The sequence below is a fragment of the Symphalangus syndactylus genome, chromosome 3 (assembly GCF_028878055.3).
Source record: "Symphalangus syndactylus isolate Jambi chromosome 3, NHGRI_mSymSyn1-v2.1_pri, whole genome shotgun sequence".
NCBI classification, from domain to species: Eukaryota; Metazoa; Chordata; class Mammalia; order Primates; family Hylobatidae; genus Symphalangus; species Symphalangus syndactylus.
In genome coordinates this window covers 59,915,737-60,059,915 of record NC_072425.2, presented here as the reverse complement: position 1 = coordinate 60,059,915, position 144,179 = coordinate 59,915,737, and the positions used below count along the sequence as shown (strand labels likewise).

The following is a 144,179-nucleotide window of genomic DNA, read 5'->3' as shown; positions in this document are numbered from 1 at the left end:
CATAGGCATGGGCAAAGATTTCATGACTAAAACACCAAAAGCAATGGCAACAAAAGCCAAAATTGACAAATGGGATCTAATTAAACTAAAGAGCTTCTGCACAGCAAAAGAAACTATCATCAGAGTGAACAGGCAACCTACAGAATGGGAGAAAAATTTTGCAATCTACTTATCTGACAAAGGGCTAATATCCAGAATCTACAAAGAGCTTAAACAAATTTACAAGAAAAAAACAAACAACCCTATCAAAAAGTGGGCAAAGAATATGAACAGACACTTAAAAGAAGACATTTATGCAGCCAACCGATGCATGAAAAGATGCTCTTCATCACTGGTCATCAGAGAAATGCAAATCAAAACCACAGTGAGATACCATCTCATACAATGAGAATGATGATCATTAAAAAGTCAGGAAACAACAGATGCTGGAGAGGATGTGGAGAAAAAGGAACGATTTTACACTGTTGGTGGGAGTGTAAGTTAGTTCAACCATTGTAGAAGACAGTGTGGTGATTCCTCAAGGATCTAGAGCTAGAAATACCATTTGACCCAGTGATCCCATTACTGGGTATATACCCAAAGGATTATAAATCATGCTGCTATAAAGACACATGCACATGTATGTTTATTGCAGCACTATTCACAATAGCAAAGACTTGGAACCAACCCAAATGTCCATCAATGATAGACTGGATTAAGAAAATGTGGCACATATGCACCACGGAATACTATGCAGCTATAAAAAAGGATGAGTCAATGTCCTTTGCAGGGACATGGATGAAGCTGGAAACCATCATTCTCAGCAAACTATCACAAGGACAGAAAACCAAACACCGCATGTTCTCACTCATAGGTGGGAATTGAACAAGGAGAATACATGGACACAGGGCAGGGAACATCCCCCTGTCGGGGGATGGGGAGCTGGGGGAGGGATAGCATTAGGAGAAATACCCCATGTAAATGACGAGTTGATGGGTGCAGCAAACCAACATGGCACATGTATACCTATGTAACAAGCCTGCACATTGTGCACATGTACCCTAGAACTTAAAGTATTAAATATATATATATTTATTACTGGATGATGGAGTGTAAACTGATCGGGTTAAATGCAGTCTTCTTGGTATGAATGGGATTGGAGAGTTTGTCCAAGAGAAGAAAACCAGCTTCAGGCTTGTTTGTCACTGAACTGAGACTTTTCAACCAATCCTGCCATGTGGAGAACTGTGAATAGCGGTTATCTACCAGGGTATGTGTGGAAAATGATAAGAGACTTTAAAATATTCTACATTATAGATTATTGTAATATTTTATTTTTATAATTAGTGTGTTATTTTTGTAATTATAAAATGACAACAAATTGTCATTAAAAACTTAGAAGCAGGCCAGGCATGGTGGCTCATGCCTGTAATCCCAGCACTTTGGGAGGCTGAGGTGGGTGGATCATTTGAGGTCAGGAGTTTGAGACCAGCCTGGCCAACGTGGCAAAACCCCACCTCTACTAAAAATACAAAAAAATTAGCTGGGAATGATGGTGCGTGCCTGTAACCCCAGCTACTCAGGAGGCTGAGGCAGGAGAATTGCTTGAACCTAGGTGATGGAGGTTTCGGTGAGCCGAGATTGCACCCTGCACCCCAGCCTGGGCCACAGAGTGAGACTCCATCTCAGAAAAAAAAAAGAAGTGAATTAGCTGGCATCCAATCAGTTTGCTCATGGCCTGCGGATGTGGGCATACCTTTCAGCAAGCTGATGGAGCCCTTACATACAAGGAGGCCTGGGGAAGGCCAGGGGTGGGGAGTGGAGATCAATGCAAACCCATCACCACCCCTAGAAAATCGATTCAAAGCTCCCCTTGATGGATGATTGAGCAGCTCCATTTTCAAATATAACATAGGAGTAGAGTGATCATTTAATGGATTATCCAAACTGGACATTTTGAGAGTAAGCAGGGACACTAGTGATAATTCTGTGGCAAATAGGCATAGGAGACTCGCACAGCCCTGAGTATATGCCATGTGGCTGTGTTCTGGGACTGGAGGTCACCTTAGGCTGGTGCCCTTGTCCTCCAGAGAGGGTCTGGGCACCCTCAAATGGTCCATGTAGTGAATTTCAGTGATCAGAAAGACTCTAGGCTAGCACTGCCCAGTAGAAATGTAATGTAAGACACATGTCATTTTGAAAATTTCTAGGAGAACCTTTAAAAAAGAAAAACTGGTGAACATAATCTTAATAACATGGCATTTAACCCAATATATCCATGTGGTATGCAGAATAATGACCCCCAAAGATGTCCACGTTCTAGTCCCTGCCAGCTGTGAATATGTTATCTTACATGGCAAAAGGGACTTTGCAGATGCGGCTGAGTTAAAGACATTGAGATGGGAGATAATTCCGAATTATCTGGGCCTGATATGATCACATGAGTCCTTAAAAGCAGATGACCTTTCCTGGCTGTGGTTAGAGGGAGGTTTGATTTCAGAAGAATGGGTCAGACAGATGGGATGTTGCTGGCTTTGAAGACAGAGGAAGCGGGACCATGAGCCCAGGAATTCAGGTGGCCTCTAGAAGCTGCAAAAAGCAAGAAAGCAGATTCTCCCCAGAGCCTCCAGAAGGAATGCAGCCCTGTTGATGTTTTGATTTTAATTTAGTGAGATCCATTTCAGACTTTTGGCCTCCAGGACTGTACGCTAATACATTTGTTTAAATGTATTTTACATGTTTTAAATGTTGTTTAAAGCCACTAATTTACACTAGCAATAGGAAACATACAATCTAACATATTGTCATTTCAACATTTGATCATATAAAAATTATTAACAAGATATTTTACATTATTTCATACTAAGGCTTAAAGCAGATCTCAGATCTCAACTCAGGCGAGCCAACATGTCAGGTACTCAGTGGCCATATGTGACTAGTGGCTACCATACTGAACAGCACAGTTCTAGAGCCTTTTCCCTGGATTCTGAAATCTGAGGTCCCAGCTCGAAGCATCCCTCCAGAGCATCACTCTAGAGTAGCCCTGATTCCATCCAGTGGCAGTTTGTCTCTGTGTGAGTCTGTGTGTGTATATATGCCCACATATGTATGTGTGTATGTGTGGTGTTATTTCCATGAGCACTTATGCTATGCCTGTGGGAAGAAGCCTTGGCTGAAATCTCAGATACCTCAGGAGACAAGGGACAGTTTTTGCAGGTGCTAGTTGTTCCCCCAGCAAGAACCAGGTTACAAATTGGTCTCCTGCTAAAGATCCCTTATCACTGTGCCTGGATCTCTTAGCTTAAGCCAACAGCTATTCCTTGACCAGTGGCTGCCTCTAGGTCTCCAAGGAGTTGGTTTGTATGGAGTCGACATTACCTTTTGATCTGCAATCACTTGTACCTGCATTGGAGTCACCCCAGGATGGCAGCACCACTCTGGGGACAGTGGTTGAATGAGACTGAAAGAGGAATGACGACACCATTGTGTTCCACTGAGGCAGAGCAAGAAACACCTTTGCTGTATCTTCCTTGGGTCAGATTTTCAGGGGTGTTGCATGTCCTCTGGCTGTACATTAGGTTGTGGGGAGGCTGCACAGAGCAGCTGCAACTCTGGCAGACAGAGCTTGTTGTGAGGAGGCCTGAGGCAAGGATATGTCTGTGATGAGACTCACATTTCATCCAAGGTGACAAGCATTCAGATCACTCCTCCTGTCCTCTCCTAAAGCAAGATCCACAATGATCAGGTCACACAAGGAATGGGCCAGCATGGCTGCAGGGTAGGCAGCTAAGACATCTGTTTCATTTGTTGGCATATCCTCTCTGTACAGAGGAAACCCAGAGGAGAGTAGTGGGCACTGGATTCCTAACTCCTCATATAATGGCTGCTTAGAATATTAGACGTTCAAAAAGGTCACAGGAGACATATTGCACTTGCTAGAGGTTTTGCTGCTGTCACAAAGAAAGCAGAAAAAACCTTCCTGCCCTCCCCCTTCCCTGAAAAAGTATATGCTATTTGCCTCTGATTAGATTTCCTGGATAAATGACCCTTCACCTGGGGAAGTAATCCCACTGTCCCCCTGCTTTTCTTGGGTCCCTGCTTCTGATTGTAATTCATTTATCTCTGGCACATGTTGTTTTGTATTTCTGATGACTCGGGTGAAAAATAAGGTGGCAGCTGAATTTATTGATGCAGTTTGCTCATGTAATCTATGCTGTTGGTGATTCTCAAATGCACGCAAAGGCATTAGCCTCCTAATTATGGATTTTCATATGATTCTTTGAAATGCAGATGGTCAATCAGCTCCTGAGATGGGGACCTCGATCTAGGGGTGGTGGTGGCAAAGTGCTGGAGATAGAACTATTATGACTGCAGAAAGAATGATATGTTTAGTATTTATGGTCTGTTTTTTTCCTGGGTAGATATCTGGGAAGTTGTAAAACCCTTAAAGTTTACAAAGAGTCATACATAGTGCTGTAATACACTCTGTATCCATGGGGTATTGGTTCCAGGACCTCTGAGGATACAAAAATCCTTAGTTCAAGTCTCTGATATAAAATGGCATAGTATTTGCATATAATCTATGCTCATATTTTCATAAGCTTCAGATCATCTCTGGATTACTTATAATACCTAATACGATGTAAATCCTATATAAATAGTTTAGACTGTATTGTTTATTACTTGCAATAATTTTTGTTATTGTGTTGCTGTTTTTATTTTTATTGTTTCTTGGATATTTTTGATCCACGGCTGGTTGAATCTACAGATGAAGAACCTGGGCTACGTTGGGCCGACTGTAAATAAAACTTACTCATTAAACAGGGTATGGAGAATTTGACCACAGAAGGTCTAGTCTTAATACCACTGTGCCCTTATTTTCAGCCAGCCAGCTCCCCTAAGTTTTGGTTGTGTGTGTGTATGTGTGTATTGGAGCATGTGTGGAGAAGTAGCAGTGTTCTTGAGAGGAGAAAAGTGTGAGAGCATGGAGCACTCTCACCCCGCATTTTGTTCTCATCCTTCCTTCTCAAGGAGCACTTATGGGCTTTGTGATGGTTAAACCCACAGGTTAAAGTGCTAGCCCTTTTCTAACATTAACGGGTTACTACAAGGCAAGGTGTGAGCTTACATTGGACATCATATTTTGAGAAATAATGAATGATGCTCTGGCTGGACTGTAGTGTTGAGGAATTCTTGCAGAGAAGAGCTCAGTAGATTTTCTTCCCTCCTTCTAGGAAGAATGCCCACAGCTGCCACGTTGCTACCTGCTTAGTGCAGCTTGTGGCTACTTGCAACTCAGCTCACAGTCACCCGTTTTCCGGGTTTACCTAAAGCTCTTACTCGTGACCCTACTCGGTGACTTGGCATTCAGAGCCCTCCAGGATTTGGCTACAACTGTCTTTTATAAGCTCCTTTGCTTCTCTGTCCCTGCCTGCACCCTGTGCTCCAAGCAAGTTAAATGCCTCCCTCTTCCCTACACAGCCTCATCCTCCTCTATGTTGTAGCTTTGCTCGCGCCTGTTATGTTTGACAGTGACTCCGCTTTTCTACCTCCATGTGCCCAAATACTTTGTACTTTCAGGTTTAATGCATATCTCATCTCTCCATAAAACCATGCCTTATCCCTTCTATCTCAATGTTACCTTTTTCTCCTCTGAACTCTTACAATATTTTATCTGTCTCTCTCAGGACCACCTCTTACTCCTTTGGTTAGTTATCGATGTTCACATCTCATTTCTCCCATTAGATTGTAAGTATCTTGAGGGCAGGGCCCGTATGAATTTATCTGTCCCTCAAGGGACATCCTGCACATAGTGGGTACCTAGCCACCATTTGTTGAATAAATGAATGAAAACAGCATTCATCAAAAGCTTTGGAGATTGACATTCTTGGAGCAATGTTGGTCAAAGTGCATTCCAAGGACCATTTACTTGGGGTGGGGACAGAAGCTTGTTGAAAATGCAGACTCATGGATCCTACTAAGATTTACCAGATCAGAGTCTGTGGAAGGTGAGGCCTGGAAATTTGTGTTTTAAATAAGATTCCCGAGAAGTCCGGTGTTTAAAAGCCCGCAGATTTGCAAAAAATGTTCAGTCCAGTTGGAGTCAGGCCCTTTAAGCTAAGCACATAGAAAGTAAGAACTGGGGGCTAGGGAAATGTTAGTCCACGGATACCAGAGAGGGCATTTGTAGCAGCTTTAAAGCTGGAAAAGGGAAGTTGACATGAATGTTAGTTATGATTTGTAGGAAGTCTGTCATCTAATGCAGAGAAGCCTTTGAAACATGCATTTCAGGGTAAACAGTTTATTACGTGTGTTGTCCATCCAACACCCTGTGTTGCCAAGGCTTGGTTCCAGATTCGGAAGAGACTCCTGTTGGAAAATTCAAAGGCCATTTGTTTATTGAACAGAACTGGGAGCTCACTTATTTATTTATTTATTTTTTAGAGACAGGATCTTTCTCTGTCACTCAGGCTGGAGTGCAGTGGTGTGATCGTAGCTTACTGCAGCCTTGAATTTCTGGTCTCAAGCGATTCTCTTGCCTTAGCCTCCTGAGTAGTTAGGACTACAGGCACATACTACTACCACACCTGGCTAGTTTTTAAATTTTTTTTTTTTTTAGAAATGGGATCTCACTATGTTGCCCAAGCTGGTCTCGAATTCCTGGTGTCAAGCAATCTTCTTGCCTCAGCCTCTCAAAGCCCTGGGATTACAGTTGTGAGCCCTGTTCCCTGCCAGGAGTTCACTTATTAATTTAAAAAAATTTTGAATGAGTAAATAAATTAAGAAATAATTAAGTAAATAAATTTAAAAATAAATAAGTAAATAAATAAGTAAATAAATTAAGAAATAAATAATAAATTAAGTAAATAAATTAAGAAAAATCAACCATAGACGTCAGCGTGAAAAAAGTTCAGTTTGGATGCAAAAGAAAAAACACCATACAGCATCCAAGTGAATATTTTTAATGCTTATAAAATTTTAATAGGAAGTGGGAGATGGATTTTTGTGGGCTTTAGTTACTACAACCAGTGGGTAACTAAGGAAGTACTCTATTCTTCCCTACTGATTTTTCCAGGTGATTTAAACCAAGGAAAAAGCCCTCAAGAATTTGTTTTTAAAGTAATATCTCTAGCTGTCTAGGGAGAAAGGAAATAAAATGAAAATCACTCCTCTCTTTACATAAAAAAACTTTTCCCTGAAGAAGGTAGTGTGGTGGTCAGTGGTGTTAAGAAAAGGTAAAAATGGGCAAGTATTTTTAAAATGACGGTATAACTAGGGTACTGCTAATATTTAGAAAGGCAGACAATTATAAGAGTTGAGCTGCAGAGAAAATGGCTCAAGGTTCTATTTTCAGCTTTTCAACAGGTCAGAGTCATCTAATGAGGGCCGTGGCAGGATGGCAGGCACACTTCCAGCTGAACTGGTTGTACAAGGTTCTTGTACTAAAAGCAGTCTAGAAGAACTTTCCCGGAGTCGAAGCAGCAGGGAGAAGAGCCTGTAGGACCCATTTTTCTAAACACTGTGCTCTTCTTTTTCCTTTTAATTTTCAACTTGATGTCCATTAGGAGAAGATTTACCTGGCTGCATCATTCAGACAGTAGTTATTGAGTTTCCGCTTGGCCAAGGGCTGTGTTATGTTATTTTCTCTGCCTCTCATGTCCTGAGACAATTTGCCTTATCCAGGCACATCTCTGTTATTATTCTGGAAATTGGGCCATCCTGACAGTTTCAGACAGAGCCACCTCAGCTCTGATTTATTCTGCGAATGTCTTGCTTAAAGGCACAGAGGCAAACCTCTTCAGAGGTATCTTTCTCCTGAGTATAAATGCAGTTGTATTTATAGGATTGACAAATTCAGGTATTTTCCTGCTGTCTGAAATACGGTGCCCCTCTTACCTCAAAAAAGCAAACAGCACAACCTATACTGTGCATGGCTAACAAGACCACCAGATCACAGTGACAGTGGGTGCCTGATGGGATGTGTACCTGAGAGAGCCCCACGTGGGGTCCCCTATCTAGCACTGAACTCAGCAACCATAGCTCTATAAACAACTTCACCTGCATGACGTCCTTATCACAGAATCATTGTCCCCCAGGACCGAGACAGAGATTAAAGTAGGTAGGTGGGGAGATGGGATCAAGGTCCCTGCTGGTGCTTCGTTGCTGTGACAATATCCAACCCTATAGGATTGTAGCTCAAGTAGGTACTTAGATCAGGCTCCTCTGAGGAAGATTACAGGCAGTTCTTATTTCTGGAGAACTTACATGTGTGAGCCTGGCATTATCACCTTGACTAACGAGTGTTAAAAGAGAAATCAGAATCCCTGAGGACCTCCCGTGAAGACCTTTTCAGGAAAAAAAAATGACACAACACCCGGTGCTGACTTTCCCAGTTGCTCAGTCTCCCTCGAGCCCTCGGGGCTTCTGATTTACACCAAGCTTCCGTAATGTCTGTCAATTACTTTGGAAAGTAGAGGGCACCATGAAAGCTGTAACAGTGAGTCTTCCTTCCAGCTGTGAACACTAAGCAAATTCATACCTTCGCTCTTCCCCACTTACTCCTCCCTGGCGTTGATTTCAAAATGGTCCTGTCTGTTCTTTACTAGTTACTTACGGTATGGTTTTTGGATCAGGATACTGGCTACAAAGGTTTAAAGTCTGGAAAATAATTTGCCAAAGTAACACCCCAAAGGATACTTCCTGGTTAGATAGATTAGGCTATCATCTCCCTACCCAGTGGGCAATGGGAGCGTTACTAATGGTGAGCAACTGAGTGTGAAGTGTCTGCTGATGTGGGACAGTGTAAAGCATTCCACATCTTTCTGGATGGATTCTAGCCTAGAAATGTTAGAATCCAATCCCTTGGATCTGATTTCCAGTTCACAGGGAATATAGAGATGGAAGAACAAGCTTAATAACTGAGGACCTGGGTGTGGTAGCTCCAGCCTGTGGTCCCAGATACTTAGGAGGCTGAGGTGGGAAGATCATTTGAGTTTGGGAGGTGGAGGTTGCAGTGAGCCGAGATTGCACCACTGCACTCCAGCCTGGGTGACAGAGCAAGAAACAAGACAAAACAAACAGAAAACCTGTCTCAAAACAAAACAAAACAAACAACACCCCCCACCCCCAAAAAACTGAACATCTAAGGAAGCAACAAGGCAAAGAAACCCAGAGGCTGGGTGTTTAACTAGACAACTGGCCTGCACTCTTCAATCAGTGATGAGCAGTAAGAGACGAGTATTCTAGATTTAAAGAGATTTAAAAAAACATTACAACCAGATACAGAGTGTGGTCCTGGATTGGATGTGGTTTAGCTAAACTCCTAAAATAACAGATGTTTTGGGGACAATGGAGAAAATTGGAAAGGTATTAAATAAGAAGAAAATTGATTGACATGGAAAGATGACTGATTTTATATATGTATACATATGTATGCATATGAGTGTATACCTGTATATGTATATATAAAATACATATGTATGTACAGAGAGAAAGCGTGGGAGGATTTGCTCATTGGGGTTAACTGTGGTAATCTTGGGGGAATAAGAATATGATGGCTTGATTTTTCTTTTTTTCTTATCACGCTTTCTAATTTTTTGTTTTTTGAGACAGTCTCGCTCTGTCGCCTAGGCTGGAGTGCAGTGGTGCAATCATGTCTTACTGTAGCCTCAACTTCCTGGGCTCAAGCAATCCTCCTGAGTAGCTGGGACTACAGATGTGTGCCACCATGTCCGGCTAATTTTTAAATTTTTTGTAGAGACAGGATCTCACTACATTGCCCAGGCTGATCTCAAACTCCTGGGCTTAAGTGATCCTCCCCCATTCACCTCCCAAAGTGCTGGGATTGTAAGCATGAGCCACTGGGCCCTGTTAACATTTTCTAATTTTCTGATATTGAAAAGAGATTGCTTTCGTGATCACAAAAGATTGATTAAAAAAATATTTTTTAAAAGATTGGTTTTAAAAAAACCCCAAAAAACAAGAAATACCTTTGTAGGCAGCAATAATGAAAAGGAGCCTTGAGGTGAGGTCAGCCCAGCTGTTAAAAAAAGACGTGCGAACACCTCCTGCCAGGCCTAGGACTTACTAGGAAGACCCCAGCAGAGACCATAATTCCATAGCCTTGTAGCCCCACTTTTTTTCATTTTTAGGCACAGGTGAACAATTTAAGATTTGTCACAATGTAATTGAATGTGCAGAGTGACTTCCCACTGATGGTGATTGCTGAAAAAGAGTGGGGGAGGGGATTGGGAGGGAGGCGCAGGTTTTCTGCTCAGGCCGATGCTGAGTCCTGGGTGGGAAGCACGGAGCAGGCCTCTTCTACGTGGAGTCTTGATAGCTCTGCTGATCACCGGGTAAACCCCATGGGGCCAGATTTTATCAGTGATGTATTTTCTTCATTGAGAAGAGTATCGTGTAAGAGGCAAATAAATGGCACACAGTTTTTGCAGACCCACCCAAACATAAAATGACATATTTATGCTGAAATAATAACCAGAAATTTCTATGCTCTAACCAATGAGTCCTTTCTCCCAGGCAGATTAGAAACACTGGAGGATGAATTTGAATATTCAAATGAATGTCCACCCTGGTGTGTAGGAAGGGGGGAAGGGGCAGAACTGGCCAGGGGCTTCTCTGATCACGTTTTGATGATAAATGCAGGATAATGAAGAAATGAAAAGCTAAGAGAAGAACCAGAGGGGGAAAGAAGGCTCACTGCACAGTAACTTCAACTGTGATCGGCCGGGTCACATCTGCCCTGCAGGAGGGAGGTGAAAAGGTGGAGGGTACACTCTGTTCCTTAGTGAAATCGCTTAGGCACAAATCAGATCAGCTGGCCTGTCTGGCTGAGACCCAGGACCTAGAGAGACCAAATTGGCAAACCTGCTTTCCAATATGTAGGTAATCACATTATCATCGTTGCTTGGGGTAAGACGGATGGTTTTTACAGAATAGCCCTGATTGTGAAAGGCTGTTTGTGGGTGTGTTTGGCAGAGTATTTTATACCCTCAAGATGTGCAGTTTAAATTAGATGGTGAGAAAAACCTAAATGCATAAAAAATAGGACTATTAAGAGAGAAAACTGATGTTTGGCTCTTGTGAGGCTGTTTAGCATCACATGCTCTAGGATCTCAATATTGATGTTCAGTATTGTCCATCTCAGCAGGGTGATGTTAGCTAACACGTTTGAACTGCTTTTTACCACTCTACTAAGATTTTTTTTTTTTTTTTGAGATAGTTTCATTCTTGTTGCCCAGGTTGGAGTGCAATGTCGCGATCTTGGCTCACTGCAACCTCCGCCTTCCAGATTCAAGCGATTGTCCTGCCTCAACCTCCTGAGTAGTTGGGATTACAGGCGCCTGCCACCATGCCTGGCTAATTTTTTGTATTTTTAGTAGAGACAGGGTTTCACCATGGTGGCCAGGCTGGTCTCGAACTCCTGACCTCGTGATCTGTCTGCCTTGGCCTCCCAAAGTGCTGGGATTACAGGCATGAGCCACCGCACCTGGCCTCTATTAAGATATTAAGCTGTTAAATGGATTACCTTGAACGACGTGATTTTTGTACATTAAATATGGTCAAATAGCAGTAATTTCATATGATTTGATCTAATAATTGACCTTTCCTTTAGAAGAGCTTAGATGTGAGTTGAGAGACAGAAGAGTAACTTATCAACAGACACAAAATGATTAAGAACTAGAATTAAGACGCCTTGCTTTGAAGTCAATAACACAAAGATTCGGTCATGCTCCTTAAGGTTTTTCCTTGACTGACTCCATGTGGGTGAATCTTTTTCTCTAGATGAAGCACACCGTCCAATGTTTAAGCCACAAGGGAAAATGAACCCAGTTACTATTTAATACATGCAACTCCGATTTATCCCAAAATATGATGATCTACCTTGACCAGCCACCTTTTGCCAAGAGTTGACACTGTAGGTTTTCTAGAAAAAACTCCACTCTCGCATGACCAAGACTTGTGTGCGTGATCAACATTTAGAAGAACGTGCTAAAGAAGACACTGAAGACAATTCCCAAACAAGAGTTAATATCTGAGCTGCTGCAGCATCCTTGCCACAAAAATGCAGCTCCCCAGGTGACTGCTCCGGAAGACACAGGGCTTACTTAGATGTGTAAGCTCTGGTTGTGTTTCTTTTAAAATCAGTTGCATTACTTTATAGTCACACCTTGTGAGAGAGGGCTCAGGGTCTCCAGCATCCCTGGAGAGGCATCTTCTTCCTTCTTCTTGAATTTTCCTCAATCTTCTATCCCATTTGAATGGCTGTGACCTGTTAGGGATTTTATTTGATTTTTAGGGCTTTACTATTGTATTCATCATGATGCTCCTCAGATAGTGTTTGTCCTAATCATCGTTTCTAGTACAGAGCCAAGTTGAACTGCTGGAATTATGGAGCAAAATACTGAACCAGTATTTTCTTTCTTGTTACTGGCTTGCTGTTCTACAGGCTAAAGGAAAGTAATGACTTTCCAGGCACAGTTAAATAAATGGTCATAGTTAGTCCAAACTGTCTTGAGAGATAACCAAAGTTTGGGTCTCAGTTCTGACCTAACTTGCTGTGTCACATTTGGCAAATTTATTAACCTCTGGCAACACCAGTTTCTTTCTTAAGAAAATGAAAGCATTAAAATAGATAATCTCCCAGTTATTGTCTGATTCTAAAATAATACAAGTCTATATAAAACCTTGTATAAAGTTAGGCTGTTATTTAAATTATTGTATCATCCTTAAACATTCACTTTTGTGGAGAGGAAAAGAGAGAAGGTAGTTCAGAAATAGGTTGGTAGGAAAATTCAGGTTTTAAAAATGGTTGGTGGAGGCCGGGCGCAGTGGCTCACTCCAGTAATCCCAGCACTTTGGGAGGCTGAGGTGGGCGGATCACGAGGTCAGGAGATCGAGACCATCCTGGCTAACACAGTGAAACCCCGTCTCTACTAAAAATACAAAAAAAATTAGCCGGGCGAGGTGGCGGGCGCCTATAGTCCCAGCTCCTCGGGAGGCTGAGTCAGGAGAATGGCGTGAACCCGGGAGGTGGAGCTTGCAGTGAGCCAAGATGGCGCCACTGCACTCCAGCCTGCGCGACAGAGCGAGACTCCGTCTCAAAAGAAAAAAAAAAAAAAAAAAATGGTTGGTGGCATTTGAGTTGTATAGAAATAATTTAGATTTGACTATTTTTTGAATATATAGTCTTTTTTTTTTTTTTTAAGACAGGGTCTTACTGTGTCACCCAGGCTGGAGAGCAGTGGTGAGATCATGGCTCACTGCAGCCTCAACCTCCTAGGCACAAGTGATCCTCCTGCACCAGCTTCCTGAGTCACTAGGACTATAGGCACATGCCACCATGCCCAGCTATTTTTTTTATTTTTTTGTAGAGACGAGGTCTCACTATGTTGCCCAGGCTGGTCTCAAACTCCTGGGCTCAGGTGATCCTCCTGTCTTGGCCTCCCAAAATGTTGAGATTATAGGCATGAACCACTGTGCCTGGCCGGATATATTCATCTTTATAAGAAAACATTATAATAGGAGAGCTCCAGGAATTCTGGAGGGTTGCTTCTGACACCTAAAGCTTCTCACTTTTTAGTACATTTGAAAATTGGAATTCATGCAAAAAGAGTTAGTCATTTATATTGGAATAAGTTCATGGTCACCTTGAAGTTTCTTTTTGTACATGGAGGATGACGTGCCTGTTTTACTGTCTTGTTTAAGAGCTGAGCAATTAGGCAGAAGAGTGGCATTTACGGAATTTTTGGCATTAGATTTTGGGCTGATATTGATTGGAATATTTCAGGTTGTCATCTTGAGCTTCAGGTGTCAATCAGTGCCCCAGCCTGGGCGGGAACAAGGAGATTGCTCCAGGAACTTTGTTCTTGAGCATGCTCGCTGGTGACATCCTGCCACCTCGTGGCCAGCTCTGGACTTCAGCATTAGGCCTCGTCCCCTAAGTGGCCAGGCGGCTTTCCGCTGTGCCCAAGCAGCAAAAGCAATCTGTGACAATCATTTCCAGGCTTCTGGATTGACAGCACGATTCTATTAGTTCTATTCATTATTTATAGATTCTTCTATTGATCATAAAATATTTTTGTTGCACCCCTGTCCCAAAGGAGTGTCCATATTCCTTTTATTCTTTAAGAGTGCTAGTGTAGCTGATGGGACAGCAGAAATGGAAAAAGGTTAAGTGTTGGAAATGTCAATCTTGGTTCTGCTCTGAAATCGATTCTTGCTTCAGGCAAGCCCCAGATCTGGATCCCAGGCTCTTCCTGGTTCTGCAGATTAAACTACTCATGCCTGGGAAGAGCACTGAACCCATCCTCCACTAATGGAGCATTTTGCTAGCGTGACCACATTTCACAGCATCTGTCTGTGGTAGATATCTCTGTCTTCATTTTGTAAGTTTACTGAGGTTCAGAGACACTGAGTAACTTGTCCAAGGCCACGCAGGTGATAAACAGTAGAACTGAGACCCAAACCTAAGTAACCTGACACACTCTTAACCCTTTGCCCTGTGTCTGTGAAATGAAGTAAAAACACCTTACTACACACACAAGGCAGGTGTAAGATCAAAGGAGATAAAAATGCAAATGAAAGCATTTCGTAATGAAAAATATCTATCCACATGTTGGTTGACTTTTAAAATGCCCATTATTACTATTGTTATGCGTGCTGTTGAGATTGTTGTTGATGGCAGGCCAAAATTTTCTATTTCATAAATGGAAGAGTGACTCCTCAGAGGGACATATTCAAAATTGATTAAAAGGCTATTTGCAGTTGCTATTAATGATGTTCTGTAATCCTCTCATTTTCCCATTTGCTGCCCAGTTTCGAATGAAGCTGATCCTAATTAAAGATTCCATTTGTAGGAAAAATAACTTGTGTGTGCATTCAGTATGTAAATTAAAAGGTGGCTTCTAGTAGTTAGGGAGATAACTAAACCAGTGTGATAAACTTCTGAGATTTTAGCCTGTGGCTGCCCAGGTGAATTGAGCAGTTAATTTAGATTAAAGGTGAGAAAAGATGCTCTGACATTCTTACTGGGGGATAAAGAGGACTTCATTTTGTGTTCTGTTCGGGTGGGACGAGAATTATTCAGAATGACTGGCTATCCTGAAGATATCCACGCACCCCTCTACTTCACCAATGTAAGTACAGTATTTGCATCATGAAAATAGGTAATGCTTAAGGTAAAAAAAAAAAACAACAAAAATTAGCATAGACTTCTTTTCTCAATGCCAGTGTTGGGTTATAGGAAATAATATATTAGCAAAACCTAGTCATAAGTTATAAAGGAACCATGTTGGATGCAAAGTGTGTAATTGTCTGCCATAGGTGGTGCAAATTGACCAGTCATTCCCCACACAGTGTGTTCATAAATCATCCCTTTAACAGGTTAAGGCAAGAAAGAGACCCGGGTTTGACCAGCGAATCTTTGTGGCAGGATCCTGCTTGAAACGCCCTAGAATCGATGGAGCAAATATAAGGATCTATATCAGCAAGCACCTCACTTAAGTGCTTAAATTTGCTGAAAATGTATCCCGTGGCTTCAGGGATGCCTGTCACTGCCTCTGGGTTGGAATCCATTCTGGCTTCCTTTATGAGACATAAATTGCTGATGTTTGCCACTTTGTATTCACAGTTGAGGTGCATGAAACCTAAGTTAAATATTTATATTTTTTGTTTCCTATGCCTTACGTATCTGAGTTTTGTTCATATCTACCTGTATTTTATATTTAGAAATATGCAGAGAGTAGAAGTAAAATATCACACATTGAGTTTCTCCTCCTCCTACATGTATGCACATGCAAAGACACATGCTTTTATTTTTATTTATTTATTTTTTTGAGACAGAGTCTCACTCTCTTGCCCAGGCTGGAGTGCAGTGGCGGGATCTCAGCTCACTCCAACCTCCACCTTCTGGGTTCAAGCGATTCTCCTGCCTCAGCCTCCTGAGTAACTGGGATTACAGGTACCCGCCACCAAGCCTAGCTTATTATTGTATTTTTAGTAGAGAAGAGGTTTCGCCATGTTGGCCAGGCTGGTCTTGAACTCCCAACCTCAGGTGATTTGTCCATCTCGGCCTCCCAAAGTGCTGGGATTACAGGCATAAGCCACCATGCCTAGCCTACATGGCTTTTAATATGTTTAAAATAACCTAGAAAATTTAAATGTAAGTAACATTGAATGTATTAAAGGAGAAAATAAACCAAAAATGGAAAGGTTGAATGGGGTACCCTTTGTGGAAGGGAGTACATGGCTATTCTATCCTTTTCTCGTTGGTGATGCTGGTGCTGGAGCTAGTGGTAGACAACACTGATGTGGGTTGATTCTATAACAATTTGGCTTCTTAAGCCACTTTCTTATCCTCCCACCAGCCTCTGTAAGTCACTGCCTAGCTAGTGTTTGCAAGGGATGAAGAAAGAAAGCATTCAATTTAGTGTAGCACATGAACAGCTACACGGGGCAATTTCAAATCATCTACACTTTGATTCTCCTGACCTATACTGAAGAACATCATGAAACACGTTGTTTCTACTATAAGGAAGTAGTTTCAGTTGTTGTTAATTACATTAAGTGATAGATGCCCTCTTTATAAAAATTCAGAATAAATTTGTTTGTTTTTAACATCAGGAACAGTAGTATTTCTTTTGAGAAATTTAAAAAGTAAGCATATGATCCCAAGAGCTGTGTTCTTAAAAGTTTTACAGCCACGTCAACCACTAGAAGGCTTGAATCTAAATTTGCAACTCATTAATAGCAAATATATATGGTTTTTATGGTATATATTTTTGTGTTATTTCTTACTCTATTATATGTTGCCATTTTCTTTTTTTGTCTCACTTGCATTAGTAGTGAGGATTAAGCTTGGCTGTGGGGAATGGAAAACACAAAATACCAGTAGCTTAAATAAGAGAGAAGCTTCTTTTTCTCTCGGGTAAAATTCTGAGTAGGTGGTCCAAGTTTAGAATGGCAGCTCCAGGATTATTAGGAACCCAGACCTCTTATGTGTTGCACTGCCATCCTCAACACCCAGCTTTCAACTCATGGTACAAGATGGGTTGCTGTGGCTCCAGCTATCATGTCCAACATCCAGCCAGTAGGAAGGAGAATGGGAGAGAAGAGGGACACAATTAATCTTCCTTTTAAGGGATGCTCTCTAGAAGTTGCACATGCAACTGACATTTACATCCCATTGACCAGACCTTAGTCACCTGAGTATACCTAGCTATGAGAACAGCTGGGAAAGGTGGGCAACCATATATTTTGGCTGAAAATGAGCAGTCTCAATACTGCAGAGGAAATGGAGATGGGCTATTAGGAGACAAGTAGCAGGCTGTGCTACATCAATTTGTAATTCAGATTATTTTATGGATCTTTGCAAATCACTTTAAATTCTGTCCACACTGGGGGAAGGGTGGTTATAAGTAAATGAATGAATAAATAAGTTTAAATTCCTTAGGAGGAGGATGGATCCTGTTACTGCTTCTGTTTAACATGAGTCTGCAGAATCTCAGAACAGGCTCTCTGATGCAATGGAGTTATTTAACAGTTTCTGTAGATCACAATTTGAGATGCCCAGATCACTTGCTCTCCAAAAAGACAGTAGCGGTGAGCTTGAGCTACTTTCTTTATCTTGGAAGGTGCCAGTGAGCCTGAGCTACTTTCTTTAGCTCTGAAACTCTAATGAGCAATATACATCCACCTGAGTTGAATCTGCAGAGGAAGATAAACTTTCCTTGGTTTGAAGTAAACTTTTGTCAATATAATATTTTAACATTGCCTCTCTCATCCAGTCAGGCTGGCAGTTATGTAAGTCTTTGATTTAAAAAGGGGGAAAATGATTTCTTTTTTCTTTCTTTTTGTTTTTGAGATGGAGTTTCGCTCTTGTTGCCCAGGCTGGAGTGCAATGGCGCGATCTCGGCTCACTGCAACCTTTGCCTCCTGGGTTCAAGCGATTCTCCTGCCTCAGCCTCCCAAGTAGCTGGGATTACAGGCATGCACCACCACACCTGGCTAATTTTGTATTTTTAGTAGAGATGGAGTTTCTCCACGTTGGTCAGGTTGGTCTCGAACTCCCGACCTCAGGAGATCTGCCTGCCTCAGCCTCTCAAAGTACTGGGATTACAGGCGTGAGCCACCATGCCCGGCTGATTTCTTCAATACACACATTTTGTTTGGCAGACAAACACCTCTCAAAGAATGGGATTCTTAAGGTGTTTTGGGGATGGAGAGACATGACAAAAAGGATATGGGGCAGTGAAAAGTTTGGGTGCTACTGGCTAGAGTTGTTTTGCTCTGAGATTTTAAAGTTAGATAGCTAGACTAGAGCAGTACTTGTCAAACATCAGTTTGCCTAGGGATGTAGTTAAAACTGCAGATGCCTGGGCTCCACACCCCAGATATTCTGATTCAACAGATGGCTTGGGAACAGCGTTTTGACAAATATTGAACTAGCGGAAGCTGATTGCCCAAAGTTGAACAACATTTCAAAATTGAGTAAATTAAACCTTCCTTTGAAAAAGAATATGAACAAGTCATTAAAAAATACAAGGTTTGGTTTAGATACTTTATTTGTCTAGGATGCTGAAATGTCTGGCATTTCTCTTCTCCTACAGTCTCTTATGAAGCTGGGCCCGCAGACCCATTGCACACAATTGAATGTGAACTTACAGGTTAATGATATGATGAGGGGCTCTTAGCACTCTCTGGTAGCTCTGGTCACCTGATATGCCAGGCACCAATGGGCATGGAGAAAACATCCTTAGTTTCCTCCTCACCATGGCAACCAGTGCATCCTGATCCCTGTCTGTCAGTTTCCAGGCTAGCGACTCTACGGTCACCTGTGTCATAGCAACAAGAGAAAACTGCAGTTGACTTTCGCTTTCCAAATGTCTTGGAAACAGGGCTTTCAATTAAACCCCAACTTCCACTCTATGGTTTCCTGGGTATGAAGCTGTTTGGACTCTAGGAGTTGGTGGCTTGAGAGAAACAGCAAGGGAGGGGAGATTCTGGGACATTAGTATATTGATGGCAGGTGTGTGTAAATTGGAGCTGTCAGTTGAACCAGGAGGAAATAAGAAGTATGAATCTTAGGGGAAGGGAGTGAATCACATTCACAAAGACAGCTTAAAAAATTGGCCAGGAGGCAAATGACAAGTTCTCCACTCTATATGAAATATCAAGATTAAAGGAAAATCAATTATCCTTTACCTTTGAGCATTTTGGGGGTTATGATGAAATTAGGACTAGAGGGAGTAAGCAATGGTAGCCTTTAATTTTTCCTAATCTTTTACTATAACGAATTTCAAACATACAGCAAATTCGAAGTTTTATAGTATAAATTTAGATTCTATCAGTAACATTTTACCTGATTTATCACTTATTGTTTATTGTTGTTGTATATTCCTCTATCCTTCTATCAATACACCTTAGTTTTGGAAGTAGTTTTGATTTTAATATTCTGATTATTCTTTCTTTCTTTCCTGTTTTAGTGTTTATTACCCTCCTTTTGTCTTCATCCACCCAAAGCCATCATCTTTAATGATTACAACAAAGAACAAGATAATGATAACAAAAATTTGTTAAAGCTACATTTGCTGAACATATACTATATGACAAGCACAATACCAGCTACTTTTCTTATATTATTATCTCAATATTTTTCGGAATAGGAAGAGATGTAATTATCCCTCTTTTGATATTAAGGAAACAGAATCTCAGAGATGAGTGGCTAAACCAGGATTCAAAGCCAGTCTTGTTTGGTAATTTGCTTCGGCAAACAAGTTTCGGGGGATTAATGGCCCTAGGAATTTCATTTCAAAGTAGGTTAGTGAAAAACTCACTAGAACTACCTCAAACCTATTATGGAGATCATTGATAAAATCATTTTCTGCCTTTAGTTTATGTAAAGGAGCCTTTAGTTCAGAGTGGAATGAAAAAGCTAATCTTTGAACCATGATTATCTGTGAACACTCTGGGTATCTGCATTTCTTTGTATGAGAGTGAAGTAGGTAAAATTTTCCTTCTCTTTGTTTTCATTACAGAAACTTATTGAACTCTTCTATGGGCCAGACATTACACATTCATTTAATTCTTTTTTTTTTTTTCTGGAGACGGAGTTTCGCTTTTATTGCCCAGGCTGGAGTGCAATGGTGCGATCTCGGCTCACCACAACCTCCGCCTCCTGGGTTTAAGCAATTTTCCTGCCTCAGCCTCCTGAGTAGCTGGGATTACAGGCATGCGCCACCACGGCCGGCTAATTTTTGTATTTTTAGTAGAGATGGGGTTTCTCCATGTTGGTCAGGCTGGTCTCGAACTCCCGATCTCAGGTGATCTGTCCGCCTCAGCCTCCCAAAGTACTGGGATTACAGGCGTGAGCCACCATGCCTGGCCTAATTTAATTCTTAAGGCCAGTTCTCTCAGGCAGATATTATAATCTTCATTTTAAAGATCAAACAGTTAATGTTCACTGGAGCAAACAGACCGATCAATAGAACAGCGCAGAAAGTCCACATAATCCCAATACAGGGGACTTCATGATAAAAGGGATGACGGTCATCCCTTGGTATTCCTGGGGGATTGGTTCCAGGATCCCCTCAGATACCAAAACCCCAGGATGCAATAAAATGGCATAGTATTTGCATGTAATGTAGGCACATCCTCCGGTAAATCATCTCTAGATTACTGACAATATCTAATACAATGTAAATGCTATGTAAATAGTTGTTGTACTGTATCATTTAGGGAACAATGACAAGAAAAAAAGTCTGTACATGTTCAGTACAGACATAACTATTGCAGGCCTAGCTACATTTTCTATACAAGGTTGGATCCAAGGATGCAGAACCTATGGATACTGAGGCCAGCTGTACCATTATTCAATAACTGATATTGGGACAACCATCTAGAAAAAACGTAAAAAAAAGTCTGAAGCCATATCTCACACCATTTAGGAGGACAAATCCCAAATGGATCAAAGACAAATATGAAAAGTGAAACCACAAAAGTTCTACTAGAAAAGATGAGAAAATTTCTTTATGACTTTAGAGTGGAGATGCCTTTCCTATGACACAAAATCTAGAAGCCATAATAAAAGAGATTGATATATTTAAGTACGGAAATTTTTTTTGTTTGTTTGAGACAGAGTCTTGCTGTGTCTCGCAGGCTAGGGTGCAGTGGCGGGGTCATGGCTCACTGCAACCTCCACTTCCGGGGCTCAAGCCATCCTCCCACCTCAGCCTCCTGAGTAGCTGGCACTACAGGGGCTTGCCACCACGTCTGGATTTTTTTTTTTTTTTTTTTTTTTTTTAGTAGAGATGGGGTTTCACCATGCTGGTCTCAAACTTCTGGGCTCAAGCAATCCTCCTGCCACTGCCTCCCAAAGTGCTAGGATTATAGGTGTGAGCCACTGCTCCTGGTCTAAACATATAAATTTACTTTACATGCGGAAACTTCTACATGGCAAAAAAGAGCCACAAAAAAGTAAAAGTACAGATGGCAATATGGAGGAAATATTTGCAATTCATGGCACAGATGAAGTGTTATGCTTCCTAACAGATAAATAGCACCTATTAATGTCTGAGGAAAAGACAACCTTACCAATACAGAAATGAATAAGGGTAGGAATAGACTGTTCAAAGAAGAGGACATGCAAATGACTCTTAAACATGCAAAAAGATGTCCAACCTCATTAAACAAGAGAAATGTAAATTAAAACAACACTGAGGTACCATTTCTTTTGCATTTTATAAACTAAAAGTTTAGTTAAATACTGCACTGCGTATGGTTGGTGGAAATATCAATTAGTCAAATCTTCACGGAGGACAAGCTGTCAATCTATTTCAAAATTACAAACGTACATGCACTAAGTTTCAGCAGTTCCGTTTCTAGCAATTTCTCCCTTATAGGAGAAAATTCTGCCTACTTCAGTCTTGTGCAATATTCTCGTATAGTCACACCTCTGGGAAGCGACATAGGTAGAGGCTATTCACTGCAGCATTTTATTTTTTTTTTTTTGAGATGGAGTCTCGCTCTGTCGCCCAGGCTGGAGTGCAGTGGCACGATCTCAGCTCACTGCAAGCTCCGCCTCCCGGGTTCACGTCTCAGCCTCCCCTGTAGCTGGGACTACAGGCGCCCGCCATCACGCCCGGCTAATTTTTTGTATTTTTTAGTAGAGACGGGGTTTCACCGTGTTAGCCAGGATGGTCTCCATCTCCTGACCTCATGATCCACCCGCCTCGGCCTCCCAAAGTGCTGGGATTACAGGCATGAGCCACCACGCCTGGCCACTGCAGCACTTTTTTTGTTTTTTGTAAAATATGGGACACTAAATATTTGTAAAATATAGGACACTAAATAAATGGAAGACTATGAAATAAATTATAGTAGAGGCATGTGATATATACAAAAGAATGAAGAAACTTTTTATGTAGTAATTTGGGAAAAGCCCTAGGATATGTTAAGCAAAAAAAAAAAAAAAAGCAAGGAACAGAACCATGTATAGAGTATGCTGCTGTCTGTGAACCGTGAGTAGAGGGAGTTCACCCTCCTCCCCACAAAGGAGAATCTATGATTGCCCCTGTGGGTAAGCTGATGGTGTAGGACACACAGTTCTGGATTCAGCTTTTGCTGGTGAAATTGCTGGCTATCCCGATTGGGTAAACAAACCTAATTCCTCAGAGATCTGCACAGTGCTCACCCCTCCCCAGCTCTCAGCCTTGTATCCAACTGTACTGGTGTGTCCGGAATTGGTGGGTTCTTGGTCTCATTGACTTCAAGAATGAAGCCGCGGACCTCGCGGTGAGTGTTACAGCTCTTAAGGTGGCACGTCTGGAGTTTCTTTCTTTTGGTGGGCTTGTGGTCTCGCTGGCTTCAGGAGTGAAGCTGCAGACCTTTGCAGTGAGTGTTACAGCTCTTAAGGCGGCGCATCTGGAGTTGTTCGTTCCTCCCGGTGGGCTCGTGGTCTCGCTGGCTTCAGGAGTGAAGCTGCAGACCTTCGTGGTGAGTGTTACAGCTCATAAAGGCAGTGTGGACTCAAAGAGTGAGCAGTAGCAACATTTATTGCAAAGAGCAAAAGAACAAAGCTTCCACAGTATGGAAGCGGACCCCAGCGGGTTGCCATTGCTGGCTGGGGCAGCCTGCTTTTATTCCCTTATCTGGCCCCACCCACATCCTGCTGATTGGTAGAGCCAAGTGGTCTGTTTTGACAGGGCGCTGATTGGTGCGTTTACAATCCCTGAGCTAGACACAAAGGTTCTCCACGTCCCCACCAGATTAACTAGACACAGGGTGTCACACAAAGGTTCTCCAAGGCCCCACCAGAGTAGCTAGATACAGAGTGTCCATTGGTGCATCCACAAACCCTGAGCTAGACACAGGGTGCTGATTGGTGTGTTTACAAACCTTGAGCTAGATACAGAGCGCCGATTGGCGTATTTACAATCCCTGAGCTAGACATAAAGGTTCTCCACATCCCCACCAAACTCAGGAGCCCAGCTGGCTTCACCCAGTGGATCCCGCACCGGGGCTGCAGATGGAGCTGCCTGCCAGTCTCGTGCCGTGCGCACACACTCCTCAGCCCTTGGGTGGTCGATGGGACTGGGCGCCGTGGAGCAGGGGGTGGCGCTGGTGGAGGAGGCTCGGGCCGCACAGGAGCCCACGGAGGGGGTGGGAGGCTCAGGCATGGTGGGCTGCAGGTCCCGAGCCCTGCCCCACTGGAAGGCAGCTAAGGCCTGGCGAGAAATTGAGCACAGCGCCGGTGGGCTGGCACTGCTGGGGGACCCAGTACACCCTCCGCAGCCGCTGGCCCAGGTGCTAAGCCCCTCATTGCCCAGGGCCAGCAGGGCTGGCCGGCTGCTCTGAGTGCAGGACCCGCCAAGCCCACGCCCACCCGGAACTCCACCTGGCCTGCAAGCACCGCGGCGCAGCCCCGGTTCCCGCTCACGCCTCTCCCTCCACACCTCCCTGCAAGCTGAGGGAGCAGGCTCTGGCCTTGGCCAGCCCAGAAAGGGGCTCCCACAGTGCAGCGGCGGGCTGAAGGGCTCCTCAAGTGCCGCCAAACTGGGAGCCCAGGCAGAGGAGGCGCCGAGAGCGAGCCAGGGCTGTGAGGACTGCCAGCACGCTGTCACCTCTCACTGGTACCATAATTTTTGATTCGCTGAGGGCTAGGACTCCTCTTTTCTTCCTGGACTTAGGGCAAGGATGGTCGGGCAACTTGCTTTTGTCTTATTCATACCCAAAGCATCTGTGTTGTCAGTGTAAAAGGACACTGAAGACATAAACTGTTTATAGTTCCAACACTGCAACTAGAAAATTCATCTTTAATCCGATGAGGATAACCTGGTATGTCATTTGCCAAAGGTTGTTATTAATACAAAGTGGATGTCAGTGGTTAGTGTATGAAATCACACATAAGCCCAGGCTTGCTGACTTGTTTCAACTACCTTCTTTTTATTTCAGTGGACAGATATAACTGGATGTCTTTGTTGTGTACAACGTCAATGACTTTCTTCCTTGCTAGCAGAATCTGAGCTTTTGATTACTGGAAGTAGTCTGACTTTGTATTGGAAATATGTTATCTATTCCATGATTGATCATTTGGTTTTGTCCAGAGGCCTGGCATAAGATAGGAGACATGCTGTTGGCAGACAAATCTCTATGTGTCTCTGCCCTTTTTATATGACTTGCAAGAAAAAAAATCATCGCTAGTCATGAATTTGTGCAAATATTTGACTACAACATTTATTGCTCATTTGTTAATAGTCATAAAATATAGGAAATATCCATGATGGCCAACCATAGGGGATAAGTTAAATTATGGTTCCTCATATAATGGAATGCCCTTCGGTGATTTTAAAATGATGATGTAAAAGAATATTTAATGTGGGAAAATGTTCTTGACATATTAAAGGGGAGAGGGGAAAAGCTTCCTCAAAATAAATCACAATAGTGTGATCTTATTTAAAAAGTGTTACACATACACACACACACACACAGACATTGAATGACGATACATCATGGATTATTAGCACTCGATATATTTTTGTAATATGGGTAAAGTTCTTATTTTCTTAAGATTATGAATTTTTCTACAACAAATATGATTACGTTTGCAACGAAGCATTTTGCAAAAGCTATTATAAAAAGAGGAAGAGATAAAATGCCTTCCTGAGTGCCTCTCCTAATCTAGTTAGCGAGACAACACAGGATATTCTGGAGCCACCTGCAGATTCCAAATCTCTGCCTTTGTCCTCTCAGGCCCATACAGATCCCCAGCCAGTTGCTGGGGAGACTATCAGGATCTGTACGTTTCCTTGCTATTCATTTCTGGTCGCTGTCTGTGCTATACACCTCAGCAGAGGCACAGGTAAAAACCTTTAACCTGATTAAAATTCCCCTCAAGCATATTCCTGGTATTACTGGTAAGAGGAAGGAGAACGCATTTCAGAAATTGATTTCATCCTCATGTCATCTGAAAGGCCAGAAAAGAACAACCCCCCCCCCCATTTTAAATGCAATTTTGATTGGATTCTTTCTGAATACTTCAGTAGCTTTTGAGAAACAAAACAAAACAGCGTTCCTCAGCGTCCAGCTGCAGCCTCCTGCGAGCACATCATGTTCCGCACGTCTCGCTGGTTCGAGGACGCCTCGTCTGTTGCTATGGAAACAGAGTAGTCAAATCAGACTGCGACAGAGGACTCTACTGAGTCCCCGAGAACAAATTGTTTCCTTCTGTTTGGTTCCATTTGGTTTAAGTAGCGGCGGAGACCCTCGCTTTCTGGATAAACTATTTTCCCGGGCCGGACACTGATAAATGGACTTGTTAAAGACAGCAAATAATCCTCAACTCGAGATGTCCTTGTCAGAATGGGCTGCGGCATTGAGTTTTGATGGGTGAATTCTAATAAGAATTAGGGTCTTTGTTTTGCACAAGTGCTTTCAAGAACCGGCCAGCCTTTCCCATAAATGGGATTACATTTATTGTAGCCACTGAATAACAAAATTTTCAGCCGAATTTTCAGCCAACAGACGCTTCTGTAACTTGCAAGCTGCTTGAGGCAAAATCGGTTTCAGAGCGAGCAGAGCTCAACGCTCACGTACGTCAGGCTTTCTTGCACTACTTTCAAACTTCCAAGTGTTTTTCACATTTCTTGTTTCTTACGTTTTCATTCATGTTCCTGTACTATAAACATATGAAGTCAAATGCGAATGTAACTCTTACTTTTATTGGAGACTAAGAAAAGCCAAGTGATTTTTCTCAAAATGCAGCAACGGGCTGTTATGTGGCACAGGGCCTGGCTAATCAAATCCTATTCAACCACCAGTGACCTCATGGTGCTCTGGTTGCCCTGTTATTCCCTTTTGCGACTCACTCATCACCGGTCTCCCATTTTGTGGCCTGAAGCCAACAATTTTCTAAATCCCTGTGAAGAACAACAGATAAGTAAGGAGGCTCTGAAGATGAGGAGGGAAAGAAAGGGCCATAGGAAACAAACTACCGTGTGGGTAAATCACACCTGCACATCCCAATTCATATTTCCAGAGCGTAGCATTTTCTGAAACACCTAAAGAATGTGTGGAAAATGAAAGTTCTTCAAAAACAAATATTCTGTAAAAACTAAAAGCAACCTAAATGTCCATCAAGAGTAGAATGGATATAGAAATTGTGGTATATAGTGAACTACTACTCAGCAATAAAGACAGAACGACCTACTGGATAAAACATATACATTATGTTGGGTGAGAAAAACAAGGAACAAAAGAGCATGCATTGTATAATTCCATCTATATGAAATTCTCTCTAATCTATAGGGGAAAGAAAAGTAATCAGGCTTGCCTGGAGGGATAGGGGTGAGATTGGGATACTAGGGAACTTTCGAAGAAAGTCAGTGAGCTACATTTGACTGGGGGGATTGTCATGTGAGTATACACATTTGTCAAGATGCATCAGACTGTTTACATAGAATCTGTGCATTTACATACATAAATTACGTCTCAATGAAGAAAAAGAATATTTTATAGCCTTTCTCTGTGGGGTATTCTTTTAAGTGCTTTACATGCAAACGTACTTAATCCTCACAAAAAGATGAGGGAGAAGTATGTTTATTTGCATTTGACAGATGGGGAAACTGAGACAGAGTGGTTACACAAATTTCCAAGGTAATGGATCTAGTGACTGGTGGGGCCAAGATCTGAGCCCTGGCAGTCCAGCTCCAGAGCTGGGCTCTTGGCTGCTGGATCACATTTCCATACCTGCTAGAAGTAGCAACCAGCTTGTTCTCTGTTTCCTAGAAGAGCTTTTCCAAATATGATAGCAGAACAATTGCTCATATAGTGAGAATCCAGCTACACTTATTTATGCATTTATTTATGTTGGCTTTTGGGATACATCTAATAATTCCATTTAGCGTCGACATAGTCAACACTACTAAACTGTAGGCTTGGATTGCACATGATCAAGAAGGCCAATCTCCTGAACTTTGTTTGCTAATCATTGTACAACACAGTTGATATTGTAAGACAAGCAAAATTATTTACCCGATTTTGCTAAGAGGAAGGGGGAAATGTGAAAGTGATTCAGGCATTGGGCTAGAAAGAAGACTCATCCACTCTGATATTATAACTTACTGTATTGTTTATCATATAGAGAGAAAAATTCACAGGGACATCAAAATATTAACTGCGACCGACTATAGGAAATTAGATTAAGATGAGAGGAAGATTTTCAATTTCTCAATTTGCAACGTTTAAGACAGGTATGCATTTTTAATGAGATTCTGTAAGTTAGCCAGTCAACTGTTCTTGCTTGTGTGAAGGTTAGCTATTTTGTGGTCCTCATTCATTCACTCATTCATTGGTTAAACAAATATTTACTGAATGTCTACTGAATGCCAGGTACTAGGTACTGAAGATACATAAGAACTAGTATTCTAGAGGTTAGACATATGGACAAATAATCATGGAATGAGATAGGCACCCTGCAGTTGAAAGGATTTCGTTTAGACCGGGGAATACTGCCCCAGCTTTGCTCTTGGCCATAGTGATCTGTGGGTTTGCCAGTTCTGCATGACCAGAAGGTGGAAGGAGAGATGAAGCATTTCTGAATGACCTAAGGTTTTCCTATTCTCTTATTTTATGAATATTATTGGAAGCATGGCCAGTACTTGGAAGAGGTAGGCTCTAATTCTTCGTGTTCATATGGCTTGTAAGACTTCAGTTTTTTCCTAATCCTGGTTTCTCATGGCAAAGTGGTTGGTTGTCAGTGGCCAGAGGACTAAATTTCAAGGTTGTCACTTGAGTACTTTTCTCTGTTTTGTGGCTATAGGCTATATCCCTAATACCAGCCACTGTCCTTCCATTTTGCAAAATGCATAATGGTTAAGAAGGGCTGACTTGATGTAGGTTCACTGTTTGTTTAATCTCCAGTTTCCTGGAATGAAAACGCAAAGTAGCCCACTAATAACCAGGTTGAAAATACTCATTCTATAACCAAGGAGCAGTCACATTGCCTTTGTGATATAAAGGAAAATATCATTGTTATCACAAGGTTGTGTAGTTTTTAGAGCCAGAAAAAGAAAAATCAATGCTTTTCTTCCTGCTTGAGCTTAAAACAAAATTAAGTAACAGGCTGTAAAGGGCAGCCTTTCTTAGGACCATATGGTTCATTAGCATCACGTGGTGTACCTGTACCAGAGACAGTTATTGAGTCCTGCGCTCCTGCCTGTTTAAAATGTGAGTGATTGCCTCCCCTTGCCCCACTCCAGTACAGTCAGGGTAGCTTAATCCTTCTTGGCACACTGTGTCCTCGTTGGCTTATAATACCTTCTTTATAAGCATACTTGATTTTTGGAATTGTTCTGTAACTGGAAATCAGTCTTATTGGACAAGTGCACGTCTTAAGCTCTTCACAGTGCCCTACCAGCCTAATTAAACTACAGAAATATGAAAGCAATCAAGTGGGAGTATTTGCAAAATGAATGCCTGTTAGTAATCTGCATAGTTACAGAGACTGTCACTTAGACCTAACTGCTGGGATATGTTGACTTTACCAATGGGGGAAAAAAAAATCAGACAATGCTCCATATCCCATGACTCAAATCTATTTTTGGCTGAGACCCTAAGGCCTCTCCAGGGTCAGAGAATTTGTTTATAACCAGTTTCTGGATTGCGAAGAGAAATATCATTTCTGCCCCTCTCCCCTTTTTTTTTGCAAACCAATAGAAAACAACACGGAGAATAAGCAGCAGTAAACACCCATCTTCATTGAAATGAGGAAACACTCATATCTGGAACCATAATACTGTATAAAAAAAAAGGGGCTTTCAGATTAGGGAAAACTACCAGTGGGAAGACACAGAGGTGGCTAGGGGCTTTGGATTTCATGGGTGGACTGGACAGAGTATGGAGTTCTCCCAAGGAGATGTCGCAGCCTTGGCTTGAAGCAAGGTCGGGGAGCACAGACCAAGAACAACAATCTGTCAGCAGTGAGCGGGCTCAAACAGCTGAAAAACATAGGCGTGCCATCTTTGCCCACTATATGTAGGTGGGTGAAGGAGAAACTGGGGAAAACAAGCAGCCTCCAGCTTCTACGTCTGCTAAAGAGGAATAAAAACATCACCACGCACCAAAACTTCCATTAGGTTGTTTCACTGGGAGAAGGGCCACTTACAACGTTCACAGGGTATTGGTGAGGTTTCTGGAGATAACAAGCTCAAGAGGCTTAACCAGGTCATTTTCCTGGTCCTTGGCCTTTACTATCCTCTTATAATATAGCTCAGGAATAATACCCCTTTTCTCAGTTCAAGGATGCACAGCATTAATAAGGAATCAGTGTAGGACCTATGCAAACATGTTGCATTTATAAAGGAATGTCACACATATACACAGAAAGGTCATATCAAAGCAGGTAAAAATTAAGACAACATATTTCTCCAAAAACCACTCTGACATCTTATAATACCAGAAATATACACACACTTCAAACCTAGGAAAGCAGCCTACGAAACTGCTCTGACCAATATGGTAGCCACTAATACCTGAAATATGGAGTAACCAAGTAATAAATTTTTAAATTTAAAACTGATACTCATTTCAGTTATTGGAAAACTTTTAAGCACATTTAGACCAACATGGGTGTGTAAATTTACTTTGCAAATTTAGATTTTATGAAATCTAAACATGGATTAAGTATTATCAGTAAAACTTTAGTGTCTCAACTGAGATATGCAAACCAGACTTAGTTTGATAAGAATGAAAAATATCTTACTGCAATAATATCTCCAATATATTGAGTTAAATATATTAAAATTAATTTTACCTGTTTTTTAGTGTGGCTACTAGATCTTAAATTACATGTGACTTGCATATGCCTATCAGACACCATTGCTATAGAAAAAAAAGCACCAGCATGCAAAGTAAATGTACATGCACTATCCAAAGTACGAAAAAGAGAACTCCCAAACCAAAACCTGTAAACAAAGTAAATGCATGTCCACAGAGGAATGGTATAATACATATACATAACATTCTGTGGGGCATGATGAACCAGGACACCAAACATTGAGAATGGGGGGAAAACATGCAAATATATTTTCCTAAAATAAAGCCTGAAGACTGCAAGGGCACATTGAGCTCCAAGGAAAATTGATACAAATAATGAGAAATATTTTAGTATATCGTACTTCAGGGATAAACAGTCCTCTGGACATTTGGCCTCCTCCTTCACCACCACAAAAAACACACAAAAAACCCCAACTATTTACACATAGAATTTTCTTTTAAATTACTCTTGTACACAAACAGAAGGAAAAATAGAAACAAAATAAGTTACTTAAGGTATTTCAAAACCTTTTTCACATTCAGTGTCTATTTCTTGACTTGGTAATTAATATTTGTGTTTTCTCACAGCATGTGGTCTTCATGCTATTAAGAGCAGTGGCAATGGGCATTTCATTAAAGAGCACACCACCATTGTCTCTGGAATTTTTTCTTAGACACTGACACCCATTCTTCAAGTTAGATACTGATGCCATCCTGGTCAATGAAATTATCAACGCAAGGTTTTCAGAGCTCAACCAGGCCTTTTTTTCCTCAACTGCTTCTTACACGGCTTTTGATTGAAGAGTAGCTGCTTTGTCACCAGGAATACATTACCAAATGTGCACATGGCCTACCGTTATGGCCTACAACAGGATGGCTCCTTGAAGGGAGACATGGATATCATATACCCTTATGGTGTATCATATTACTTCTGCAAAATATTCACTATCCCTCCCTATGACAGGATAATTTAACTGTGGTGACTGACATCGTGCCTGTCACAGGACTTGTTTTGGCTAATGGAATGTCATGGAAGTAAAGGGTATCATTTCCAAGAGGAAGATGAAAGAGCCATCATGTGGTTCCCACCTTTCTTTTTCCTCTTAAGACCAACATGCCCCACTTAGAGGCTGCTCCTTTAGACTGGGTCCTGAAGCAATATGGATTACAACCAACATGGATCGTTACAAACATGTGAGTGAAAAATAAATCTGTAAGCCACTGAGGTTTTTGGGTTGTTTCTGCTGCGTAATTTATGCTTAAACTGACTGATAGAACTCTTAAGCAGAATGGATTTAAACCCTGGTTTTGGTATGGTCCACGTGTTCTCCCCAAGGACTCTTGATTTCTGCAGGACTTCCTGAGGGTAGTCAATGAGTTGGTGATTGATGACTAGTTTTCCCTTATGTGAGATTCAAGTTTAGGCTATTTCAGGTAAGCCAAGGTATATGCAGAGTGTACCTCACCTGAGATGTGCTTAAACTGAGTCACCCTGGACTACTTAGTGGACACTAAGTGGGTGTGGGTGAGTCAGAGCCCAGTTGTTGGGAGCTGCCATTTATAGCTGTATTCTGGTGAAATGCCTTGCAAACATTAAAGTCAGAAAATCCCATTGAGACTGGAAACAACACCACCTCACTTTGGGACATCATAGCGGTTCTCAGTGGGGAAGGGGCTGGTGGGGAGGGAAGGGGAGGAGGAAGATGTTGTAGCTCTGAAGGTCCACTCTTGTTTTCCTTCATTCCTTGCAATTAAAGCTGATTCCATGATGGAAGTATCAATCTGTGGACAATAGCTTTTTTTTTTTTTTTCTCTCCAAAGTAGAAAATTTAGCATCTGTACTTAGAGTTCCACTGGAGAAGTGGCTGACCTCAAAATGTATTAGGGATCCCACTGCAGTTAAAAGTTGATGGATTCAACAATGTGCAGCAGCCCTTCAAAGAATACAGACCGTGGTTTCCTCCTGGGATGACTTCACCAGGACCCTTGGCAACAGTGCTGGTGGAAAGTGGAAAGAAACAGTTACATGAGATGGCAGAAACAGTAGGTGAGCAGACAATGACATTAAAAATAGTTCAGGGCAGGAAGTGGATTTTCTCGCTCACGTTCTGGTTAGGGTGGATTAAAGGACAGAGACACTGGGGAATTTGCTTTGGCTCCTAAATTCTGGGTGTCCTCAAGAACTTTCCCTATTTCCTCCATAACAAGCAAAGATAGGATAGAATCAATCCTTATAAAACACTTGCACATTAAGGATGGCACCTTGGGTGGGAACATTGATTTTGCAAATAGAAACTGTGCAGGGTGGGGGTGGCTGGCATGGGTCACTGGTAGTTTCTCATTCACCACAGACGATCATTGTGTTGTCTGGACAGCCTGGATCCCCTTGAAGGGGAGCCAGCAGAGGGTAGCAGTTAAGGGCATAGGCTTAGCAGGCAGATCAACCTGAATTTTGTATCTCACTTGTGCTTGTGCTAGTTTTGCTGGAGTAGACATAGCTTCCCTAAGCCTTAATTTTACGGAATGAAAAAAAAAAAGTGCCCAACTTATACAGTGGTTGCAAGGTTTAAGTGAGCTAATTCATACAAAGTACCTAACACACAGCTGGGTGCATATTAAATGCTTGAGTAGCACTAGCTAGTGTTATAGTTGCTAGTCTTATCTGAGAAAAGTCAGAGTGAAAGGTGGTTAGAATCACTGCATAAGTTCTTACTTTTAAATAGTCATAAAGTTATAAAATTAAGTGGATGGGTGAGTGGAGATTGCGCCACTGCACTCCAGCCTGGGTGACAGAGCGAGACTCCGTCTCCAAAAAAAAAAAAATTTAAGTGGATGGGCTATTTAGGTCTGATTTGATTATTAATGGAGTATAAAGAAATTATAATCAAGAATACAATACCTGCTCAACAGACTTTGGCAACAAGATATCACCTTGGTTGTGTTTCCAGGGAAACTGGAGTTGAAGGCATTCTCTAAAATGTGGTGGCAGTTGATGTCCACAGGAGTGCTAGAGAGTATGCCTAGAAGCGGAACAGAGTCCCTTTTATTTTATTATTTATTTTTTAGTTTTATTTATGTATTTATATATTCATTTATTTATTTTGAGACAGAGTCTTGCTCTTTTGCCCAGGCTAGAGTGCAGTGGCATGATCTCGGCTCACTGCAACCTCCGCCTCCCGGATTTAAGCGATCAAGTGCATCAGCCTCCCAAGTAGCTGGGATTACAGGTGCGTGCCCAGCTAATTTTTGTATTTTTCGTGGAGATGCAGTTTCGCCATGTTGGTCAGGCTGGTCTCAAACTCCTGACATCAGGTGACCCGCCCGCCTTGGCCTCCCAATGTGCTGGGATTACAGGCGTGAGCCACTGCACCTGGCCCCATTTATTTCATTAATTAAGGAAGTCACTGAACCCTCATTCTGTTCTTAGCTTCTCCACCACACTGCACACATTTAACTTTACAATGTGCTTAAGAGCAGCTCTGACTCTCTTCTGTGGACTTATTTCTGTGGCAGTGTGTGCTGCACATGCAAGCTGGAGGCACTGCCTGTCCTGAAAGCTGCCATTCATCCTGTGGGCACCGGGACACAAAGGACAGGGTGCAGTACCTGCGATGCAGGCTGTCATGAAGCAGGCCACTGTCCCCGCAATCAGAGCTCTCACTGCTCCCGAGGCGATATCACGCTTTCTGGAAGGAGCCATGGATGCTGGGAAACATGGAAGGAGGAATGTGAGATCAATGCTGAAGTATTGAGTAAAACTCTTAGCCTCTGAAAATTGTTCTGGGGCTGGCCTCAGGTCAGCTGACTTTTTTTTTTTTTTTCTTTAACTTAGCTGGGAAATTCAAGATTCAAGAACTTAGTAATAAACTCCACATACAGAGAAATTCTCTGCTGTGGGAAGAAGGGAAGAGGCTTGTTTGCCAAAAGCCTCACTCTCCACAGAAGAAACACCTCCTAAGTTTCATCCAAAGGGCTGTTTATTGAGGTCATGGCAAGGCAAAAGAGTGGCAGAGGCATAGACTAAGGAGATGATGTGCAACTCAACTGTCACCATCTACTTCTATGCCCGTGGCAGACACCACTGAGAAATCACAGCATTCTCCCACTGGACTTCCAATGGCTCTCAGAATCCTTCTCCAGGTGCCCATCATAGACCTATTGGCATTGGCATGCAAGGTGAAGCCTACAGGTCACCCCTGGGCTGGGAGAAGCACCTGTATGTTTGAGAAAATTTCTCCTAAGGTCAGTTTGGGTGTGCAAGGGAAAACTATATTGCAGACTAGAGATAAAAAAAAATAGACCCCAGAGGACTCATGACTGTTGCAAAGGCCTTTGTTTTTTCTGACATAACATTACAGAGCAAAATGGAGATCCAAGTATGTCTATGGCACATCTGTGTTGTTGAAGTATGTTATTTTCACTTACTGAGTCCGCCGATCACGATTCCTAGGGACCCGATATTGGCAAAACCACAGAGAGCATAAGTGGCGATTATCTCAGAACGAATCTGTAAGCAAGCATAAAAATGTATGTATACACAATTTGATCTGGCTTAATAAATCTGACATCCAACTGGGCTTCATTTTGACCATAAATTCAATATTGACAAATAAATGCACAGTCCATGGTATCAAATACCCATTACTTCCTAGACCCCTTTTACCATCTCCACTTGAATTTTGTGGGAAAATGGAAGGGGGCTGTGTGGACTCAGTGACTCTCTACAAAGGACTTACAGTTGGTAGCCTTGGCTTCTACAAATGCTGCTTCCTGGTCAATAATACCTTCTGATATTCCATATGACCTGGCCATCTGCTACAGTGTGCCAGGGACAGGACTAGTTGCTGGAGATACAAAATTGGTCCCAGAAAATATTCACATTACATTTACTTGAAAAAGGACTTATTCAGACTATATAAAGAACTGTTATAACTCAATAAGATGACCAACAGTCAAGGAAAAATGGATAGAGATTTAGATACTTCACAAAAGCTACGCAAATAACCAAAAAGTACATGAAAAGATGTTCAACATTATTGATCACCAGGGAAATGCAAAATAAAGCCACAATGAGATATTACTCTACCTTCACTAAAATTAAAAAACGGACAATACAAAGTGTTGACAAGGATGTGAAGTGAGTAGAACTTTTATACATTGCTGGTGGGAATGTAAAATGACACAGTCTGTTTGTGAAACAGTATGGAAGTTTCTTCTTAAGTTTACATGCTCTGCCTGAGTGACCCAGCAATTTTTCTAGGAGAAACAAAAACACATGCCACAAATAGATTGTACATAAATATTTATGGTGGCTTTATTAAATAGCCTCATGGTGGAAACAACTTGAATGTCATTCAGTAGGCAAATGGATAAACAATTGTGGATACCCATAAAATGAAATGCTGCTTTGCAATAAAAAGGAAATACATGCAACGACATGAATGCAAGTGAGCACATGTATATGAAATTCTAGGGCTGGGTGCGGTGGCTCACGCCTGTAATCCCAACACTTTGGGAGGCAGAGGAGGGTAGATTACTTCAGGTCAGGAGTTCAAGACCATCCTGGCCAACATGGTGAAACCTTGCCTCTACTAAAAAATACAAAAAAAAAAAAAAATTAGCCAGCCATGATGGTGTGTGCCTATAATCCCAGCTCCTCGGGAGGCTGAGGCAGGAGAATCACTTGAACCCAGGAGGCAGAGGTTGCAGTGAGCTGAGATCGCACCATTGCACTACAGCCTGGGCGACAGAGTGAGACTCCATTTCAAAAATAAAAATAAAAGAAATTCTAGAATATGCAAAAATAATTTACAGTGAAAGAATGGATATTGGTTGCCTGGGACTAGGTCTTTGGGTGGGGATGGGAGTGGGGTTGTTGACTACAAATGGCCATGAGGAAAACTTTTTTTTTTTTTTAAAGGTGTGATAGAGATATTCTATATGTTGATTATAGTTTTGGTTACACAGGTGACATCAAAACTGCGCTCTTAATTTGGTATGTAAATTATAATTCAGTGAAAAGGATATAATTTAAAAATAATTATGTTAGTAAAAAGGCAATTCTCAGCTACCACAGGGGCTTTGTTATAGTCTGGCCATGGTGTGTGCACCACAACTCTGACCGCTCCTTGGGAATATTAGGATGCCCAGTTGGAAGTAGGAGAAGGAACATCCCTTTCATGGGGCAGTCAGAGAGGATGGAAGATGAATTCGTGAAAGCATGGGTGTGGCCCTGTGACTCAAGAGATGCTGCTTAGGCCAGACAATTTTTCCTCAGTTTGAGGACTGACTATAGGAGGCTCAGAAGATTCTGTGTACTCTATTGTTCACCAGAGGCACACCCAGTCTGACAAAGGTACCCACGTGACTGAAGCAATACTTTTGCAATATTCTCAAAACTCTGTGATTTTGTTCAAAGAACAAACCGAGCAATGCTACACTCATTCAAGACTCAAGTGGCCATGGTAAGATTTTTGTTGATTCCAAGGCCCCTCTTCTCTCTCACGGTTTCTGAGAACTCTCCTTTGTTGATATTTTCCATCAGCGCGCATATAGCCGGCAGGAAAAAAATATTTCAAGTAGGTATGCAGTCTACCCTTCCTGGAAAAGCTGTCCTTGTTCCCCACTTTTATTCTAGTGCTTTTCATTTGGTTCAGGTGGCTTCAAAACCAGGCATGCTTATTAAGAGATTGTGGGGAGAAAGATGACATAAAGAGCTGGAAACTCCTCTTTCCCCTTTCCAGGGATAAGTGGGAAGGGGATACACAGATGTGGCCATGATGGGTTTTAGAAGAGAAAAAGGAGGCTGGAATAATTCCACATTGACTTTGCCCACAAATGTGCAAGATGATGTGATGAAAAGAGTTGCACCGTACTAGGAAGATATTAATAACACACCTCAAAGCTCTCCTTGTGTCTGCACAGGCAAAGATGCCATACGTATAGGATGGTCATTTTAACACTATCTCTGATAGTGAAAAAACAGATAACTGCTTATCAGCATGGGACTAGTTAAGATGAATTATGGTGTGCTATACAATAGAATACTATGTCACAGGCACTGATATGGAAAGGTACCTGAGACACATTATTAAGTGCAAAGGACAAGGTTAAAAACAGTGAGTATATACATTCTAGGGAGAAGAGCTCCAGAGAAATAAGAAGGATGCCTTACTTTTTCCTTTATCTTTTTTTGGAACTTTTGAATTCTATACTATGGTATGTGTTCCATGTAAACAAATGAATAAAAACAGGCAAAGTATTATCTTTAGGAAAGAGAAAGTGATGGAATAAACGGCTCGTCCTAGGGGCATGGGGGCTGCATAGTATTCTCCCTCTTATCTCAGATGGAGGTCGGCATGGGCATAATTCAGTGGATATCACTGGGGTTTTGCCTCACAGACCCACATGGTACGTTCTGTTCTGTGGCACCTTTTCCAGGAGACTGTTGGGATGCCCTTCTCCACTTCTAGGTTGTGAGCAAAAATTGCTGGGACACATCTGCATTTTGTTGATTGCAAATCAGAAATTTGGAGAAACAAAATGCCTTTCCCATCATGACTCAACAATAGCAGAGGCCACTGAGCTCCTGTTTCCAAATGTTCTGTCTCTGCCTGCCTTTGGTTGGGCTCACCCCTAAACTCAATCAGCTCTACTGTTCTGTCTCTACCCTCGTAATAACCTTTCCACAAAATTGCTTCGTGCTGCCAGAACACAGAGCCCGGTTTGCTCATTAACAAAGCGATTCTCTCCTGGCAACTGGCAATTGGGGATAGAAAACATTTCACTTAATTTAGCCTATTGTTTACTTTTGGCAGGGAAACAAACTGGTTTTGGTGGCATCTAAACAATGAGGATAATTGGCCAAGCTTTACTGAGAGGTTAGTTGAAGAATGAACATGCGAGAACAGGGAAATCTACAGAGCCCCCTGCTCATGTCAGATGTGTGGGTCAAAATGCCCCAGCTGTAAAATATAAATCAGTGCTCCCCAGGAGTGGGCTGTTACACTGGTGTGCTATGTGGGAGTAAATCTGCAGGCTTGTTCTTTGGGAAGCTGGGAAGGATGGTAGTGTTGTTTGTGGGTGAGCAGACTCAGAACCTTAGGCAGGCTGCTTTTCCTCCCCTTTCATTTTTAAACCAAATACATGCCTGAGACATTAATTCCAAATGGATTGTTTCAATGAGTACTAGGGGTGCTCAGGAATGTTCACCATTTCCTTGAGTTTCCAGTGTGACAATTCTGTTCTCCAGGGGAGAAAGTTGCAAACTCGACTACAAACATGACCTCACCTGAGTTCCTCATCCCACCAAAGGCCAGGTAGATGTGAATGCCTCCTTGCAGGCTATTGACCAGAAGTCCTGACGTAATTATGGGTGCTTGTCTCAAGGCTTTCAGATCACACACTCTGAGCCTTTTCTCTCCCTCATCCATGTGGAGAGCAGTGATGATCTACACTATCTCTCGAGGATGTCCAGGCATTATGTTACTTTTAGACAGTTTCTCAGAGCTCACAGAATCCATTAAGTTCGAAGGGAGAGTGCTTTATGATCACTAGACTGTCAGCTGCTAGACTATGAGGGCAGGGGCCCCATGACTTGCTCAGTGCTATGGCCTCAGTACTCAGCAAATTGCACATAAAAGGCATTCAACAAATTTTGGTTGATTGATTGCAGTCCCAGCTCATGCGACTCTGGGTCTGTGTCCACAGTCCTTAAAAGTAAATGATTACAATGGCAATGATTAGCTGTGTCTACACACTCACACACACACAGTCTAATCCAACATAACTGAAAGTTCGGAAGTGCTGTGTACATTATGAGCTCCATGAGCAATGGATTTTAGGTTGTTTTGCTCTCTAATCTATCCCAGGTGCCTGGCATAGTGCTTGACACACAGAGGCATAAGTAATAGACGAATGCAGATATGTGATGAAGAGAGGTGCTGAGAGATTAAAATATTTACTCACTGATATATATTGCTGCACACCGTCTACAAATTTGGGTCCACCTTCTTTCCTCAAGTGGATCCATTTCGAGAGGTGCTCATAAGCCACAAATTCATTGAAGAAGGTCTTATAACCTATGAGGCTGGCAACCATAAAGCTGTCCTGCCATTCCACTCCCATCATGAAGGAAAAGGGCATGAAGATGTAGGAGCAGATTAGCTACAGAAACCAAAAGTAGACACTTGATTAGAATAGTGATTTGCTTTCAGTTTTGCCTTCTCAGTGACAACACTGTTCCTGACCCCTCTGTCTCCTTTAGGCATAGAAATTCCTTCTTCCCTTGCCCATCTTTACCCATCAGGAATTAGGGCTAGAAATCGGTCATTTGAAGGAAGCTGGATTCTTGGGGAAGAGGCCAGGAGAGACTGACTGTCGTTGTGGGGAAGGAGGGGGATAGGAGACAGAGAAAAGGTGGGTGGGAAGTTGGGGGATGCATGAGAAGCTTCTACAGTGTGGAAGAGTCCACTGAGGTTGTTAGGGTGGGCTGTTTACAAATCTATTTTATTTTTAAACAAAGATAGGCAGAAACAAAACAGAGGGCAGGGGCGTGATGTGATATACCTCAAAACTCAGCTGTGGGTAGTCAAACATGTTTCCAAACCAGGACAGAGCTGAATTCATAAAAGACAGCAGGGACAGGAAGGCAATCAGATTCACAGCGATGTTGGCCACCAGGGAGATGGAGGAGGATGCTCCCTGTGTTGCAGCTTCTAGAAGATTCCCTGAATCACTTTATCAAGAAATAGCAATTCCAGAATTACCAAGGAGTTGTCAGGGGATGGACACCATTGGTGCAGAAGTAGCATAATCAGAGCTTAGATGACAGACAAACTCTAAGGCCCCTGCCTTGCTCAAAATACTCACCTGAATCCCATGACATCATGAAGTGGGCATATAAGTATTTAACCATGTTTGTTCTTGTTTGTAAAGAGATAGGGTCTTGCTCTGTGTCTCAGGCTGGAGTAAAGTGGTGCGATCATAGCTCATTGGAGCCTCCAACTCCTGGGCTCAAGTGATCCTCCTTCCTCAGCCTCCTGAATAGCTGGGACTACAGGTGTGTGCCACTATGCTTGGCTAATATATATATATATATATATATATATATAAAAATATATATATATATATATATATATATTTTTAAGAGACAGGGTCATGCTACATGGCACAGGCTGGTCTTGAACTTCTGGGCTTAAGTGATCCTCTTACCTTAGCCTCCAGAGTCTCTGGGTGACTTATATTACTTTTTAAATTTGGGGACATTTATAATAAAAAATTGGAAAATGATAAAAAATTACAAGTTTAAAAATGATTTTTATTACAAGTAGCTGCCAGAGAATAGTTATAAAATACAAATAGTATAAAAACTAATGATACAAAACAAACAACAAACCAATGATCCAAGGAAGCCTGTAAATCCATCACCTCATTTAAAAATGGAGTGCCACCATCACTTTGAATCCCCCTGTGTACTCTTCTTTGATCTCATCCTCCCCTCTAATCTCAGAGGTATCTGTCTTCCTAAAATTCACTCATCATCCCCTTTCTATACAGTTTTCCTGCATGTCTGTATCTCTAAAAAATACATTGTGTGTCCGGGTGCAGTGGCTCACACCCTACAATCCCAGCACTTTGGGAAGCCGAGGCAGGTAGATTGCTTGAGCCCGGGAGTTTGAAACCAGTCTGGATAACATGGCGAAATACTGTCTCTACAAAAAGTACAAAAATTAGCTGGGTGTGGTGGTGCATGCCTGTAGTCCTAGCTACTCAAGGGGCTGAGGTGGGAGGATCACTTGAGCTCAGCCTGGGTGACAGAGTGAGACCCTGTCAAAACAAACAAACAAAAAAACAACATTGTGCAAGTCTGCACACCAAGTAACTTTATAAGTGGAATTACGCTGTATTCTTTGGCAACTTGCTTTTTTGCTCATGGTTGACTTTATCTGCATACAAGTATGGGTGAATTTCAGACACATGTTGGTTGCTGATGAATTCTGTTATTTAATGAAATACTCTTGAACATCCTAAATCCCTTAGTCTTTTCCACTGTTCTTCTTTCTTTTTCACAGAGCAAAAGAAAAGGAACCAGCTTTCTTATAAGAGGAACCTCCAGAAATGGTCATCCTATGGCTTTCTGTCTAAACCAAGGCTCCATAAACACTCTGCTGTATTTCTAAAGAAATATCTTTACAACAGACAGATATGGAAATGTATTGACATTAGGTATTTAGAGAGGTTTATGTCAAGTATTAAACAAGATTTTGGCCAAGTCCCAGCACTTTGGGGGGCTGAGGCAGGAGGATCCCTTGAGCCCAGGAACTGGAGATCAGCCTGGTCAACATAGTGAGACCCTGTTTCTAAAAAACTTAAAAAATTAGCTGAGAGTGGTGGTGCATGCCTGTAGTATCAGCTACTTAAGAGGCTGAGGTGGGAGGATAACTTGAGCCTGGGAGGTTGAGGCTGCAGTGAGCTGCGTTCATACCACTGCACCACAGCTTGAGCGACAGAGCAACTTTAAAAAAGTCTTTTTTGAGCAAGTCTCAAAAAAAGGAAATAAAATAAGACTTTTTTTGGTGAAGTCTAAATAGTCTTTGGACTAACTTTAATATTGTAATTCACTGTGCTTTCTGGTTATTGAATTTTTGCTGTATATTGAATCTGGAGTCCCCCGCCCCGGCTTGGGTAGTCATTAATTAGGTGAATGTGTCACACTTACCCACTTTCCATTTTCATGGCATTCTTGAGGGTTATTTTAGGTTTTTCTGTCTCAGGCCAAAAGAGTTTAGCAGCAGCCAATGACGCAGGTGCTGACATAACTGACGCTGTTAACAAGTGGGAGGATGGAACCTGCAATTTCAGAAGAAAGAAGGCAAACCTGGGATTAGCTTTTTTCTTGTGTTCAGAGGAAGGGTCAAAGAGCTCCACAAGGGAAGAAACAGGGCAGGGGTTGCTTCTATGCCAGAAGACAATGTTTCTTTGGAGGTCTGGAAGAGCCACTCTAGCTCAGTGAGCCAAGTCACAGGCATCACCTTGAGAGGCTGAGGGATAAGGGAGACATAGGCCGGGTGCGGTGGCTCACGCTTGTAATCCCAGCACTTTGGGAGGCCGAGGCGGGCGGATCACGAGGTAAGGAGATCGAGACCACGGTGAAACCCCGTCTCTACTAAAAATACAAAAAAATTAGCCGGGCGTGGTGGCGGGCGCCTGTAGTCCCAGCTACTCGGAGAGGCTGAGGCAGGAGAATGGCGTGAACCCGGGAGGCGGAGCTTGCAGTGAGCCGAGATTGCGCCACTGCACTCCAGCCTGGGCGACAGAGCGAGACTCCGTCTCAAAAAAAAAAAATAAAAAAGGGAGACATTTGTGCTAATTGACCACATCCCTAGGGAGAAGCATAAAACCAAAATCTGATCGTTTCAGAAGAGAATTAATCCTGTGTTATGGAAACTTTCAAGGAAGATTCCTCAACCTCTCTGTTGCCCTTTTGAATGTTCAGAGAGCCCCTAAAGCATGTATGTCATTACAACTTTTTTTTTTTTTTTGAGATGGAGTCTCGCTCCATCACCCAGGAGTACAGTGGTGCAATCTTGGCTCCCTGAAACCTCGGCCTCCCTGGTCAAGCAATTCTCCTGCTTCAGCTTCTTGAGTAGCTGGGATTACAGGAGCCCACCACCACACCCAGCTAATTTTTGTATCTTTTAGTAGAGTTGGGGTTTCAACCATGTTGGCCAGGCTGGTCTTGAACACCCAACCTCAGGTAATCTGCCTGCCTCGGTCTCTCAAAGTGCTGGGATTACAGGCATGAGCCACCACGCCCAGCCTCATTACATCATTTTAGATAGGGGATGGGGAGGGGATGGGCAGTGGAGAAGGGATTCATGATTCATGTGCAGATGTGTATATTCTCCTCTCTCCATCTTCCTTTTGCTCTCCTGAGGTCCTCGGTGCCTTTACACAATCTTCATTGATCTGGTGGCCCTTTAATCTGTACACAACTTCTGTTTACTTTATCGCAGGTCCACTCATTCCCCTTCCCACCTGCCCTCACATGACTTCTGGATTCTCTTCCACATATTTTCAGAATTCCAGGATCAGCACCTCCCTCCCTGTTCCTGTTCCCCCCGAACATTTTTGAGGCAGCATTTCTACAGTGGGGATGGCATTCCCCAGATGATCCACTCAAGCTGCTCATTCCACAGCTGTCCTTTGCCCCTTTCTTCTTGCCTCTTCCTACTAATTGGCACTCCAAGGCCTGGATGAAGACCTACAATGAAGCCCACTTATTTTGTAAGAAATCCTAGTCTCCTGAGTCACACAGTGACTGGGCTGTGTTATTCAGTTTCAATATTGGGGATTGTGTCTATGTGTGGCTTGTAAGCTCTATGGGTCGGGGTGCACGCACCAGTTATAACATTCTCCAGCCTTATACTACAGACTGCCAGCTCTCAAACTTGGCTATACATTAGAATCTGAGGAGTTTTAAAAAATATTGATGCCTGCGTCCCATCCCAAGGAACTGTAGTTTAATTACTCTGAGATATGGACCTGGGCATTAGAGAATTTAAAAGCTCCCAGGTGATTCTAATGTGCAGAAAGGTTTGAGAATCACTGCTCTAGACCAGGGGTCAGAAAAGTTTTTCTGTAAAGGGCCAGAGAATAAATATTGTTGGCTTTGTGGGTCACAACGACTCAACTCTGTAGCATGAAAGCTGCCATAGGCAAATGAATAGAAGTAGTTGCTTTCCAATAATTCATTTCCAAAAACAGGAGCAATTGGGATTTGGCCCATGGGCCATAGTTTACTGACTCCCAGTCCAGATCACCCTGACTGATATAATAGTTTTTTTTTTTAACAGATTTAAATTTTCAACCAAAGCAACTTTATCATATGAGTGTATTTTTCTGTTTTTATTCTGCAGATAGAACTCACATTTAGGCAGCAGGTATATGAAGCCCCGAAACTCCTTGGGGTCCCTATGTTCAAATGCCAAAGCGACTGTGACCAACTTTTGCCATGTGGCAAAAAAGAGACTCTCTTGGCCTCCTTTTTCCACCAGCAATGGAAAAGAAAAGAAATAACAATAGCAAAGAAAGAAGAGGTTGATGTTTTCATAATTCCAAAACATTCTTACCCCAAAAGAAATGTATGCACCTAGGACGCTTCCAGCAATGGTAGAGAACCCGGCGGTCATGATGGCGTGGAGTTCAGACTTGGTGATGTAAGGTAAATATGGTCGGACCAGCAGTGGAGACTCCGTCTGGAGACAAAGAAGGGTGACCAGATTCCTTTTTAAATCTGTGTGGGGGCGGGGGAAGGCATGCCAATCTACTCATAATTTTATTCTTTAAAGCAGAGAGTTTCTAAGAGTGAACCTCAGACCAGCTCTATCAGCGTCACCTGGAAACTCGTTAGAAATGCAAATTATTTCGATTTACTAAATTAGAAACTCCAAGGGTGGGGGCTAGCAATCTGTATTTTCACAAGCTTTCCGGGTGATTCCAATGCATGCTCAAATTTGAGAACCCACACCATCGACGTCTGGCTTATTTGAACTCTAGATCAGTTTCCATATGTGGTCACGTATAAATTTTGTAAAATTTGTGAGGCCAGACATAGAAGGCCTCCACCCAGCCTAGGACTGGAGTCTGTGATGACTTGGTGCACTTTTCTAAGGGCCAACTGACTCTACCCAGTGGCCTGACCTGGATGGGTGATTTCTAAGCCACCGTGGCTTCTGTCTTCCAACTTCACCTTGACAGACCCTAAACCTGTTTCCTGATACCTCAGGGAAATAGAGACACAAGCATTAAAAACAAACAAACAAACAAACAACCTCAGCAATAACAAGGACAGGTGCCTGCAGGCCCTTCTGTATTTGAGAATCAGAGACCCCTCTCTGATGGGTGGAAAGGAAGAAGCAGAACGAGTGTAGTTGTAAAGGCTTGAATCCCATTAAGGAGGACAGGCAGCCTGCGGCGTGGGGCTCTCCATAGATAATAGCTGTACTTTTAGCATATTAAGTATCAAATTGAACATCACAGAAGCTTGTGTGCAATTTTATAATTTTCTCCTCGTTATCTCTAATTGTTCTATAAGATTGAATGTGTGGAGCCTCGATTTACCGGCTAAATAGGAACCCTGTGCATGAGCCCTCTTACCCTGCAGGTAGGAGCAATCAACTCAAGATGGTGCCCTAATTAGTCCTGAGAGATTTTATGACTGTAATTATAATAATTGCAACTCCTAGGGAAGGAAGCATGGGATGGGCCCCCATGCTAAAGACTATGCTCCAGGCTAGTAAGCATAGCTTTTTTTTTGAGACAGTTTTGCTCTTGTTGCCCAGGCTGGAGTGCAATGGCATGATCTCAGCTCACCGCAACCTCTACCTCCTGGGTTCAAGCAATTCTCCTGCCTCAGCCTCCTGACTAGCTGGGATTCCAGGCATACGCCACCATGTCCAGCTAATTTTGTGTTTTTAGTAGAGACGGGGTTTCTCCATGTTGGTCAGGCTGGTCTCAAACTCCCGACCTCAGGTGATCTGCCCACCTCGGCCTCCCAAAGTGCTGGGATTACAGGCGTGAGCCACTGCGTCCGGCCGTAAGCATAGTCTTTAGAGTAGAGGCCCATGCTTCTTGTTGGCTTACCAACAAGAAGGTTCAGCTTGCCTGGAGCAGTTGTAAGCCTGAGATTTGGTGCTATGTGTTTTTCTGAGTGACTTGATTTTTGCTTCAAATTCAGTTTCCTTGGGCAGTGGTGCTGGCAAGCATTCATACCTGGTTTTCGTGGCATGTGACTCCATTCTGCCTGAAGCTGCATATCTGGAGTGATGACGGGCTTATTACAATTTCTTACTGATCCACCCCTTAGCCATGCTGCTATTTTGAGGGACACTCCTTGGCATCATAGTTATTTGCTTAAATGGGCTTCAGGCAAAAGAGCATTTCTCCATGTGATGGAACAGGGAGGTGAAAATTGAAGCCTAAAAGCTTATTTTTGATGAGAAGAGAAAAACCTAAAAGCATTTTTCTTCAGGCTCAGCAAAGACAGAATATTGGCCAGTTCAGACAAGCTGAGAATAAGCTCAAGTGCTTATACAGTTGCATGGTTGTTGGTGGGAAGGCTTTCTTGGTCTCCTCCATTGCCACAGGCATTATAGTTTAGAATGGGAGGCTGCCTGTTCCATGTTTGTAGCTTGGAGTTTTCGAGATAGTGAAATCCATTCAAGTGGAAGAGCTACCAGCCTCTGAAGAGTTGACCAGATACCTCACAATCACTAAATTCAGATTTATTGAGAATCTATATGAGAAGCTCTATGACTATGCTTTAATAAAATGACAACCTTCCATCCTCTTCATAAACGTTCTCAAGAACCCAATTCTACAATACCATACCCAGACTGTTAAAAGGAATTTCTCTCTCTCTCTTTCTGTCTCTCTCTCTCTGTCTCTTTCTCTCTCTCTCTCTCCCTTCTCCCTCTGGAATCTGGATATTGCCAATACTGGGGGTTTCTTATTTTGACACCATTCTCTCTACACTAAAAGAACATTGTGTTATTTTCTTATTTGGCTTTTTGGAAAGAGATGATCCATTTCAACAGATGTTTTGTTTTGTTGATATTACAACTTACTTGTCCAACAAATATATTGCCAGAAGCAACTACAGATTCAATAGGAGATGATCCCGTAGTAACTAGCATGATCCATCCAACCTGAAAGGAAGAAAGGGACAAAGTCAGCAAAGAACTTTTTGTATACTCAAAACTTCAAAGTAGGGATTAAAATCTTTAAACTGGAGTAAAATATTGAGGGCTTCAACATTTGTCAGCAAGCTAATGATGGAGCTAAAGGTAAGTTTAACTTATTGAGTCCCTAGAGCAGGCCAAGCAAATCCTCTTATTGGAGTAGTAAGTCTGAGTCATTGCATATACCTTGAACATTATACAAATCAATTTCTATAGGTCTATTGTATACAAGTAATAAATGACAATTGCTAACATGCTCATGGAAGGCTTTACTGCATTCCAGGCACTGTGTTAAGCCCTTGACAGTCCAGAAAATGCAATTAATTCTTACAATAACTCTTTGAGAGAGGTCCTATATAATTGTACTCATTTTATTAAAGAGGAAACCAAAGCACAGAACAGTTTAGTTGTTTTGTCAAAAGTCACCCATATGTAGCGGGATGTATTTGAGGTTTGGTCTTTTTTACTTAATTGAAATGAACCTGGTTTTTGGTTCCACTTTTCTACTGGCCTTTGAACTAGAGATGGTGGATGAGGACTTCCTGTTGCATTCTCTCTCCTTGCTTTTTAGTTTAGACAAGAGCATAACACTTCTGAATGTTTTGGGGTTTAAACAGAAAATTATGGGCCCTGGAGTTCTTGCTGTCATTCTGAACTCTGCTGCTACCTATATTCTGGTTCCCTCTCTCTCTTCTCTCTTTTCTCTTTCTTTTTGTACATTTTGATTTATTTATGGGGATCAAGGAGGGCTGTGGCTGTGCCCCAAGCACTGCCTGCACTGCTCTGTGCTTGTGTATGGTGCATCCAAATTAGCTGACAGATCTCCTCGTCCTCTGATCTAACACATGAACATAGGACTCACAGAGGCTAGGGCAGCAGGAAGGACATGAACTCTTCAGCTGTGTGTGTGTGTGTGTGTGTGTGTGTATGTGTGTATGCATGCACACTCACGCTTATGAAACTCCCTCAGGAGTGAAAAGCTATTTCTCCTTTTTGCTTCAATTTCTCTAGCACCTCCAAAACCAGAAGTGTCTACTTTTGTAACCTCTTTAAGCAAGGTAACATATAATTAAGGAGTAGCTTAAAAAAGAAAACAGATAAGCACAGGGTGGATAACCAAGATGAAGGAATAACATCATTTCCTCCAGCAGTATCTGACCTCAGTTCCTCGGCTGAAGAAGTAACTGCTATAGTTTCATGAAGCTATCCAGTGGTTTGCAAATCAAAGCCCTATTAGAAGCTTCTGAGATAAAATTCCCTCCATGGACACATTTAGGATTGGGGGTTTTGAATCTAATCACTTAGGTGGTGATGGTGGATAATGGTAGGAAGAGAAAGGCACTTCGTAAATACCTGCATAAAAGGCCTTGAGGACTTTGTGCCTGAGATAATCAGCTCTACACCTGTAACCCAGTCCCTCCCAACCCCAGTACCTTTCTAATAATCCACTGCATCAGTCCCAGGTAGTACAGCATGGACATCACAGTGCTGAAAAAAACCACGATCGGCAGGATCTGTGGGGACAGAAACAAACATGGATTAATGATAGGTCCAGTTGCACCAGCAGGTTTTATATCAGGCCTCCTCTCTGTCTCCTTTTCTCCCTCTGAAACATCATAAAAATATGGGAAACTCCTCTTGAACTTTAATCAGGCAGCTTCCCTATCTACAGTCTTTTATTCTAATTTGTCACAGGACTTGACTTTCTTCCCCTGTCTTCTATGGTGAGCTTTTTTTGCTCAAAGAAGGAATGAAGTATGGGGGGATTTGTAATACCTAGATCAATACACTGAAGGCTGTCAGAAAATATTCTTGTCCTGATGCTAAAAAGACATGGGCTTCACCACTAGTTAGCAGAGTAACCTAAGTTGAGATAAATTGTGAGCAACCTCAGAGCCTTATTCTGAGTAGCTGCAGAGATCAGGTAAGGCATGGTGGGTGCTGACACATAGTGCCTCCTACTGGATGGCAGACACACCTGAGAGCAATAACTTCAGCATGTCCTGAGAATGACCCTATGGTCTAAGCATGTGTGTTTGGAGTTCCAAACTAAGGAAATTGGGAGTGGCCGATCCAAAGATTCATTCCTTATCTATAAGGAACATCTGAACCCTTGGCCCATTCCGTGGAAAGCAGGCCATACAGGGGATCCAGGCCCTTTGTTTTGGGTTAAATGAAGGTTGGGAGGTGGAGGTTGCTGGGGGAGGGTACTAAGTGAGAATGCTAAATAAACTGCCTGCCTTTTACAAACAGTAGTGGTTCTCCTGTCTAGCCTGCTGCCGCTGGACTGCCCTGCATGTGAGTCCCCTCAATAAACCCTATGTCTCATTTGCTGGCTCCAGGTCTTTTCTTTGGCCACTCAAACATGGTGCCCCCCTACTGAAGTCAATAGGGATCTGTCATGACCTCTATGCAGTAAACATTCATTCTTCTAGCTTTTAAAATAATAGTGATTTTACCTACAGATTTTCAAATTACTAAAAAGTGACTGCATTTTGGAAGCTGCTTTAGTTCTGTGTTAAAGGCCATTGTATTTTCCGGCCGGGCTCTGTGGCTCACACCTGTAATCCCAGCACTTTGGGAGGCCGAGGTGGGTGGATCACCTGAGGTCAGGAGTTTGAGAGCAGCCTGGCCAACATGATGAAACCCTGTCTCTACTAAAAATACAAAAATTAGCCAGGCGTGGTGGCGCATGCATGTAATCCCAACTACTGGGGAGGCTGAGGCAGGAGGATTGCTTGAACCTGGGAGGTGGTAGTTGCAGAGCCAAGATTGTGCCATTGCACTCCAGCCTGGGTGACAGAGCAAGAGTCCATCTCACAAAAACAAACAAAACAAACAAACAAAAAAACATTGCATTTTCCTAGATCCTATTTTCCGGATGCTCTTTGGGTGCCTTCAATGCAGCCAGTGTTTCCACAGAGAGCAGTTTCTACCCTGCATAGACCACAAAGAGCTGTGGGTTGGGTCCCTCCTCAGCCTCATCCTACTGTACCCCCTCCCCACTGTTCCCCGGCTAACTGGCCAGAGAAGGCTGCTACCAGAGGCACAGAATGACCAAGGACAATTTGTACAGGATCTAATTTAGAAAAAAATCTATTAATAATATATATTAAAAGACATTTTGTGCCAGTATTCAGAGCTCACTCACGATGAGCCTTTTATTGGCTTTAATGGGTAGGCAGTGCCTTCCTGAAAGCTTGAGGGAGTTAAAGAGGCTCATCTCTGGAATGTTAGCAGAGGATTCTGCGTTGGCAGGAAAGAATAGGGGCCACTGCCCTGGAAGAGGGGAGGAGGAAGGCCTGAAAACACCTGTATAGTCTGGGTAGCAAGCTATTCCTTCTTTATGACTTTATTTTTTCCAATTCTGAATTCGTTTCATGATATGAGCATATTTCTATCTCACTCTATAAACATTTGGCCTTTCAGAGATGGCTGAGTTATCTCAGCCCTAAAACATCAAACCAGCTAAACTGCCAGGTAGAGGTTGCTGGGGGAGGGTGCTAAGTGAAATGCTGTATAAACTGCAGGCTTCTTACAAACAGTAGAGGTTCTCCTCTCCAGCCTGCCACTAAACTGCTGGTTTGATGTTTTAGGCTGAATCTTTTTTCAGCCTAAAAGTTGGCCTAACTGAAGCTGGGGTAATTTGGAGGTAAATTTGGAGTCTGTAAGTGAGAAAACAATTTAGAAGTATATGAATAACAACACACCACAAAAAAAGAAAGCTGAAGGAAAACCCGAATGCATGTTTCTGACTCATTGACAAGTGTTTGTAGGGACTTCCCAGAGGAGGACGGGCTTCCTGGGGCATGTGGGAGCCTCAAGAAGGAACTGACTGTGGCCAGCCATGGGGCCAAGCTGCCTTTCCCCTGTAAAATAATGTTTCTCCTTTAGTTAGGAGAAGGCCTATCCTCTAGTCCTGCCTAGGCAAAGGCTGTGCTGAAGGAGAGATGAGAAAGGTTTAGCACGGGGATGGCTCTAAAACAGAGGTTGATGTGGTTGACCGGCTGCCTCAAGGACTGGGACTGAGAGACTTTCGAATACAGAGCTGTCACTGATCCTGGACCCATCAGCCATTCACTGCCACATGCCTACTTGTTGCTGGGAACATAATATTCTTTTCCCTGAAGGCCCAAGGTGCTATTAGCCTTTTGATTTTTCCTAAGTATCTCAGATAAAGCTGCAAGCTCCATTCCCTAGTATTTGAATAGTTCTGACTTCCTCTAGATGTTTCCCTTAACTCCATAGTAACAAGGTAAAATGCGTGCAGTCCACTAACTTCAGATAACATTGTCAATGGAAAAGGGCAGTGATGTATTGCACACCTCTGACCAGCCCAATAGGTATATACCTGGTTTTTGGTCAGTTAAGTTCTATCTGAACATCTACAAAGACAGAAGCTGCTGAAATAGCAGCGACTACATAGAAAAAAGGTTTGACTTTACCTTAAATGCAAAGAAGTGGTCTTTGTATTTCTCACCAAAGACAAATGAAGCACCGGCATCTGTGTACTCCAGAAAAGTCTGAGTTAAAGAAAGAAAAAGAGATCTAATTCCAACAACATGAATGGAAATTAGACAGTACACAGGAATGCTAGGCTCTCAGAGGATGGACCCAGCAAATGTGTTGGATAGACTTGGAAAGTTAATGTTCTTAGCTTTGCCCCCTCCAGTGAATGGTGTAGAAGCATATTTTTGAAATATTCCTGGATACAAATTTCCTGACATCTCTGACATTCAGTCTGACTCCAGAATGCTACAGAATGAGTTGACTGTGGCAATGTGTTGGGAGCCATACATGGCTTGTAGGTGGCATTAGTTAGCACTGGATGCAAAGGAAGCCTGTTTGTCTGTGGAAACATCTAAGAAGTATGATAGTCCTTGGGGAGGAGGATGTGGGCAATGGATTAGGGAATGATGATATAGGTACAGAACAGCAGTAATGTTAACAAACCAGACAGACTAACATACTCAACATAAGCAAACCTATTTGTCTGACCCATGATGCGGAATTAAAATTTGAGACAACTCATGCAGACATATAAACCCATTTCTGACACATCTTGAGGATTACCTCCAATGTTAAAAGCACCATAAAAGAAAGGTGTTCTTTTGAACCAAACTTACCTGAACTTGTCTGCCCAACCAATCAAAAGCTATAAATCCAGGGTCAGTCCTTAGAATCAAGAGCCCAAGAAGAAACTGTAGCCCGATTCCCCATAAGACAGGTCTCCAGTAAACCTATACAGAAAGATCAAGTGATGTATCTTAGTAGGAAAATTAATGCAGGCCACGGCATAAATGTCTAATGGATCACTATTTCCTTGGACACACTATCAGATGTGGCCTGTCACCCATCTTCTTTGGGAGGCTAAAGCTGTCATAAGCAGAGAACCCTTTGATACAAACATACCTTAAAAAACTCAGGCCAGGCACAGTGGCTCATGCCTGTAATCCTAGCACTTTGGGAGGCCAAGATGGGCAGATCACCTGAGCTCAGGAGTTTGAGACCAGCCTCGCCACCATGGCAAAACCCCATCTCTACTAAAAATACAAAAAGAAGCCGGGCGTGGTGGTGCATGCCTGTAATCCCAGCTACTCGGGAGGCTGAGGCGGGAGAATCGCTTGAAACCAGGAGGCAAAGATTGCAGTGAGCTGAGATTGCGCCACTTCACTCCAGCCTGGGCGACAGAGTGAGACTCCATCTCAAGAAAAAAACAAAAACAAACTCAGGATTGCATTCCTTCTCCCTAAAACTGAGTTTCAAGTCTTCAGTCCAGGAAAGTATTTAAGTAACCATTATGTCCTGATAAATTACTTGGATAGAAACAGTAGTCTAAGAAGGGCCATTAAAGGAGGCAGGATCTGGCTATCCTAGTCAAGCTGTAAGTACTGGATACATATAATGATTTCCCCTGTCTGGAAAATGGAAAGGCAGAACATGATTTCTCTGTGTGTCCAAGGTTTGTTGATCTGACAACCTGTAAGTGAATTAAATAAAATATTGCCCTATCAAGAGGCTGTCATTTCATTGTAAAAGAGACCAATAAACTCTAACGCAGACCCAGGATGTGCAGCAGGAATGGATAGTCATTTGCTTTCATCTGTGGTGCAGGGCTGAGTGGCTTCAAAAGAACTATGGCATTGGAGGAACAGACAATGGAGATGTTCACCTCAGTGGGGCAAAGAACTTGGACGTATTAGCTGAACTTGGTCTCTGATTAATGTTTTTTTTCCTTGGGTCAAGCTTTTAATGGTAAAGTCTTTCAGAGTTTGCCATCTTGAGTTACATATGAGAGCTTTGATGTCTCAGAATTCTTGCCCATCTCACGGGGTTACCAGTGGACAGAACTAGGATAAGAGTTGAGTTCACTATTAAAAAGAAAATTGTATAAGGACAAATTTTTGGAGTATAAATGCCCAAACTGCATGGGACTTTGATGAACTGCAGGATCCAATGGAGGAATATTAGATTTTTTACTGGTCTGGGGAAACCTGGATCAAAATGGATGGGTTTTCTCTGTGTGTTTGATGGAGGGTATGCGAGAAGAAATTAGACTTGACAGGGAGAGAACGTCTCACTGGTTGTGTAACTGGACAATTACTGAGAATGGAGCATGAAATAGTAACAAACAGTACCACGAAAGTTCAGGAAGATAGGGCACCCTGGCCACATTAAATAATCCCATCAAGGTAAGAAAAGTACTGAACAATAGTTAAATTCTCTCACAATCAGTATTTTGAGCAATTTACACATGGGGAGAAAAAGAAAAAAAGAACCTAAAAGATCAACTGGATACTTACTCTGGTTGGGTACTTGGAAAATAGAAATAACAGGACAATGTACATTATGAGCCCACCGAAGGACACCAGCTGCTGTTGACCCAATTTGGCGGTGTCAAAGGCCAACCAGAAAATAACTGCTAGGACCAGGGAGCTCCAGATCACCCTAAGAGAAGGGGAAGGGAGGCATTGGCATCATTTGTTGTGCTAACTTGAGAATCATAATCAGGCTTAAATTATTTCTTTTTTGAGAGATGGAGTCTTGCTCTGTTGCCCAGGCTGGAGTAGAACGGAGCGATCTCGGCTCACTGCAACCTCCACTTCCTACTACTGGGATTCTTCACCTTTGTTTTGGGGGACAGGTGAGGTGTTACCTGCTTCCCTTTAAGGAAGAACTTGGAATATGTTATCTGCCCTTGGGGGACCTCACCAGCTTCCAAGAGGGAGGGGAGCCCAGCAAGCATGACAAATCTGACTCAGGACTCATAGCTTGCACAGCAGAGCCAGAAAGCCTGCTGTGTTGGGATTGCACAAGTCCAGTTTATTAGGCCAAGGATGTGTGAAATTTCCTGGTAGATCCCACATTAGTCTTGAGGGAGAGAACTGGTCTTAGGTCCTGCTCAGGGGGCCACCTGAAGGGAGAGGAGGTCCCTCAGAAAGAGGCTGAGGGAAAAGCTCTCAGCAGTTGCTGCAGGACACAGAGTCCTATGGGAAAGGGTCGCTCTAACACTTCACAGGCCCTTCCTCCCAAGAAGGCCAGCTTCATATCCAGAGCAGGTAGCCAGGCTGATCCTGGCTTTGAGGCTGGCAGGGGAGCAAGTAACAAGGAGAAAGGGGACACTCAGGCCCAGGCTAGGGAGGAAAACTAGGGCACTAGGTCAAGGTCACAGTTCTCATTACTGTAGGGGACAGCAATTCTGATGTTAAAAAATGTCCGTGATGCCTGTATCAAAATATCTCATATACTCCGTAAATATATATACACCTATGACGTACCCACAACAATTAAAAATTTTAAAAAAAGGCTGGGCACAGTGGCTGACACCTATAACCCCAGCATTTTGGGAGGCTGAGGCAGGAGGATCACTGGAGGCCAGGAGTTAAAGACCAGCCTGAGCAATATGGTGAAACCCCTTTCTCTACTAAAAATACAAAAAAATTAGCTGGGTATGGCGGCACATGGGAGGCTGAATTACTTGGGAGGCTGAGGCACGAGAATCATTTGAACCCAGGAGGTGGAGGTTGCAGTGAGCCAAGATGGCGCCACTGCACTCCAGCCTGGGTGACAGAGCAAGACTCTGTCTCAAAAAAAAAAAAAAAAAAAAAAGGCTGTGAACATTGGACTATTACTAATAGTGTTTAGAAGGGTCATGGGCTTTTGGCATTTTTATAAAATATAGAGTAGATATCTCCCATTGAATAAAATTGAAAGAATGATGAATGAAAAAAATTAAGTTTTATTTTGACCACAGCCCCATGGGTCATGAAAAAAAGTGCTAGCAGTCTTCAACATCAAAACAATTTTTAGAGCCCTACATTTTTAATGATCAAAAGGCACACGGGAAGAAATTAGAGGAAAAGAAAGCCTGATTGAAAAATCATTTGGGGACAGGCGTGGTGGCTCATGCCTGTAATCTCAGCGCTTTGGGAGGCAGAGGTGGTGGATCACCTGAGGTCAGGAGTTCAAGACCAGCCTGGCCAACATGATGAAACGACGTCTCTACTAAAAATACAAAAATTAGCCCAGCATGGTGGCAGGTGCCTGTAATCCCAGCTACTCAGGAGGCTGAGGCAGGAGAATCACTTGAGCCCGGGAGGCGGAGGTTGTAGTGAGCCAAGGTTGCAACATTGCACTCCAGCCGGGGTGACAGAGTGACACGTCTCAAAAAAAAAAAAAAAGTCATTTGGATTCACTAGTCAATAAAGAAATGTAAAGGATGAGATACCAGTTGACTTAAATTAATCATAAATAGGCCAGGCATGGTGGCTCATGCCTGTAATCCCAGCACTTTTGGGAGGCCGAGGCAGGTGGATCACCTGAGATCAGGAGTTTGAGACCATCCTGGCCAACACAGTGAAACCCCATCTCTACTAAAAATACAAAAATTAGCCAGGCATGGTGGCGGGCACCTGTAGTCCTAGCTACTCAGGAGGCTGAGGCAGGAGAATCGCTTGAACTCGGGAGACGGAGGATGCAGTGAGGGGAGATCGTACCACTGCACTCCAGCCTGGGTGATAAAAACGAGACTCCTTCTCAATAAATAAATAAGTCATAAATAGATATAAAGATTTGTGTTCATCATAATATTTAAAATAGCAAATATTTTGTAGGCAAAATAAATGGTCAACCATATAGGAACTATAACCAAATTCAAGACTGGATATGTTCTATGATCCTCATTTTGTAAATAAATTGTAAAGAGAATGGGTATAACGTGTATAAGAAAAGAAGCTGGTAAAAATTAAAGCCCTTTACAGACACGTCATCACCAATCTCTATCAGTTTGTACTTATAACCCAATTATTTATTTACAGGTACTGAGATTAGATGGCATTTGTGTTGTTCCCTATCTTGTGCCAGGACAGACATTACTGATTGATCATGGTGTCCTTCCACTGACAGGTCAGAGGGAGAGCAAAAGCCGTCCTGCTATGACAAAACTTTCACTCTATTCTATATTTCTAACTACTTCCTAATATGTAGGCATGGAGGTGTCTCTCCTTCATTTAGCACATGGAATGTAATATGCTCAACATCTTTTGGACAACATTTTATCATTTAATACACTTGATATTAAGGCAGTTTGTGAGGACATTTGGACACATTTCAAATGAGTCATTGCCCCATCTAGGCATTGATTTCCTGTTTGTAAAATGAAGACATTGTAACAGATTACTTCCTAGGGTGTTTCTAGCTTCCATATTCCATAAATAGGGAAGCAATTTCAGAACAAATTTTTGAAATGGTGTTGGAAAAGACTACTATCTCTCTTAACTGAAATAATAGAACCAATTGCATTTACCACTTCAGCCAGAACCAATGGCCGTTTAGAAGCCTTCTGCCAGGAGACAGCATCTCATCAATTCGATGTTCATATTTGGCCATCAGGTGATCCCAGACAACAAAGAAGATGGCAGCCACGGTGATCACAAAAAGAGGAAGGGCTCTGTGAAAGTTCAGCACACAGGCCACAATCACCATAACCAGATAACCTGTCCAGGAAGCAAAAACAACATTGAACATCACTAACCACTGGGACACGCCTCCAGCCTCCAGCCTCCAGCCTCCAGCCTTCAGCCTTGATCTGGCTCAGGTGAGGGGAGGTTTAATATCATTAAATATCATTGAATGCAGGAGTGCTCTTGATATGGCTACTGGCTTCTTTGATGGGGGCTTTTGAGATTTTTCAAAGCAAGTCTCGAAAATTTCACCATGAATGCTAGGAGGACAGGGTGCTAGGTCTGTTTATTCTTACAAGACATTCTGAGTTCTTGAATCTTGATGCTCAATCATTGGGCCTCTCTAAGTACTGGCCATTTTTACTGCTAGCATTCAGTCTCGGCAGGTGAGTTACTATCAGAGAAAGGCCAAGTGTTGAAGCGACCACTGGCAAAGAGGTACTGATTCTTGTGGTTTGCAGTTCAGATTTGGCCTAAACTTGAGTGAAGGAATAGACCTACCAACAACAGACTACTTCTCTAAGGGACACAGAGTGTCTAAGGAAAGGAGGTAGGGGCAATTACCAAGGTGGCTACTTTTGAAGAGCAGATTCTAGGATAAGAATAAGGTTTCCTATTCTTAAAGGTCTGCAAAGATGATCTGCAGGTTAAATCTGGCCTGCCACTTGTTTTTGCAGGTGGCAAGTACGTTTGTATTTGTGTGTTTTGAGAAATAAAAATAAAGTCCTAAGACACCCAACCAACTGAATCGACCCTGTCTTGGCCAAGGGGATCCCAGAAAAACCTTAAAAACTGAGTTCCCAGCCATGACAGGATGGGAGGTCAGATGTGCCTCAGTATGCCCCTTCCTTATCAACCTCTAACCAGAATTCCTTCCTAAGGAGTCAGCAGAAACCAGCTCTGGAAAACAAGAAATGGAAGACTCATTTCTCTATCGCCTTTAGCCAATCATCTGAGGTGGTGACTCTGTAGAGTTTTTGTTTGTTTGATACGGAGCTCTTGTTGCCCAGGCTGGAGTGCAATGGTGCAATCTCGGCTCACTGCAACCTCCACCTCCCAGGTTCAAGCGATTCTCCTGCCTCAGCCTCCCAAGTACCTGGGATTACAGGCATGTGCCACCATGCCCAGTTAATTTTGTATTTTTAGTAGACACGGGGTTTCACTGTGTTGGTCAGGCTGGTCTTGAACTCCTGACCTCAGGTGATCCACCCGCCTTGGCCTCCAAAAGTGCTGGGATTATAGGCGTTAGCCACCGTGCCCTGCCTCTTTAGAATTTTGACGTGACAGCTCACCAGTTTTACAAGGCATTTCTTCCTGATATGAGACTGCTGACCATGGAGTGGTTCTGGCCACTCTTGGAGGATGCACAGTGAGGGTTTTTGTGCTCTTTGCTTTACCTTTTGACTTCATAGGGCTGAAAACTCCACCCTCGGGTCATGGTAACACTGCTATTTTTTTATACACATGCTCCATAAAGAGGCATAAATCTCAATTGTGCATGTGCATGTGTCTGCCTTCATGAATATTCATGACTCCCCCTATAGCTTATTAAATATTTATGCTTAGCCAATCCTTTCAGCATAAATTCCTGTCTTATTCTTCCCTCCCTCAAAGTACTTATTTCTGGCTTCTGTTGGAGACTGCGCTTCCCAGCTTGTCAGAATGGCCACCTTGCAGGCTGCAACCCTTTATGACTTTCCTTTCCAAATGTTTGAACCTCGTGATTGAGTCTTCAATTGATAGTTTGTATGTGTCTTCTAGAAATAAAGTTGTTTTGGAATACAGCCATGTCTGTCTACTTATGTATTGTTTATGGTTGCTTTGTTACTACAGTGGCAGAATGGCATGGTTTTGACCTTATGTCTGAAATACTGAAAATCCTAAAATACTATCTGGCCCAGTACTCAGAAAGCTCACCAACCATACTGTTCCCTATTCCAACTGTCTGAGCACCAGCAAAACCACTGACCTTGGCCATGCAGCAGCCTGGGATTAATGTCTGTGGGCTTGGTTCAGGGTGCTTATGTTTTATAGACAGGAGTGCTCTTTAAAATGGGCCAAGTTCAGTGTGCTCGGCTTCAAGAAAAACAAAAAATAACAGTACAACAAAACAAAAACAAAAACAAACCAAAACAAAAAACAAATAAAGTGAGCCAAGGAGCTCTTTGTTTTGGAGGGAGTAAAAACAGGAGACATTCTTGTCCTGCCTTCAGGCAAGCAAGTGGGCTAGATGGCCCTAGGCTACTCATGTTGCATTCATATAAAGCGTTAATCACTTGTGTTTTCTGGATTTGTGTAAACCAACGTACCTCCTCAAATCCACCTGACAGTAACAAAGGCTATAAAAATGAGGAGAGTAAGTGACTCCAAAAATTAGCTGCTGGGCCCGGCACAGTGGCTCACACTCGTAATCCCAGTACTTTGGGAGGCCAAGGCGGGCAGATCACCTGAGGTCAGGAGTTCAAGACCAGCCTGGCTAACACAGTGAAATCCTGTCTCTACTAAAAATACAAAAATTAGCCGGACGTGGTGGCGCGTGCCTGTAATCCCAGCTACTCAGGAGGCTGAGGCAGGAGAAGCACTTGAACCCGGGAGGCGGAGGTTGCAGTGAGCTGAGATGGTGCCATTGCACTCCAGCCTGGACAATAGAGCTAGACTCCATCTCAAAGAAAAAAAAAATTAGCTTCAGGCCTCATAAATGGGGTAGGGAAACAATTTGCATACGCTTCCCCTATAAAGGGCTTCTTGATTTACTTCTCTACCTCCCCCGATGATTCAGTGAAGTCTAGGGGAAAATAAAGGTTTAATCTTTTTCCACATAAAGTTAATATTTGGGGGAATCCCTGAAAAAAAAATAAAGACAGTGGTATTCCTAACCATCTTTGTTATTTACCTGCTAATAAAATGCCCCAGATGATGTGCCGAAGAGTGGTTTTGTGTTTCCTACAGAAACCACATACCGTGTCATACCTCCTTTCCAAACACCTGCAACATAAAAGCAAAAAGGCAAGGAGAAGTAAACACCAAAAACATGAAGTAAACTACATGCTGAGGCTAGATTAAAAGTAAAAGTACAGAGTGTAAGTATTTTACAGCTCTGAGTTGGGGATCCATTAGCCGGTTATGAAGTCCACATAGTAACCACTATTAAACTAGAAGGAGGCCAGGTGTGGCTCATGCCTGTAATCCTAGCACTTTGAGAGGCCAAAGTAGAAGGATTATTTGAGTCCAGGAGTTTCAGACCAGCCTGGGAAACACAGTGAGACCTTGTCTCTACAAAAAAAAAAAAAAAAAAATTAGCTTGGTGTGATGGCACAAACCTGTGGTCCCAGCTGCATGGGAAAATCACTTGAGCCCGAGAGGTCAAGGCTGCAGTGAGCTATGATTGTGCCACTGCACCCCTGTCACAATTGGGAAAAAAAAAAAAAAAGGTCAGGTGCGGTGGCTCAAGCCTGTAATCTCAGCACTTTGGGAGGCCAAGGCGGGTGAATCAACTGAGGTCAGGAGTTTGAGACCAGCATGGCCAACATGGTGAAACCCTGTCTCTACTAAAAATACAAAAATTAGCCGGGTGTGGTGGCGCATGCCTGTAATCCCAGCTACTCGGGAGGCTGAGGCAGGAGAATCGCTTGAATCTGGGAGGCGGAGGTTGCAGTGAGCCAAAATTGCGCCATTGGATTCCAGCCTGGGAGGCAGAGCGAGACTCCATCTCAAAAAAAAAAAAAAAAAAAAAAAGAAAGAATAAAAGTATCAAAAGTATCATAGTGTATCATTCATACATAAGAATGATAGATATCACTTCATGAAACGTTCATCATTATGTATGTGTGTGAATATGTGTACTGAGAATTAGAAACAGTGCTCTAGAAAATATTGGGTGAATAAAAGTGTAGTGAAGACATTTTTTCATGGTCTGATTTAGGAAAGGCTAATGATGTATTATTCTCAGCTGAAGATATGTTAAAAAGCAGCAGCAGCAGAGGGTGACATTTAATAGGGTACATTCACATACTGTAGGTTGACTCTATCAGGTTCTTTAATTGCAGGGAATGTGTGTAGTCCATTACGGCAATCTGACCTCTGCATAAAGCAGAGTAGCTGAAAGTAGACACTTCGGTCATTTGGTTATCTAGGCTGAATAATTCCCAGCCTCCTGATGGCTGTTTCAGTCTCATTAACATTAGTGAAACCTGAGTGCCTCTGACCACCCAAGAGAATTTCTCACTACCTCCGGGTCAGAGACTCATAAAGTAAAATGAAGGATAAAACTTTGCTATGTTTCTGATATGGTAAATATTTGGGACGATGTATATGTGACAAGAGCTGCCAACCCTAATTCTGGCCAACTCCAGAGATATCTTCTGATACGTAAACCAGAGTTCCTCCTGTAGTTCCAGTTACTTGTGAGGCTGAGGTGGGAGGATCACCTGAGCCCAGGAGGTCGAGGCTGCAGTGAGCTTGACAGATCTCAGGACGGGGTCTTGCTCTGTTGCACAGGCTGGACAGAATAGATTTAAATTAAAATATGTTTCTGGCTGGGCATGGTGGCTCGCACCTGTAATCCCAGCACTTTGGGAGGCTGAGGCAAGCAGACCACCTGAGGTCAGGAGTTCAAGACCAGCCTGGCCAACATGGTGAAACCCTGTCTCTACTAAAAATGCAAAAATCAGCCAGGCACGATGGTGCATGCCTGTAATCCCAGCTACTCGGGAGGCTGAGGCAGGATAATTGCTTGAACCTGGGAGGTGGAGGTTTCAGTGAGCCGAGATTGTGCCACTGCACTCTAGCCTGGGCAACAGAGCAAGACTTCGTCTCAAAAAAAAAAAAAAAAAAAAAAATCTATTTCTAGATTTAAAATTAGCACCACTGAACTCCAGCCTGTGCAACAGAGTAAGCCCTTGCCTCTAAAAAAGAAAAAAAGAAAAATTTCCTCAGAGACATAGGAATGAAAATCAAATTTAAGTAGGAATATAGAAGATGGACAAATACTGTAGTGTTATGATAGGTGGCAGACAATCCTGGACTAGGAATCAGAAGCTGAAATTGTGACCTAACTCTCTTCCTCTCCTAGTTGACTTGGGGAAGTCACTTCTCTGAGGTTCATTTTTCTGGTCCAAAAAATAAAGATACTAATCTTGTGTCTCCTACCTTATGGAGTTGTAAGAACTTGGAATACTTTGAGGCTATTACAAGGTAAGAGAAACCGTTTGTTGCGTTTAAAGTGGATTGGGTTTTGAGCAATCAATTGCTATTGATTGACATTGAGAAGATGAATTAACTGCATTCGTATGGACTGGAGCAATTAGTTGGTAATTTACACTTTTAATTAGAAGACTGTCCTGGGTGAATTTAAATCTGCATATTGGGTTCCCAGAGCATCAGCAGTTTGAATTGGCCACATTGATCATCTTAGAGCTTCATTAATTTTTCTGGAAAGGGTGTTGGGTAGGGAGGGTAGATGGATGGGTTGTGACAATCTCTAATAAATTATAATAAATGTTAAAAATCAAATGAGAGGCCCGGTGCCGTGGCTCATGCTTGTAATCCCAACACTTTGGGAGGTCGATGTGGGTGGATCATTTGAGGTCAGGAGTTCGAGACCAGCCTGGCCAACATGGTGAAACCCTGCCTCTACTAAAAATACAAAAATTAGCCAGGCATGGTGGCATGCGCCTGTAGTTCCAGCTACTTGGGAGGCTGAAACAGGAGAATCACTTGAACTTAGGAGGTGGAGGTTGCAATGAGCCAAGATCGCGTCATTGCACTCTGGCCTGGGCGACAAAGTGAGACTCCATCTCAAAAAAAAAAAAAAAAAAAAAAATCAAATGGGGATAACACAAAGTAATAAAACCAAATGGGAGGTAGGCTTGGTTATTTCCCTGTTTTAAAGACTGTACCCTTTTTGTTGCATCTCCTCATCATCATCCTCCATGTCTTCTTTGTTTCTTGGAGAATCCTGCTCAACTGTGACCTGTTCTTCACCCTGGAAATCAAACATTGGAGCAGAGATGGAATAATGAGCATCCTGGGCATAATGGACCCTGATTTCATTGCTCAGAACTCAGGCAAAGAACTTTCAATAGGTCCTTTTAAATTATTATGCAAGAAGATGGCTCCTATTATCTACTGCACAGACATTTTTTTCCCCGCTTATAATCTCACACAAAAAATGCCAGGATCACATTGAACTCTTCCTTTCCTTCCAAAGGAGCTGTTGGTATTTTCTCCTTTTCTTAAGGGAACAGGCTCATATTTGTGCTTTTTTGCTCCTGTCTGTCTTGTAATCATTCAACCCCAGCTCTGTTTTCAGCCAAGTACTAAATGAAGTTAATACCAGGAGCTGCATAGATCTCCCCTAGTACTCTGCCAGCCCGGTTTCCAAACGACTGAGACCAAAGCTGGATTTATTTCCCCGGCAGCCCAAGGCTTGGTCTGCGAATATGAACACTAGCTTGGCACCTTCAAGAGCCGATAAACCTCCCCTTGGGAACTAGGATCCTTTTATCAGTTGGGCTAAAGGGGACTATTTCCCTTACTCAGCTAGCCCTTGCTCTAATTAATTGAGTGTAGGATATCTCTGGCCCATTTTTTCATGGACAATCTTTCTAGATACAGTTTGAGCTCTCAAATATCCATGACCTATCCTACTTCCAGGATGCAAGAGGATTTCCTACCTGTCTCCAGTCTCCAATAATGTCTCAAATAATAAGCCTGGCTCTTGTAACCAATGGTACAGAAGCTGGTGAGGGAAGAAATAGATGGAGGTGGAGCAGTTTGAGTGTGCTCTAAGAAGTATAATGTCAAATCTCAGCACTTGTCTTCTGTCATATCCAATGTGGCCTTTGATTCTCTTTCACAGACATCATAGAAATAAATCATTAGCATGTGTCTGAGATGGAAGAATTCTCAAAAATCCTATAATTCCACGAGGCCAAACTCCATTGTTCTTCTGATTCAGATTACCTTCATTTTCTGGGCTGGACCCCAGGAACAAGGAAGGTGCAAGAATAATTGTAAGAGACACCAGCTGAGTCCAAGCTGCAGCTTCTGAGGAGTGGCTGGGGTTGAGTCTTACTCATTTATTTCTGTCTAATTCCCAGCTTAGTCAATAGTCAATGTTTGGTAAATATTTGATTTAAATGATCAACATTATTATTTTCTTGCAGTGAAAGTACCCCAAGTTACCTGCTATCTATGGTATATCTAACATTACTATTGTTGTCTCTTATTTTTCCATCTTTTCTCATGTTTTAAAAACAACAACTACAAATCTCCCTTGACTCCCACAATCATGGGACATCTGCCCCCCTCTTTCCTTTCACAGCCAGGCCGCTGGAGAGAGTCGTGTTTACTCTTTGGAAGTCACTTCCTCACACCCTGCCCACTTCTCTACCCACTGTGATTGTGCTTCTGCTGAATGCATCCTGCCAATGTCACCCAAGGCCCATTGCTATCAAATCCAGCAGCTACTCCTCAGCCTTCATATCCCCATTTATAATTGAAAAATATCTAAATTTTTGTTTTTATGAAAAAAATTTAAAAAATATTTTTAAAAGAGCAGTTTTAAGTTCACAGCAAAATGGAGCTGAAAGTATAGAGATTTTTCATGTATTGTCTACCCACCCTCACCTTCCCCACTATCAAATGAACCCAGAGAAGTACATTTGTTACAACTGAGGAGCCTACATGGACACATCACCATCACCCCAAGTCTGCAGTGAGACTCTCTTGGTCTTGTACATTCTATAGGTTTGGACACATGTATGATGACATGTATCCACCATTGTAGTATCAGGCATACTAGTTTCATGGCCCTAAAAATCTTCTTATAGCCAGGTGTGGTCGCTCATGCCTGTAATCCCAGCACTTTGGGAGGCCAAGGCAGGAGGATCACAAGGTCAGGAGATCAAGACCATCCTGGCCAACATGGTGAAACCCTGTCTCTACTAAAAATACAAAAAAAAAAAAAAAATTAGCTGGGCATGGTGGTGGGCGCCTGTAATCCCAGCTACTCGGGAGGCTGAAGCAGGAGAATCACCTGAACCCGGGAGGTGGAGACTGCAGTGAGCTGAGATTGTGCCACTGCACTCCAGCCCGGTGACACAGCGAGATTCCGTCTCAAAAAAACAAACAAAAAACACACTTCTTATTTGTCCCTACCACCCCCTGATGCCTTGAAAGCACTATTTACTGTCTCCATAGTTTTGCATTTTCCAGAATGGCATATAGTTGGGATCGCACAATATGTAGCCATTTTAGATTGGCTTCTTTTACCCAGTAATGAACATTTAAGGCTCCTTCATGTCTTTTCATGGCTTAATAGTTCATTTGTTTTTAGTGCTGAAAGACACTGCATGTCTGGATGTACCACAGTTCATTTATTCATTCACTTACTGAAGGACATTTTGGTTGCTTCCAAGTGTTGGCAATTACAAATAAAGCTGCTCTAAACATCCATATGTAGGTTTTTATGTGGACATAAGTATTGTTTTCTTTTTTGTTTGTTGAAGAATACTTAGTGGAGTGAACATTTCTTACAATCAATTAAGCAAAATAGACAGTTACCAAACACTGTACTATGCATGGTGTGATTCCAATACAGATGACATATGCATGTGGGTGTATGTTTGCATTAAAAAAGGCTGTGTTCCAAAATGTTAGTCACTGACTTTTTTTCTTGAATAATGAGCCTTTTTTGGTCTTCCAAATTTTGCTACAATAAGTTTTCCAAATTGTCTACTTTAAAAAAACTGATTCTTTTACCACGAGAAAACTCCTCACAAAATGACACACTAGTAGGCACCCCAAATTCTTTTTTTTTTTTTTGAGAGTCTCGCTCTGTCGCCCAGGCTGGAGTACAGTGGTGTGATCTCGGCTCACTGCAACCTCTACCTCCTGGGTTCAAGTGATTCTCTTGCCTCAGCCTCCCGAGTAGCTGGGATTACAGGCACATGCCACCAAGCCCAGCTAATTTTTGTATTTTTAGTAGAGATGGGGTTTCACCATGTTGGCCAGGCTGGTCTTGAACTCCTGACCTAAAGTGATCCGCCCACCTCAGCCTCCCAAAGTGCTGGGATTACAGGCATGAGCCACTGTGCCTGGCCCTGAATTACTTTTTAAGGGGTGACCTACATGGGTAATTTGTTCACCTTTTTTGCAACAGGAAGCCATCTTTAAATAAACTCCTGTCCAGAATTCAACATGTAAGTGAAATTAAGCAAGAGTCCCTCAGACTGGTATAAAGCTACTAAGGAACGCTAGGGCATGGTGGACACAGATTTAGAACCATAGTAGAGGGTTCTTCTTGTTTCTGTCATTTACCTTAAAGCTCAGATGCTTTTGTCTAAGCCAATGCCTTTTTCCTTGAGATGGAGCTTGGAACTCCTAATAGTGAAGTGTCAGCGAAAACCTGGGTATGCTTCCCATCAGGGAACTCTGAGGACAGGTAGATAGAAACAAAATCTCTTTGGGCATGTGTGTTTTCTTTATGGCTGTGCCCCCACACACTTTAATTACCACTTAATCTGTTCCTCTGCGTGCCAGTGGGGCGCCATGCTTTCTGTGCCCACTGTTCTCAGGTGCCTGTTGCGCAGCGGTTGCCACGGCACTAGAGTCACGCACCACAGTCTTGCTGTACCTGTTTGGTGTTTGTGTGCTCCCTGCTTTGCACAGCTCTGCTGCTTATTGAGTTGTTGTTTCCTGATGTGTTCTCATTCTCAAGAAAGTTTTCTTCATTCTAAGAAAAAAGTACAGATTGAAAATATAAAAAGTTACAGCCAAAAGACAGATGTTCTTTCATGAAAAATACCTAGGTGAAGCATCTGATTCAACAAACAGCTGATAAATCCTGGGCTTGTAAAGAAACAGATGATCGGCTGGGTACAGTGGTTCGTGCCTGTAATCCCAGCATGATGGGAGGCCGAAGTGGGAGGGGAGACCAGCCTGGGCAAAATCCCGTGTCTACTAAAAATATAAAAATTCGCTGGACGTGGTGTTGTGCGCCTATAATCCCAGCTACTTGGGTGGCTGAGGTGGGAGAATTGCTTGAGCCCCGGAGGCAGAGGTTGCAGTGAGCTGAGATCATGCCACTGCACTCCAGCCTGGGCAGCAGAGCAAGACTCTACCTGAAAAAAAAAAAAAAAAAAAAAAGAAACATATGACTTTTGCTTTGTTTTGTTCTGATACAAAAGTGGTCCAGGGGAAGAAAGGAATGAGGACAATTGCCCTCATCTAGGCCTGATAACTTTCCAATAGGCAGAGCTGGGACCAGGCGCAGGTTTCCACTCTCCTTTCTATCACATCACACTGATTTTCAACTTATAAAACGAACTAAAACGTGGTAAACCATAGGCTGAACAACCTTATTCTTAGATGTTAGATTTATGAAATGTTGAAATGGGGTTTTTTTGGTTTAAAGCAATCTCTGGTAGTAATGATCACAGGAAAAATACCCTTTTTTGTGTGTGTGAGGCTGTCTTGATTTTACTTTAAGGAACTGAATGAGATTTGCTCTTGTAGGGCCATCCGGACCCCTCAGCTGCTGTTTCCAGAAGTGACAAACACCGGACCTGTCTCCTGTCGCTTTTATCTTTTTTGAGGTATCTAATATTTCTCCCATCTCATTTCAACTTGCCCTTTTCTAGAGTGAGGTAATGGATAAATGGTGTCAGGAAATGCCTTCTGTTAGCCCAAGGACTATGACTGCATCTTCAAAGACCAAGTGTATGACTCTAATTTTAACTTAGATCTCTGACTGGCCCCACGAATCCAGCAAATATTGCAATTCCAAGTTGTATTGCATTTTCTACTTACTGAAACACAATAATGAATAAACATGAAAAAAAAAACCTTATACAGCATAAGATTCATGCATCAAAGTATTGTGCCATACTTCCTTTTTTGTTATAGTTGCTTATATCCTACAGTTCTTTGCATATAGCAGACACTAACAATGTTTTGAATTAATGACCCACAGTGATTTTAATGTTGCATTAGCACAGCAATGTAGTACCCCTGGGTTCTTGGTATAAAAGTACAGCATGGGCTGGGTGTGGTGGGTCACGCCTGTAATGCCAGAACTTTGGGAGGACAAGGCGGGCAGATCACGAGGTCAGGAGATTGAGACCATCCTGGCTAACATGGTGAAACCCCATCTCTACTAAAAATACAAACATTAGCTGGGCATGGTGGCATGTGCTTGTAATCCCAACTACTTGGGAGGCTGAGGCAGGAGAATCGCTTGAACCTGGGAGGCAGAGGTTGCAGTGAGCTGAGATCACACCACTCTGCACTCCAGCCTGGGCGACAGAGCGAGACTCAGTCTCAAAAAACAAACAAACAAACAAATGAACAGCATGAAAGGAAAAAATATACATAGTATGGGAAGATGACAGAATGTTGCTAATTGCTGAAGTTGGCTGACAGGTACCCAGAGAATCATTTTATTATTCTCCTACTTTGGTGGATGCTAAAATATTCCTTAATACTAAGTTAAAAATAAAACCAAGCATGAGTTGGTGGAGTAACAGGACACAGGTCACTGAGGGGTTAGTCCTTAGGGTCCCTACTGAGCAGGTCACATTCTCTCAAGCCTCAACTCCCTCATTCGTACAACACAGTTTGGATTTGGAGTTCTTGTGGATCCTTCCGGAACCCTGACATTTTCTAATTCTGTTAGGAGATTCAGCTTCTTGACGTTGATTCCTCCTGCCACCTGGTGGCAGGATCTGAAAACTACTCGTGGAACACGGGTGGATCCTACGTTTTTAAAGTTAATGAAAGTGGAAGGTGTGTGTGTTGAGGGATAGAGTGGGCACTCCTTTAAGTGACAACAAGAGCACGTGTGGTTTTGTTTTTCACTGTGTAATAGTCTTATTTTGCCCCCAGCGGAGTACACGCCTTGGCCTTTTAGTATTTTCTGGAAGAACAATGTCTCCCACTTGAGGATTTCCAACAGAATTCGTGGAGTTATTGTGGATATTGACTGGTACCTGGAAAATGACCATTAAGAAAACTGTCTTTCTTCTTCTTTTCAAATTAGAGCCATGGGGCTGTGATATGGGGCCCCAGATAATGTCTTAGCTCAATGTTTCTTTCCATTTATTTAGCAACTCACATTACTAAATACCTTTGCACACTTAACACCCTACAACCACGACTGCGTTCTCATGGTAAAATCTATCCCTCTGTTGAATGTGTAAGAAAGGTGAGGGAATTGCATTGTGAGTATGTCTAGGCCGTTTTCAGCTTACACATTTAATTTCTCTAGTTAGATTTAGTTGTTAGGTGTGCTAAAAGATGAGGGTCCTGATTGAGCCCCCTTTGAAGGGACAGCCTAGTAACCAGGAGTACATTGTGCCTGGGGTTTGTTTCCCACCGTCTCTTTGATCTTGCACTTTCTATGTGGCTATTACAGGGTGGCACAGATGGACAGAGGCATTTTTATTTTCTTCCTTTCGTTCACTTTCTAAACCACATAACTTCTAGAACACCAGAAATTTCTAAAATGACTCCCCTCTCTATTTGTGGTATCCCTTTTCAAAGAATGTTAGCTGGGCCGGGCGCGGTGGCTCACGCCTGTAATCCCAGCACTTTGGGAGGCCGAGGTGGGCGGATCACGAGGTCAGGAGATCGAGACCATCCTGGCTAACACAGTGAAACCTCGTCTCTACCAAAAATACAAAAAATTAGCCGGGCGAGGTGGCGGGCACTTGTAGTCCCAGCTACTCGGGAGGCTGAGGCAGGAGAATGGCGTGAACCCCGGGGGGCGGAGCCTGCAGTGAGCCGAGATTGCGCCACTGCACTCCAGCCTGGGTGACAGCGAGACTCCGTCTCAAAAAAAAAAAATAAAAAAAGAATGTTAGCTGACACATGGTCACCTAGGAAAAAGATTACATTTCCAAGCTTCCCTTGCAACTAGGTTCTGGCAACGAAATGAAAGTAGAAAGGGTGCCCTGTTGGAGGCAACTCGGGGAATGTTCTGCCAGGGATGGCTGGCAGGTGCACTTGGTCCTTTTTGTCATTTCCTCTGTCTTGCTGCCCAGTGTGAGAATGGTTCCAACTGGACAATGGATACAAGGCCCACATCCTCATGATGTCAGGGTGCTGAGTTGGGAGGAACTTGGGTCCCTGGAAGCCTTGAGCAGGAGGCTCACCCCGGCTCTGTACCACCCACCTCACCTTTATTGGGATGAAACTAACTTTTCCCTTGTTACTTTTGGTTTTTGCTTTTATTTTGCACCAAATGATACAGTATTTAGTAGACAGAAGACACTGTGTAAAACTCTTGTCTGGGCGTGGTGGCTTACGTCTGTAATCCCAGCACACTGGGAGGCCAAGGCGGGGGGATGATGAGGTCAGGTGTTCGAGACCAGCCTGGCCAATATGGTGACACCTCGTCTCTCCTAAAAATACAAAAGTTAGCTGGGCGTGGTGGTGGGCACCTGTAGTCCCAGCGACTTGGGAGGCTGAGGCAGAAGAATCGTTTGAACCAGGGAGGCGGAGGTTGCAGTGAGCCAAGATCGTACCACTGCACTCCAGCCTAGGCGACAGAGCAAGACTCCGTCTCAAAACAACAACAACAACAACAACTCCAAGAGGCCTATGAGGTGGGTACCATGATCCACATTTTCACAGATGAGGAAACTAAGGCAAAGATAAGTAAATCACTTGACTTGGGTTGTGTAGCCAGAAATGGCTGGGGTAGAATCTCAACCCAGACTGTCCTTCCCCAGACCATCTTGTGCCTATAGAGGGGTGATTCTTTGGGCCTGTTGAAGATCAAAAGACACAGTAGTCTGCCTAAGAATTAAATTCCTTTTGGAAATTAGAATTTAGAAAGCCTGATTTGAACTCCAGATATTAAAAGACAAAGGTATAAATTATAGAAGTGTTGAAAGTTCCAGAGAAGCTTGTGGCCACTTTTAGCTACACCTAGGCTCTGTGGTCATTTCTCAAGCCACAGTAGTGGCCTTCCTGCCCTGTACGCTGGTTTTAAGTGGAATGTATCCTTTGAGTAACATGTGGGGACTCCTGCCTCTGTGGACACGTCTTGTCATCATGGCTGGTTTGACATTCTTCAGCCTGTCCCCCGCACTGTGCTGTAACCACACAGCCTGGCTTCCGTTTCTCAGTTCTTGTGGCAGGGGTTTTTCTGCGCAGAGGAACCACCACTGTGCTAGGAGAGCCTTTCTTCACTACAGAATTTGCTCTGGCCTGGTCTTGCACTCATTCAGTGGTCTTGCTTCTTGTGGGAATGGAGGCAGTACCTACCTAACAAAGTTGGGTTGCTCCATCCGGTGGCACACATAGTGAGTGCTCATGGACTATTAAGTTAATTTCATGGTTTAGTTTGCTTCTCTCCTGTTCTGGGACATTTACGGTCATGTTGTCCTCTGTATTTGAAATTAGACTTATCAAAATAAACATCTGTTTGGTGAATCTGATCTCTCAAAATTGTTTGGGATCATCCCCCACCTCAACTATTTTTTACTCTTACCATCTACCAATGTCAAATGTTTTAAGGCCCTTTCTCTAAATGTTATTCTTTGACTGCATGGATTTTACCTAGGAATGATTGCATTTTCAAAGACTGTATTTTAGAAGTCTTTGATCTTTATCTGTTGGTCTTGACTTACTTGGTTCATGTAACTTTCTGGCTCAAGTCTTGGGTGTGCATAATCCTTAGTGTGAGTTAATGGGCACTAGCTAGACCATTCCCCAGAGATGTTCTTGTTTTACCTGCCTGCCTGTGTGGGTTTAGAGGCCAGGTAAGGAGCAGCAGTACCTGTGGCAAGAGACCCACGTGGGCAGCCTGGGGCTCACTGTTACCTGTTAATGCTGAGGGATCTTTGGATTGGGTGCAAGAAGTCAAATCTCTGTATGTTGCTGTGAGTGGCTGTAACATTAGCAATGCCTATGGCTTCAGAACACTGTTAACATTCTCCCCTTGGGAACTTTGTGAGCCAGGAGGCAGAGGAAACCCCTATGTATGGGAATGTCAGGGAAAGGGGAAAGAGAGAGAGTGCTGTACCCGAAGGAGAAAACTTAAAGGAAGGTTTATAGTAAGAGTTTTAAGAAAGTTTAAACATGCGAGTCCTCATAGAATATGTTTTCCAGGCCGTGCATAGTGACTCACCCTTGTAATCCCAGCACTTTGGAAGGCTGAGGAGGGTGGATTACCTGAGGTCAGGAGTTCGAGATCAGCCTGACCAATATGATGAAACCTCGTCTCTACTAAAAATACAAAAATTAGCCGGGCGTGATGGCATGTGCCTGTAATCCCAGCTACTAGTAAGGCTGAGACAGGAGAATCTCTTGAACCTGGGAGGCGGAGGTTGCAGTGAGCTGAGATTGAGCCATTGCACTCCAGCCTGGGCAACAAAAGTGAAACCCCATCTCAGAAAAAAAAGAAAAAGAAAAAGAATATGTTTTCCATGAGCTTTCTTGAAGAAACTACTAGACGAAGAAGCCATACAAATGATAAATGGAGAAATTATGACAAAAAGAGGGTTAGTACATTTCGAATCTATTTGATAATAAAATCTAAGATGATTCCAGGGATTATGATTCTAGAACAAATTATAAACATTATATCCTCCGCCAATGTAGAAAAAAAATCATTAGAAGGCTACTTGAAGGGGAAGGAAAAGAAAATGTAGGAGGTAGGATAAGTAGGCCAATCTCCTACTTCAGGTCATGCTGGGCCCTCTTCCCTATTACAATAGTTTATTACCCACTGAAATCTGTCTTCATCACTTTAACGAGTGTTCAGCTTTATTTATCTATGACATTAACCATATCAAGAATAAGACCAAAAGGCCTGAGTTAAATTGTTCCAAATGCATTGATGTATATTTTTATTTCTTCCTTACATACAGGGTTTCCAGAGCTGGGGGCTAGTTAAAAGTCATCATGGACCGGGTGCAGTGGCTCACACCTGTAATCCCGGCACTTTGCGGGGCTGAGGCAGGCAGATGACTTGGACTCAGGAGTTTGAGACCAGCTTGGGCAACATGGTGAACCCTTGTCTCTCCATTTTTTTAAATAAAAATATAAAAATTATTTTGTAAAAAGTCACAAATGCAGAATTGTCCACTCCAAGACACCATTACCCTTGCAGCTGCTGGGTTATCCTTCACTCTTATTGTTGCTTTTGATATTTGTGTTTATTAATGTGTGACTATTTCAAACTGGCTCTAGTTTCCCGTTACTGTTCCTTGCCTTTTTCTGACTTAGGCTGATTTGTTTGAGTAGAGAAAGACACTGCCATAAGAACTTCCTGTGCATTTGGGAAGGAGACCAGAGAAGTCTAAAGTCACCAGCGGAGAAGCTGGTCCTGAGAGCAATGTGACCACGCCCTCAGTCATGACTCTGCCAGCCATGGTGCTGTGCTTTCCCATACACGATATTACTTAACCCCTGACCCCCTTGAACACCAATATTTCCACCTTTATTAATTTTTTATTGCCCTGCAGCCAAAAATTCATAGATAAGTATCCTTTCTCCATCTTCTAGCTGTACTTTTTACTAATGTTTACTCTTGAACTCATTCCAGCCTGGCTTGCACTTTTTTTTTTTTCTTTGATACAAATTCTCGCTCTGATGCCCAGGCTGGAGTACAGTGGCATGATCTTGGCTCACTGCAACCTCAACCTCCCGGGTTCAAGTGATTCTCGTGCCTCAGTCTCCTGAGTAGCTGGGACTACAGGCACAAGCCACCACACCCTGCTCATTTTTTTTTTTTTTTTTTGTATTTTTAGTAGAGACAGGATTTTGCCATGTTGGCCAGGCTGGTCTCGAACCCCTGGCCTCAAATAATCCACCTGCTTTGGCCTCCCAAAGTGCTGGGATTACAGGCATGAGCCACTGTGCCTGGCCTGGCCTGCACATTTACTACTCCATGGAAATCACCCTTGCCAAAGACAATGATTTCCATGTCCCTAAATTCAGTTTTCATCATGCACCATACACTACTTCCTCTTTAAAATGATCTGTCCCTGACTTTTGTGATATCACACTTTACTAGTTTCCTCCTTCCACTTAAACTGTTCCTCCTCCCTTTCCTGGGCTGTATCAGCCTTTTGTGCTTAACTCTGAATGTTACATGTGCTTCCCTGGGGCTCTGTCCAACAAATATTTATTGCACACCTACTATGGGACAGACACTGCTTTGGGTGTGGGGGATTGCATATGTGGTCCCTATTCTCAGGGAGTTTTGAAGAAAAGCTGTTGGCTGGGCGCGGTGGCTCACACCTGTAATCCTAGCGCTTTCGGAGGCCGAGGAGGGTGGAACACTTGAGGTCAGAAGTTTGAGACCAGCCTGGCCAACATGGCGAAACCCCGTCTCTACTCGAAATACAAAAATTAGCCTAGTGTGGTGGTGGGAGGCTGAAGCAGGAGAATCGCTTGAACCCGGGAGGCAGAGGTTGCAGTGAGCTGAGATTGTGCCACTGAACTCCAGCCTGGGAGACAAGAGCAAGACTCCATCTCAAAAGAAAAAAAAAAAAGAAAGAAAAGCTTTCAACCATGAATTATACAACTGATTATTTAATTATCGTTGTGATAAAGACTACTAAAAAGTTCAAGATGCTACTTCTAGGAGTTAATTGGAACAAAGTCCACTGTGTTTGAAGTTCTAAAGATGTGACCTGTTTAGTCACGGTGAACTGGAAATCCTCTCACCAGCACAACACCTTCCAGTAGATGAGAAAGAAGATAAACAAGGATATAATCTCATTGAATCCATCAGTGGAAACCAAGATTGTTCTTACTCTCATTTGCTTCTTTGATTTGTTTTTAATAGGCAAACTCCTAGTCTGTCTGAAGGCATCAACTTTCAGACTGCACGGTGATTACAGATTGTTTTTTGTTTATAAAAATGCTTTCACCATGGGCACACTGGACCAACAGTGGGAAGTCTTCTTCCTTTAGGGTTCCTGATCCTCAAAATTTGTGAGATTAAGAAACATTATACACTGCTGGGCGCGGTGGCTCATGCCTATAATCCCAGCACTTTGGGAGGCTGAGGTGGGTGGATCACAAGGTCAGGAGTTTGAGACCAGCCTGGCCAACATGGTGAAACCCGGTCTCTACTAAAAACACAAAAATTAATTGGGTGTGGTGGTGAGTACCTGTAATCCCAGCTACTCAGGAGGCTGAGGCAGGAGAACTGCTTGAACCCAGGAGGCAGAGGTTGCAGTGAGTTGAGATCACGCCACTGCACTCCAGCCTAGGAGACAGAGCGAGACTCTGTCTCAACAACAACAACAACAAGAAACATTATACACTACATATTATTTACAGCACAGAAAAAGATATTAAGAGGCTAACAACACCTGTCTGTGAAGCAATTTGGTCAGAGTGGTCATGAAATGATTGCCTTCTAAATTCAAGAACAGGAAATATGGCCTCAGCTCTTCATTAAATTCTACTGTTGGAATAAGATAGAATAAGAAGAAAAAGAGAGGGAGAGATAAAGGTAGTGTAAAGAGACATTGGACATCATTAATGATACCTTCATCTTGGAACATCTTGAATAGCCCCTAAGCTAATTCAAAGTCATGTTTTGCTTCTGCTATCATTGGTTTATGCAGCAGGTATCACAACGTGGGATCTTCCTTCATGTTCTATGAAATCGAACTCAGGTCTACATTTGGAAAAAAGTTACTTTTTGGTGATTTCTAAAATCACCTTGACCATCAAGCTCTTCTTTCCAAAGAGTGCTAAGTAAAGAAATGTAAATTACTCAAATTAGAAACACAGAGAATGAGGCCCAGCGTGGTGGCTGATGCCCGTAATCCCAGCACTTTGGGAGGCTGAGGTGGGAGGATCATTTGAGGTCAGGAGTTCCAGATCAGCCTGGCCAACATGGAGAAACCCTGTTTTTATTAGAAATACAAAAATTAGCCCAGCATGGTGTTGCACGCCTGTAATTCCAGCTACTTGGGAGACATGAGAATCGCTTGAGCCCAGGAGGCAGAGGTTGCAGTGAGCCAAGATTGTCCACTGCACTCCAACCTGGGCAACAGAGCAAGATTCTGTCTCAAGAAGAAAAGAAAAAAGAAGAAAAACAAAAGAATGAATTTACAGTACATAAAACATTTAAGAAATGCATTTGACTAAATAGGAAATAGATCAGAATGACTCAAGATGTTAGAAAAATAACTTTAGAAAGTCCTTTGATGAGACAAGACAAGGACAGCCAAGTTCTCCTGGGCTGGCAGGGACCCAAGGGATTTGAGGTTTTATGTATTTTTTAATATTTTGCTGACATGATGACTACTCAGAGCGGCATGCTGGCAACTTCCATAGGCCTCACATAAATGGACTGCAGTATTTGCTATAGGAAGAGGCAGATTTTACATCTAGGTTTCAAGATTTGGTTTGGCCTGTACCAGCATCCCCAACTAAATGGTTGATTAATAGCTGATATTTGAGCATTTGCTAGGCACCAGTACATTTCCTTAATTTCCCAGCAATTATATGATGTGGAGTATTAGTATACCTATTTTTAGATGAGCAAACAGGTATAGAGAAATAGATGAGCTGCCTAAATGGTGGGTCTGGAAAATCCAGGCAGACTGACTGAAGCCTTAACTCTTCACCTGAAGAACCTATGTTTTGTCATTTCTATGATTCAGTACATAATTTTTTTTTTTTTTTTTTGAGATGGGGTCTCGCTCTGTCGCCCAGGCTGGAGTAAAGCGGCATGATCTCGGCTCACCGCAACCTCCACCTCCTGGGTTCAAGCAATTCTCCTGCCTCAGCCTCCTGAGTAGCTGGGACTACAGGCGTGTGCCACTGTTCCTGAATAATTTTTGTATTTTTAGCAGAGACGGGGTTTCATCATGTTGGCCAGGCTTGTTTCGAACTCCTGACCTCATGATCTACCCGCCTCGGCCTCCCAAAGTGCTGGGATTACAGGGATGAGCCACCACGTCCAGCCCCAGTACTTGATTTTTAACACCCCTCATCTATCACCCTCCCTTGACCTTCCGCACTGACATCCCCTGCACCAAATCTGGCTTTTTTCAGAAGCTCATCACTTTCCTCCCTCTCCCATGTCCTCCTTAATGAGAGGCCACTGATCTCTCGCCAAAGTCTAGGCCTTGTACAGTACAGTCAGTACTAGAAGCATTACAAGCTACCTCTCCTACCCACTCCTGTGCTTTCTAAATCCTTCCTCCCCTACTTCTTTCTTCCTCTTCTCTGACCTAAACACCTCATGCTTTGTAGGGGAATAAGGAAGTGATTATGTGAGCCAACAGGAAGCCTAACATTTGCTGGCTCCTAAACATGTCACTGTGGGCACCTTTATCTCTCTATCAGCTCCTTGCTGGACCCAGCACACCATGTAAATAGACCTGTGCTCCCCACTTGTTTTATCTGTATGGGTCAGATCCTTGATTAAGCAATTTTTCTTTCAAACCTCCCTAGCTGCACAAATTAGGCCAGTACTCTCTAACCAACTTCCTCCTTGCAAATGTTTCTGAACAATGGAGTCTGGTAGATGCGAAAATCAGGGCTCAGTAAATTAAATTAGAAAAATAAAAAAGTTTTTTGCTGGGTGCCTTGACTCATACCTGTAATCCCAGCACTTTGGGAGGCCAAGGTGGGTGAACTGCTTGAGCTTAGGAGTTCAAGACCAAGGCCGGGCGCGGTGGCTCACGCTTGTAATCCCAGCACTTTGGGAGGCCGAGGCGGGTGGATCACGAGGTCAGGAGATCGAGACCACGGTGAAACCCCGTCTCTACTAAAAATACAAAAAAATTAGCTGGGCGTAGTGGCGGGTGCCTGTAGTCCCAGCTACTCGGAGAGGCTGAGGCAGGAGAATGGCGTGAACCCTGGAGGTGGAGCTTGCAGTGAGCCGAGATCGCGCCACTGCACTCCAGCCTGGGCAATAGAGTGAGACTCCATCTCAAAAAAAAAAAAAAAAAAAAAAAAAAAAAGGAGTTCAAGACCAGCCTGGGTAACGTGGTGAGACCGTGTCTCTACTAAAAATACAAAAATTAGCCAGGCATGGTGGCATGCACCCGTAGTCCCAGCTACTCGGGAGGCTAAGGTGGGAGGATTGCTTGAGCTTCAGAGGTGGAGGTTGCAGTGAGCTGAGATCACACCACTGCACTCCACATCCAGCCTAGGTGACACAGTGAGACCTTGTCTTAAAAAAAAAAGTCTTAAAAGCTAGTGAAACTGTAACGTGATTGAAAGGCAGGGAAACTGACAGGGGAATAGGACCCATCAGTGAATCACTGTACATCTTCATAGGTTGTGCTGTTTGGAACTTTTGGTATTCTGTCAAAGTTGGGCAGGTCAGGAGAGTAAGGCAACTGGATCATTAAATAAGCAGATTTGCCTGTCTTGGCCCCTTTTAGACTACGGCTGACCCTCTCCCATGGTGTAAAGCAATCTTGCTTCACATTAATGGCTTACTTTAGGGCCATGTTTTATGGAGGAATGTTTACCATTACTTTAATTACAACCCCTTATGAGGTTGCTGGCTAGTTTATTCTGGAATGTTCCTGAGTCCACAGAATTTACAAACGTAGTTTTAAGCTTAACTTATCATTGGTTTTGGATTTGAGGGACCAAGATTTTGCAATCAATGAGGATCCCTGAGGTAAATCAGAAGAACTGATGTCTATTCCTGTTTGCCTTTCTTTACTACTCTTTTTATCTCCCAGCTCATGCCTCTCCTACCTTTTATTATTTTTTTTTAATGGAGTCCTAACTTGGAATCCTACCTTCCCATTGTGGGCCTTGATTTTTCCACATAATGTAACATGAAAAAAAATAGTGCTTGACATGCTAGCTTGGGGAATTATATCTTTTGTGCCCTACCTAGTATTTTCCTTCCATCTAGCATGGAGCAGTTGCTCAATATACTTTGTTGAATGAATGAATGAAATAATAAAAGTATATAAAATTCTAAGTGTTCATTTGGAATGTTCGGAAAACGGAGTGACTCCCTGACCCTGAAAGTAGGTGAGGTCACGTTTTGAATGAGACTTTTCACAGACTGTGCTGTGTTGGTTTGCCATTGTTTAATTAATTTTAACCAAACTAGCTTTCTGTTTCTAGCTCCTGGCATAATGCCTGGCACAATGTCTGAGCTCAATAAATTTTTGTTGAATCAATAATTGCCATACTTTATGTCAAAGAGTTTTGGCCCTCAGAGAAAATGAACACAAAAACAAAGTTTTGAACCAGGATATTAGAAGGAAGATTGAGAAGTCTTCACGTGCATTTCCTGGCTTCCTGACTCACCCATTCCCAGTAATCATCCCCTTCCTTACTGAACACTGACTGGTGACTCCTTAGCCAGGTGACTCATAGCATTTTCCTAAGAAATCTCTATCTCCCTTCCTTCCTTCCTTCCTTCCTTCCTTCCTTCCTTCCTTCCTTCCTTCCTTCCTTCCTTCCTTCCTTCCCTCCCTCCCTCCCTCCTTCCTTCCTTTCTTTCTTTCTTTCTTTCCCTCTCTGGCCCACGCTGCAATCTACTCGGTTTGCTGCTGCCCGCGCGACGGACTGCCTGGGACTGCCGGCGCGCGCCACCGCTGCCTGCCTTTTCTCCTTTGGATGCAGGCACGCGTTCGCCATCTTGGCCACGCTGGTCGCCGGCTCCTGACGCCGAGTGCTCTGCCCGCCTCAGCCTCCCGAGGTACTGGGACTACAGACGGAGTCTCGCTCACCCAGTGCTCGGTGTTGCCCGGGCTGGAGTGCGGTGGCGTGATCTGGCCTCGCGGCAGCCTCTACCCCCCGGCCGCCTGCCTTGGCCTGCCAGGGTGCTGGGATTGCAACCCCTGCCCGGCCGCCGCCCCATCTGGAAGGTGGGGAACGCCTCTGCCCGGCCGCCCCGTCTGGGAGGTGAGGAGCACCTCTGCCCGGCCACCCACCGTCTGGGAAGTGAGGAGCGCCTCTGCCCGGCCACCCACCGTCTGGGAAGTGAGGAGCGCCTCTGCCCGGCCACCCACCGTCTGGGAAGTGAGGAGCGCCTCTGCCCGGCCACCCTGTCTGGGAAGTGAGGAGCGCCTCTGCCCGGCCACCCACCGTCTGGGAAGTGAGGAGCGCCTCTGCCCGGCCACCCACCGTCTGGGAAGTGAGGAGCGCCTCGGCCCGGCCACCCACCGTCTGGGAAGTGAGGAGCGCCTCGGCCCGGCCACCCACCGTCTGGGAGGTGAGGAGCGCCTCTGCCCGGCCACCCACCGTCTGGGAGGTGAGGAGCGCCTCTGCCCGGCCACCCACCGTCTGGGAGGTGAGGAGCGCCTCTGCCCGGCCACCCACCGTCTGGGAGGTGAGGAGCGCCTCTGCCCGGCCACCCACCGTCTGGGAGGTGAGGAGCGCCTCTGCCCGGCCACCCACCGTCTGGGAGGTGAGGAGCGCCTCTGCCCGGCCACCCACCGTCTGGGAGGTGAGGAGCGCCTCTGCCCGGCCACCCACCGTCTGGGAGGTGAGGAGCGCCTCTGCCCGGCCACCCCGTCTGGGAAGTGAGGAGCGCCTCTGCCCGGCCACCCATCGTCTGGGAAGTGAGGAGCGCCTCTGCCCGGCCACCCATCGTCTGGGAAGTGAGGAGCGCCTCTGCCCGGCCACCCCGTCTGGGAAGTGAGGAGCGCCTCTGCCCGGCCACCCCGTCTGGGAAGTGAGGAGCGCCTCTGCCCGGCCACCCATCGTCTGGGAAGTGAGGAGCGCCTCTGCCCGGCCTCCCATCGTCTGGGAGGTGAGGAGCGCCTCTGCCCGGCCGCCCCATCCGGGAAGAGGTGAGGAGCGCCTCTGCCTGGCCGCCCCGTCCGGGAAGAAGTGAGGAGCGCCTCTGCCCGGCCGCCCCGTCCGGGAAGAAGTGAGGAGCGCCTCTGCCCGGCTGCCCCGTCCGGGAAGAAGTGAGGAGCGCCTCTGCCCGGCCGCCCCGTCTGGGAAGTGAGGAGCGCCTCTGCCCGGCCGCCCCGTCCGGGAAGAAATGAGGAGCGCCTCTGCCCGGGCGCCCCATCCGGGAAGAAGTAAGGAGCGCCTCTGCCCGGCCGCCCCGTCCGGGAAGAAGTGAGGAGCGCCTCTGCCCGGCCACCCATCGTCTGGGAAGTGAGGAGTGCCTCTGCCCGGCCGCCCCGTCTGGGAAGTGAGGAGCGCCTCTGCCCGGCCGCCCCGTCCGGGAAGAAGTGAGGAGCGCCTCTGCCCGGCCGCCCCGTCTGGGAAGTGAGGAGCGCCTCTGCCCGGCCGCCCCGTCCGGGAAGAAGTGAGGAGCGCCTCTGCCCGGCCGCCCCGTCTGGGAAGAAATGAGGAGCGCCTCTGCCCAGGCGCCCCATCCGGGAAGAAGTGAGGAGTGCCTCTGCCCGGCCGCCCCATCCGGGAAGAAGTGAGGAGTGCCTCTGCCCGGCCACCCATCGTCTGGGAAGTGAGGAGCGCCTCTGCCCGGCCACCCACTGTCTGGGAAGTGAGGAGCGCCTCTGCCCGGCCGCCCCGTCTGGGAAGTGAGGAGCGCCTCTGCCCGGCCACCCACCGTCTGGGAAGTGAGGAGCGCCTCTGCCCGGCCACCCACCGTCTGGGAAGTGAGGAGCGCCTCTGCCCGGCCGCCCCGTCTGGGAAGTGAGGAGCGCCTCTGCCCGGCCACCCACCGTCTGGGAAGTGAGGAGCGCCTCTGCCCGGCCACCCACCGTCTGGGAAGTGAGGAGCGCCTCTGCCCGGCCACCCACCGTCTGGGAAGTGAGGAGCGCCTCTGCCCGGCCGCCCATCGTCTGGGAAGTGAGGAGCGCCTCTGCCCGGCCACCCACCGTCTGGGAGGTGAGGAGCGCCTCTGCCCGGCCGCCCCGTCTGGGAAGTGAGGAGCGCCTCTGCCCGGCCACCCCGTCTGGGAAGTGAGGAGCGCTTCTGCCCGGCCACCCATCGTCTGGGAAGTGAGGAGCGCCTCTGCCCGGCCACCCATCGTCTGGGAAGTGAGGAGTGCCTCTGCCCGGCCGCCCCGTCTGGGAGGTGAGGAGCGCCTCTGCCCGGCCGCCCCGTCCGGGAGGAAGTGAGGAGCGCCTCTGCCCGGCCGCCCCGTCCGGGAGGAAGTGAGGAGCGCCTCTGCCCGGCCGCCCCGTCCGGGAGGAAGTGAGGAGCGCCTCTGCCCGGCCGCCCCGTCCGGGAGGAAGTGAGGAGCGCCTCTGCCCGGCCGCCCCGTCCGGGAGGAAGTGAGGAGCGCCTCTGCCCGGCCTCCCCGTCCGGGAGGAAGTGAGGAGCGCCTCTGCCCGGCCTCCCCGTCCGGGAGGAAGTGAGGAGCGCCTCTGCCCGGCCGCCCCGTCCGGGAAGAGGGGAGGAGCGCCTCTGCCCGGCCGCCCCGTCGGGAAGAAGTGAGGAGCGCCTCTGCCCGGCCGCCCCGTCCGGGAAGAAGTGAGGAGCGCCTCTGCCCGGCCGCCCCGTCTGGGAGGTGAGGAGCGCCTCTGCCCGGCCACCCATCGTCTGGGAGGTGAGGAGCGCCTCTGCCCGGCCACCCATCGTCTGGGAGGTGAGGAGCGCCTCTGCCCGGCCACCCATCGTCTGGAAAGTGAGGAGCGCCTCTGCCCGGCCACCTATCGTCTGGGAAGAAGTGAGGAGCGTCTCTGCCTGGCCGCCCCGTCTGGGAAGTGAGGAGCCCCTCTGCCCGGCCGCCCCGTGTCTGGGTAGAAGTGAGGAGCTCCTCTGCCTGGCCGCTCCGTCTGGGAGGTCTACCACGGAGGCCAGAAGCAATGTGGGGGCTGGACGTGGTGGCTCACGCCTGTGGTCCCGGCACTCTGGGGGGCGAGGCGGGTTGATCACTTCGGGCTAGGAGTTCGAGACCAGTCTGGCCAACTTGGCGAAACATGAAGAATACAACAGACAAACCAACCAACCAACTCAATGACAACAAAACAGGTCTACCCTGGAGTCATACTCTAATTTTTTCTATTTTCCTCCCTTTCTGATCCTTTATCCCACTTTCTTTTTCTTCCTCTTCCTTCTCCCTCTTCTTCGTCAAATAGAGGATTGAGTTATTATCACTGATCCATATAAAGTCCCTCTATCATTTATTTTAACTCCCACCCCCATTTCTATTCCCCGACTTCCCATGTGCAACCTTCCTAATATGTTTGATACGCATCTTTTTGTTTGTATGTATTTTTAGAAAATGTTTATTGTTTTTGTATGCAAAAAAAATTAATAAAAAAAAAATTAGCTGGGAAAAGAATGACAATACCAAGTGTTAGTAAGGATGTGGAACAATCGGAGCTCTCATACATTGCTGGTGGGAGTACAAATTGGCACACTTCAGAAAACTGGAAGTATCTGCTAAAACTAAACATACATGTACCCAGTGGCCCAGCAACTCCAATTCTGGATATATACTCAGGAGAAATAAGCACTTATGTCCACCAAAGATATGTTTAAGAATGTTCATAGCAGCTTTAGTCATAAGAGTCAAGAAAGAACAAATCTATCAACTATAAAATGAAAAAAAAAAACTGTAGTATATTCACTTAATGGAATATTAAACAGCAATGAAAAAGAACCTATTGATATACACAATGTGGATGGATCTCATGGACAATGTTGAACAAAAGAAACTAAACCCAAGAATATTGATTAAGTCCATTTAAATAAAGACCAAAAAAGCCCTAGGCAAAAAAAAAAAAAAAAAAAAAAAAAAAAAAAAAAAAAAGAAATCTCTATCTCCATTTTACTTTCAAACAACACAAGACATGCATACCATTTTATTTTTTAAATGTCCTTTTAAAGGAAAAAGAAGAGAACTAATCATGCCAAGGCTGTTAAGTGGCTTCTTATAAGGACTAGGTTAAATACCTAGTCCTTGTGTGGGGTAGAAGTAGCAGCTATCAAAGATCCAGAATCGTGGCTTTGAGTGGAAATTGTGTTGCGCTTTTGTCTGCCTATATGTGCAATCATAAGAGAGTTCCAAACTTCTGTGGAATAATACAGATTTGGAATTCATGCTTAATCATTTCTATTCTATATAAAATTCCAGATACACTCACCTTTGAATTTCTTTTTTTTTTTTAATTTGACAAATAAGAGCTCAGGAAGCATCCATGGCCCAGCTTCTCCATTCAACATCAACAGTGTCTGAAAAAGATGGTTCAGCAGGGACCACCACTATCATTTTAAAGTAATTAACTGGAGTGGAGGTTTTATCATCAGTTAAAAAAAAAATGAAACTGGAGCCTATTGGTAGCAAGGTTATCAAAAGAAAAAAACAAAACAAAAAACCAAACCAAACCTAGAGCTTGAGAACCAGTCTTGATTCTATCCTAATTGAAGTAAGAGCATTTTTCTGAAACCTCCCTGCAGCCTACTCTCTGAAGGTTGGGGATATGCTTGCAGGACACATTGCCTTGTGAGCCAATTAAAGCCTGTGGCTTCATGGCTGAATCAGGGATTTTCCAATCATTCCTGACATGACATCCTTGTGGCAATCTGTCTAGGCCTACAGATGGATTAAAAAACAAGCAAACAAACAAACAAAAAACAGGTCTTACTCTCTATTCAATCAAAACATAACACCTCAGGCCAAGTGTGGTGGCTCATGCCTGTAATCCCAGCCCTTTGGGAGGCCGATGTGGGCAGATCACTTGAGGTCAGGAGTTCGAGACCAGCCTGGCCAACATGGTGAAATCCCATCTCAATTAAAAATGCCAAAAAATTTAGCCAGACATGGTGGCGCCTGTAATCCCAGCTACTCAGGAGGCTGAGGCAGGAGAATCGCTAGAACCTAGGAGGTGGAGATTGCAGTGAGCCAACATAGATCATGCCACTGCACTCCAGCCTAGGTGACAGAGCAAGACTCTGTCTCAAAAAACAAAAACAAAAAACCCAAAAAACATAGCACCTTAAAAGAACTCTCTTAAAGTCAAGAGGGGAAAAATAAAATAAGATAAAATAAAATTAGGAGGGCATCTCTCTTGGGACACTTATGGTAGAAATAACAGAATTCAATCTCTCCTTTCCTTTTTCTGTGACCATTAGGGGCCTCAATTTTTTTCCCAGTTTTGGTAAAAGGCAGTAGTGGGCCGGGCGCGGTGGCTCACGCTTGTAATCCCAGCACTTTGGGAGGCCAAGGCGGGCGGATCACGAGGTCAGGAGATCGAGACCACGGTGAAACCCCGTCTCTACTAAAAATACAAAAAATTAGCCGGGCGTGGTGGCAGGCGCCTGTAGTCCCAGCTACTCGGAGAGGCTGAGGCAGGAGAATGGCGTGAACCCGGGAGGCAGAGGTTGCAGTGAGCCGAGATCGTGCCACTGCACTCCAGCCTGGGCGACAGAGCGAGACTCCGTCTCAAAAGAAAAAAAACAAAAAGGCAGTAGTGATGGCTGTAATCTTGAAAACCTCAGCTCTTGTCCTACTTCTGACTGATCATCCAGAGCAATCTAGTCTAGAAATGTAGCTGGTACCATTCACCACACTGACAAAACTGTCAAAATTAATTTTTCAGAACTCCAAAAAAAAAAAAAAAAAAGACTTGCAGCAATCCAGAGAATGCTTTTCAAATAAAATGACTCAGAATCTCAGAACATCATGCTTTGTGGTGTCTTAAATTATTCTAGTTCTGTTTCCCTCTCCACAGACTCATGATAGCCTCAACAACCCTGCAATCATGAAAACTAGGAGTCAAGCCGTTTTGAAGGGGGTAAAATGAGATTGGAGTTACCCCGAAGTCCAACTGTCAGATAACTGCCATTATTTGATCTATTTTGTAGTTCCTTAGAAAATCCTCCCTGTCTTGGCTGGGTGCAGTGGCTCATGCCTGTAATACCAGCACTTTGGGAGGCTGAGGCAGATGGATCACCTGAGGTCAGAAGTTTGAGACCGGCCTGGTGAAACCCCATCTCTACAAAAAATACAAAAATTAGCTGGGCGTGGTGGTGTGCACCTGTAATCCCAGCTACTAGGGAGGCTGAGTCAGGAAGTCAGGAGAATTGCTTGAACCCAGGAGGCAGAGGTTGCAGTCAGCCGACATCGTGCCACCGCACTCCAGTCTGGGCAACAGAGCAAGACTCCATCTCAAAAAAAAAGAAAGAAAGAAAAAAGAAAATCCCCCATCTTTAGTTGATCTGACTCAGAGTTCACCCAGTACTGTTTCTCTGTTGGCAATTGTTTAAGATAGGTAGCTGCCTGAGGTGGTGGTAACTGTTGGGAAAAACAACAAGCCAATCTAAGAATTAAACTAGTACACTAGAAAATATCTATTTAACACAAAAGAGGGAAGTAATAGAGGGGGAAAAGACTATATATACACACACACATACCTATATATTCACACAAAATAAAAATGTAAATCCTATCTTATCAGTAACTACATTAACTATAAATGAATTTTACCCTTTAATTAAAAGGCAGAGATTTGCAGAATGGATTTTAAAAACCCATGATCTGAAAATAAAATAAAAAAGGAAAAAAAAAAAAAACCATGATCTGGCCAGATGTGGTAGCTCATGCCTGTAATCCCAGCACTTTGGGAGACCACGGTGGGCAAATTGCTTGATCCCAGCCTGGGCAACGTGGCGAAACCCTATCTCTATAAGAAATACAAAAGTTAAGCAGGGAGCGGTGGCTCACACCTGTAATCCCAGCACTTTGGGAGGCTGAGGCAGGTGGATCACCTGAGGTCAGGAGTTTGAGACCAGCTTGACCAATATGGTGAAACCCCATCTCTACTAAAAATACAAAAATTAGCTGGGCGTGGTGGCAGACACCTGTAACCCCAGCTTCTCGCGAGGCTGAAACAGGAGAATTGCTCAAACCCGGGAGGCAGAGGTTGCAGTGAACCAAAATCACACCACTGCACTTCAGCCTGGGTGACAGAGCGAGACTGTCTAAAAACAAAAAACAAAAAACAAAAATTAGCCAGGCACAGTGACATGTGCCTGTAGTCCCAGCTACTCAGGAGGCTGAGGTGAGAGGATTGCTTGAGCTCCAGAGGTTGAGGGTTCAGTGAGCCATGATTGCCCTACTACACTCCAGCCTGGGTGACAGAACGAGACCCTATCTCCAACAAACAAACAAACCAAAATAAAACAAAATCCCATGATCCAAATATATGCTGTCTACAAGAGACATACTTTATATTCAAAGACCTAAATAGGTTGAAAGAAAAGGATGGGAAAGATATAGCATGCAAATAGTAACCAAAGAGAGCTTGAGTGGCAATAATATCAGATGAAATAGGTTTTAAGACAACAATTGTTACTAGAGACAAAAGACGTTTTAAAATGGCAAAAGGGTCAATTTATCAAAGAGCTATTATTAACATATATGTACATAATAAAAGAGCTCTAAAACACATGAAGCAAAAACTGACAGAATTCATGGGAGAAGTAGACAGTTCATCAATAGCTGGATATTTCGTTACCCCATCTTCAGTAATGACTAGAACTAGAGAGACGGTCAGTAAGAAAATACAAGAATTGAACAGTGGTATATAAACCAACTAGACCTTATAGACATATACAGAACATTCTGCCAACAAAAGTAGAATACACATTCTTCTCAAGTGCACACAGAACATTCTCCAGGCTAGATCACATGTTAGGCCCAAACAAATCTCAATACATTTAAAAATATTGAAAGATAATGTATCTTCCCCAACCACAATTTGGGGGAAACTTATAAATTATGAGGAAATTAAGCACACTCCTAAATAACCAACGGATTAAAGAAGAAATAATTTGGGAAGTTAGAAAATAGTTTGATAATAATTAAAATGCAGCCTGGGTAACAGAGTGAGACTCTGTCTTACAAAAAAAAAAAAGAATTAATAAAAATAAAGCTCAGAGTGAGACTCTGTCTCATAAAAAAAAGAAGAAGAAAGAAAAATAAAGCTGAGCACAGTGATGCATGCCTGTAGTCCCAGCTACTTGGAAGGCTGGGGTAGGTGGATTGCTTGCACCCAGGAGTTTGAGGCCAGCCTAGGCAACATAGCGTGACCTTCATCAAAAATAAATAAATAAATAACAAAAATGAAAATATACCAAAATTTATGAATATGGCTAAAGCAGTGCCTACAGGGAATTTTATAATTGTAATTGCTTATATTATCAAGAAGTAAGATCTCAAATCAATAATCCAATCTTTTACGGTAACAAACTAGAAAAAGAACAGCAAACTAAACCCAAAGTTAGCAGAAGGAAAGAAATAATGAAGATTATAGTGGAGACAAATGAAATAAAGACTAGAAAAACAAAAGAGAGAATCAATGAAACCAAAAGTTGGTTCTTAACTTAAGGGAAAAAAAAAGCTCAAAAAAACTAATAACAAGTGAAGAGATTGAATTACTAACCATAAACCTCCCAACAAGGAAATGTCAAGGAAAAAAGAAACCAAGGAAAAAAAAAGAGAGAGAAGACAAATAACCAAATTCATGAATGAAAGAGGAGATATTACTACTGATATTACAGAAATAAATGTAAAGTTGTTACTTTAACTTTTTGGCATAAATCTGGTGGTCAGGTCCTTAAAGGGGAAGGATAACCAGATTTGTGTGTGTGTATGAACTCTAAAATCAAAAACACATAGCTTACATGGGTGATCCAATAGAATAATCATCAGTGACAAGTGGTTACTGAGTACTTGAAATGTGACTAATATGACTAAGGACCTGAATTTAATTTTAACTAATTTAAATTTAAATTTAAAACTGAACATTAGATCCATGTATTGAAAAACAGGCGGCCGAGCGCGGTGGCTCACGCTTGTAATCCCAGCACTTTGGGAGGCCGAGGCGGGCGGATCACGAGGTCGGGAGATTGAGACCACGGTGAAACCCCGTCTCTACTAAAAATACAAAAAAATTAGCCGGGCGTGGTGGCGGGCGCCTGTAGTCCCAGCTACTCGGAGAGGCTGAGGCAGGAGAATGGCGTGAACCCGGGAGGCGGAGCTTGCAGTGAGCCGAGATTGCGCCACTGCACACCAGCCTGGGCGACGGAGCGAGACTCCGTCTCAAAAAAAAAAAAAAAAAAAAAGAAAAACAGGCATGTTTGGAACAACTTGGTTATGAATCTACTTTTTACAACTATACATTTTATGAAATCTAAAAACAGATCAAGTATTTCTGATAAAAATGTAGCATCAGAGTTGACATGTACTATATGTTTAAAATATACACTGGATTTTCAAAGACTTGGTATGAAACAAATTTAAATTATTTCATTAATTTCAATATATGAGGTTCCATAAAATATAGTTAAAATATGGTGAAATACCTACTTTATCTTGCATTTTTAATGGGCTTGCAGAAAAGTTTTAAATTACATATCTGGCTTGTGCTATATATTAGAAAGTTCTGGCCGGGCGTGGTGGCTCACGCCTGTAATCCCAGCACTTTGGGAGGCCGAGGCAGGCGGATCACGAGGTCAGGAGATCGAGACCATCCTGGCTAACACAGTGAAACCCCGTCTCTACTAAAAATACAAAAAATTAGCCAGGCGCGGTGGTGGGCGCCTGTAGTCCCAGCTACTCGGGAGGCTGAGGCAGGAGAATGGCGTGAACCCTGGTGGGCGGAGCCTGCAGTGAGCCAAGATCGCGCCATTGCACTCCAGCCTGGGCGACAGCGAGACTCTGTCTCAAAAAAAAAAAAAAAAACAATATTAGAAAGTTCTGCTTTAGCCCTCAGCAAAAATGTACCTTTATCTACATTATTAGTTATTTCCTATTTTCTTTCCAATGCCTCAACACTGATGAGTAAGTGGCTCCTCAATTTTAAGGGGAATCACTTCAGGAATGTTTGAATAAGGAAAAACTAAATCCTTATACCCTCTCTCTCTGAGATGCCATGGAAGTGACTTGGTTTACAATCCCCTACACTGTTTTCCCCTAAAAATAAGTCTAGGTGTGATCATGCAAATTTGAGGAAAGAGTAGAGAATATACTTTTTTTTAACCTCCTTCCAAAAAGTGAATTATTGTCATATTTTTTTTGTGTGTGTGTTTTAATGGAATATAGGAAACTCCAGTCAAGCGCCTCTTGAGCAATGTGAAAGAGTACTCAGCGTGATTCATGTTGACTTCCCAGGCTAGTGGGTTAAGGAGAAACAATATTCTTCCTCCCCACATAACATAGTTACTTCCCACCTTAGAACTTTTGTATTCAAAGTACCTGCTTGACAAGAAGTCTACACCCATACTCCAGCAGGTTTGGATCCCTAATGGGACTTACACTTACATGATCTCCCAAATTGTGACCTCCATTTAACAAACTCTCCAAACCTGCTTGACTGGCTTACTCAAGGAGTAACTCAGCCTTTCCTGTGTGTTTGTGCAGAGTGAGGCCCATTTCCCCAGCCTAGTCCTCTCCCAAGACTTTCGTAAGTGGGTTCCACCCAACTAACTTCAGAGCAAGCATGGGTTCTGTGCCTCTGAGAGCACATGTGGCAAGATTGATTGCTTATTCACAGGGAGGAGGAAACTTGAGTTGGAATTCCAAGAGATGCCCTTTAATAAATGTGTTAAAAAACATTCCTGCATTTTCCTCTTAGAAATTCTGAACTGTTTTGACCTCTCTTGCTGTTAACTTCCATCTCTTTGGATTCTTCCCCATCTCCTCTGAGTTTGGAAAAATCTTTCAGTTGCCCTGTTCCAAAAAGCCTCTCCTAAATATAGACACCTGGCAAAATATCTGTGGAATGGGGAAACGATTTTTTTTTAAAGCAATGTTGATCACTGAGTGGTGTTAAAAGTAAATTTAAAAAATAATAACGCCAAAATAAGTGGATGTTCATGTGGAAAGCAAACTTGACTCCTACCTTACACTATACATTAAACTCAATTTCAGTGGGAATAGAGATCCTCAATATGAATGAAAGAATAAGCTTTTAGAAATATCTTCATGATTTTAGAGCATAATACCCCGTTTTTCTCAACAATGAGCAATATGGACTTTGTCATAATGATGTGGTGACTGCTTAGCCTCTAAATCTGGTAACTACTTTGGGACAATATGGGAGGAAAAGTGAAGACAGTGATGGTGTAAGAGCTAAATCCTCATCTGTCATATCAAGAAATCACTATATAATATATAAAACAATCAAGAAATGACTAAGTAGTTATGTGAGAAAAAAATAGAAGACATTGCTAAAAGAGTTAAAAGTCATTGCTCTTGCCGGGCGCGGTGGCTCACGCTTGTAATCCCAGCACTTTGGGAGGCCGAGGCGGGCGGATCACGAGGTCAGGAGATCGAGACCATGGTGAAACCCCGTCTCTACTAAAAATACAAAAAATTAGCTGGGCGTGGTGGCGGGCGCCTGTAGTCCCAGCTACTCAGAGAGGCTGAGGCAGGAGAATGGCGTGAACCCGGGAAGCTGAGCTTGCAGTGAGCCGAGATTGCGCCACTGCACTCCAGCCTGGGCGACAGAGCGAGACTCCGTCTCAAAAAAAAAAAAAAAAAAAAAAAAAGTCATTGCTCTTGAGAATCAGGAGGGATGGGGCAGGGGACTGTTAGGATGCACTATAAACTGAAGAGGCTTTTAAAAATTTCATGTATTAATATATGCATTCACTTGAAAAACTAAAAAAATAATAATTTGGAAAAACCCATGAAGGTAACTACCAGAAGGAAAAACTGAGAGAATGAGAAGTGCTTGCCTCTGGAAAGAGCAACTGGCAGGACTGTTGTTTTCATTGTAAGGCTTTTGGAGCCATTTGATTGTACTTAACCATTTTTATCTATTTCTTTAATAAAAACAATTTTATCTTAATAAAGAGTTTCGCTTGTTCGAAAAAAAAATATTCATGATTTTGCAAGTTGGAAAAGATATTTTAGACAAGATACAAGAAAGAGAAGCAACGTTTCCTAAATGGGACTATATATAATGAACTTTTGTCCCAATGTTTCCTAAATGGGACCAATATAATTAACTTTTGTTCCTCAAAATATTCCATTAGAGTAAAAGATGGCTTCACAGTGGTAGAAGGTATTTACAAATCATAACTGACAAAGGGCTTGTCAATCGAGGAAAATGATGAGACAAGTCTCAATCATTTTAGCAGATTTATTTGCCAAAGTTAAGGAACTGCCTGGGAGACAGGTCTATCCCTTTCTCCAAAGACGATTTTGAGGGCTCCAAATTTAAAGGAGAAAGGGCGGGATAGTGAGAAGCACACAGTTTTCACATAAACAAAGGGGGCAAAGGAAAAATGTGGAGAATCTGCATTTTACATGAGATAATACAGATGAAATGGGGTAGGGGAACAATCAGATACGCATTTGTATCTGGGGTGACTCCACCTGTAAAGATAAGTTATCAATTTACATTGCCATGGTGAAGTTTTAATAGCTCACCAGGAATTTCCTTGTGGGCAAAACATGGGGGAAGCGTGTAGCTTTTCATCTTGTAGCCATCGTATTTAGGAACCAAAAGCGGGAGACAGCTTTGCATGACCCAGTTCCCAGCTTGACTTTTCCCTTTGGTTAAATGAGTTTAGGGTCCCAAAATTTAATTTCCTTTCATAGGCTTGTAACCAGAACATCTAAGGAACTCTTTCAAATAAAAATGGAAAAAAATCCAGTAGAGAAAATGGGCAAGAAAGTTGAGTAGGTATTTAAAAAGTTGGCATCTAACAACCAATAACAGGAAAATTTTAATTAAACTCAATGACATACTGCTGCACACCCACCAGAATGGTTGACATTAAAAGGTCAGCTGAATAATGATGAGAAATGGGAATAATCACTCTGCTGATAGGCATGTAAATTGGTAAAATCACTTAGGAAACCAATCTGACACTATGAGTAAAGTTGAAAGTATATGTTTATTCCAGTGGCCTAGCAATTCCATTCCTAAGTACAACCCCAGAATAAATTTGTTACAGATACTCCCCCTGGCATGGATAACAGTGTCCCTAGCTGCAATGTTTGTAGAAGCTTCAAAAAACCCAAACTTAATAACACAAGTGTCCACTAGCAGCAAAATGTGTCAGTTGTGGAATATTTACATGACAGAATCCTGTGTATTAATGAAATGGGATGAACTGCAGTTACACGCAACACCATGTGAATCTTAGAGAGCTGATGGCCAGGCATGGTGGCTCACGCCTGTAATCCCAACACTTTGGGAGGCCAAGGCGGGTGGATCACGTGAGGTCAGGAGTTTGAGACCAGCCTGGCCAACAGGGTGAAACCCTGTCTCTACTAAAAATACAAGCTGGGCCTGGTGGCTCATGCCTGTATTCCCAGCTACTCAGGAGGCTAAGGCAGGAGAATTGCTTGATCTGGGGAGGCACAGGTTGCAGTGAGCCAAGATCACGCCACTGCACTCTAGCCTGGGCAACAGAGCGAGACTCTGTCTCAAAAAAACAAACAAAAAAAAGTTTCGATATAAGCAAAGAATACATTTTGTGTGTTTCTATTATATAAAGTTCAAAACCAGGCAAAAATATTGCTTGGGGATTCATAATTAGAAGTTAAGGTATAAAGAAAAGCAAGGAAGTAATTGCCCCATATTTGGGTCAGTGGTCACCCCTGGTTGGGTTTACCCCAGGGAAGGGAGGCAGCAGTGATGAAATGTGTAGGGCTGGACCCTGAGGGACGACAATGTCCTGTTTCTTGACCTGAGTGACAGTTCGCCTTATAAGTTGTATATTTGTTTTTATGTACTTTTCTGTATGTCGTATTTCACAATGATTTTTTTTTTTTTTTTTACATAAAAACACCTCCCCGCAACTGCCTTTGCCTGCCCTAGGTCTTCCCCTTCCCCGCCCCTCCCTAGCACCACCACTGCGCCAGAAGAGTGTTCATTCTGCTACCATTTTTCCTAGCCTAACTCCCACTCATAACACAAACTTCTCCTCCTTCCCCAACCCTAGCGTCACCAGTAACCTCCTAGCTGGCAAGTCAAGTGAACTCGTGGCCTCATTCTATATACTCCTCTGTCCTGTCGGAGTCTTTTCTGTTGACTTGTGGTTCTACTTTCCCTTGACTTCTCCAGATCGCCCCTCTCCTGGTTCTGCTGCTCTTTCTCTCCCTGCAGCCCTCTGCTTCATTCTCTGACATCTCTAACTTCCCCACTCCTTAAGCGCTGCTGTTTCCCAGGCTTCCCTCACAGTGGTCTTATCCATGCTCGTGTCTATGCTAACAGCTCCCAAATGTGTGTCCTCTTCTGAGCTCCAGGTGAACGTATGCTACAAGCTTCCCACTTCATCTCCCCCTTCATGAAGATGCTTGGAGTCAACTTAATTTCAACCAATAGGCCTCAAAGAGAACTCACTCTCTTTTTCGCTCTAACTTTATTTCTAGATTTTCTACCTAAATAAAGCCTTGCCCTGGCTGGGCGAGGTGGCTCACACCTGTAATCCCAGCACTTTGGGAAACCCAGGAAGAGGTGGGAGGTTCACTTGAGGCCAGCCTGGGCAACACAGCAAGACCCTGTCTCTACAAATATAAAAAATAAGAAAACTTAGCCAGCTGTGGTAGTGTGTGCCTGTAGTCCCAGCTACTCAGGAGGCTGAGGTCGAAGGATCGCCTGAGCTCAGGAGTTCGAGGCTGCAATAAGCTATGATTGTGCCACTGCACTTCAGCGAGGGTGACAGAGTGAAGCCCCGTCTCTATTTAAAACAACAACAATAAATAAATAAAGGGAATCATTTCCAACTTGACATCCCAAGCTGGAAACATTGACTCCACACTCTCCTTAAGCTGCTCAGCATCAAAAGCTACTATTGTTATGTTCATACTATGTGTTCATACTATGTTCATACTATGTATGTGTATATATATATATATAAAATGTCCATTATACATATATAATATTAGCTTATTTAATTATTTCAACAATCCCAAGATAGGTACCATTATTATGCTATTTTACAGAGGAGAAAACAGAAATCTTCAGAGCCAGAGCAGCATTTAAGCCCTCATCTTTACTCCTGAATTTCATTGTGGAGGGGCCACCTCATCAGTATTAGTACCTCCATCCCAGTGTCTGCATCCACTGCCTTCAGCCTGGTTTGGATTATGACAGTAACTTCCCAATGGATGTCCCAGCCACACACAACTCTCTCTCCATTTCCAAGCACTTTCAATGGGGCCACCAAAGTAATATTAAAAAAAAAAAAAATCAGCCTGGCGTGGTGGCTCACACCTATAATCCCAGCACTTTGGAAGGCTGAAGCAGGCAGATCACTTGAGCTCAGGAGTTTGAGATCAGCCTGGGCAACATGGTGAAACCCCGTTTCTACAAAAAAAATACAAAAATTAGGTCATGCATGGTGGCTTATACCTGTAATCCCAGCACTTTGGGAGGCTGAGGCGGGCGGATCATTTGAGGTCAGGAGTTTGAGACCAGCCTGACCAACATTGTGAAACCCTGTCTCTACTAAAAATACAAAAAATTAGCCAGGTGTGGTGGCATATGCCTGTAAACTCAGCTACTCAGGAGGCTGAGACAGGAGAATTGCTTGAACCCAGGAGGTGGAGGTTGCAGTGAGCCAAGATCATGCCACTGCACTCCAGTCTGGGTGACAGGGTGAGACTTCATCTCTAAAACACAACACAAAACAAAACAAAACAAAAACTAGCCAAGTGTGGTGGCACATGTCTGTAGTCCTAGCTACTCGAGAGGCTGAGGTGGGAGGATTGCTTGAGCCTGGGAGGTCGAGGCTGCAGTGAGCTGAGATCATACCACAGCACTCCAGCATGGGTGACAGAGTGAGAACCTGTCTCAAAAAAAAATCACAATTTGACTGTGTAAATTCTGAGCGATTCCTTCTAAAATGCCTTAGCACATGCAGAGGCCACCTGACCTGATGCCAGCCTGCCCCATTTCCCTATACCATGTTCCCTTCCTCCATCCCAGGCTCATGTGCTCTTCTCCTTTAGGGCTCTGAATCTGTGTACAGATAGTTCTCTCTGCTTGCAGTGCTCCGCCCACTCCAACTCCTACTGTGACCTGACCATCCTTAAAGCCCTAATCAAATTCTCCCTCCTTTGGTGATGCTGTCATAGACTTCTCAGTTAGCTCAGCTCCAATCATATATTATTTACAATGCACTTGGTGCTGGCTGGGTGTTGTGGCTCATGACTGCAATCCCAGCACTTTGGGAGGCCAAGGCAGGAGGATTGCTTGAGGCCAGGGTTTCAGACCAGCTGTAGTAAGATAGCAAGACAAAATATAAAAAATAATAAATATAAGACTACAATGCACTTGATGCAAACCTCCGCCATTTTCCTTAATATCAATCATATTGTAATTGCATGTTTATTTCTGCCTGTCCTTCTCCTTGAGGGCAAGAAGAGCATATTATTCTTTCTTGAGTTGGTATCCCTTCTTAGAGGCGGCCATATCTAGGAGGCAGTTGATGAGTCTACTGAATAAATACATGCCTCCAGGAATTCTTGTTGAAAAGCAAGCATTGGAAGAAATAACCCAGTCATTGTTTTTAGGTGTGGGTGTTATTGGTATGATACTCTGCTGGGTTTGAGATGCCCTGCTTAGAACCTTGAGGCCTGGGGATGCTAGCCTGTGTGTGTGTGTGTGTGTATGCGTATGTGGGTGTGGGTGTTTGCTGTGGGTATGTGTGTGTGTGTATTTTGTCCTTTCAGCCAGTTATTTTTCCTGGACGGATGGGAACATCTTGCACAAAATCAAGAGCCAGTTTGTTGACTGTTTTAAGGCTTAAAAAATATTTTATAACAAAATAAGAAATCCTTAGATATTCCACATACATGCAATACTTATTAAATGCCAATCGGAACTTCCTTCATAAATAGCAAACGTCTTATTTGCAACTACTGTTGAATGAAGTCATTTCCATCCTCAGCCATATGAGAAATAAGTTACTTATTCATAGAAAACATTTAGAGGTACAATAAATGAGATTTGAAAAAAAAAAAACCCAAACATTCATTTCTATCATTGGTTACAAAATCCACTCTCATGTATGAAATATGCTCTGGCTGTGAAATCCTTTCTTGGACGTGAGATCATTTCTCTCTTATAACCCATATCACTGACTTTGTGCTCCTGTTTAACCTTTCCCACTGGAGTACTAGCTCCATGAAAACAGCAATTGGTGCTCACTTCTTTGAGGGACAGTCCGGATGACAGCCTGTCCAGGTAATCCATAGACATGCATAACCATTGCCCCTGCACCAGGTCTTACAGGCACAGGCTTTTGGGAACCCACATCAGCATTTCAAGCTGTGAAAGTAGTTCTACTTAGTAAAATTAGAACTTTGGTCTACCAAGGGCACTCTTAATATTTGAAGAAGAAAAATGAATTTCTAGAACAATTCACAGACTAGGACAAGGTGAGTAAGTAAGTATGCTAACTTCTTTGGAAGTCCTGGTGGCATGTTAATGCATATTTAATAATGCGAGTGAAGTAGCACATATTTTACAATCAATTAATTTTCCTTAAAGAAGATAATGTAGCAGGAGAGCTGAATGTCAAACAAGGTTAGACTTACACTTATTAACTTGGTAGGAGTTATGAAGCCTCTGATTCTCTTGAAAGACAAATTGTCTTCACTGTTTTGATTTTGAAATGCAGAAATTCAAATTTCAATCAATCCAATGAGTAAGGATGACAGGAAATTTTACAGAAGCAGGAGGAATCTTCCTTTCACTTTTCCTTCTTTTTACGGGGACAGGTGTAGGGGGATGTTTCCCCCTCAAAACAGCAGTTTTGCTAGAAGACAGTGAGGGATCACCACCGTTGTGTGCCCTCCTCCCTGGGAGCAGCCAGTTGCTGTGACATGGACCTTCTCTATTGCAGATATATTTTCTTGCTGCCATACATACTCTATCCCATTCCATCCCTTCCATTCTCTGGAATCAGAATGGGCCCATGCTTTATGCTTTTCCCCCTCACTTAGTCCTTAGAGAAGAGATCAGGATGTGCCACCCTCCAAATGCCCACATTTTGGCACAAGAATATTTTGAACTGAAGGCTATGAAAAAGAAAGCAGACACAGAAAGAGCTCTCTGTCCTCCCCCATCCCCCTATCTTCCTAAAAGCAGCACATTTATTGATATTTCCCTTGCACAGTTCTCCTGCTCCCTCGTACAAGGAAGAGAGCAACCCTTATCACCAAAGACACAGATGCCGCTGAGATAAATCTGCATGAACAAACCTCGATAAATTAACTCTCATCTTCCATTATTTCCATCTCCCACCCCCAGTTTATTGTCCCTAAAAGCATAACCCTCTTTTCCTCTGTCTAGTCATTTCATTATTTGCCGCCTTTTGTTATAATGGTATATAAGCTCCTGAGTCTATTAGGTTTTCCATTTCTTTTCTGTAAGGCTCATACGTGTGAGATTTTATTTTATTATTATTATTACTTTTTTGAGACTGAGTCTCCCTCTGTCAACCAGGCTGGAGTACAGTGGCACGATCTTGGCTCACTGCAGCCTCTGCCTCCCAGGTTCAAGTGATTCTCCTGCCTCAGCCTCCGGAGTAGCTGGGATTACAGGCATGCACTACCACGCCCGGCTAATTTTTGTATTTTTAGTAGACATGGGGTTTCACTATGTTGGCCAGGCTGGTCTCAAATTCCTGACCTCAAATGATCAGCCCGCCTCAGCCTCCCAAAGTGCTTGGATTACAGGCATGAGGCACCACTGCCAGCCATATATGAGATTTTAAGTACAAATAAAATTTGCGTGCCTTTTCTCCTGGTAATCTGTTTTGTGTCGGTTTAATTCACAGTCCTCAGGCACTCAACCTAAGAGGGTAGATAAAGTTGTTCCCTCTCCTACACTTGTGACCTATAAGTGGTAACCCGATGCCTACTCATGGAGATGGGCATCACTGTGACCATGGGACAGACGATCAAACTGGGGCTCTGGGAAGTTACAGGAATTTGTGGGTGCTGGAGTCTGGACTCCTGTCAAAGCCCTTTTACCTCCCTCTTTCCTTTCTTGGCTAGCACCTCAAAGTTTCGTTTTGACCATCTAGCAGACCATAAAGCCCAAGGGATTGTTGACACTTGCTGGCGCAGGCTTCCCATCATCTCCAGAGCGCCCATGCTGAGTGTCAGCTAAGGAAAGGACGCACACCTAAAAACAGCCCTGGAAATCCCCATCCCAGACCCAGTCAAAATAGCCTGGTGTTTCTGACAGGTCTCCTTCTATGCCTCTGCGGGCACCCAGCCTTGGGCTGAGCAGCATTAATCACTCAGTGAGTTTTGGTTGATGAAGTGAGACTGGTTTGCGTAATCCAGCTGCTCTGGGGCAGGTAGCGAGGCCATCTGACGGGGGCTCCAGGACTTGGCTTGAGTAAAAGGAACCCTGAGACACTACCCCAGCCAGGATCTAAATTTCCCCATTCTTCCCTTCTCACCAGTTCTTTGGAAAGGTGCCTGAAGATAAATAATGTACCCCTGCTGTGAGCCAGAAGGGAAAAAAGGCAAGAGAAGAAGGCTGTCTTGTTTCTAAGTGACCATAGGGATCACAACACATCGATTAAAAGAGACTTTTCAGGTTTGTCAACCCAGAAGAGCCCAAGAAGAAAAAATAATGGGCTTAAAGTGTGCCGTTAAAAATCTTATTGTCCTGATAATCTCCCTGTTTAGGTAAGAAACTTGCCAAGGGGCTAAGGAAAGGGCGGCTTTTCCACTGACGGCCTAAATTTAACGTAAGAGGAAAGCTCTGCTCACCTGGAAGCCCGTGTTGCTGTAGCCCTCAGCTCTGGGGGCTGCCGTACTCCTCAGCTCCATGCTCTTTTTGCTGCTGGCTGGCTCTGGTCTGGAGGTCCTTTGTACCTGGGAAAAAGCACCAGTTTCTGCTGATGTCAGAAAGCCACCCACTGTTATAGGGACCTGGGCACTGCTTGCTTCAGTTTGGAAACTTCTGCAATAATCTCCTGAATGACTAGGGCTGACACCTGGTTGGGGTGGGGCAGAGAGGCGGGCGGGTTGGCGGGGTGGAGGCATCTAGTGCTGGCCCGCCCACCTTATTAATCTTTTCCTTTATCCCCATTTTTGGCGTCCTATTTGCACTCCTGGGGAGAAAACTCTTGTGGTGCACAAAACAGAAAAGGACACTTTCTTTTTCTTTCTTTCTTTTTTTTTTTTTTTTTTTTTTTGCACTCCCAGGCTGGAGTGCAGTGACGCAATCTTGGTTCACTGCAACTGTGCCTCCCAGGTTCAAGCAATTCTCCTGCCTCAGCCTCCCAAGTAGCTGGGATTACAGGTGCATGCCACCACACCTGGCTGACTTTATTTTTAGTAGAGACAGGGTTTCACCATGTTGGTCTCAAACTCCTGACCTCAAGTGATCCACTTGCCTTGGCCTCCTAAATTGCTGGGATTACAGGCATGAGCCATCGTGCCCAGCCAGAAAAGGACACGTTCTCTATAGTGCTTAGTGAAATCCTCTGTTTTCCTGGGAAGATTGCTTGAGCCCAGGAGTTCAAGACAAGTCTGAGCAACATAGTGAGACCCCCATCTCTACCAAAAGAAAAAAAAAAAATTAGCCATGGGTGATTGCACATGTCTGTAGTCCCAGCTACTCAGGAGGCTGAGATAGGATAGCTTCAGCCCAGGAGGTCAAGGCTGCAGCAAGTCATGATTATGCCACTGCACTCCAGCCTGGGCAACAGAACACACACACACACACACACACACACACACACACACACACACACGAATCTACTTGTCTTGAACTCCTGGGCTCAAGCAATCTTCCCACCTGCCTTGGTTTCCAAAAGTGCTAGGATTACAGGCACTGTGTGTGCCTGGCCACAGGTGAATTTTAAAGGAAAAGAAGGAGTTTCTGAGTTGTGTACCAATTATTTACATTAAAAAAATGTAATCTATTGATTGGCTATACACTGCTATTTGTATCGTACATTCTAGGAACAGAAAGGCAGCCAGTCAGAAACAAAATGCCTTTAAAACAATTGCCCCTGGCCAGGCACGGTGGCTCACGCCTGTAATCCCAGCACTTTGGGAGGCCGAGGCAGGTGGATCATGAAGTCAGGAATTCGAGACCAGCCTGGCCAACATAGTGAAACCCTGTCTCTTCTAAAAACTACAAAAATTAGCCAGGCATGGTGGCACATGCCTGTAGTCCCAGCTACTTGGGGGCTGAGGCAGGAGAATTGTTTGAACCCAGGAGGCGGAGGTTGTGGTGAGTCGAGATCACACCACCGCACTCCAGCCTGGGTGACAGAGTGAGACTCTATCTCAAAAAAAACCCAAAAAACAGAAACAAAAAACAATTGCCCCTGGGCACAGGGTTGAGTGGTGACTAAAGTCCAACCCTCTGTTTCTCTGGGCCTGATAGATTTTGCATTGCTCACATAGCTCAGACTGTGTGAGTTATTTTTGTTTTCTCTTAATCCGTGACTGAGGCCCAGTCTCTCTGGGCCTAATAGATTTTGCATATCTCACATAGCTCAGACTGTGGGAGTTATTTTTCTTTTCTTGTTATCATGATACAGACTGTACAGTGTATACATAATATTTAAAGGCTGGCAGGAACCTGTGGTCTGGGTTCAAATCCTGGACTCTACCTCATAACTACAGCCAACCATAGCTTGAGGGTCACACCTAGCCTTCTACTGCTTTTATATGGCCCAAGAGCTAAGAATGGGTTTTAGATTTTTAAATGGTTGAAAAAAAATTAAAAGGAAGAATATTTCATGACACATTAAAGTTAAATGGAATTCAAACTTCAGTGTCTATAAATAAAGTTTTGTCAAAACAGAAACATGGCCATTGATTTATGTATTGTCTAAGGCTGCTATCATCCCATAAGGCCAGAATTGAGTAGCTGTGACGAATACCACACGGCTCAAAGACAAAATATCCACTACCTGGCTGACACCTGTAATCCCAACACTTTGGGAAGCCAAGGTGGGAGAATTGCTTGAGCCCAGGAGTTTGAGATCAGTCTGGGCAATGTAGGAAGGCCCCGTCTCTACAAAAAATACAACAATTAGCCAGGTGTGGTGTGATGGTACGTGCCTGTAGTCCCAGCTACTTGGGAGGCTGAGGTGGGAAGACTTACTGGCCATGAGAATTTGGGAAAGTAACTGAGTTCTCTGTATCTCAGATTCTTCCTCCATAAAATGGAGATAACAGTACCTGAGAACTAAGCTCTGATTTTTTATCTTGCCCAAATTATGATCTAAGTGGTCTGGGGAGTCATGCCCTACAAATCATAAATTCTCATCATTTGGGTTTTTTTTTTTTTTGGTCAGACGGAGTCTTGCTCTGTTGCCCAGGCTGGAGTGCAGTGGCAGATCTCGGCTCACTGCAACTTCTGACTTCCGGGTTCAAGTGATTCTACTGCCTCAGCCTCCCGAGTAGCTGAGACTACAGGCGTGTGCCACCATGGCTGGCTAAGTTTTACATTTTTAATAGAAATGGAGTTTCACCATGTTGGCCAGGCTGGTCTTGAACTCCTGATCTCAAGTGATCCACCTGCCTTGCCCTCCGAAAGTGCTAGGATTACAGGTGTGAGCCACCGCACCCGACCCAGATGGGTTTTATTTAACCCTATATATCATGACTTACTTTCCAACCTGACTCTGGCATAACATTATGAGACAAGGAAGAAAATAAAAATATTTTACCCCAAAACACATTTCTTTGCCATATTTTGAAAGGGAAATATTGTCATCCTTTGTCTCTAAGGGCAGCCACTATAAAACTTCAAAAGAACTTTGGTTTCCACAATCTTTATCTTAGCTTGAATATTCCCTTTCTATTAGTCCCAGGTCTTGAGACAAACTCAACCAATTGTCAACCAGAAAATGTTTAAATTCACCTATAGCCTGGAAGCCCAACCCCCTCCTCCCCTTGCTTTGAGTTGTCCTGCCTTTCTGGACCAAACCAATGTATTTCTTAAATGTATTTGATTGATGTCTCATCCCTTTTTAAAATGTATAAAACCAAGCTGTGCCCTGACCACCTTGGGCAAATGTTCTCAGGGCCTCCCAAGGGTTGTGTCATGGGCCATGGTCACTCATATTTGGCTCAGAATAAATATCTTCAAATATTTAACAGAGTTCAACTCTTTTCATCGACATACCCATTTAGAAACACTGCTGAGATGATAAAATAAGTTAATATACGCAGGGAATAGTACCTGACACATAATTCAACATCACTCAAATTTTATGATTTAGCTCTTTAGTGCTTCTTATTGATGAGACTTGGGGATTTTCATTAGTTCTTCCCCATCATTGCAATGTGCCATAAGTAGTAGTCATTGTGTTACCAAAGGCAAAAAAAAAAAAAGAAAAGAAATCCAAGTGGAAGTGAGCAAGAGAAGTACAGATAAATAGACAGCAAATATTTGGGAACCTTGAGAAATCGTTAGTTGGAAGAAACCAGTTGGTGCAACCTGATGTTAAAACCTTTGCCAACTCAAGACTCAATCTAGTTGAAGGTTATGGATGATCCTTACTTTCTGGAGCAAAAGACAGACATCTTCATCCTATCATTTAAAGCCTCTAATTGCAGAAACGTGACTCCAATGCAGATACTGCTTTAGGAACTTTTAAAAATGCAACGATGTGTTTTCTTCTCCTTGGCTGCAGACAAAATTCGAAAAGAATGCAACAACATTTGGGGGAGCATATCATTGTGCAAGCCACAACACTAGACAGTGTTGATTAAAAGATACAGTGACCTCCCTCGTGCATTCTCAACTGTATCTACCAGCAGGAAAAATTGACACCTAATTAGAGTAAATTGTATATACAACCATGATACTAAAATGCCAAAACAATGGTCATATCCAGAGAACTTGTAATTTAAAATTGTATGTATCTGAAGCCTATCTTTAAAGAGTTTTCAGAACCAGTAAAAATTCTGACTCCTTGCAGCACCAGAATTAGTTTGATTTACGGGGCTATCATTTAAAGTGGTAATACCTTGGTAGAAGCTATGGCTCATTTTGTCCAATTAGGAAATAGAAATTGTGATCAGAAAATGAGGTGAAAGGACTTTTCAGTTTTACAAGACTATATTTTAAACAATTCCCCAGTCATGCAGTCATTATTTGTGAGAAATAGCTTGTGCCAAGAACTAAAAAACTGTCTCTTAACTCCTCAGAATTATTTTCATTGCATTGTCACTCAAACTCAATTTTAGACTTTGAAACCATTGTGTAGCAACCAAATCACTAGACTTTTCAGTCAAATAATTCCTATACCCCATTCTGTTCTCTAAAACTCAGCTTATAAAAATTTGCAAACTCATGGATTATCTATGCACAAGCTCATTAAAGAAAACCAGAACACAAAAGTCCTCTATTTTTATTAAAATACGAAAGGAAAAATAAGTAATTACACGGCAATAGATTGTTTTTCTTGCCTTATGCATGCAGTTCTATAGTGAAGTCACTCTTGGTGATGGTATTTCCAAAAGGAGTAAAGTGAAAATTTGTAAAAATGGTGTATAATACTTGTCCTAAGGCCGGGCGCGGTGGCTCACGCTTGTAATCCCAGCACTTTGGGAGGCCGGGGCGGGCGGATCACGAGGTCAGGAGATCGAGACCACAGTGAAACCCCGTCTCCACTAAAAAAAATACAAAAAATTAGCCGGGCGTGGTGGCGGGCGCCTGTAGTCCCAGCTACTCGGAGAGGCTGAGGCAGGAGAATGGCGTGAACCCGGGAGGCGGAGCTTGCAGTGAGCCGAGATTGCGCCACTGCACTCCAGCCTGGGCGACAGAGCAAGACTCCGTCTCAAAAAAAAAAAAAAAAAAAAAAAAAAATACTTGTCCTATGTTGAGCATGATATGTTATATGTTCCAGACTCCTGCTGTCTTCCTCCCTGAAGAACATTTCATGTAGTGCAGATTAACCTTTGTCTATACAACTTGAAGTAGTTAAATAAATAAATCAAATAATATTAATGTTAATAATAAAAATGTAATCCTGGAAGGTTTATAAGGCTTAATCTAATTAACTGTCAATTGTTCAGATCATCCAAGAGGGGAAAAAGGAAAGCAATGAAAATGTGTATTTGACATAGGAAATGCTTCAGGATTTGTTTTTCAACAAAATTCTCCTTGCAGTTAGGTTTTTTCCCTGACATTTACACTATATACCAGGAATGGCCAGCCAGAGCACTTAACACAGCCAAAGACTGGCCATAGAATCTGCCCCATAGGTAACACCTGTCTGCAATTAAAGGATGATTTGGCTGTCTGTATCACTTTAGTGAGAATCTTGGGAAGGGCAGGGCACAGTGGTTCATGCCTGTAATCCTAGCATTTCGGGAGGTCAAGATGGGTGGATTACTTGAGGTAAGGAGTTCCAAGACCAGCCTGACCAACATGGTGAAATGCTGTCTCTACTGAAAATACAAAAAACTAGCCAGATGTGGTAGTGGGCACCTGTAATCCCATTTACTCAGGAGGCTGAGGCAGGAGAATAGCTTGAACCCAGGAGCATAGCTGCAGAATATCTTGAGCCCAGGAAGCAGAGGTTGCAGTGAGCTGAACTCACACCACTGCACTCCAGCCTGGGCAACAGAGCAAGACTCTGTCTAAAAAAAAAAAAAAAAAAAAGAAAAAAGACTATTAAAGAAGGGAAGAAGGGAAGAGAACTAGTGACTGTTGAATGCTGCAACATACCTTTAAGATACTTATATTGTTTCCATTTTATCCTCATAACAAGTCTTCACATGAGGTATTAATATCCCCATTTCACAGATGAAACACATGAAGCTCAGGGAGATAAAGTGGCTTTTCTAGCAACAAAACTTATAAGTGGCAAAGCCATAATTTGAGCCCATGCCTCTGAAACCTAGTCTTGTCAAGAGCCCAGTTCCGGAAAGAAATGAAACCCAGGGGAAGTACAACTGAATTAATACCTCAATATGCTCACTCTATTAGTGAGGAAAACAAACCACAAGCAAAGTATATGCAAAAAAGGCTAATAAAATGGTAGAAGGCTAATAATATGGGGTTGTCAGGAAAACAGAGTTTAATCCATCTGTGCACTTTGAAATCCTCAAAAAGTGTGCCAGGGCTTAGGTGAGGGGAATTCCTGAGAAGGCACAGGTGTTGGGCTGCCATATTGATTCCACCGGAAATGAATGCATAGAACTGAAAGCTATAGAAGGGCAGGAATTGTACCCATCTTAGTCTCTGCTCTCTCCCGGTGCTTAGCATAGTGCTTGGAACAGCGTCAGCTCAAGGCTGAATAGATTGTTCACTGACCAAAGGTACACAAAGGAAGACAATTGAAATCCCTACATTCCCATGTGTCCCAGGGAATATGTGTGAGTTCAAAAATGAGTTTCTAGGGAGCACAAGTTTGCATTGGTCAGCTCTCCCCAAGAGCCAACACTAGGACCAGGAGAAGATAAGTAAAGAGCCCAGGGTGCGAAATTTAAGGGGGCACTTTCTGGACCAAGTGCAGGGTTGGCACCTGAAAATAAATTCCTCCTTAAATTTTGCATCATAAGCACCTTGCCTAGCTCACCCTATTCCTGGCCTGGAAAGAATAATCTGTGGGCTTGTTTTAGATGAGCGTAACATAACTGTCAAGAATGCAGGTTCAGGCCGGACATAGTAGCTCACACCTGTAGTTGCAGCTACTTGGGAAGCTGAAGCAGGAAAATCACTTGAACCTGGGAGGTGGGGGTTGCAGTGAGCGAGATCACAACACTGCACTCCAGCCTGAGTGACAGAGCAAGACTCCATCTCAAAAAAAAAAAAAAAAAAAAAAAAATGCAGGCTCTGAACTTAGATTAGCTTCCAATTCAGGCTTTACTTCTACACTCACTAGCTGCAAGCTTGGGCTAGTTACCAGTAACCCCTGTAATCATCTACTGCTGCCTGCAAAATGAGGTTTATGTTTACAGCTATCTCATGGGTCTGTCATGAGGATAAACTGAGGTGCCACAAGAAGAGTGTCTAGCATCATGTAGTAAGCATCTGCTGTGCATTGAATATGTCCCCCAAAGTCCATATGTTAGAATCTTTATCACTGCCGGGCGCGGTGGCTCACGCCTGTAATCCCAGCACTTTGGGAGGCCGAGGCGGGCGGATCACGAGGTCAGGAGATCGAGACCATCCTGGCTAACACGGTGAAACCCCGTCTCTACTAAAAATACAAAAAAAAAAAAAATTAGCCGGGCGAGGTGGCAGGCGCCTGTAGTCCCAGCTACAAGGGAGGCTGAGGCAGGAGAATGGCGTGAACCCCGGGGGGCGGAGCCTGCAGTGAGCCGAGATCGCGCCACTGCACTCCAGCCTGGGTGAAAGAGCGAGACTCCGTCTCAAAAAAAAAAAAAAAAAAAAAAAAAAAATGGAATCTTTATCACTGATGTGACAGTATAAACAGGTAGGATCTTTAAGAGGTGATTAGGTCATGACAGCTCTGCCCTCATAAATGGATTAATGTGATTATCTGAGGAGTGGGTTAGTTATCCCAAGAGTGGTTTCCTGATAAAAAGGATGAGTTTCTCCTAATTTCTCTCTCTCTCCTGTGCTCACTTGCCTTTCCACCACGTTATGATGCAGCACAAAGGCCCTCTCCAGCAGCTAGTGCCATGCTCTTGGACTTCCTAGTCTCCAGAACTGTGAGCTAAATAAACTTGTATTTTTTTTTTTTTTTTTTTTTTGAGATGGAGTTTCACTCTTGTTGCCCAGGCTGGAGTACAGTGGGGTGATCTCTGCTCACTGCAACCTCTGCCTCTCAGGTGTCTCACGTGTCCGTGTGAAGAGACCACCAAACAGGCTTTGTGTGAGCAACGAGGCTGTTTATTTCACCTGGGTGCAGGCAGGCTGAGTCCAAAAAAGGAGTCAGCAAAGGGTGGTGGGATTATCATTGGTTCTTACAGGTTTTGGGATAGGTGGTGGAGTTAAGAGCAATGTTTTGGGGGCAGAAACAAATCACAATGGTGGAATGTCATCAGTTAAGGCTATTTTCACTTTTGTGGATCTTCAGTTGCTTCAGGCCATCTGGATGTATACGTGCAGGTCCCTGGGGATATGATGGCTTAGCTTGGGCTCAGAGGCCTGATATTCCTGTCTTTTTATATTAATAAGAAAAATAAAACAAAATAGTGGTAAAGCATTGGGGCGGTGAAAATTTTTGGGGGTGGTATGGAGAGATAATGGGCGATGTTCCTCAGGGCTGCTTCAAGCGGGATTAGGGGTGACATGGGAACCTAGAGTGTGAGAGATTAAGCTGAACAAAGATTTTGTAGTAAGGGGTGATATTGTGGGATTGTTAGAAGGAGCATTTGTCATATAGAATTATTGGTGATGGCCTGGATGTGGTTTTGTATGAATTGAGAAACTAAATGAAAGGCACAAGGTCCGAACAAAAGGAGAAAAATAGGTATTAAAGGACTAAGACTCTGTCTCAAAAAAAAAAAAAAAAAAGGACTAAGAATTGGGAGTACCCAGGACGTCCAATTAGAGAGTGTCCAAGGGGGTTCAACGTTATTGTTTGCTTGGTTGGCGAGTTTTTAGGCTCTATCTTTGAGTTTTTTTTTTTTTTAATGTTGTCATAAACCAGGCCAGATTGATTTAGGGAAAAACAGCACTCTTCATTTAAAAACATACAGAGTCCCCCCCCACCACCTTTTTTTTTTTAGCAGTGAGTAAGTCGAGGCCTCAGCGATTTTGGAGGAAAGAGAAATGCAAAGCCAGCAATTGTTTGCTAAAGAAGGATTAGAAATGGCTAGGAGAGAGTGACTGAGATTGATAGTGTGGTGGAGAAGTAGTAGAATAGCAGATGGAACTCTGAGAAGTGATTTCCTTAAGGACAGATTTCCATGATGGAAAGGAAATGAGAAGTTCTAAGAGGCGGGCTAGTGGCTTGTAACCTACAGGGTAGAGGTTATGAAATGACGACAGAATAGAATGGGCCTGTGAGACTGGAAGGAGATACTTTCTTTGGTCCAAGAACCATTTGCCTTGTGTGGGAAGAGATAGGTGGAAGTTTCAGTGAGGGAGTAGGTGGGAGTGGCCAGATGAGAAGGAGAAAAACTGCCTTGAGGGATAGAAGTTGGAATGCAAGCTGCTTTTTTAGCTGTCTTATCAGCATAAGCATTATCCTGAGCGATGGGATCTGAAACCTTTTGATGGCCTTTGCAGTGTATGACTCCAGCTTCCTTTGGAAGTAAAGCGGCCTGGAGAAGAGTTTTTATTAAAGAGGCATTAATGATGGAGGACCCTTCCGTAGTGAGGAAACCTTTCAGCCCATAAAACAGCATGGTGGTGCAGGATATGGGGTCAGTATAAATATTGACGCATAGTCCCTTTGCAAGAGTGAGGGCCCGAGTTAAGGCAATGAGTTCGGCTTGCTGAGAGGTAGCAGAGGGGGGCAGAGTGGTAGCCTCAATGATAGATGTGGAAGACACTATAAGCATAGCCTGCCTTTCCTGGTGAGTGGCAATTAGGCGTGGTGGAACTGCCATCAATAAACCAAGTGTGATCAGGGTGAGGAACAGGAAAGAAGGAAACATGGGGAAATGGAGTGAATGTCAGGTGGATCAGAGAGATACAGTCATGGGGGTCGGGTGTGGTAGCAGAAATAATGTGGGAGGCCCGGACTTCAATCCGGGAACAATGGTAATTGTGGGAGACTCAACAAAGAGTGAGTACAGCTGAAGGAGCCGGGGAACAGAAAGTATATGCGTCAAGTGTGAGGAGGAAAATAGATTTTGGAAGTTATAAGAACTATAGAGAGTGAGTTGGGCATAATTTGTGATTTTAAGGGCCTCTAAAAGTATTAGGGCAGCGGCAGATGCCGCACACAGACATGAGGGTCCAGCCTAAAACAGTAAGGTCAAGTTGTTTGGATAAAAAGGCTACAGGGCACAGTCCCGGCTCTTGTGTAAGAATTCCGACCACACAGCCCTGCACTTTGGCTGTGTGTAATGAAAAGGGTTGGGATGAGTTAGGTAGAGCTAGTGTGGGGGCAGCTTCTAGGGCTGTTTTTTAAGGAACAGGAAGAGGAGTGGCGAACGGATTTAGGATCTATGGGGTCAGCTAGGTTTGGTTTTGTGAGTTTATATAATGGTTTTGTTAGGATGGCAAACCCAGGTGTCTAAAGGCGAAAGTATCCTACCATGCCCAGGAAGGAAAGGAGTTGTTGTTTTGTAAAAGGGGTTGGGGTTTCGGAGATTAGCCAGACATGATCAGCAGGGAGAGTACGTGTGTTTTCATGAAGAATTATGTCAAGATAAGTAACAGATGGGGAAGAAATTTGGGCTTGACTGAAGTAATGGGGGCTGTCTGTGAAGTCTTGCGGCAGTACAGCCCAGGTAATTTGCTGAGGCTGATGGGTGTCAGGGACAGTCAAAGTGAAAGCAAAGAGAGGCTGGGATGAAGGGTGCAAGGAATAGTAAAGAAAGCATGTTTGAGATCCAGAACAGAATAATGGGTTGTGGAGGGAGGTATTGAGGATAGGAGAGTATATGGGTTTGGCACCACAGGGTGGATAGGCAAAACAATTTGGTTGATAAGGCACAGATCCTGAACTAACCTGTAAGGCTTGTCTGGTTTTAGGACAGGTAAAATGGGGGAATTGTAAGGGGAGTTTATAGGCTTTAACAGGCCATGCTGGAGCAGGCGAGTGATAACAGGCTGTAATCCTTTTAAAGCGTGCTGCGGGATGGGATATTGGCATTGAGCACGGTAAGGGTGATTAGGTTTTAATGAGATGGTGAGGGGTGCATGATCGGTCACCAAGGAGGGAGTAGAGGTATCCTGTACTTGTGGGTTAAGGTGGGGAGATGCAAGGGGAGGATGTGAAGGAGGCTTTGAACTGGGGGAAAAGGCGGCAATGAGGTATGGCTCTAGCCCAGGAATAGTCAGGGAAGTAGATAATTTAGTTAAAATGTCTCGACCTAATAAGGGAGCTGGGCAGGTGGGGATACTAAAAAGGAGTGCATAAAAGAATGTCCAAGTTGGCACCAGAGTTGGGGAGTTTTAAGAGGTTTAGAAACCTGGCCGTCACTACCCACAAGAGTTATGGAGGCAAGGGAAACAGGCCCTTGAAAATAAGGTAATGTGGAGTGAGTAGACTCCATATTGATTAAGAAGGGGACGGACTTACCCTCCACTGTAAGAGTTACCCGAAGCTTGACGTCTGTGATGGTCCAGGGGGCTTCTGAGGCGATAGGGCAGCGTCAGTCTTCAGCCGCTAAGCCGAGAAGATCTGGGAAGGAGTCGATCAGAGCCTTGGGCCAGTTGGACAGTCCAATTTCCAGTGGGGTCCCACACAAATGGGACATGGCTTAGGAGGAATCCCGGGCTGTGGGCATTCCTTGGCCCAGTGGCCAGATTTCTGGCACTTGTAGCAAGCTCCTGGGGGAGGAGGTTCTGGAGGAACCCCTGGCAGCTGCGGTTCAGGTGTTTGGAGTTCTTGTGTGCTGGAGATGTGGCTGGGGTTTGTCTCACAGTGGAGGCAAGGAACTGCAACTCATAAATACCTCGCTACTTGGCTACCTGTACTCTATTACTGTACACCTTGAAGCCGAGGTTAAGTCCTGTTGTCGGGTTTGCAGGCCAGAATCTAATTTTTGGAGCTTTTTCTAATGTCGGGAGCAGATTGGTTAATGAAATGCATATTGAGAATAAGATGGCTTTCTGACCTTTCAGGGTCTAGGGCTGTAAAGCGTCTCAGGGTTGCTGCCAAATGAGCCATGAACGGGGCTGGGTTTTTATATTTGATGAAAAAGAGCCTCAGCACTAACTGATTTGGGAGAGGTCAGATAAAAAGCATTAACCTTGACTATGCCTTTAGCTCCTGGGCAGGTGGGGGAGGGCTAATCTCAGAACGAAACTGAGCCAGACCAGGTGTGAGGAGGGGAGGTGATAGAAGGATTATAGGGTGGGGGAGCAGAGGCTGAGGAAGAATTGGAACCTGGCTTGGCCTGGCGAGGAGCAGCCTGGGGAGAAGGGGAGAGGTCAGATGAGTCCGTAGAAAAGAAGGATTCAAAGGACTCAGAGCTTGGGATGGAGACTGAAAGAACAGACAGGAGAGAAAGAAGAAAGATTTGGGACGAGTCTCACTGTGAGCAGAGACTAGGGAGGGACCAATGTGTAAAGAATGTCTGGACGTCAGGCACCTCAGACCATTTGCCCATTTTTCGACAAAAATTATCTAGATTTTGTAGGACAGACAAATCGAAAGTGCCATTCTCTGGCCACTTGGAACTACTGTCGAGTTTCTATTGGGGCCAAGCGGTATTGCAGAATAAAATAAGATGCTTAGATTTTAGGTCAGGCGAGAGTTGAAGAGGTTTTAAGTTCTTGAGAACACAGGCTTAGGGAGAAGAAGGAGGAATGGAGGGTGGAAGGTTGCCCATAGTGAAGGAGGCAAGTTTAAAGAGAAGGGTAGAGACATAGAGAAGGGGGGTGGGGAGCAGCCCTGGGCTGCAACGTGGATGAGCAGCCAAAACAGGCGTCCCCACAATTGACTTGCCACCAAGGGAACGTGGGTGAATGACCAAGGCAGTTGTCCCCACGGAGATCAGACACCAATGGAACGTGGGTGAATAATCAGAGAGGCGTCCCCGCAATGATTAAACACCAGGGGAAGGCTGCCTTCCCGAGTCCGTGACCGGGGCCGGAGTTTTGGGTCCACGGATAAAATGTGTCTCCTTTGTCTCTACCAGAAAATAAAAGGAATTGAAATTAAGAGAAGGGAGAGATTGAAGGGTGGCGCCAAGATTGAAAGGAGAAAGAGATTGAGGGATAGTGAGAGAGGTTGGAGAGGAGAGTAAAAGGAGTCCGCTTACCCGATTTAAAATTGGTGAGATGTTCCTTGGGCTGGTTGGTCTGAGGACCCGAGGTGGATCTCTTTATGCAGTGAGGGTGAGGACAGGGGACTGGTCTCCTGAAGGAGTCCTGCTGACCCAGGTCTTCGGCACCAAGTGTCTCATGAGTCCGTGTGAAGAGACCACCAAACAGGCTTTGTGTGAGCAACAAGGCTGTTTATTTCACCTGGGTGCAGGCGGGCTGAGTCCAAAAAAGGAGTCAGCAAAGGGTGGTGGGATTATCATTGGTTCTTACAGGTTTTGGGATAGGTGGTGGAGTTTAGAGCAATGTTTTGGGGGCAGAAACAAATCACAATGGTGGAATGTCATCAGTTAAGGCTATTTTCACTTTTGTGGGATCTTCAGTTGCTTCAGGCCATCTGGATGTATACGTGCAGGTCCCTGGGGATATGATAGCTTAGCTTGGGCTCAGAGGCCTGACACCGGGTTCAAGGGATCCTTCTGCTTCAGCCTCCTGAGTAGCTGGGATTACAGGCGCCTGCTACCACGCCTGGCTAATTTTTGTATTTTTGGTAGAGATGGGGTTTCACCATGTTGGCCAAGCTGGTCTTGAACTCCTGACCTCAAGTGATCTGTCCGCATTGGCCTCCCAAAATGTTGGGATTACAGGCATCAGCCACCACGTCCGGCTTACTTGTTTTTTATAAATTACCCATTATATAGAATTCTGTTATGACAGCAGAAAACAGACTAAGACAGCATCCATACACTCACGGGTCCGTGGGAAACCTGTCAGTAGCCAGTCTTTTGAAAACCTTGAGTTGAGCCTCTAGGGCTCTGTCAGTGTTCAGTAGGGTAAGTATGTTACCATTACATGTGGTTGAATGAGGTTCACGAAGGGAGCAAAGAACAAACATTGATAAGGGTTATAGGAATGGCAACATGCAACTTATGGATAAACAAGAATCTTCCAGGAAGTGCATTCTTGAGTCTGGAAGATTTCCAGAGATGACAATCTTTCTTAATAACACAGCCATGTGTTACTTAACAATGGGGATACATTCTGAGAAATGTGTCCTTAGGCAGTTTTTTCATCGTGCAAACATCACAGAGTGTATTTACACAAATGCAGACGGTATAGCCTACAACACACCTAGGTTATATGGTATAGCCTATTGCTCCTAGACTACAAACCTGTACAGCATGTTACTGTGCTGAATACTGTAGGCAATTATAACAAAATGGGAAGTATTTGTGTATTTAAATATATCTAAACATAGAAAAGGTATAGTAAAAAATATGGTAGGCCCAGCACAGTGGCTCATGCCTGTAATCCCAGCAAATTTGGGAGACCAAGGCAGGTGGATCACCTGAGATCTGGAGTTCAAGACCAACCTGACTAACTTGGTAAAACCCCGTCTCTACTAAAAATACAAAAATTAGCTGGGTGTGGTGGTGCATGCCTGTAATCCCAGCTATCGGGAGGCTGAGGCAGGAGAATAGCTTGAACCAGGAGGCAGAGGTTGCAGTGAGCCAAGATCGCATCATTGCACTCCAGCCTGGGCAACAAGAGTGAAACCAGGTCTCAAAAATATATAAATAAATAAATAGGTATAACAATAAAAAATGAAAAATAATAAATAAATAAATAATGGTACATCTCTATACGGCACTTACCATGGATGGAACTTACAGGACTAGGCTCTAGGTGAGTCAGTGAGTTAGTGGTGAGTTAATGTTAAGGCCTAGGGCATTACTGTTCAATAATGTAGACTTTATATAAACATTATACACTTAGGTTACATCAAATTTATTTAAAATTTTTCTTTAGTCAATGAGAAATTAATCTTAGCTCACCATAACTTTTTTTTGAGACAGTCTCTCTCTGTCACCCAGGCTGGAGTGCAGTGGCGTGATCTTGGCTCACTGCAACCTCCACCTCCCTGGGTTCAAGCAATTCTCGTGCCTCAGCCTCCCAGGTAGCTGTGACTACAGGCACACACCACCACGTCTGGCTGATTTTTGTATTTTTAGTAGAGGTGGTTTCACCCTCTTGGCCAGGCTGGTATATCCTGACCTCAAGTGATCCTCCTGCCTCAGCCTCCCGAAGTGCTGGGATTACAGGTGTGAGCAACGGTGCCCAGTCAACTTTTTATTTTACAAATGTTCTCATTTTTAAAATTTCTTGACTCTTGTCATAAAACCTAGCTTAAAATGCAAATGCAAATACATTGTATGTCTATACAAAAATATTTTCTTTATAGTCTTATTCTATTAGCATATATATAACTTTTTAAACTTCTTTGCTAAAAACTACAGCATAAACACCCACATATTAGTCTAGGCCTACACAGGGTCAGGATCATCAAGATGTCACTACATGATAAAATTTTTTCAGCTCCATTATAATCTTATGAGACTACCATTGTATATGAGGTCTCTTGTTGACTAAAATGTTTCAAGGTACGTGACTGTATTAGTATCTGCCTGCAATGTTCAGAGAAAACGACAACAGAGGCTGGGTGCAGTGGCTCATGCCTATAATCCCAGCACTTTGTGAGGCAGAGATGGGCTGATTGCTTGAGCCCAGGAGTCTGAGACCAGCCTGGGCAACATGGTAAAACCCCAAATCTCAAAAAATGCAAAATATTAGTTGGGCATGGTGGCGTGCGCCTGTAGTACCAGCTACTCAGGAGGCTGAGGTGAGAGGATCACCTGAGCCCCAGGAGGTCAAGGCTGCAGTGAGTTGTGATTGCACCACTGCACTCCAGCCTGGATGACAGAGTGAGACTCCATCTCAAAAAATAAAAATAAAAATAAAAAATTTTAAAAAAAGACAATGTAGGGACAATTGGCGAAAGTTGAATTTGGCAAAAGTAATGTATCAATGTTAAATTTCCTGATCTTGATAACTGTATTGTGGTTATGTAAGAAAATGTCCTTAGGAAATACACATTAGAGTATTTAGGAATAAACGGATATAATGTCTGTGATTTTACTCCCAAAGGGTTCAGGAAAAAAAAAACAAAACATGTAAATGTATATGAGTATGAGAGAGAACGAATAAAGCAAATGAGGCATGACATTAATGGTGAAACTGTAATGAGAGTTTTTTGCATTATTCTTGGATCTTTTCTATAAATTTAACATTATATGAAAACAAAAAGTTAGAAAAAGAGATGCTGTTTGAATTATTCATGTATGTAAATATATACATTTAGCATTTTTAAAATAAGTTATGTATGTGGATAGTGAAATGGTCTCAAATTATATATTATCCTGCAAATTTCCCTCTATGTGGTTAAGTACAGAGTCCAAAAAATTTTCCTTTTTTTTTTGAGACGGAGTCTCACACTGTTGCCTGGGCTGGAGTGCAATGATGCGATCTTGGCTCACTGTAACCTCCGCCTCCTGGGTTCAAGCGATTCTCCTGCCTCAGCCTCCTGAGTAGTTGGGATTACAGGCGCTGGCCATCATGCCTGGCTAATTTTGTGTATTTTTAGTAGAGACAGGGTTTCACTATGTTGGCCAGGCTGGTCTTGAACTCCTGACCTCATGATCTGCCTGCTTCTGCCTCCCAAAGTTCTGGGATTATAGGCGTGAGCCACTGCACCCAGCCAAAATGTTGCTATTTCACTTCAGAGTTGAGATGGATTTATATAACACACACACACACACACACACACACATAATTCTGCTATTGATAAGGATTAAAAATTTTGGTATATTAAGATTATTAAATTTATTAAGATTATGGCCAGATGTGGTGGCTGACACCTGTAATCCCAGCACTTTGGGAGGCCAAGGAGGGCAGATCACTTGCGGCCAGGAGTTTGAGACCAGTCTGGCCAACATGGTGAAACCCTGTCTCTACTAAAAATCAAAAAAAAAGAAAAAATTAGTGGGGCATGGTGGCAGTCTCCTGTAATCCCAGCTACCCCGGTGGCTTAGGTACAAGAATTGCTTGAACCTGGGAAGTAGAGGTTGTAGTGAGCCAAGATCACACGACTGCACTGCAGCCTGGGTGACAGAGTGAGATTCTGTCTCAAAAAAAAAAAAAAATGCTTATTAAGATTATTAGTTTATTAAGATTTTTAGTATGAAGATTAAGATTTAGCTATTGATGAGGATTAAGATTATTAGGATTAAGATTTTTTAGTATTTAGGGGTTTCTTCTTATTTATTGACACAACAATGAGATTTGTCATTACCAGGTCAAGCCATTGGGTCAGAATTATAAAAATGCTGAGTAATTATTAGTGACATTAAATTTAAAGATTACCAACGTCTGACATTATAAAAAAAAGAACTTAGGTATGTACCCCAAATATGTATCTCAAATGTAAGTTGTCCTTAACATTTGCTGTAAATCCAAAAGTCAAGGTTTCGAATCACATCTTGAGTTTACATATTTTAAGCCTCACTCATGTCTACTCAGTTATTTCATATACTGGTGGAAGCTTGAGGTGTCTTGGCTCTTAAACAACATGGTAAAACATCTGTAAGTTGAAGTATAATTTGGGAACACAGAGAAATAATGATATTGAATTCTATTCCATCTACTGCACTAAAAACAATTTATAGGCCAGGCACAGTGGCTCGCTTCTATAATCCCAGCACTTTAGGAGGCTGAGGTGGGCTGATCGCTTGACGTCAGGAGTTCGAGGCCAGCCTGGCTAACATGGTGAAACCCCATCTCTACTAAAAATACAAAAATCAGCCAGGCATGTTGATGCATGCCTGTAATTCCAACTACTTGGGAGGCGGAGGCAGGAGAATCGCTTGAACTCAAGAGGTGGAGCTTGCAGTGAGCCAAGATTGAGCCACTGTACTCCAGCCTGGGTGACAGAGCAAGACTCTGTCTCCAAAAACAAAAATTATAAACAGAAAAGGACTATGTCCTACGTATGTATAACAATCACACTCACAAATACCAAACTATGTAAACCTATGTAGGTTTATTTTATTTTATTTTTTTTATTTTTTTTTTTTTGAGACGGAGTCTCGCTCTGTCGCCCAGGCTGGAGTGCAGTGGCGCGATCTCGGCTCACTGCAAGCTCCGCCTCCCGGGTTCACGCCATTCTCCTGCCTCAGCCTCTCCGAGTAGCTGGGACTACAGGCGCCCGCCACCACGCCCGGCTAATTTTTTTGTATTTTTAGTAGAGACGGGGTTTCACCGTGGTCTCGATCTCCTGACCTCGTGATCCGCCCGCCTCGGCCTCCCAAAGTGCTGGGATTACAAGCGTGAGCCACCGCGCCCGGCCAAACCTATGTAGGTTTATATGCTTTCAGTTTATATGCTTTCCTGTTAATTTTAGTTTCACTTATTTGCTTTGTTAGCATTCGTTAGCATGATTCAAAACTTATCAAAACCAATCATGCCAGGTAAATCCCATTCATTCACTCAAAATATAAATTGTAATTACTGAAAGAAAAAAATCCTACTTATCGGCTTCCTCTTATGATAGTTGTACATACTGAGATATTGGTGTCACTGTTCTTTGTTAGTATAGGAATGTGGCTCAATGCCTGGCTCTCACCTCATTTTGTTCTCTTTCTTCTTTGCTCACAAATCTTCCAAGTCCTCCAGACCTGTTCTGGCCACAGGGCATTTTCACTTGAATTTGGACTGGCCCCTGGACTGGCTGTTTCTCTTTGCTCAGATCTTAGCTCCTCAGTGAGGCTGTCCCAGACCACACTGTCCTGTTGCCAGGCCAACCCTCATAGAGGACACCGTTTTGTGAACCATGGGCTCTCCTGCATGGGGCATAGGGCTGGGCATGGAGGCAATGCAGAGGGTAGGTATCTAAGAGCTCTGAAAGCCTGGCTGGTAAATACCATCCCCCCTAAAAGGAACCCCACAGCTTACACCTAGGACTTCTTGTGCTAGAAACAAGGAAGTTTTTAAACCTAAGTTTATAGCCAAAGGATATAGGAGTGGCCTGGGAAAGAACAATGTTTATAATCGATTGAAACACATAAAACCTTCAAAAATTCATAAGTCCATAATGATACTTAAAAACAGAAACTCTAGGCCGGGCACAGTGGCTCACGCCAGTAATCCCAGCACTTTAGGAGGCTGCAGCAGGCAGATGGTGTGAGCCCAGCAGTTCAAAACCAGCCTGGGCAACACGGCGAAACCCTGTTTCTACTAAAAATACAAAAATTAGCTGGGTATGGTGGTGTGTGCCTGTAATCCCAGCTACTCGAGAGGCTGAGGTGGGAGGATCGCTTGAGCCCAGGAGGCAGAGGTTGCAGTGAGTCTAGATCGTGCCACTGCACACCAGCCTGGGCAAGAGAGTGAGACTGTGTCTCAAAAAGACAAAAAAAGAAAAAAAAAGAAAGAAAGAAAAAAGGAAACTCTGAAAAAAACCTAAAAAGGGAGAAAATAAGCATTTATATTGTTCATGAGGAATTGCATTCAGGGTAATTAAATAGCCCCAGTTGTTAAGAAGAAGCTATACCTCATATATCAATGCCAGCAACAAATATAAAAATGATAGAATTTGAAAAGCATGATTTTGTGATCCTTTGAGCAGGGATAATCAATTGGAATTAAATCACTGATTGGATAGCTTATGGGGTGCTGGACATCGTATGGAGCCAAATTCACAGTGTGCAGATGACCTGTTGCCACAGGGGAAACAGTAAAACAGCATAATAAAGATGTCAGGGCTCAGGCAGGAGGATCTCCTGAGGCCAGGAGTTGGAGATCAGCCTGGGCAACATAGTGATACCCCTGCCTCTGAAAAAAGAAATAGCCAGGCACAGTGGTGCATGCCTGTAGTCCCAGCTAACTGGGAGGCTGGGGTGGGAGGTCTGCTTGAGCCCAGGAGTTCAAGATTACAATGAGCTATGATCGTGCTACTATAGTACAGCCTGGGTGATGGGGTGAGACCATGTCTGGGGGGAAAAAACACGTCAGGCCAATACTAATCCAAATCAACAATTTACTATACATGGGTCCACCAGATATCATGAACTTCTGATGTGGGGTGATAAAAAGTACATATTGTCATTTCCGGTTTGGTCTATATATATTTTGATTTCTTTTTTTTGTAAGAGCTCTGAAGTCAGACTGCCTGGTTCTAATCTTAATTCCCCTATTTCTAGATTGGCGGGTGTACCCCACCACACCCAGCTAATTTTTTTAAAAAAATGTGCAGAGATGGGGGTTTCACCATATTGTCCAGGCTGGTCTTGAACTCTTGGGCTTAAGCAATCCGCCTGCCTCGGCCTCCCAAAGTGCTAAGATTATAGGCGTGAGCCACTGCACCCAGCACCTATTATTTCTTGAATAAATGCATACTATTGTCATAATAGCCATAGATAGCTATATAGCTCTCCTCCCCCTTCCACCCATTTCAGCCCATGGGATTCTAGACTTTCAGCATGGGATAATTTGAGAACCATCAAGGCATCAGGACCAAAGTTTCAGGCCCTCCTCCCATCATTAACCCATCCTCAAGGCCTGAGGAAGTCAGTTAAGGGCTCCGAAACTGGGCTTCCTCATGAACCTGGAAGAAAAGTGGGCAGGGCCTCAAATCTGTTGCCTATGGGGAGAAAGGTGATGCACACCTCGGCAGGAAGGTATTGTTCAGTGTGACTATCTGCTAAATCCCTGGGGCTCCACCCAGCTAAGATAAAATGTGATGGTTCCCACTCTCAATAGACAATACACAAATTCTATTTTTCTTAAATTTACTGAAATGAGGCCGGGCGAGGTGGCTCACGCCCGTAATCCCAGCACTTTGGGAGGCCAAGGCAGGCGGATCACAAGGTCGGGAGTTCGAGACCAGCCAGGCCAATATGGTGAAACCCCGTCTCTACTAAAAATACAAAAAATTAGCTGGGCCTAGTGGTGTGCACCTGTAATCCCAGCTACTTGGGAGGATGAGGCAGGAGAATCGCTTGAACCCGGGAAGCAGAGGTTGCAGTGAGCCGAGATCACGCCACTGCACTCCAGCCTGGGCGACAAAGTGAGACTCTGTCTCAAAAAAATAAATAAATAAAATAAAATGAATTTATCAAAATGAAACTGAGACCCGCCCTGAATCTATTTCCCAGAATTAGTGAACAAATGTTTGTTTACTGAATCCTATAAAGGATAAATATAATTTTTTCATTTTTTATTATCATAATTCTTCCAGAATAGATTCCATAGCACACATGCCCTTGTAAAACACTATAGTGCATTCATTTATACCATTGGTTGCCTGTCTTCCCTGCTAGACTGTTAGCTTCATGAAGGCCGAGAACTTTGTTTTATTCATTGACACAGCTCAAGCATGTACAGCCGTCCTGGTGCATGGTACGGGTTTGATAGATATCAGTTTAATTGTTCAAAAATCAAGCTTGAGTTTTGATTTGTTCACTGAATGCAAATTTGCTCTAAGCTTGATTTCACAATCTTGATCCACAAGAAGTAAAAATATGGGGTTTAGATGCACAGCCTGTGAAATGAATACCATTTTTCTCCTTCCAAGACTGTTTTAAATCAGGGAAGTGTAATGCCTGTCAAAAGCTTGGGAGAGAGGACTGATGTAATAATGTGTGATGTGTCACTTGACACAGCAAGATCAGGGTTTTTCCCATAACTCTTCTGCTTGTGTTAATTACAGGAAGTAAGGAGGAATCTGAATTCCCAGGCCTGCCTCTCCTGTTGGTCTAAATGGGCATGGCTGATCGCAAAGGAGCCGATCAAGGCTGAGAGCCTCAATCCTTGGGAGTGGACTGGGAAAGTGGGCAGGAAGTGGAGACTATGCTTAGCACAGTCTTGGCAAGAGATGGGGTGAGCCCCAGGCAGCACTGCCTCCTCAAAAGGGCTGTCCCACTCAGAGGGAGTCACATTCAGTGAACAGTGATGTGATACCTACTCTGTAAGGGCCTAAAATAGCCCATGAAGCTCAGAAGTTGAACACTGAGCTGTGGGTCACACAGCTAGAAACTATGGCAGCGAGATAACCCAATCTAGGGCTTTCTGCCTCGAAGATGTGGACTTTTCCCACTGCCCTGTCTGCCTTTGGCATCTCCAGCTCCCAAACAAATATGTACTGAGAGCACCATTCTCGGCACCTGGAAGTCATAAGTGAACAAAGCAAAGATTTCTGACCTGATGGATGGGATGCGGAATGCGAGAGAAAGAGCCGAAGGTCATGCCAAGAGTTTTGCCCTGAACTCCAGGATGGAACTGCCATCACGTGAGATGGGGACTCTACAGATGGGGCAGCTTTCGGAGCAGAGGGGAAGTCCTGCTCTTTAAATATTTGTAGAAGCATCCTTTGCCTTTTCTGCCCACCTTATTTTCTTCCACACAGTCCTGCCTCGGCATTAACACCTGTTCTCCAGACAGATTCCTATCAGCCTTTTTCTCAATCCCTGGTTCAAGGAATGGGATTGCAAATGAATAAGACATACTATTCTTTTTTCAAGGCTAGTAATAGATATTTTCAAAGATGTTTTACCAACATTAATTCTCATCACCAGTATGTGACCTTACTGAACTTGTTTCAATTTAATTTGATTTTATTTTTTGAGACAGGCTGGTCTTGAACTCCTGGCCTCAAATTATCCACCCACCTTGGCCTCTCAGAGTGCTGGGATAACAGGGGCGAGCCACCATGCCTGGCCTGACACACTATTTGATAGCGCAACTGGGTGACTAGAGTCAATAATAACTTAATTGGACAATTTAAAATAACTAAAAGAATGTAATTGAATTGTTTGTAACTCAAAGGATAAATGCTTGAAGGGATGGATACCTCATTTTCCATGATGTGATTATTATACATTGCATGCCTGTATCAAATCATCATATGGCAGGGCACAGTGGCTCATGCCTGTAATCCCAGCACTTTGGGAGGCCAAGGCGTGTGGATCCCTTGAGCTCAGGAGTTCAAGACCAGCCTGGCCAACATGGTGGAACCCTGTCTCTACTAAAAATACAAAAATCAGCCGGTGTGGTGGTGGGTGCCTATAATCCCAGCTACTGGGGAGGCTGAGGCAGGAGAATTGCTTGAATCTGGGAGGCGGAGTTTGCAGTGAGCTGAGATCGCACCACTGCACTCCAGCCTGGGTGACAGCGACATACTGTTTCAAAAAAAAAAAGAAAAAATCATGTACTCCATAAATATATACATCTATATGTACGTACAAAAATTAAAAATTATTATTATTTTTTAAGATGGAATTTCACTCTGTTGAAGGAAGGCTGGGGCAGCAGCCAAAGGGTACTTGATAGAATTGTTTATCTGTGTGCACTGTTTTGCTTCCCCCTTTTTTTTTTTTTTTTTTTTTGAGACGGAGTATGGATCTGTTGCCCAGGCTGGAGTACAGTGGCACAATCTCGGCTCACTGCAACCTCCGACTCGATGGTTCAAGGGATTCTCCTGCCTCAGCCTCCCGAGTAGCTGGGATTACAGGCACGTGCAATTTTTATATTTTTAGTAGAGACGGGGTTTCACCATGTTGGCCAGGATGGTCTCGATCTCCTGACCTCGTGATCTGCCTGCCTTGGCCTCCTAAAGTGCTGGGATTACAGGCGTGAGCCACCTCGCCCAGCCTACTGTAGGCCTGTAATCCTAGCACTTTGGGAGACTGAGAGGGGAGGATCACGAGGTCTGGAGATCGAGACCATCCTGGCCAACATGGTGAAACCCCGTCTCTACTAAAAATACAATAAAAAATTAGCCAGAAGTGTTGGTGGGCGCCTGTAGTCCCAGCTACTAGGGGGGCTGAGGTAGGAGAATGGCATGAACCCGGGAGGCGGAGCTTGCAGTGAGCCGAGATTGTGCCACTGCACTCCAGCCTGGGCAATAGCGCGAGACTGTCTCAAAAAAAAAAAAAAAGAATTAGTTACAAATTCATCAACAAAAAGATTCAGAGGATTTTGATAACTGCATAGAAATCTGTCAGTCTTGATCAAGTAAGTTCTGGTAAGGCCCCAAGACTCCCTCAACGTGCCTGCCATGTGGAGGCCTAAAATATTTGCTTGAGTCCACTCACTGGGACACCCCAAAACAAAAGGCACTTTCTTGTGGTTCCAGGAAGAATTAATCATTTATATACAGGAAGCACAAATTCCAAGAAGCAAGACACAAGGCCATTTTTATACCCTTTCATACAATAGAAACTTTTTTTTTTTTTTTTTTTTGAGATGGAGTCTTGCTCTGTCACCTAGGCTGGAGTGCAATGGCGTGATCTCGGCTCACTGCAACCTCCACCTCCCGCATTCAAGCGATTCTTGTGCCTCAGTCTCCCGAGTAGCTGGGATTACAGGCATGTGCCACCACATTTGGCTAACTTTTGTATTTTTGGTAGAGACAGGTTTTCACCATGTTGGCCAGGCTTGTCTTGAATTCCTGAGCTCAGGTGATTCTCCCACCTTGGCCTCCCAAAGTGCTGGGATTACAGGCGTGAGTCATCACACCTGGCCCCAAACTTTTGTTTTGTAAAAAAGGTTTATTTGCTGCCCTTATCATCTACCTACATGTGCCATGGATTAGCCTTATTGTGAATGTGGATTATTTAAATGTATGCATGTCTTTAAAATTGAGCAATAGTTACTTTCTCCTTTAATTAGTTTATAAACCACGTGCTTTCTGCTATCTTTGCTGAGAGAAAATACTTTATTTGCATATGGCCTCTAAGTGAGATGACTTTTTCCCTCCCCAAGATGATTAATTTCTGATTTTGCTTGCACAGGAAAGCAAATAGCTCAGATTCTAGTCGTTAAAGGAAAACATTTCAAGAGTAATTCTCTTTGTAATTCACATCTCTATCTATACCTTTGGTTTTTCTTCTCCACTCCCCTCCCAGATTTCCTCAACCCCTTATCCAAAGTACAAGACAGTCCCTGACACGCCATGGTTCCATTTAACAATTTTTCAGCTTTACGAAGGTGTGAAAGCCACACACATTCAGTAGAAACCATACTTTAAGTATCTATACAACCATTGTGTTTTTATTTTTAGTACAGTATTCAGTAAATTACATGAAATATTCAACACTTTGTTATGAAGTAGGCTTTGTGTTAGATGATTTTGCCCAACTATTGGCTAGGCATGGTGCACACCTGTAGTCCTAGCTACTCAGCAGGCTGAAGCGAGAGGATAACTTGAGCCCAGGAGTTCAAGGCTGCAGTGAGTTATGATTGTGTCACTGCACTCCAGCCTGGGAGACAGAGAGAGATCCTGTCTCTGTGGAAAAAAATATATATATATAATTTTGCCCAACTGTAGGATAAGTGTTCTGACCATGTTTCAGGTAGGCTAGACTAAGCTATGATGTTCGGTAGGTTAGGTGTCTTAAGTAAATTTTCTTTCTTACAATTTTTTTTTTTTTCGGTAGAGATGGGATCTCACTGTGTTGCTCAGGCTGGTCTAAAACACCTGGCCCCAAGTAATCCTCCTGCCTTAGCCTCCCAAAATGCCAGGATTACAGGTGGCCTCCTTGCCTGGCTGTGTATTTTCAACATACAGTGTTTTCAACTGACAGTGAGTTTATCAGTATATATCTACGTTCTAGTTTTAAACCTGATTTTCCCTTTTAAAGGGACTTTCATTGTCTAAAATTAGTGACTGGTTATTTGTAATGGGCAGAAGCAGTTACAGTGCAGGGTGCTGTGAATAATGACTGCAGACCTATCTATTAGGTTGGTGCAAAAGTAATTGCCATGACTTTCAATGGCAAAAACCTCAATTACTTTTGCACCAACCTATAATCAGACACTTGCTGAATCCACTTCGTCAGGATTCACTTGCAGAACCACCTGCTGGACCCTGACGACTCCATGGAACCACCACCAATTAAAGTCACCAGTGACTTCTTGCCAATCCATGAGCCCTTGGCAGTCCTTATTCTGATCTCAGCTGAGTCTTGGCCCTGCCTTGGTTGCAGTGACCCCACACTTACACACCCTTTCCTGGCACTCCTCCTCTCTCTGGCCACTCCCTCTGAGTTGCCCTCATGGTTCCCTTTCCTCTGCCCACCTGTGAAGGATTAGTGTCCCTAAGGGTGTCCTCTTACTCTAACAGGGGTTTGTGACTTAGAGTTTCTCACATAAGGTCCATGAATGGAATCCCCTGAAATGATGCAAACATTCCATATTCCTGTCCATGTTTTCTGGAGACAGGGTCTTGAGTTTTCACGATCATTAAGAATCCATGACCCTGTAAGAACCAGTGCAGAGAAGGTAGGAGATGAGGAAAGGATGCAGATGCTCCGTAGCTGTATTTGGAAACTGCCTATTGGACATCTCGAGCTGGATATTATACAGGCATCTCTGATTCAATGTGGCTACAATGAAAACAAACTCCTCAAGCAGTTTCCCATCCCTGTGTTTCTTCTGTATGTGGTGTTGTCATTCACCCTGCTTCCCAAGTCAGAACCTTGGGGTGAGTCTCACTTGTTAATTAACCCTCATCTCTTACACCCAACCGATCACCAGTTTGTACCTCTTCATCTCTGGCTTCCTCTCCATCCCTTTAGTGCCTGCCCAATTCAGGCACTCACCTTCTCTCACCTTAACCATTGCCATAGTTTCCTTGCCAACTTCTTGCCTATTGTTCTTGCATTTCCAGTTCATCTTCCCATGACTGCTCAAAAGGTATTTCACACATGATGGACATTTGATCATGTCACTTCCCTGCTCAACATTGCTTAATGGCTCCCTATTGCTCACAGAAAAAAAAAACCCACCTCATTACTTCATTCTTCAACATGATTTGTTCAGTATACAGAACTCCTTGTGGCCTCTGGGTAATGCTAGGGTTTGCACATGCTGTTTCTCTGCATGGAACATTGCCTCCACAACTCCTTCCGCCTCCTTCATTCTCCACATGCAGCCCCCCAGGCAAATCCCCTCATCCCTCTAAGGCTACCTCCTCTTTGAGGTCTTCCTGGCTGCCCCAGGTGACAGAGGCCAGCCTGTTGGAATCTGCCTACTTACTGGGAGCACCCACCCAGAGACACACCTCCAACCTTCACACCCCCATTTATGCTGTGTTTTCTTTTCCTTTTCTTTTTTTTTTTTCTGAGATGGAGTCTTGCTCTGTCACCCAGGCTGGAGTGCAGTGGCGCAATCTCGGCTCACTGCAACCTTGGCCTCCCTAGTTCAAGCGATTCTCCTGCCTCAGCCTCCTGAGTAGCTGGGATTACAGGCACGTGCCACCACGCCTGGCTAATTTTTGTATTCTTAGTAGAGATGGGGTTTCACCATGTTGGCCAGGCTGGTCTTGAACTCTTGACCTCGTGATCCACCCGCCTCGGCCTCCCAAAGTGCCAGGATTACAGGCATGAGCCACCTCGCCCGGCCCTATGCTGCATTTTCATTTTATGCTGGAGTGAGGCTCAAAACCCTAAATGGCTTATGCAAGGCAGCATTCTTGATGTATAGAGAACCAAAACTAGATTAACAGAAGGAACAAAAGGCAGGTCTAGATGCAGAGGTCTGAGTATCCAAATCTTTCCAAGCTAAAGAGGAATGAGGCAGATGTACAGAGAATCCTAAAACTCACATGAGGGCTCACTCCATTTCATCCCCTCATCAATTCCCCTATTATGTGCTGAGATATAGTTGTGGCTTTGAAGATTAGACCAGAGAGCAAGATGGAATTGTTCCTAGATCTAAATGCACTTCACAGCAATTATCTGCTTTCTGTTGTGCTGAACCCCGATTAGCTTCAATAGGGAAGGCACCAGGTTCAGAGGCCAGGGGAGACTCAGAGCCAGCAAACGAGGCATGGGGTTCTATTAGGGGCTTCCATACAGGGGAGAGAGTCCAGTGGCCGTGGGCTGCACAGCCTTACATACAGTCCAGTGGAAGTAGCTGGACAAGACAGCCACAACTGCTTGCAAACAGCATGCGGTTTATACAGCATTTTCACTTAACACCCTCCCCCAACAACCCCCACCTGGCAGCCTTCATGTAACCCGAAACTCAGGACCTCAATCCCCTGTATGACCTGTGTCCCATGGTGCGGGCTGAAGGCTCAGTTGTTCCTCATAGATAAGGAATAAATCTTCAGGTTGGCCACTCTGAGATTCCCTAGCTCAGAACATATTCAGGTGCATCTGCCATACAGGGTCCTTCTAAGGGTATGTCTAAGCTATTGCTATCACGTGCATTTACCATAGACTTAATTTCCTCTGATGGTCTATGGAATTCTTGAAAGCAAATACTTTTCAAATTTTTCTCCTCAGGGCCCAGCACTATGCAGAAAACTATACAAGTTCACCTTCACTGTGAGGGAGAACAACATTGTGTTGTTAAGAATAAGTTTTTTGAATGATTCAGCAAAATACTGAACTGGAAAGAAGACATTTCCTAAGAATTATTTTTGTTGTTGTTATTTTTGAGACAGGGTCTCACTCTGTCACCCAGGTTGGAGTGCAGTGGTGCAATCTCAGCTCACTGCAACCTCTGCCGCCCAGGCTCAAGTGATCCTCCCACCTCAGCCTCCCAAGTAGCTGGGACCACAAGCGAGCACCACCACGCCTGACTAATTTTTTGTGTTTTTGGTAGAGATGGAGTTTTGCCATGTTGGCCAGGCTGGTCTCGAACTCCTGACTTCAAGTGATCCATCTGCCTCAGCCTCCTAAAGTGCCGGAATGACAGCATCTTCTGTTTCCAAGTCAGCATCTCTAGCCCTGTCCTCTCCTTGCTCTGTTTTGCTCTCCGGTTGCCACCTAGGCATTGCTGCTCCAAGCTTTCCTCTCCTGTTATGGAGCACATTGGGCCATGAGCCCTCTAATACCTCTCCCAAATCCAGAATTTGGTTTAGGGCAACCTCACCTGACAAACCGATAATCTTATACAAACTCACGACTTGTATGATCTAAGATTTCACTTCTAGAAATCTGTGTTGTAGAAATACACAAATCCTAAACACACGGCTACAAAGATGTTCATTGTAGCATTAATAAAAGAAAAACATGGCCGGGCGCAGTGGCTCACGCCTATAATCCCAGCACTTTGGGAGGCCGAGGCAGGTGGATCATGAGGTCAGGAGATCGAAACCATCATGGCTAACACGGTGAAACCCCGTCTCTACTACAAATACAAAAAAAAAAAAAATTAGCTGGGTGTGGTGGCGGGTGCCTGTAGTCCCAGCTACTTGGGAGGCTGAGGCAGGAGAATGGCGTGAACCCAGGAGGCAGAGCTTCCTGGGCGACAGAGCGAGACTCCGTCTCCAAAAAAAATAAAAAAACATTAGAATAACTTATAGAGAAAGTGTTGAATTTTTTTTTTTTTGATTATTATACTTTAGGTTTTAGGGTACATGTGCACAATGTGCAGGTTTGTTACATATGTATCCATGTGCCATGTTGGTTTGCTGCACCCATTAACTCGTCATTTAGCATTAGGTATATCTCCTAATGCTGTCCCTCCCCACTCCCCCCAACCCACAACAGTCCCCGGAGTGTGATATTCCCCTTCCTGTGTCCATGAGTTCTCATTGTTCAATTCCTACCTATGAGTGAGAACATGCGGTGTTTGGTTTTTTGTCCTTGCGATAGTTTACTGAGAATGATGATTTCCAGTTTCATCCATGTCACTACAAAGGACATGAACTCACCATTTTTTATGGCTGCATAGTATTCCATGGTGTATATGTGCCACATTTTCTTAATCCAGTCTATCGTTGTTGGACATTTGGGTTGGTTCCAAGTCTTTGCTATTGTGAATAGTGCCGCAATAAACATACGTGTGCATGTGTCTTTATAGCAGCATGATTTATAGTCCTTTGGGTATATACCCAGTAATGGGATGGCTGGGTCAAATGGTATTTCTAGTTCTAGATCCCTGAGGAATCGCCACACTGACTTCCACAATGGTTGAACTAGTTTACAGTCCCACCAACAGTGTAAAAGTGTTCCTATTTCTCCACATCCTCTCCAGCACCTGTTGTTTCCTGACTTATTAATGATGGCCATTCTAACTGGTGTGAGATGGTATCTCATTGTGGTTTTGATTTGGATTTCTCTGATGGCCAGTGATGATGAGCATTTTTGCATGTGTTTTTTGGCTGCATAAGTGTCTTCTTTTGAGAAGTGTCTGTCCATGTCCTTTGCCCACTTTTTGATGGGGTTGTTTGTTTTTTTCTTGTAAATTTGTTTTTAAGACTAGACTGGGTGGTGGCTCACGGCTGTAATCCCAGAACTTTGGGAGGCTGAAGCTGGTGGGTTGCTTTGAGCCCAGGAGTTTGAGACCAGCCTGGGCAATGTGGTGAAACCATGTTTCTACAAAAAATACAAAAATTAGCTGGGCATGGTGGCACATGCCTATATTCCCAGCTACTTGGGAGGCTGAAGCCGGAGAATTGCTTGAGCCAGGAGAGTGGAGGTTTGCAATGAGCTGAGATGATGCCACTGCACTCCAGCCTGGGCAACAAGAGTGGAACTCTGTCTCAAAAAAAAAAAAAAAAAAAAAGAAGTCTTAAGACTAATGTTGTTAAATCTCTGTAGGTGTGGAGAAGACCTGACGTGGGAAGGAACCGGGAACCTGTAAAGCTTTGTGGCCAGACCAGCAGAAAATAAAGTAAAAGTGCCAGGGGTGCCGGGCGCGGTGGCTCAAGCCTGTAATCCCAGCACTTTGGGAGGCCGAGGCGGGCGGATCACGAGGTCAGGAGATCGAGACCATCCTGGCTAACACGGTGAAACCCCGTCTCTACTAAAAATACAAAAAATTAGCCGGGTGTGTTGGCGGGCGCCTGTAGTCCCAGCTACTCGGGAGGCTGAGGCAGGAGAATGGCGTGAACCCGGGAGCCGGAGCTTGCAGTGAGCCGAGATTGCGCCACTGCACTCCAGCCTGGGCAACAGAGCGAGACTCCGTCTCAAAAAAAAAAAAAAAAAAAAAAAAAAAAAAAAAAAAAAAAAAAAGTGCCAGGGGTGACCCTTAAGACATTTGTGTTCTAGGAACCATGGGAAGCCGCTGGGAGGTTTTGAATAGGGGAGAACGGATATGGTCAAGGGCCCAGATTGGAAGTTGGGATGCCAGTTAGAAGGATTTTGCAGGAGTCCAGACCAGTGATTTTAACAACTAGGCCAGGGTTGTGGCAACATGGAAAGGAAGATAGGGATAGATGGAGAGACAGAGCCACTAAAGATAACCTGGCTGTCACTTACTGAGATAATCAACCATACAGATTGGCTGTTGGGTGTCCATGGGGAGCCCTGGAGATGTTTGAGGTTCTCATGGGGTCATTCAAGCATTGAGAAGATAATTGGAATTAGAAGCCAAGCAGGAGATAAAAATGTGAGTTGGCAGGAAGTTAGATATGTAGAGTGAACAAGAGAAAAACGTCCAGGATTAATAAGAGCTCCAACATTTCATTACAAGGATTTAATGAGATAAGATATTTAAAATACCCACACGGGCTGGGTGCGGTGGCTTACAATTGTAATCCCAGCACTTGGGGAGGCTGAGACAGGAGGATTGCTTGAACTCAGGAATTTGAGACCAGTCTGGGCAACATAGTGAGACCTTGCGTCTACTAAAAATAAAAAATTAGCCAGGCATGGTAGTGTGCACCTGTAGTCTAGCTAATCAGGAGGCTGAGGTGGAAGGATCGCTTGAGCCTAGGAGGTCAGGGCTGCAGTGAGCTGTGATGGTGAGCTTTGGTGACAGAGCAAGACCTTGTCTCAAAATAAATAAATAATAATAATAAAAAACCAACACAGTGCCTGGAATATAGTAGGCACTTCATAAACGCTAGTTTTCTTCCCCTCAAGAAACACTTGCTAAATGAGCTGGTTGTCAACAATTAATCCTAAATCAGAACGATTTTTAGGGTTAAACATGCAGGCCGGGTGCGGTGGCTCGGGCCTCTAATCCCAGCACTTTGGGAGGCCGAGGTGGGTGGATCACAAGGTCAGGAGATAGAGACCATCCCAGCCAACATGGTGAAACCCCATCTCTACTAAAATACAAAAAACTTAGCCGGGTGTGTTGGTGGGTGCTTGTAGTCTCAGTTACTCAGGAGGCTGAGTCAGGACAATCGCTTGAACCCGGGAGGCGGAGGTTGCAGTGAGCCGAGATCGCACCATTGCACTCCGGCCTGGTGACAGAGCGAGACTCCGTCTCAAAAAATGGTTAAATATGCAAATAGGGTGGCAGGCTATTTCAGAATATGAGCCATCACATGCTTATTGAGTTACACAAAGAAGACAGGAAACAGGATTGCCAACTTAAAATGTCTTTCCTGTTTTCAGAAAAAGAAATGCTGTCCTCTGTACCTACGTTGAAGCTGTAGACGATCTCTGTGCTCCCTCATGCCTCCTCTCTGGTTTGTCAGGTGAAAGGCTCTTGGGATGACAGATTCAGGCCCAGCTCTCCAGCGAGTGTTTTGTCCCTGTGAGGATGCCTATGAGTCCTACTGCTTGGGCGTGATAAACCCTTCTTAGAGGATCTGCCTATACCACCCCTATCTGTCCCCCACTAGGGTAGATTCCCCCCAAAAGAGGCAATATGAACTTCTGAGTTTTCAGCTATGGAAAAAAAATAATAATAAGCTGGGCACAATGGCTGACATCTGTAGTCCCAGCTACTCAGAAAGCTGAGGCGGGAGGTTTGTTTGAGCCAGGAATTTGAGGTTACAGTGAGCAATTGCGCCATTGCACTGTAACCTGGGCAACAGAGCAAGAGTCTGTCTCTAAAAAAAAAATAATAAAAATAAATAAGTAAATAAATAAAAATTAATTTCTAGTAAAAACTAAGGGAAAGGGTTTGGAGGTTTGCTGAGGAGATGCATCTTAGCGATTCCAGTACTTTGTGTCCCTTATTTTAATTAAAAGAACCAAATTGACTTTTCCCAGGACAACCTGACTTACTAGTGTTTTTTGTGTTACTAAAGCTTGTTGACTAGAGAATTTCAGACGCTGTTCTGAAGGTGAGTGAAAGTGGAGTGCAGTAACTTGGATCTAGAGTTCGAGCTTTAACAATTGGGAGGCTGATAATGAGGCAGAGACCGGGAAAGGGGCAAGTCTGGGGGAGAGCCCCAGGGCTGCCTCTGTTAATATTGAGATGCTACTGGACACCCAAGTGGAGATGCCAAGGAGGCTGCAGCTAGAATAAAGTCACAGCTAAAGATAGAAATTTAGGACATGGCTGGGCATGGTGGCTCATGCCTGTAATCCCAGCACTTTGGGAAGCTGAGGCAGGCAGATTGCCTGAGGTAAGGGGTTCAAGACCAGCCTGGCCAATATGGTGAAAGGCTGTCTCTACTAAAAACACAAAAATTAGCCAGGTGTGGTGATGCATGCCTGTAGTCCCAGCTACTTGGGAGGCTGAGGCAGGAAAATCCCTTGAACCTGGGAGGCAGAGGTTGCAGTGAGCCGAGATCGGGCCACTGCCCTTATGGCCTGGGTGACAGAGCAAGACTCTGTCTAAAAAAAAATAAAAATAAAAAAATAAATAAATAAATTTAGGACTGATTGTCATTTAAATCAAAGGTGATGAACTTTTTGAATGCCATGGACCCCTTTGGCAGTCTGGTGAAGCCTACAGCCCCCTTCTCAGAATGATGCTTTTAAATGCATAAAATAAAATACGTAAGATTGCAAAGGAAAACTATATTAAAATATAAGTAGGTATTAAAAAATTGTGATAAAGTAATATAATAACTCTTGTATTAGTACATTAAATAACAGATTTATGTATCTAATAACTAACATAATTGCAAGTAGTAAAAAAGATAAAAATATTTTTAGATGTCTGGAATAATTGTAATGTAATATGAACATGTTCGTGATTGGTGACAGAGCCCCAGAGATGACAGTACCATTGCTTTATTTATGAATGACAGAAATATTAACTTTCAGATAGAGATTAGTGAAGATAGAATATCTTTTCCCATTCAAGTTCATAATCCCTTAAATGATATTTAAAGCTATGGAACATGATGAAATCTACTAGTATGTAGCTAAAGAACAAGGGTTCCTAGGACTAATCTGGGATGTTCTTATATTAGGAGATTGAATGAAGGTGGAGGAGCTTAAAAGAGACTGAGAAGGCACAGGTGGTGAGGTAGGAGAGGAACCAAGAGGGGAGAAATCAATAAGTCAAGGCAAGAAAATGTCTATGGGAAGGAATCAAGGATCCGTATTCTTCATAACCTTCAAGGATTTATTATGTACACTGATGACTAAGATTCCTCTTTAATGGACTATTCCTATTGTTCATTCAGCTACTATTTTTCAACCAAAACGATATAGCAAGCAAGGTGTTCTAGGGCTGGGAATACAGAAATAATGATCACTTCCTCTGTGCCAGGCACTCAGTATTCATGAATTGAATCCTGTCACATCCATATTATTTTTGTTTTTTTTTATTTTTTGTTTTTTGGTTTTTTTTTTTTTGAGACGGAGTCTTTCTCTGTCCCCCAGGCTGGAGTGCAGTGGCGCAATCTCGGCTCACTGCAAGCTCCGCCTCCCGGGTTCACGCCATTCTCCTGCCTCAGCCATATTATTATTACTTTCACTAGTAGATGGGATTAGGGCGTTTATCATCTTTCTTTTGAAAGATGGCTGTGCCCAACCCCAGACATTCTGAGTCAGAATGGGAAGTCGGGATACCCATGTCCCACTGTGTTTCCAATAAATTGCACAAGTGATTTACATTTGTTTATTTTTGTAGAGATGGGGTCTCACTATGTTGCCCAGGCTGGTCTTGAACCCTTGGGCTCAAATGATCCTCCTGCTTTGGCTTCTCAGAGTGATGGGATTACAGGCATAAGCCACCAAGACTGGCCTGATTTCCATACTGACCAAAGTTTGTCTTTGATTTTTAAAATTATCTTTTTTCATAGATAAAAAAATTTATCTTTAATTTTTGTGGGTACATAGTAGGTATATATATTTATGGGGTACATGAGATGTTTTTATACAGGCATGCAATATGTAATAATCACATCATGGCCGGGCGCGGTGGCTCAAGCCTGTAATCCCAGCACTTTGGGAGGCCGAGGCGGGTGGATCACGAGGTCAGGAGATCGAGACCATCCTGGCTAACACGGTGAAACCCTGTCTCTACTAAAAATACAAAAAATTAGCCGGGCGTGTTGGCAGGCGCCTGTAGTCCCAGCTACTCGGGAGGCTGAGGCAGGAGAATGGCGTGAACCCGGGAGGCGGAGCTTGCAGTGAGCCGAGATCGCGCCACTGCACTCCAGCCTGGGGGACAGAGAAAGACTCTGTCTCAAAAAAAAAAAAAAAAAAAAAAAAAAAAAAAAAAATCACATCATGGAGAATCAGCTATTCATCCCCTCAAGCATTTATCCTTTGTGTTACAAAAAATCCAATTACACTCTTTTTTTTTTTTTTGAGATGGAGTCTCACTCTGTTACCAGGGCTGGAGTGCAATGGCACAATCTTGGCTCACTTCAACCTCTGCTTGCCAGGTTCAAGCAATTCTCCTGCCTCGGCCTCCTGAGTGACTGGGATTATAGGCATGCACCCATGATGCCCAGCTAATTTTTGTATTTTTTCAGTAGAGATGGGGTTTCGCCGTGTTGGCAGGTGATCCACTCACCTCGGCCTCCCAAAGTGCTGGGATTACAGGTGTGAGCCACCACATCTGACCTTTGTTTTGTAGAGACAAGGTCTTGCTATGTTGCCCAGCCTGGTCTTGAACTCTAGGCCTCAAGTGATCCTCCTGCCTTCACCTCCCAAAGTGTTGAGATTACAGGTGTGAGGCACTGTGCCTGGCCAATTACACTTTTTTAAGTTATTTTGAAAGGTACAGTTAAGTAATTATTGACTATAGTCAATTTGTTTTGTGATCAAATAGTAGGTCTTATTAATTGTTTCTTTTTTTGTGTGCCCATTAACCATCCCTACCTCCCCTGCAGACCCCCACTACCCTCCCCAGCCTCTGGTTACCATGCTCTACTCTCCATGCCCATGAATTCAATTGTTTCAATTTTTAGATTCCACAAATAAGTGATAACATGCGTTGTTTGTCTTTCTGTGTCTAGCTTATTTCACTTAACATAATGATCTCCAGTTCCATCTATGCTGTTGCAAATGACTGAATCTCATTGTTTTTTAAGCCTGAATAGTATTCCATTCTGTATATGTACCACATTTTCTTTATCCATTCATCTCTTGATGGACACTTACGCTGCTTCCAAATCTTAGCTATTGTGAACAGTGCTGCAACAAACATGGGAGTGCCAATATCTCTTCAATATACTGACTTCCTTTCTTTTGGGTATATACCCAGCAGTGGGATTGCTGGATCATATAGTAGCTCTATTTTTAGATTTTTGAGGAACCTCCTAACTATTCTCCAGAGTGGCTGTACTAATTTACATTCCTACCAACAGCGTATGAGGGTTCCCTTTTCCCTTCGTTCTCACCAGCATTTGTTATTGCCTGTCTTTGGATATATCCCATTATAACTGGGGTGAGATGCTATCTCACTGTAGTTTTGGTTTGCATTTCTCTGATGATCAATGATGTTGAGCGCCTTTTCATATGTCTGTTTGCCATTTAAATGTCTTCTTTTGAGAAATGTCTATTCAAATCTTTTGCTAGTTTTAAATTGGATTATTAGATTTTTTTTTCCTATAGAGTTGTTTGAGCTCCTTATATATGCTGATTATAATCCTTTGTCAAATGAGTAGTTTGCAAATTATTTTCTCCCATTCTATGGGTTGTCTCTTCACTTTGTTGATATTTTTCCTTTGCTGTGCAGAAGGTTTTTTTTTTAACTTGATATAACCCCATTTGTTCACTTTTGCTTTGGTTGCCTGTGCTTGTGGGGTATTGCTCAAGACATTTTTGCCGATACCAATCTCCTGGAGATTTTTCTCAAAGTTTTCTTGTAGTAGTTTCATAGATTTAAGTCGAATCCATTTTGATTTATTTTTGTATATGGGGAGAGATAGGGTTCTAGTTTCATTCTTCTGCATATGGATATCCAGTTTTTTATTCTTTTACTGTCTCTGTGTATATTCAGACAAGATTGGGTGTGTTCAAAGGCTGGGCATGGTGGCTCACACCTGTAATCCCAGCACTATGGGAGGCCGAGGTGGGAGGATCACCTGAGGTCGGGGGTTTGAGACCAGCCTGATCAACATGGAGAAATCCCGTCTCTACTAAAAATACAAAATTAGCCGGGCGTGGTGGCACATGCCTGTAATCCCAGCTACTTGGGAGGCTGAGGCCAGAGAATTGCTTGAACCTGGGAGGCGGAGGTTGTGGTGAGCCAAGATCATGCCATTGCACTCCAGCCTGGGCAACAAGAATGAAACTCCATCTCAAAACAAACAAACAAAAAAAAGATTGGGTGCGTTCAGGGTGGTATGGCTGTAGACTGACTGTATTTTCAAACAGCCTGGCTTCAAGCTCACTAATTCTTTCTTCTGCCTGATCAATTCTATTAAGATTCTGATGCATTCTTCAATATGCCAATTGCATTTTTCAGCCCAGAATTTCTGCTCATTTTAAATTATTTCAATCTCTGTGTTAAATTTGTCTGATAGAGTTCTGAATTCCTTCTGTGTTATCTTGAATCTCTCTTAGTTTCCTCAACACAGCTATTTTGATTTTTCTGTCTGAAAGGCCACATATTTCTATTTCTCCAGGATTGGTCCATGTCGGCTTATTTAGTTCATTTGGTGAAGTCTTGTTTTCCTGGATGGTGTTGATGCTAGTAGATGTTCTTGGTGTCTGGGCATTGAAGAGTTAGGTGTTTATTGTAGTCTTCACTGTCTGGGCTTGTTTGTACCTGTCCTTCTTGGGAAGGGTTTCCAGATATTTGAAAGGTCTCGAGTGTTGTAATTTAAGCTATATCTGCTTTGGGGGACACCCTAAGCTCAGCAACACTGTGGTTCTTTTTCTTTCTTTCTTTTTTTTTTTGAGACTGAATCTTGCTGTGTCGTCCAGGCTGGAGTGCAGTGGCACGATCTCAGCTCACTGCAGACTCCGCCCCCTGGTTTCATGCCATTCTCCTGCCTCAGCCTCCTGAGTAGCTGGGACTACAGGCACCCGCCACCACACCCGGCTAATTTTTTGTATTTTTTAGTAGAGACGGGTTTTCTTTTTTTTTTTGAGACAGAGTCTCGCTCTGTCGCCCAGGCTGGAGTGCAGTGGCGCGATCTCGGCTCACTGCAAGCTCTGTCTCCTGGGTTCACGCCATTCTCCTGCCTCAGCCTCTCCGAGTAGCTGGGACTACAGGCGCCCGCCACCACGCCCGGCTAATTTTTTTTGTATTTTTAGTAGAGACGGGGTTTCACAGTGGTCTCGATCTCCTGACCTCGTGATCCGCCCGCCTCGGCCTCCCAAAGTACTGGGATTACAAGCGTGAGCCACCGCGCCTGGCCAGAGACGGGTTTTCACATGTTAGCCAGGATGGTCTCAATCTCCTGACCTCGTGATCCACCTGCCTCTGCCTCCCAAAGTGCTGGGATTACAGGCGTGAGCCACCACGCCTGGCCATACACTGTGGTTCTTGCAGACTTGTAGAGGTACTTCCTTGATGGTCTTGGACAAGATCTAGGAGAAATCTTTGAATTACCAGGCAGAGACTCTTATTCTCTTCCCTTACTTTCTCCCAAACAAACAGAATCTCTCTCTCTCTGTTTTGAGCCACCTAAAGCTGGGAGTGGAGCGACCCAAGCACCTCTGTGGCCACCACCACTGTGACTGTGCTGGGTCAGACCTGAAGCCAGCACAGCCCTGGGTCTCACCCAAGACCTGCTGTAACCACTTCCTGGCTACTGCCTATGTTCTCTCAAGGCCCTGGGGCTCTACAATCAACAGGTGACAAGGCCAGTCAGGCCTGTGACCTTCCCTTCAGGTCAGCAAGCTCCCCCAGGCCTTTGGTGGGTCCAGAGGTGCTGTCTGGGCCTCAGTGAGTAGAACGAAAACCTTAGAAGTCTACGTGGTATTCTATTGCACTGTGGCTGAGCTGGCACTCAAACCATAAGACACAGTGCTTCCCACTCTTCCCTTTCCAAAGGCAGAGGAGCCTCACTTCACAGCCACCACCACCACAGGCCCCAGGGAGTACTCCACAGGAAGTACTGCCATACTACCGCCAATATTCTCTTAAGGCCCAAAGTCTCTTAAGTCAGCTGGTGGTGAATGCTGCCTGGCCTGGGACTCACCCTTCAGAGCAATGGGCCCCCCTCTGGCCCAGGGCAGGTCCAGAGATATCATCCACGAGCCAGGTCCTGAAATATGTGACCCCATGAGCCTGCCTGGTGCTTTGCCCATTTGTGGCTGTGCTGGTGTCTGAAGCTAGCAATTTTCAGAGGCTCACCCTAGGCCCTCAGTTGAAGGGGGCCTGCCCCTCCACACCTGTGGGTGTTTCTCGTCAGGTGGAGACGAGAGACTGAGAAAAGAAATAAGACACAGAGACAAAGTATAGAGAAAGAACAGTGGGCCCAGGGGACCGGCACACTCAGCATGCGAGGACCTGCACCGGTGCTGGTCTCTGAGTTCCCTCAGTATTTATTGATTACTATTTTTTACTATCTCGGCAAGGGGAGTGTGGCAGGAGAACAGAGTGATGATGGGGAGAAGGTCAGCAGGAAAACATATGAGGAAGTAATCTGCGTCATAAATAAGTTCAACGGAAGGTACTGTGCCCGGATGTGCACGTAGGCTAGATTTATGTTTCTCTTTACCCAAACATCTCAGTGCAGCAAAGAGTAACAGAGCAGTATCACTGCCAGCATATCTCGCCTCCAGCCATAGGGTGGTTTTCTCCATCTCAGAATAGAATGAATGGTCGGCTTTACACGGAGACATTCCATTCTCAGGGACGTGCGGGAAACAGAGGCCTTCCTCTTATCTCAACCGCAAAGAGACCTTCCTCTTTTACTAATCCTCCTCAGCACAGACCATTTACGGGTGTTGGGCTGGAGGACAGTAAGGTCTTTCCCTTCCCATGAAGCCATATCTCAGGCTGTCTCAGTTGGGGGAAACCTTGGACAATACCCAGGCTTTCTTGGGCAGAGGTCCCTGTGGCTTTCCGCAGTGCATCATGTCCCTGGTTAATAGAGAATGGAGAATGGCGATGACTTTTACCAAGCATACTCCCTGCAAACATATTGTTTTTTGTTTTTTGTTTTTTTTTTTTTGAGACGGAGTTTCGCTCTGTCGCCCAGACTGGAGTGCAGTGGGGCAATCTCGGCTCACTGCAAGCTCCGCCTCCCGGGTTCACGCCATTCTCCTGCCTCAGCCTCTCCGAGTAGCTGGGACTACAGGCGCCCGCCACCGCGCCCGGCTAATTTTTTGTATTTTTAGTAGAGACGGGGTTTCACCGTGTTAGCCAGGATGGTCTCGATCTCCTGACCTCGTGATCCACCCGCCTCGGCCTCCCAAAGTGCTGGGATTACAGGCGTGAGCCACCGCGCCCGGCACCCTGCAAACATATTGTTAACAAGGCACATCCTGCACAGCCCTAAATCCCTTCAACCTTGATTCAATACAGCACATGTTTCTATGAGCACAGGGTTGGGGCTAAAGTTACAGGTTAACAGCATCTCAAAGCAGAACAATTTTTCTTAATACAGATCAAAATGGAGTTTCTTATGTCTTTCTTTTACTACACAGACACAGTAACAGTCTGATCTCTCTTCTTTTCCCCCACACTGATACAGTACCTGGGTATCACTGCTGGTTGTTCAGGTCCCAAGGGCTCTTCATTTAGCAGATGATGAATGCTGGCCGGACTGGGTCCTTTCCTTCAAGGTGGCAGGTTCACTTCTGACTCAGAGTGTGTAGAAATGTCGTCTGGGAGCTGGGGCCTGGAATGGGAGCCTCACAACTCTGCCCAGTGCCCTATCCTGCTGTGGTTGAGCTGGCATCCAAGAGGCAAGACAAAGTCCTCCTCGCTCTTCCTTCTCCTCTCCTCAAGGGGAAGGAAGGAGTGTCTTATGCAGCAGAGGGCTGTGCAGCCTGGAGTTAGGGGAGGGGCGCCCCAGCTGGTGTCTCAGTATGTCACATGCCCCCTCTCCCCCAACCAAGTCCACTGTCTCTGGGCCCAGTTCAGCCCTAGGACATGAAGTTGTGTCAGAAGAACTGCAGGCTGGTCAGGGTGGAGGAACTGGGGAGAAGGGGTAGAAGATGAAGTCATGCCGGGCGTGGTGGCTCACACGTGTTATCCTAGCATTTTGAGAGGCCGAGTCAGGTGGATCACTTGAGGTCAGGAGTTTGAGACCAGCCTGACCAACATGATGAAACCCTGTCTCTACTAAAAATATAAAAATTAGCCGGGCGTGGTGGTGGGTGCCTATAATCCCAGCTACTCGGGAGGCTGAGGAAGGAGCATTGCTTGAACCCGGGGGGGGCGGAGGTTGCAGTGAGCAAAGATCACACCACTGCACTCCAGCCTGGGCGACAGAGCAAAACTCTGTCTCAAAAAAAAAAAAAGAAGATGAAGTCAGATGAAGATGGACTCTGCAGGGCATGGCATGATCACATTTACTTTTTTTTTTTTTTGCCTAAGAGCTGCAGCCCTTATGGCCTAGACTGTCTTTCAAGGTTTTTTAGAGTCCCAGGGCACTGTAGCCCTCAGTGGTGAGGTTTGTGGGAACTCAAGTTCAGACAGCTGGAATAGGCGATTCCCCTCTGGCTAGGGCTGGTTTAAATGCTCCCCCAATAGGTGGGTGTTAGCTGAGTTTGGTTTAGTTTTCCTTTCTGCTCTAACAGAACAGCACTGAGTTCAATGCCTTACAACTGCTGTTTACTCCCTCCCTCAGCGCCCAGAGATGCGCTCTGGACCATGCTACTGCTGGGGTCAAGCGTGGAATGGAAGGGTGGGGGGTACTATGAGGGCTCATGTGATTTTTTGGTTCTTTTAACTTGTAAGTTCAGGGGTACATGTGCAGGTTTGTTATATAGGTAAACTTGTGTCACAGCGGTTTGTTGTACAGATTATTTCATCACCCGAGTATTAAATCTATTATTCATTTGTTATTTTTCCTGATCCTCTCCTTCCTCCAGCCCTCCACCCTCCGGTAGGCCCCAGTGTCTGTTGTTCCCCTCTTTGTGTCCATGTGTTCTCATCATTTAGTCCCCACTTATAAGTGAGAACATGCAGTATTTGGTTTTCTGTTCGTGCATTAGTTTGCTAAGGATAATGGCCTCCAGCTCCATCCATGTTCCTGCAAAGGATATGATGTCATTCTTTTTTATGGATGCATAGTATGCTATAGTGTATAGAAATTGTATTTTTTTAATCCAATCTACTATTCGTGGGCATTTAGGTTGAGTCCATGTCTTTGCTGTTGTTAACAGTGCTGCAGTGAACATATGTGTGCACGTGTCTTTATGTTTTTATGATAGAAGGATTATATTTCTTTGGGTATATACCCAGAAATGGGATTGCTGCATCAAATGGTAGTTCTGTTTTTAGATCTTTGAGGAATTGCCACGCTGTTTTCCACAATGGCTGAACTAATTTACACTCTCACCAACAGTGGATAAGCATTCCTTTTTCTCTACAACTTCACCAACCCCAGTTACTTTTTGAATTTTTAATAATAGCTACTCTGATTGGTGTGAGATGGTATCTCATTGTGATTTTGATTTGTAACCATTCTGTAGGTTGTCTGTTTACTCTGTTGTTAGTTTATTTTGCTGTGGAGAAGCTCTTTAATTAGATCTCGTTTGTCAGTTTTTGCTTTTGTTGCAATTGCTTTGGGCATTTTCATCATGAAATTTTTGCCTGTTCCTATGTCCAGAATGGTATTGTCTAGATTGTCTTCCAGGGTTTTTATAGTTCTTAGTTTTACATTTAAGCCTTTAGTTCATCTTGAGTTCATTTTTGTATGTGGTGTAAGGAAGAAATCCAGTTTCAATAGTCTGCACATGGCTAGCCAGTTATTCTAGCACCATTTATTAAATAGGGAGTCCTTTCCCCAATGCTTGTTTTTGTTGACTTTGTCGAAAATTAGATGGTTGTAGATGTGTTGCCTTATTTCTGGGCTCTATGTTCTGTTCCATTGGTCTATCTGTCTGTTTTTGTTCAAGTACCATGCTATTTGGTTACTGTAGCCCTGATGTAGTTTGTAGTAGTATAGTTTGAAGTCAGGTAGCGTGATGCCTCCAGCGTTATTCTTTTCACTTAGAATTGCCTTGGTTATTTGAGCTCTTTTTTTGGTTCCCTTTGATTTTTTTTTTTTTTTTCCCAAAATGGAGTTTTACTCTTGTCACCCAGGCTGGAGCATAATGGCATGATCTTGGCCCACTGAAACCTCTGCCTCCTAGGTTCAAGTGATTCTCCTGCCTCAGCCTCCCAACTAGCTGGGATTACAGGAGTGGGCCACCACTCCCAGCTAATTTTTGTATTTTTAGTACAGATGGGGTTTCACTATGTTGGCCAGGCTGGTCTTGAACTCCTGACCTCAGATGATTGCCTGCCTTGGCCTCCCAAAGCGCTGGGATTACAGGTGTGACCCACAGTGCCCAGCCCATATGAATTTTAAAACAGGTTTTTCTAGTTCTGTAAAGAATGTCATTGGTCATTTAATAGGAATAGCACTAAATCTATAAATTCAATGAGAAGTATGGCCATTTTAGCAATATTGATTCTTCCTATGAATAAGCATGGAATGTTTTCCCATTTAAGGAGTTTTTTTTTTTTTTTTTTTTTCTGTGTAGATAGTTGTTAAATTGGTGTCCTTGCAGTGGGTGAGGGATGATTGGTGGAGTCTTTTATTCTGCCATCTTGCTCTGCTTCCCTCATAGACTTTTTAAAAATTAAAATTTAAAAAAGAAACTAAAAAAATACTTTTAAGAGAGAAAAGAAACAGCAAATATAATAAATGGGTTCACTGTATTATGCTAAAAGTGGTAAGTGCTATGGAAAATAAGGAAAAAGTTGGGTAGAGGAAGGGGTTTTGAAATGCGGGGGGCAGGAGGGCTCATATTTCTGAGTATTCATAGGGTGAACTCACTGAGGTTGTGCAAGAAGGTATCTGTGGTCAAAGTACTGGCAAGAGCTATTAAAAACGCCCTAATGTGGGAGCATGAAGTTGTGTCAGAAGTACTACAGCCTGGTCAGAGTGGAGGAGCTGGGGAGAGGGAGCAGAAGATGAAGTCAGATGAAGATGGACTCTGTGGGGTGTGGCATGATCAAATTTACTTTTTTTTTTTTTTGAGACGGAGTCCCACTCTGTTGCCGGGACTGGAGTGCAGTGGCTGTGACCTCGGCTCACTGCAGCCTCCGCCTCCTGGGTTCAGGAAATTCTCCTGCCTCAGCCTTCCAAGTAGCTGGGATTGCAGTCGCGCTCTATCATGCCTGGCTAATTTTTGTAATTTTTGGTAGAGATGGAGTTTTGCCATATTGGCCAGGCTGGTCTCAAATCCCCGACCTCAAGTGATCCGCCTGTCTCGGCCTCCCAAAGTGCTGGGATTACAGGTATGAGCCACTGCTCCTGGCCTCCAAATTTACATTTTAAAATCAGCACTCAGCTGCTGTACTGAGAACAAACTAACTGAACCCATGTCTTCTTGGCCTATGTGCTTCTAGGGCCACCTTTTGCTTTGGATTAGCTTAAGCAAAACTAATGAGTTCTAAATACA

The 144,179-nt window shown here is 43.8% G+C and overlaps 1 protein-coding gene across 5 annotated transcripts; it reads right to left on the bottom strand.

Annotated features, from left to right (window-relative positions):
- Positions 1-29,071: 29,071 nt before the first annotated feature.
- On the bottom strand, positions 29,072-140,531 carry SLC28A3 (solute carrier family 28 member 3). Of its 5 annotated transcripts, XM_055272106.2 has the most exons (19): positions 140,255-140,531; positions 99,600-99,704; positions 66,648-66,746; positions 62,908-62,993; positions 59,904-59,995; positions 56,854-57,043; positions 53,852-53,996; positions 52,175-52,288; positions 51,494-51,571; positions 48,482-48,562; positions 46,935-47,015; positions 44,439-44,564; positions 42,026-42,156; positions 39,874-40,042; positions 39,274-39,471; positions 34,732-34,813; positions 33,913-34,011; positions 33,206-33,326; positions 29,821-32,304 (listed from the first exon to the last, which is right to left on the bottom strand). In XM_055272106.2, exons 2-19 carry the CDS (start codon positions 99,657-99,659, stop codon positions 32,178-32,180), a joined length of 2,079 nt encoding a protein of 692 aa, XP_055128081.1. In that variant the 5' UTR covers positions 99,660-99,704; positions 140,255-140,531; the 3' UTR covers positions 29,821-32,177. The 5 variants fall into 5 exon arrangements, with proteins under 5 accessions (XP_055128082.1, XP_055128081.1, XP_063493008.1 ...); XM_055272107.2 differs by lacking the exon at positions 140,255-140,531 and having other exon boundaries at positions 29,072-32,304; positions 99,600-99,805; XM_063636938.1 differs by lacking the exons at positions 66,648-66,746; positions 140,255-140,531 and having other exon boundaries at positions 99,600-99,801.
- Positions 140,532-144,179: the final 3,648 nt, after the last annotated feature.

Bases quoted from the DNA above. Each gene is read 5' to 3' on its own strand.
- SLC28A3 (XM_055272106.2), bottom strand. From the start codon at position 99,659: ATGGAGCTGAGGAGTACGGCAGCCCCCAGAGCTGAGGGCTACAGCAAC. The intron at 52,289-53,851 runs GTAAGTATCCAG...CTTTCTGTATAG, and splicing joins TTTCCAAGTACCCAACCAGA to GTTTACTGGAGACCTGTCTT. The intron at 44,565-46,934 runs GTAAGTTGTAAT...CTTTGTCTCCAG, and splicing joins GCAATATATTTGTTGGACAA to ACGGAGTCTCCACTGCTGGT.